Source organism: Parambassis ranga, chromosome 2, assembly GCF_900634625.1.
Source record: "Parambassis ranga chromosome 2, fParRan2.1, whole genome shotgun sequence".
NCBI lineage: Eukaryota > Metazoa > Chordata > Actinopteri > Ambassidae > Parambassis > Parambassis ranga.
The window spans coordinates 28,797,875-28,928,015 of record NC_041023.1 but is presented as its reverse complement, the minus strand read 5'-3'; the positions used below and the strand labels follow the sequence as shown (position 1 = coordinate 28,928,015).

The following is a 130,141-nucleotide window of genomic DNA, read 5'->3' as shown; positions in this document are numbered from 1 at the left end:
AAGAAATAGAATTACTGATGTCATCGGAGCTACAATAGTGGATCATGTGATCAACCATGGAATGACCCTGAGGGAAGCTGGACAACGGGTTCAGCCTGAGCCGCTACACTGTAGCAAGCATCATAAGGACATATTGATGAGAATGGGTTAGTACAGTTCCCTCACACTAAGTTTTGTAGTAGTACCATACTCTAATGAGAAAAACAACAATACTGTACATGTAAAACTGAAACTGTTACTCCACAGAATTACTAGACATCCAGCATCTGGAAGGAGGCATGCGAGGATATGGACCAGGCATCATGTCAGGCCTGGATACGGCACTCCAGGAGACATGTTCCCTGGTGCCTTGGACTAGAAGACATTGCATGTGATGTTGATGAAATTCTGTGGCCAGACCCAGAGAGACAATGAGACTGATTTTCTCTCTCTTTCAGTGAAATTGTATGTTTTCTTGTGTTTGTTTTGATGTGTGTGAATAAACATTCATACTTGAAATTTGAATCCCTGTGTGTTTATAGAACTATTTATGACAAAAGTTTGACCTCACATGGACATACCTTGTGCACAGAGAAAGCAAAAGCCAGATGTGTTTTCAGTTACAGTTTTTTCTGATTGCTTAAGCACATTTCTGTAACTACAGGGGGTCTCGCCCGGGGAGTAATTCAATGTAGAACCGCCACTGTGCACATTGACTCATCACAAGGGCAAACACCCATCACACAGTTTTACAGCAATCAGAACTTTAGCATAACAGGGCAACAGGTGAGCTCTTCTGTTTTGGAGCAATGGATTGGTGTGTGTACTCTCACTAGAAAATGGCAGTACTGCATATCAATACAGTACTCAATGAGTACAGCAGTACAGTAGCTACCCTTGGCCCCTACAACACCGCCCATCTGATCACACTCATTCCACCAGATCAGGTAGATGGCCCACATTTCCACAGGGCTGCTCTAGTTCGTAACTGGTTCACTGCCCACGCAGGCTTTTTAGTTTTTTATCTCCCTCCATATTTTCCATTCCTCAATCCTATTGAGGAATTTTTTTCTGCCTGGAGATGGAAAGTGTATGACCGAAATCCACAAACACGTGTTCCCCTTCTCCAAGCTATGTGGAGATATGGCAGCTGATGCTTTTCATGGCTGGATTCACCATGCTATGCGATATTTCCCCCGCTGCTTGGCCAGGCAAAACATTGCTTGTGATGTGGATGAGGTGCTGTGGCCAGACCGCAACAGAAGGGAGGATGCAGCATTGTTTTTTTTGGTTTTGTTTGGTTTTTGTTTTGTACTCTAACTGTATATAGTAAATTCTTCTGTTGTTTTGTATGTAGTGTATGTACAACTTTGTGTTAGTTGGGGATGGGAATGGGATGTACACTGTGTACATTGTTTTTGTGGGAAAAATAAACTAAAATGTTACCGTGTATTTGTGTGTTCTGAGTATAAAAATGATGTTCTCGAATATTTTACAACACACTTACAGTTTTTTCTGATTGCTTAAACACTAACAATGATTCTTATAGCACAATTTCTAAAACTATTAATAGTTTTAGCAAAATCACTCACTGAGTTTGCAAAACTAAAAGCAAAAAAACTGCTTTACACTCAATTTGCACTTTTGTAACACACAATTTGCAATTGTATAAATATAATCAACTTCAAAGCACTCTTGTTGCTGAACTGTAAACACAACTCACTGCTTTACACACAACTTCCAAATGATCAACACACTCCTAGTAAAACTACACACATTTATGGCTGGTATTTACACTATTTTGCCAACTGTCTGGCTACACTGTCACATGTGAGAACTGTTTTACATCATTAGTTCACTTTGCAATCAGCATGAGCTCTGTAAATAAGACACAGGTAAGCTTCAGTGTGGAGAACAATGGAGGGAGAAGGAAACTGAGAAGAGTGAGAATTAGAGGAGGATGAGGACATGAGGAAGCAGGAGGAAGAGGAAGAGGATGAGGAGGTGAAGAGGAAGGAGGAAGGGTAAGAAGAAATAGAATTACTGATGTCATCGGAGCTACAATAGTGGATCATGTGATCAACCATGGAATGACCCTGAGGGAAGCTGGACAACGGGTTCAGCCTGAGCCGCTACACTGTAGCAAGCATCATGAGGACATATTGATGAGAATGGGTTAGTACAGTTCCTTCACTCTAAGTTTTTCTCTAATGAGAAAAACATCAATACTGTACATGTAAAACTGAAACTGTTACTCCATAGAATTGCTAGACATCCAGCATCTGGAAGGAGGCATGCGAGGATATGGACCAGGCATCATGTCAGGCCTGGATACGGCACTCCAGGAGACATGTTCCCCGGTGCCTTGGACTAGAAGACATTGCATGCGACGTTGATGAAATTCTGTGGCCGGACCCAGAGAGACGACAAGACTGATCTTCTCTCTCTCTCTCTCTCTTTCAGTGAAATTGTTTGTTGTGATTGTTTTGATGTGTGTGAATAAAAGTTCATACTTGAAATTTGAATCCTTGTGTTTATAGAACTATTTATGACAAAAGTTTGACCTCACATGGACATACCTTGTGCGAAGAGAAAGCAAAAGCCAGATGTGTTTTCAGTTAATACCATCAGTGTGTAGTTGGCACATTGTGTGCTTAGTAATATGATGGTTTGTGTTAACTGTGTGGTACAAAAATACCATTTTTACAAAGGTTTGAAGAGTTAAGCAAGACGTATTAGCTTTTGCAAGAGATCTACAATGTTTTGCTGATTTGGTGTAAGGTTTTTTTATTTGTGTGTAGAGTTTTGCACAAATAGCCAATATCAGCAGACACACTGAAACACTGTAAGCTATATAAACAAGATTACAGTGAATAATCTCGAACACTCACATCATAAACTACAACAAATCCTTGTTTCTGTCTCCCTATGTAAAGGTTACTAACACAGTCATTCAAAATTGAGATAATCAGTTCACCTGAAGTAATTGCACTTCGCCAAGATGACTCTGTGGATGGGAAAGTCAACCTCCTCCACTCTGATGACAGCATCGCAGAGCAGCCCCTGCTCACGGAGATCTGTGTAAACGTTCATGTTGACTTTGCAGACTTTATAGTTTCTCTGTGTTTGTTGCCTGTCTCCTCTCAGTATATAATAGAAGTGCAAAGACACTGTGAATGGAACTCTTGTCAAAGCACTTCACATCACCATGGAGACATGTATACATGTTTACATTTAAAAACTACTCATTAGTTTGATTGCTGCTAGGCAATCAGGCAACCAAACTCTTATTCTTCCGTATGTTTTTTTGGTGCAGCGTATCTTCAGCATACATTGACCGATTTCAGCCATTCAACTATCAAAATGTTCATCTCACAGAGGACATTCCGGGTCTACTTCAAGATTTTTTCAAAAAATTATCGTTTTTCAAATATTAAGAAATTTCCGCATCATCTGCTAAATGTATCTCCTCCTACAAATTTCAAGCTACAGACTCCATTTTAGTCTTAAAATGCTCATTAGATGCTGCTCTATCAAACTTGTATTCAGAATTTTCTAATACTGAATCGTTTCCGCGCGCCAGGCTCTCAAAGTTGTAGTAGTTTTTGAGATCTCCTCTGAGTTCAACATGGCAGGCAGGGCTGTTACCATGGTGAAAGGCTGAAAGTCTGAAAACATTTTGGATGGAGCTCAGTCATCAGATGTTAAAGACATTCTGCAATTATAATCTCTCAACTAACACTTTATTGGAAGCACAGTTGGCTCTCATTTAAGGTTAGCAACAAGTTTTTTGTGTTTTTTGCTTGCAGTCTGGATGTGGGACAGTCAGCTGGATCCCTGGACTGTCCATTTTTTTGTGTGCGGAAAAAAAACAACTGACATGCATTCTTGGATCCTGATAATTTGGCTACTTTCTGCTCAGAAAGCCTCATGCAAATGTTGAATGTTACGGAAACATTTCATTTTAAACTCACATACTGCATATTGGGGTTGGAAGTGGGCAGTTTGGATGGAAATGATTTTTATCTGCTCCCAGATGTTCTCACACGGTGCAAACATTTCCACAAGATCAAGGAACCAAGGTGCTGGATGTGGATGAAGACAGTCAGAGAGGGTTTTGTAGAATCTTCTTCAAGATGGAGCTGAAACAGACATGGACCGATGGTATATCTGTTCTGAAATACATTAACGAGGATAAGCATCTCCACGTCTATTGCCATCAGAGACCTCGCAAGCTCTTCGCAGTGGCAACACATTGGCTGCATTTGGAGTCATTTCATTCCCCAGCTGTGCTAAGAAGAACCACAGTTAACAGCAGCTTGGATCTTTCTGCTGGAAAAAGTTCAAACTGTCAGGAAATGTTTTTATGGCCATTCGGATGTTACAAGAGTCCATGAGCCCTTCGTGAAAGAGGTGCCTTTGCATTAGAAAAATGTAACATAGAAATGTAATACTCATGCTGTGGTGGGTTTCCAGAAGATCAACAAGCCACGGTGCTGGATCTGGAAGGCCTGCTCTGTGTGGATTCTGATTTATTCAAGTTCAAGATGGATGTTATAGCCCATGGCAGTTGGGAGATCCGAGATTCTTAAAGTTGATGCCAGCGGAGCTTTCCTCGTCATGCTGTGGCTGATGGCTCGTTCTTATGTCTGTGATCGTTTGCAGTTTCCCCTCTGAGGGACTAATAATGGATTATCTTATCTTAAGGTTGTCTTAGTTCTGCTGAACTGTCTTTGTCTTTTCTTCTGCCTGCTCTGTCCATGTGGGCAGTCAGAGTCCTGTTGAGGGCTTCATTAAGTGTGCTCTGTGTTTTCCTAATATTCAATCTTTATCTCTTTATTTTATCAGGTCTGCCGAATTAACTTGTGTCTCGGACTAGGAGGTGAAAGGTTTGAAACAAAAATTTGAATGTGTGTATCACCTTCAGAGTCAAGGAATGAGAGTGTAACACTGAAAACCAAGCTGGTGAAATTCTACTCAAGCAGTGTTAATTTTGTTGACGAATCATTTTCGTCATAGTTTTCGTTAACGACCTTTTTTTGCTGATAAAAATGAGACGATAACGAACGGTGCCAAAAACGAAGACGAAATGTATTGACACTTTCGTCAACGAATAAAAACGATACGAAATTATTGATGGAGACGAGATCCAATCAGAGCAAATTTTGTTTGTGGAAGGGAGGGACGAATCAGGGGACGGCGGCAGAGAGCCAATCAGAAGTGATCTCTCTGCGTGAGGACGTTACCCCGCGATGCTGGAAGAAGTCGTACTCATGCATAGTAACACAACACAGGAGAAGAACAGACACACGACACGTTTGATGTCAAGACAAACAAGACGGTTTGCAAACCGTGTGGAGCGACTATCAGCGGTAAAAACAATAAACCTGAAGCGACGTTTGCAGACGAGTCGTCTTAATTTCCGTTCAAAGATACACGTGACAAAATCTATAAATGAAGACTCCGCTGCTGATGGTTTTACAGCATGTGACCTGTTTCTAAGTTGTCACTGAAGTGTTTTGCTGTAGTTATGGAGGATTCATGAAGAAGGTCATGACTGAACAGTGTATTCAGGGAGAGCAGCTCACTGTTCCACTGGTTCTTTTGTGAAAAGGTCATAGCAATTAAATAAAGAGGTGTTTGTTTAAATAACACAAGTTAAAGCTGTGCCTGTTTTTATTGCACTTCAAACCTTAATTATTTCATGAAAAAATATATATCAGAATTTTAGTCGACTAAATCCACGGCAGATTTAGTCGACTAAAATTCTTTGATATTTAGTCGACTAAAACTAGACTAAAAGTTAAAAAATGTTGATGACTAAAACGTAGAGAAGGTTGAAGCAAGGCGTCTGGACTTGTAGAGTTTTCTAGAAGACGTTTCGCTGCTCATCCAAGCAGCTTCATCAGTTCTAACTGTTTGGTGGGGAAACATGGTTTATATGTGGTTACAGACCTCAGTGGGTGGGTCTGGGTAAAACTTTAAAAAACTTACAAACAATAGCACTAAATGTTTCCATACTTACCTGTGATGTTCTGGCTGACTGGGCCAGGTGTGTCTAACGACTGGCTAACGACTATGAAACTGCCGGAGGGGGACTGATTGACAGCCCTTTGTTCTTGCTGTGAGTATGTGCAAACTTCCTGGGAATGGATGGAATCACTGCATTGTATGTGGTAGAAAGATGATGTCTGAGGCCACCACCTCTGTTAAGGGAAGGTTTTTCCAGCTTAACATAGATGGCTTCCTTGACTCCTCTTTCATACCACCTTTCCTCCCTGTCTAAAATGTGAACATTGTTGTCCTCAAAGGAGTGTCCTTTGTCTTTGAGGTGGAGGTGAACAGCTGAGTCTTGTCCTGAAGAGGTGGCTCTCCTGTGCTGAGCCATTCTTCTGTGGAGTGGTTGTTTAGTTTCTCCAATGTACAGATCAGAGCATTCCTCACTGCACTGGACTGCATATATCACATTGCTGTGTTTCTCCCTGGGAATCTTATCCTTCGGGTGAACCAGTCTCTGTCTCAGTGTTGTCATAGGTTTGAAATGGACCGGGATGTCATGGTTGTTGAAGATCCTGCGGAGTTTCTCTGATACTCCTGACACATATGGAATGGAGATGTTCTTTCTCCGCCTGGTGTTGTCCTTCTTCTTGTTGTTGGGGGGTCTTGTTTTTGTGGCTTTGATGAGTGCCCACTTCGGGTAGCCACATGTTTGCAGGGCCTTCCTGATGTGGTGTTGCTCCTTCTTCTTCCCCTCTGAGCTGGTGGGTACAGTTTGTGCTCTGTGCTGCAGGGTCCTGATGACTCCCAGTTTGTGTTCCAGTGGGTGGTGTGAATCAAACAACAGGTACTGGTCCGTGTGTGTGGGTTTCCTGTACACTTCCACATTGAGGCTCCTGTCCTCCTCAATATGTACTGTGCAGTCCAAGAAGGCCAGATTGTTGTCCTTGGTGTCCTCGCGAGTGAACTTGATGTTATTATCCACTGCGTTGATGTGTTCTGTGAACCGTTCCACTTCGTTGGTCTTGATTTTGACCCAGGTGTCATCCACATATCTAAACCAGTGGGTGGGGGTGGTTCCAGGATAGGAACTCAGGGCTCTTCTCTCCACTTCTTCCATGTAGAGGTTGGCCACAATAGGAGACACAGGTGATCCCATCGCACAGCCGTGCTTCTGTCTGTAAAAGTTCCCATTGTACTGGAAATAAGTGGTGGTCAGGCAGAGGTCCAGCAGGTCACAGATGTGGTCTGGCGTTAGGTTGGTTCTCTCCTTGAGTGTGCTGTCTTGTGTGAGGCAAGTCCTTACCATCTCTGTGGCTTCTGATGTAGGGATGCAGGTGAACAAGGAGGTGACATCAAATGAGACCATGGTGTCATCTGGGTCCATTTGGATCTTCTCCACCTTGTTCACAAAGTCCTGCGAGTTTTGGATGTGATGTGGTGTGTCACCTACCAGTGGTGTCAGGAGTTCAGCCAAGTGCTTAGCCACGTTGTATGTGACTGAGTTTGTGCTGCTGACGATGGGTCTGAGGGGGACTCCTTCCTTGTGTATCTTGGGGAGTCCATACAGGCGTGGAGTGGCTTCCCCCGGATACAGTCGAAAATAGAGCTTGCGGTTGATGATTTGGTCCTTCTCCAGTTTTTGTAGGTAGCTGACTAGTTTCTTCTTGTAGTTTCCGGTGGGGACCCTCTTCAGTGTCTCATATGTGGCTGTGTCACTGAGGAGTTCTGTCACTTTGGCGTGGTAGTCCTGTGTGTTGAGCACCACTGTGCATCTTCCTTTGTCTGCTGATAAGATGGTGATGTCCCGGTCCTTTTGTAGTGCAATCAGGGCCTTCCTTTCATCACTGGAGAGGTTGGATGGCGGTGCTTTAGCAGTGGAGAGTGTGGCTGTGACCTTCAAGCGGAGTTGCTCAGCTTCTGTGTCTGTCAGGTTGTTGTTCTTGATGGCTGACTCTGTGGCTGTGATGAGGTCCACCACTGGAATCTGCTCTGGCGAGATGGCAAAGTTGAGTCCTTTGGCCAACACGTCTTTTTCCGGCTGGCTCAGATGACACCATGGTCTCATTTGATGTCACCTCCTTGTTCACCTGCATCCCTACATCAGAAGCCACAGAGATGGTAAGGACTTGCCTCACACAAGACAGCACACTCAAGGAGAGAACCAACCTAACGCCAGACCACATCTGTGACCTGCTGGACCTCTGCCTGACCACCACTTATTTCCAGTACAATGGGAACTTTTACAGACAGAAGCACGGCTGTGCGATGGGATCACCTGTGTCTCCTATTGTGGCCAACCTCTACATGGAAGAAGTGGAGAGAAGAGCCCTGAGTTCCTATCCTGGAACCACCCCCACCCACTGGTTTAGATATGTGGATGACACCTGGGTCAAAATCAAGACCAACGAAGTGGAACGGTTCACAGAACACATCAACGCAGTGGATAATAACATCAAGTTCACTCGCGAGGACACCAAGGACAACAATCTGGCCTTCTTGGACTGCACAGTACATATTGAGGAGGACAGGAGCCTCAATGTGGAAGTGTACAGGAAACCCACACACACGGACCAGTACCTGTTGTTTGATTCACACCACCCACTGGAACACAAACTGGGAGTCATCAGGACCCTGCAGCACAGAGCACAAACTGTACCCACCAGCTCAGAGGGGAAGAAGAAGGAGCAACACCACATCAGGAAGGCCCTGCAAACATGTGGCTACCCGAAGTGGGCACTCATCAAAGCCACAAAAACAAGACCCCCCAACAACAAGAAGAAGGACAACACCAGGCGGAGAAAGAACATCTCCATTCCATATGTGTCAGGAGTATCAGAGAAACTCCGCAGGATCTTCAACAACCATGACATCCCGGTCCATTTCAAACCTATGACAACACTGAGACAGAGACTGGTTCACCCGAAGGATAAGATTCCCAGGGAGAAACACAGCAATGTGATATATGCAGTCCAGTGCAGTGAGGAATGCTCTGATCTGTACATTGGAGAAACTAAACAACCACTCCACAGAAGAATGGCTCAGCACAGGAGAGCCACCTCTTCAGGACAAGACTCAGCTGTTCACCTCCACCTCAAAGACAAAGGACACTCCTTTGAGGACAACAACGTTCACATTTTAGACAGGGAGGAAAGGTGGTATGAAAGAGGAGTCAAGGAAGCCATCTATGTTAAGCTGGAAAAACCTTCCCTTAACAGAGGTGGTGGCCTCAGACATCATCTTTCTACCACATACAATGCAGTGATTCCATCCATTCCCAGGAAGTTTACACATACTCACAGTAAGAACAAAGGGCTGTCAATCAGTCCCCCTCCGGCAGTTTCATAGTCGTTAGCCAGTCGTTAGACACACCTGGCCCAGTCAGCCAGAACATCACAGGTAAGTATGGAAACATTTAGTGCTATTGTTTTTAAGTTTTTTAAAGTTTTACCCAGACCCACCCACTGAGGTCTGTAACCACATATAAACCATGTTTCCCCACCAAACAGTTAGAACTGATGAAGCTGCTTGGATGAGCAGCGAAACGTCTTCTAGAAAACTCTACAAGTCCAGACGCCTTGCTTCAACCTTCTCTACGTATGATGACCTGGATGACTGAGAATCTTCATCAACATGATGACTAAAACGTGACAAAAATCAAATGACATTTTAGTCACAAGACTAAAATAAAAACTAAATCAGAAATTGCTGCCAAAATTAACACTGTACTCAAGTACTGGAATGAGTTGGGTGGCTGTTGACCTTTGACCTCAATGTCTTCTACCATTCGAAGAGTTTTATTTTATTATGCATTATTCAAATGCACAATAAAGAGGGAATCCTAAACAAAAGCAGCCTGAAGTGCTTATGAGCTGCCTGCAGCTGGTTCTCACGCCGATTCAAAAGGGCCTGACCTGTTGACTGAAGAGTTAACAGCTGTGTATCATCCATAAGAGTCTCCGGGACCGAAAGGAGGCTACTCCAGAAATTCTGGACAAAGTGATCTGATGTGTGTGTTGAACACAAGTCATATTGTTTTTCCCCACAGTTGTTGCCTGTGAGGAAGCAGATATCAATCCTAGGGGGAAATTGCTTGCATTCCAGGTACTCCTCCAGGTGTGTTGCTAACACAGGTCCTTACAGGTCCTTAAAGGAGGAGTCATTGTAGCTGTTTATGTGATTATTCTGGGATCTTTGCTGGTCGTTTGTTTTCTGTCCTTAGGTCCATCATGACCTCCTGGATGGCTCCTCAGAGGGCTGTGCCTGACAACCTCCGTTCTCATTAAGATTGCATGCTGTGATTGCATTTGAGGATTAGGGATCTGACCCGGAGGTCGACACTTACTGCTGGCAGACCAGAATAAGAGGAATCGCCTGGGGTGTACGCCGAATGCTGTGCCTGTTTATAACAGAAGAGGAAGAGGAGGGTCTGACTTTTTGAAAGAGCATCAGGGATCCAGTGACGTGCAAGCTGAAGCACCGCCAGATCATCGTTGGAGCGATGCCTAGGTGTAGATTAGATGTAGTGGTTTTCCCCACATTTTACTTCTCTTTAACTTCATGCTGATGAAGTGTTTTTGTTTAGTTTTTCCTTTTATTGCTTTTTTTTGTTCACTGCAAGCGAAACACCGTGATCGCCCATCTAAGGGGGCCGTGAGGGAATTTTCCCAGAACAAGCTGACATCAGGTTATTTGCTCTCACTTGCATCTTTGTGTTTGTGCTGCTGCAGCTGACAGCACAGATTAAATTCATTTAGTCTATTTTACATTCCCTGTTGTTTATTGATCTGCTGTTATCTTTATTTCATATATTCCTACTGTACATATAATTTCATTTATTAGTTATGCTTACACTTTCACACTGTTGACTCTTATCATTTTAATCATATTTTGTGAATGTGTTATACATTCACAAAATATGATTAAAATGATGGTTAATGGTCATGGTTAATAGTGCACGTGATCAGAAGATTATAATTATTGACCTTTGAACTCTACACAAGGACGTGTGTTATGTTAATGATCAATACTGGTCTGATGTTTGGGGAAACCTTTTGTAATAGCACAGCCAGATTTAGAACCACATGGAACATACTGCTGCCACTGGATGAACAGATTGTGCATGTAAAGTGTCTCTGTAAGACTTCATGTGTTCTACTGAACTTTGCAGACATGAACGTTACTCACGCAGGGGCGCCTCGTAGGATTGGCTCATGTTTTTAGCCTTTTATAGCTTCCACAGATGATTAATATTCTTCGTTTTAAAGCGAAACTGCCAAACTAATCGGTTGCTATTAGATTGTAAAGAGAAGTTACACTAATTTAACAAAAAAAGCATCAGAATGAAATCTCCTACCCTACCTTTAATGCTAATAGCCTATAAAGGCAGGGTCCATAGAAGACTTAAAACAGCATGAAATGCTTACAGGTCGGCCAATGCCTGCTCCTAGATATAATGGTAATTCAGATTCATCTTTAATCTGGTGTAACAAGTGTTGGTGTAACGGCCTCGGATATCTCTGGCCCTTTGTTCTCTTGTTTTCATTAGTACTTAAATTTACTTGCAGGTGCTTATGTGAGTGTTTGCATATACATGAAAATATATCTTGGATTGTAAGATTAATGCATAAATTTGTATATGTTGATCATAGCCGTCCCCCCAGGATGTTTCCCACCTGCATTCTGGTCACTGCACGTGTTGGGATGGTCTGAAGACTTCATCTGTCCTGCAGTACCAGGATCTAAGTTAAAAACTACATTATTCTCAGTTGCTGGTAGAAATTGCCCACATGCAGCAAATATTTAGATTGACCCTGTTTTGTGTTTTGCTCTGTAACTTCTTCTTCATTCTCTTCCCTGCTAAGATGGCAACCAGGAAGTAAAGAAATTGTCACCTTAAAATGGGAGTTCACAAACGACTGGGTGACAACACGATGAGTCACATAGAAGAGGTGGGTTTATATGACTTATACTGCAGCCAGCCCTTTGCAGGGCTGTTGTGTCATCCAACACACCTAGTCACCTATTATTGGCTATTATTGTTGTAAACATGATCTTATGGGTAATGGAGTCCTGGTGCAGAATAATCTGGGATATTGTTGTTTTTGGCAATTAGCAAACCAACTTGAAGGTGCTTCACTATCACCTACTGAACTGGAGATGGGTTAAAAAAAACTAGTAGACTCTCAGTGAACCCAGTTTCTTTAAGATAATTAAATAGAAAAAATGTTTCTTTTTTTTTTCTAAAATTCTAACATGACAAATATGTATAAATATTTCCGAAGACAGTCACAAAAAACACAAGTAACTATAAAACTTCCTAATAAAATTAGGTTTCAAAGACCAAACACTAGGTGGCAGTATTTGCAAACTCAAACATAAGAATATTTTAAGATTTAAACATTATAAGAGTATTACCTACCTCCATGCTGTTAAATTCATACTGGATACGGTTGACATTACCTAAGTAAACGAGGAGTGTATAGGGATGTTTATATGTGTGTGAAACACCTCCCAAAAGGTAGGGACAGAGAGTTGTGCTTCAGAGGTCTTCTGAAGTTGCTCACAACTGAATGAGATTACGGACATTAATTAAAAGTTGCTCATATGGAACTAAGGAGGTTTCGGGTGTGTGGACATGAGGTCACAAAGACCACATCAAAACTACAAGATTTTCCATGACATCAGCAAACTGCAACACATCCAGCTTCTAACCAGAATGAAATACAGACAGGACAAAATAACTTCCCAGCCTGTGGGCTCCATCGACCCTAACCGGGGGGCGGTCCTTCCCTCCTTCTATAAAAATGTGGGATATATGAGAGGTTAGCTGGAAGAAACTTTAGCTATGGCCACACAAATATCTCAGCAAGGTTGAAGAGCTTCGAAATGTTCTGACTTATGGATCTACTTGCAGAGATATTGTTGATAATTGTATGTCCTCACAGTCTTCTTGTGAATCATCTGTTCATTACTTTAATTCCTCATGTGCAAGTTACACTTGCTAAATGAAAAAACAAGATTTCTGAATGGAGTTCTTAATATATTCAGTTACCTTCCTAGTATGATATACTGTAGCTGTACTTCTGCCACCTGCTGGGTTTGAGAAGAACATACATGCCACATGAGAGGGTACATGGTGGTTCTAGTATATTAGCGCACCAATATTTAATGATACAATAAATTAAGTGTATTGGAATGAAATGGATGTAAAAATGAATCCTAAAATGTGCATTAAATAAATTGCAAATGAATATAGAATAAAAACAAAACAGAGTAATGTACAGTATATATATAAACAAACACATTGTTGATATATTTAATGTGAAATTCAGTGACATTGTTCATGTGCAAACCACAGTTAGCTCAGTTTAGCTTTATAAACAGCAGTAAATGAGCTCGGCATTGTGCTGTTATGTGTTTTTACATTCTGGACTGACACTGACTGAAGTTACAATGTAAATAATCTTTGTGCTCTGAAACTAAAGCATCAAATATGTGACAATATTTGCAGCTTAAGAAGTTGAACCCAGCTCAACTTTTCTATCAGCATCACAGACAACAAAAACAGATTACATATATTTTTGTCTCTCATAGTTTTGGGTTGGCCGTAGTACATTCAGAAAAAAAACTGCACCGATTAGCACCAATCAACATTCACTTTTTTTCTTTACAGCCTTTAAGAATCCAAGCCCAGCTGTAACAAAGTCTGTCTACTGTCCAGCTCTGTAGCAAAGGTTTGTTACATACACACAAACCTGAACTACATTAATATCTCTGTAAAAGCACTGCTTACCTTTAGAAAACCCACAGAGTTTGTGTTTTTAATTTTCTAAAGGTTTCTTAAGCAATGTGCAGAAAACATTCATCTGGAATTAATGTAGGGTACTACTCAGACACTCAGCTGCCGACAATGTACTAAACACAATCATTGCTTGTTAGGGAGAAGTTTTTTCTGATAAAATTCTACTCTGGTGGAGTCGCAGCTCCTGTCAGTTTGCTGTGGCAGGGCAAACTTGGCATGTAAACAGAATTACTGAACATTTAAAATTTTTTTTTTTTTTTTTTTTTTTTAAATCAGCCCATCTACAGATACGACAAGCAAAATATTCTGCACTTTGTTGCAGATATGGATCTACTGTTACTCAGCCCACCAAATGCTGCAGGGACATCAGGCGAAGACGTCTCCTTGCTGGGCAGCGATGAGACGGGACTCCCCGTGATGCAACGTGAAGAATGACTCTGGTTTCAGTTGTTTTTGCTCCAAGGCCTCTCTGAGACGAACAGGCGGCTCCAGGTAGTACTGGGTGAAGAAAAGAAAGAAGAAAAAGTGAGTGGTTACATTATTTTTCTTTTTCTTGTTTGTGTTCTTTTTCTGTTTTGTGTTCTTTTGTGTTTCTTTTGTGAGCTAAATTCTAACTGTCAACATGTGGTGGTGAGGTAGGGGCAGCACTGAACTGTGAGCAATAGTTTCGCAGCTTAGCAAACAAAGATGCCATTGTTGTAAACATAATACAGCATCAGAGAACTTTATCTCTATAACACCTCTGGCTTTTATGTTGCTCTCTGGAAACAGCTACCAAAAATGACAGCAGTGAAATATTCTCGAAACATGTTTGCGATTTGTCGTAGTGTGAAAGCACCTCTAACACACACTGAGCTAAATAGTCAGACTCTTTCATGGAGGTTGCAGTATTCAGTTTTGCTTGACATATCTTGCATTAGAAATATACATGTTGTTTAACCTCCTGTAAAAATAGAAACACTTCCGAGTCATAGTTAATAGTATCATTAAAAACACCAAAACTGAAGGTCGAATATTCTAACGTTGATGGAGCATCTGTTAGCTTTGTGTTTGATTTGTTTATACAAAGTAATGACATTATGTGAACTCACACTGTAGAGACAGCAGTTTCTTCATGTGAGCTGTAGTGTCAAACAACTGTTTGAACTAAAGCTGAATACTCGCTTAACATAAAAACTGGAAGCAGCTTAGCCAAAATCTACCTGCCAGTAGCATGTTCAGAAGTGCATTTCCAAAAATGTCTACTTTTTCAGCTTTATATTTGTCCACACTTACCTCGTAGGCGAGGGCAAAGGTCCCCCAGTGAATGGCCACAGACTGTTTGGCCTGAAGGTCCTGGTGAATCTGAACAGCCTCCTCTGGGTCTATGTGCTGTCCTTGCATTACATCCCTGCAACACCAAAGATGTGTTACAGCATTAAATTGCTTAAATTGTCGAACATAACTTCTGTGGCTTCCTAGTAATTTTAAAATGTACCATATTTTCGCGACCATAAAGCACACCGCATTATAAGACGCAGGTGCTACGCGAAAACATTCAAGGGAAGCAAAACAGTGAGTTAGAAGTCAAACTTTATTAAACAATGTACAATAAACAGTAAACAACTGCCACCTTCCCTCTCATCACTATCAGAGTCACTGTCACTGTTGTTGCCGGCTGGCTGTTCAGAAATTATTATGATTATTATTGTCCAGAAATTATGCCGGCTTCGCAAAAGCTCGGACAACAGTCAATGCAGATACATTAGTCCACGCATCCACAATCCATTCGGATAAGGTGGCGTAACTTGCCCGGTGCTGCCATCCATCGATCCCACGCCGCTCATAACTTTACTTTGAACGCCCTGTGTTTACGCCGCTGTCCAGTGGTTGGAGTTCTTTTGTTAACCCTCCTGAGATTACGGCAAGATCTGAATTTATTTGCTTCACCTGGTTTTTTACACCGGCGGTGAGACGGGCGTGCACAGACTCGCAGATCAGCAGGGACTGTGATGCGTGAAAAAAAACATCCAGTCTCTTTACACTTCCACACCTCCCTGAGCCACTCTCTCATTTTCTCCTCGTCCATCTAGCTCAGGGGTGGCCAAACTTTTTTCGGGGAGGGCCAGATTCGATAATGCGAAACTCTCCGAGGGCCAACAGTCCATGATGTCATTATTTATATTATATAAATTATATATATTATATATATATATATATATTATAGTGACACTTATACTCTTATACTCTGTACTTAACTGCATTTAATGTGACTTGATACCTCTGGCACAAGAATTTCCTTCGGGATTAATAACGTTTTATCTTATCTTATCTTATTTTAAACAATAAAAACTGTGTATGCTGTTTTGTAATATGTTTTATCTTACACAGCAAACAAAATAACATCTTAGCATTTAGATGAACAGATCAGAAAATGTTATCTGAATTTCTAGCATAAATTTAAAACATTCAGAAACTGTGTGGTTGTGATAACAGAGCAACAGGCAAGTTATTGACTCCACTGTGAAGGTGAGATCTGATCATATGTGGCAGGTCTGGTTTAGGAGCAGCAGACATCAGTAAAATACAGACACTCTGCTCACACGACACAAACTAAGTCGCATGTTCGCATTTCTGGGGAGTTGCTTTTATCCAGCCGCCGGTAAAAAGGCCCGAGCAGGCTGCCGCCCAGGACGCAGCCTCCCCGTGCAGCAGGGAGCAACGAGCGTCCCCCTCCCTGTCCATCATGTCGCTTTAACTTCTCTAACGGCTCCAGCATCGCTCCCTGCTGCCGTGGGCAGGAGCGGGCAGCAGGGAGCGACACGATGGACAGGGAGAGGGACGCTCCGCTCCTCTCCCCTGCGCTCCTGGAGCTCCCCAGTACTCCGGCACATTCCCCAGAGAGGGACGCTCATTGCTGCACGGGGAGGTTGCTCTCTGGCTGGGCAGCCCGCTCCCATGCACCCCGTCTATGAATTCTAATAGGGCTACTATACTACAATTAATAATAACAATATTTCGTGCGCACGTTATACATAATTCGTGGCCACAATTTATTTCTTTTTTACCATGTCACAGAGGGGCTCCGTAGTTTTGAAGAACTTCACTTGTACAGTACAGACGCTCTCTGATAGCAGGCTGTATGCAGAAGCACGTTTAGTCTCGTAGTGAATTGTGTCAAAGTGCTGAACCGGTGTTTTGCACCTTCGGAGCCCTCTGCGTAGCTGGAACCAACAACCAAGCCCTGCAGCACCGCGTGACGCACCACGATGCAGACAGAGAGAGATAATGTTCTGCTCAGAGAATCATGATGCAAACGTTACACAATGAGTTAAAAACAAAAACAAGAATTGCCTGTTGATTTTGTATGATTTACTCCGTTTGGCTGGCGGGCCAAAAATAACACATTTTAAGAGAGAAGCCGCGGGCCATAGAAAATCCGACCGCGGGCCGCAGTTGGCCCGCGGGCCGTAGTTTGGACACCCCTGATCTAGCTCTTTAGATTGGCCTTCACGATGACTCCTGCTGGAAACGTTTCTTTTGGCAGCGACCGGCGGAAGTTTCTGCCTTCTCATCTGACTCATCTATGGTGCACTTCAAACTTCTCAGTTACATTAACTGTATTTTATTTGTGTGCATGTATATAAGATTTTTGCATGTATATATTGTATTTTTATTTGTTCTTTGATATATGCTGCTGCTACTACAATTTCCCTACAGGGATTAATAAATTTAATCCTAATCTTAATTTATGTGGAATACCTGGGCAGGTATGCTCCAATGGGGATTGCTGCAAGGTCAAACGGTCCAAACCGCCGTCCTATTTCCTGGAAGGAAGAGCAGTAGCCGGTATCACCAGCAAAAAAGAATCGATGGTCTGGACCCAAAACAGACCAGCTGCTCCATAAAGTCTGAAACAGACAAAAAGGCATTACTTGTTTTGGACTACGTGATTATTTTGCTGCTCATTTGTTTACTGATTTGATACCTTATTATATTATATTATTATATATTATTATACATTATTAATGGGATTATGAATAAACCAATGAATCAATTCAAAACTGGCTAATTTGTTTATAGTACTCCATCTCACTTACCTTGTTATCATCCCATGCCGTGCGCTTGCTCCAGTGCTGAGAGGGTGTGCAGACAAATGTGACGTCATCGTGACCTGGGACACAGTTCTCTTCCCACCAGTCCAGCTCCATCACATTCTCGCAGCCCATTTTTACCAGCCAGTCCATCAAACCCAGGGGCACGAACCTGTGAGCCACACACAGGAAATATTAAAATGCACCTGTACGCTTAAAGACATTTTTAGACTCACATACCAGCGAAGCTCCCCTCCAAAGCGTGTATTAAGGTTGTCCACAGATCCAGCATCCAGATGATCATAATGAGAATGGCTGATGAGGACTGCATCAATCCGCGGCAGCTATTAGGAGGCAGGAAAGAACAGAGGTGAGATAGACTCAGCCAAAGAAACAAAGTCTGAATTAGTCTGGCAGAATTTTAAACTAAAAATATACCAAACCTGTTCCACGGTGCAGGGAGGCCCCCGGTACCTTTTGGGCCCCATAAATTGGAACGGCGAAGCCCTCTGGCTGAAGATCGGGTCTGTCAGAATATTCAGGCCGTCCATTTCAACCAGAACTGTGGCGTGGCCCAGCCAGGTGACTCTGAGCCCCGGGCCTGATTCAGAGAGGTCGGGGTTCTGGACAAAGTATGGCTCCTTCACAGGAAGCTCACTGTCCAGGGCCTGCAGGAACAGAGAGGGACACACACCTCACTTCAGTGATGCCATCAAAGTCACAATGTCAGGTCTGATCTTTGTATGGAGCTGTTTCATTACAAATCATTTACTGAAGCACCACTGAGCAACAAAGCCAGAAGCATAGTTAACATCAAATGGTGGTTTCTAAGCAATAATTACCCACCTCTTTACTAGTTGGTACATTGCTGTTATTTTTATCCAATAACAGAAACCTGAGCAGCATTGAGTAGGAGGGAAACCGCCATGTTGGCCAGGGGTTTGTCCAGCGCCCATGTTTGTCCTGACAGGATTTTGTCACATCCTCCTGCAATCAAATTTAACAACTACACTTTAGCTTCTTATTCAGCTCAGTCAAGGCAACAAGAGGATGATGGGAAGTCATGTTTACCTCCAGACGGTAGTCCAGACGGAAGCTCTTTCTGGAAGAGCGGGATGAGCTGCTCTTCCTCGTAGCCAGAGGATCCTCTCCTCCCTCAGCCCCTCTCAACACTCCACCATCCTGGAGAGTGGGTACACATACAGATAAGAATGAGTCATTTGATGATGGGAAATAAACCCCATTAACCACAGAACCAACAATCATTAACGTATCCTGTTTATCTAAAAGACTTTGGGTTCATTTTAGGTTCAACAACTCAGTATACTTTTATTGTGAAACTCCTCCTTGTGTAACACATTCTGGTGCCAATATTACAATAAAAACTCTGCTATATTAAGCTAACAATGGCTAATTTAACCTCAGCCTAACGACTACAAAACTTACTTCTTTGTGATTACACAGGCTACACAGCCCCAACTAACACAAACAGTGCTTGATTTTGATAGACTCTATGCAACATTTCTTTCCTATATGCAATAGCTCCCCACAAAAATCTGTAAAAAAAAACTTCAACACAAAGTTGGCAGATTAAATTGCGTCAATAAACTCAAATGTAAATTAGTCTTTTTACAGAGAACAGTTTGACCTGTCAGAGGAGCACAGAAATGATGAAACTGCACATTTGCAGAGCTCAGAAAACAGGACCCACCCATACTACTTTAGAAGACATTTCCTTCCACTCAATACTTCCTCCAACACATCTTAATAGCATCTAATTTAAGCTGACGAGCAGAGGGCATTACCTCCACCAGGCCTTTTCTTTCCTCCAGTGCTGCTTTGTCCGATGTTGATGGCTTCTCCATGACCACACCACACCTAACATGGGCACACAGATGTTTTTTAAAAAACAGCTCCAACAAGTGTAAATATCTAGTTTAAAAGGTGCACCTGAACCCTAATGAAGATGAGCACGGTGTTGCACACTAATATCCACTACAGTAATGGAAACAGGACATGTGTAACTGGTGACAGTTAAACCATGCAGTCATAGTTTGCATGTGAGAGATGATAATCAGACACATACTAACTGCACTGTATTTAAATGTAACTAAGATTAGAGGTGACGTACTGTATCAGTGCTTCCACAGTGCACTGAATTTGTGTTTCAGTGTTATCTTTACTTTTATCTCTTTTACAACACGTTTTCAACAACGTGTTGCTGTGCGCTTTTAAGTGGGTGTGACAGTTTTTATACTTGTGTAATTGTGAAGTAACTAATGTGCTGAAACATACATGACGCAAAATAAGTGAGCCGCTGCACGCCAAAAATAACAACTACCTTAACAACAAATCCAAATTTGTCGTTAGGGATGAATTTGAAAAATGTAAGGATCATATTAAACACACAACACTGCAAAAGCAAAAGAAATGTGAAAATAAAAATAAACATTAACATTAAGTATTATTGCACTCTGCACTTGTATGACATGCTATATACAAATATATGTGACTTATCAGTGAAAATAAAAGAGGGAAATGTATGTCTGCAGTATAGTTACTTACGTAATGTGTGATAAACTGATAGCAGAGGAGGATGAAGCAGAACACATTTTAAATCTCATAATTCATATTCTCTGCAGTTAGGAGAAAACTGTGCATGTATGTGCATTGGTCAACATGGGACAATGTTGGAATATTGGAAATCTGCAGAAATCCACTATATCACGTCCATATCTTTAACTATGATAATCCCTTATTAAGAAGACCTACATTTACAAAACATTTATGTTGGCACACAGACACCCTCAAGCAAGCCTGATCACAGCCCTTCCTTACTCCGACTCTAGGCACAGCAATCATCAGACTAGTATCCACTCACAAAAGTTCCCTTTATGCCTTAGTACTTTATGTAAAAGCTGCCACAGACGTGTATGTACTCTTTATGGCATGATATTGATCACATGCTCGAGTAGCACAACACAAAGTCAGGTACACACACACAAATGCAACAAAAGCCTCACAGTGCACTTGTTCTCTTGTGGGGAACTCCACACATTAGAGCTATGGCCTGCTGATGATGCACTCAGGCTCATCAATGGACTTTAGACAGAGACAGTAAAATAACAATGGAGCTCTGTGGATGACGACCAAAACAAAGATCTATGTGGCCAACCAGCGTGCCTGGTGTGGACACACCAACAACTCTGACTTTCTCTTCCTGTAGCCAAATTCATGACATGTGAACTTCACTTTGAAGAGAGACTAGAATCTATTACACATAGTCACATGTTCCCCGGTGAAAGGAGCGAACATATAATCTCTGCTGTCACGTTAATGTCACACATTGAGCGTGTGAACAGGATTTAGTCGTTTCTATGAAACTAGCTGGCAAACCAAATGACAATCTAAGACATGTCCACATTTACACACGCAGGGAATGAGACAACAATAAATGAAGACAGCCAAAATATGAGCTAAATCACCAACTTATTAATGAAAGGAAAAAATTCAGTGCGACGTTTTAGCATAAAATATTAGCAAAGCAAATGTGTCTCTTGGGAGTAAACAACAACAACATAAAACAGACCTCAAGTACCACAAACTACACGCAACACTAATTACTAACACATACCTGAAAACTTGAACGCAACGAAGTGGTTGTTTTCTTAGCAAGGAGACATGTTTGTAGCATTAGCATGACATAGTTCTACAAAGCGAGCTGTCGGGTCATGTCATTCGGAAGCTTGTAGAACTTGTAGCGCTACACTTTACATTCCTGCAGCGTGTATCCTGAGAGGAAATGACAATGAGAGCTGTCGGTAGGGTGTGTTTAGAGGTGCAGTTGTAGTCCAGCAGCAGCAGCAGGTCGGTGAGGATCATTAAGTCGGTACCAGCTCCGTTTCTCTGACGTCAGTGCAAAACCCTGCGCTCACGTGACCACTCCACCAACCTTCGCTGTTTTGTAGCCACTGGCAGGAGAACTTATCTAATCTATGTCATAATTAATATTCTTTTATGCATTTCATCAGCAACAAACTGCTTGAAGTGTATTGTTTTTAGTCATTTCTGTTCTGCTAAGGCTACTGCGACATATTTATTTAGATCATTCCCCCTCCTAAATTGATCAATATTAATTTTTAGTCATTTAATTGGATGTGTGAAAGGACATAAAACATATTACCAAGCAATATTAGGTTACATATACACAAATCGCATGTAATGTAAATTTAAAAACAATCCACCAATATAACAGAATAAAATAAATATTTATTTAATTAGTTTGATTCAATCTTAATCTTGATTAACCAGGGTGCAGATGACAAGTTTTGAATGTGTATGTTCTGTTCTAGAGAGGAGAAGTAAGCAGACAGCTTCTGTTGCCATGGTGATCACATTTAAATTCAGTTTGTGGAAGCTCCGTCACACCTGTACCTGCTGCTGTGCCATGTGCGTAAATACGCAAAACTCCTAAGTGTACTTTTTGTCAAGATATGAGCTGCATATTGATGCGCTCAGCACATATTCATATTCATCAATATTTATATCCATTAACACGCCATCTCTATGAGATATACTATGTGATCGTCTCTGTCTTGGAAGGATAAAGCTGGGTTAAAGCTGGTAAGTTTGGGTGGTTGATGGGTGTGGGATCTTATCTAAGCTTGAATCAAGGGGAACTTTGAGCCGAAAAAACACATTTCCTAGACATCCAATGGACCTCTTCCCGAACGTACAGACGTCTTATTGGGACGTCTGTTCTGTTCTACAGGTCTGTAGTCGGATCTGGCTGTCCAGTTCAGGACACTGACTGTACCAGGTCACGGATCAATGCACACTACTGCTGCAGTTGATATTCACTCAGTGTCAATGAAGAGGAAGGAAAAGGGGGGTGGCAGAGGGGGAGAAGATAAAATAGTTTGTTTTGTAGTTTTCTTACCTTGAATTCTTCCACCTAATGAAGGTCATTAGAAGGGAATTCAACCGAAGGGCATCAACAACACTTATCCGCGCAGTGCCGTGATTAAAGTTACTTCTACAAACCAGTAACACATGTACAGGCTTGCACAACAGGCTTTCCATTCCAGTTTGTTATATCTGACCATATTTCCTCAGTAAGTTGTTAAAAATCAGCCAGATGACACAATATTACACGTGTAGGAAAAAGTTCTCCGAACTTCCTGCCAGATGCTTTCACGGACTCACGGAAATATGAATGATCACAATTATTCGGACTTTTGTGAAATGTTTTAACTAAATTAAACGTTTTGGTCTATTCATCTTTTCCCATAAAAAATGTCCATAAAAGCATATCAAGTAGCATCTGGCAGTGTGTGCTGCGGTGCTGACCGTTCCTGATTTTCCGACTTACCTGAACATTTTATAACCCTGTAAAGACAGAATGAATGTGCAGGGTGGCAGATAAATCTCTCCATTTTAATTTGTTGCTGCTTAAATTAGAATATTTAGATTTTTCAACCCCTTCTGAAGGTCTGCTACTCTGGAGATAGGAACTAATACTATTCGGCAACTACTGGGGAAGGGAAACGGCGGTGGAACACCACAGAACAGATTTCCGCCAATAACAAACCTGTTAGCCAGCAACGGATTGAAGTGTATTGTTTGTGCTTGCCTTACCAAGTGTGTAAATATATTTGTAAACACACGTTCGGAGGTGGATTACTTAGAAGATATTTCTGCTATTCGTGGACAAATGCCGCAATGGGTAAATGTGTATATCGTTTATCACTAACGTGAATCAGCAAGTAAATGACTCTGGCTAGTGTCAGTGTAGCTAACAGGCTAACCGCGGTGGTCGGTAACATGTTGCGTTAGCAAGCAGGTCGTGTGATGTTAGCTTGATATTAGCTCGGTTTTAGTGGCGAATAACATGTCATAAAGCTGGGCAGGGTCCTTGTTTGGCAATCGGATAATAAGTTTAACTCCCAAAACTTGACCCAACGGAGAGTCTGTCTTCAGACGGAACCGATTTTTTCCTCACCGGAAAGCTTTTCTCGTATTGTTTTTTCGACAGGTGAGTTAACACTACCTGACCTACAGACAATGTGGCTCTTCGTATATATCAAAGATTAGCAAACACGTACAATTCATTTTAGCATATTGCGTAGTAGTAAAACGGAGGTAGATGAGAATCCACTCGCTGTCACATTTTGTGTAGAGCTGTGTAACATATATGACACTGTGACTCACATTGGCAATGAATTCTGGATGTTGTGATATTTTAAACTTGCACTCTGCTTTGTTATGAAGAAGTGAAAGATCAACAACATTAACAATAACATTGCTATTGCTATTTTATACAGATCAGTCAACACTGCGCTATGGAAAAAATGAAGATGTTCTCCGTGGCCCACAAGACCGTCTTTGTGGTCGACCACTGTCCCTACATGGCTGAGTCCAGTCGCCAGCAGGTGGAGTGTGATGTGCTGACAAAGAGTCGAGCACAAGGGGTTATTCCTTTGGCCCCTGTGTCCAAATCCCTGTGGACCTGTGCGGTGGAGTGCTCCATGGAATACTGCAGAATCCTCTATGATATTTATCCAAAGGACAAACTGGTTAGCACTGTTGTTTTTTCCATTTTTAACTAAAAATTGACACTTGGAGTGTACAAGTGACATAATGCTGTGTTCTACCATGTTTGTTACTTACAGATTAATTACATTGTGAGTGATTCAGAGTTCCATATCCTGAATAGCTGGAGGCGGGAAGATCAAAGCACTCATGAGGTAATCCACTGCTATCCTCATTCTTTAACCACTTTTTTTTTTTTTTGCTTATGTATTGCTGTGTTTCTTCCCCCTTTCTCATCACAGCTCATGTCAGCTTTGGCAGCTGTTGGGCCACCAAATCCACGGGAGGACCCAGAGTGTTGCAGCATCTTGCATGGGCTGGTTGCAGCAGTGGAATCTTTATGCAAGATCACAGAGTTGCAGCATGAGAAGCGCACCGCTCTGATGGACACAGCCGAGAGAGTTGCCAATAGAGGCCGTATTATCTGCCTCACTAATGCCAAAAGGTACAGTTTTGGTAGCATGCCAGATGACCAACAGTAAACTGGTGTTGTGAATTTTCTTGTGTCTCCTGTGTAATGCTAGTTTTCTTATGTGTCTGCCCTTTTCCAAAGAATATTAGTACTTATTCCAGCTTTTTTTGTGTTTTGTCATACAGTGATACTCATGTGCGTATGTTGGAAGACTGCATCCAAGAAACCATTTTAGAACAAAACAAGCTGGCAGCAGGCTCAGACAGGTCTGTACTATATGCAGAGTCATGTTAAAGTCATGTTAAAGTCATGTTTTACTCATTGTTTTTGGGTTTTAGGTTGATGGCCATCCAGCAGTGTGACCTGGTTCTAGTTCACATATACCCACAGGGTGAGGACACGCTTGTGTCTGACAGACCCAAGAAAGAGGTGGGTGGGAAAAATTAGAGGTTAGAATTTAATAATAATTAGAAATGAGGATTACAACATTAACACGTCCTTCTCCCTCTCTTGTCATCTCAGATCTCTCCTTTGCTCACCAGTGAGGTGCATAGTGTTCGTGCTGGGAGGCACTTGGCCACCAAGCTCAATATTTTGGTACAGCAACATTTTGACCTGACCTCCACCACCATAACAAACATCCCCATGAAGGTATAAATCTTCTATTTCCTGCCTTTTTTTGGTCTTGCACATCACTCGCCACAGTGTTAACTTACACATTACGTTAACCTACATAAACTTGTTATGTAGGCATGTTCATTTTTCTGTTACTAGTATAAAAGTCTGGTTATGTTCACAATATGATGCACAGCTCACTTTATTTAATTGCTTACTTGTATGTTTTTGTTTTTCCCCTCATGCCTTTATTCTTGCTTGCTTGATCTTTCCTTGCTGTAATAACTCATTGAACTCTATAGTCTCATCTTTTTGTTGATCTCATCTGCATGCTGATATGACTGTGAACCTGCTGCTGGTTTCATGCTGTATTTTCTGTTTTGCTAGCCCACATTAAATGTTTGCGAACAGGTTAGTACTCTGATCACACACACATCCAGTTGAGGAAGGGGCAGAGTTGACACCATGTTGTGTGTATATTTTGAGCTATACTGTTGCAAACAGTCATAAAGTTCCATTCATTTACTTTGGTGTGTCAGTTGCCCTACAGACTTTGCTGGTGAGGCTCAAATAAAGGGGAGGTAACTCTGGTTTCATGTAGACTCAAAGGGAGTCTGGTTAATAAAATCTATCAACATTTTGTTTAAAAATATATTTTAACTGTTTAAAGAGATTATATTCATGTGAAACACTAAAACATCCTCAAATTCAAGTGTTTTATTCAACAATTTTATATCAAAACATCTGATACCAGTGTTGCCTCTTCTGAGTTCTTGATTAGTGTCAGTGTTTGTTAGTATTCATACCTTAGGAACTGTTTAATTTCCCCTGGTCTTTGTCTTCTCCTTTAAATCCTCCTCTTCCCACGATAAACATTTTCCCTTTAGTGTCTAAGTATGGTCCATTGTGCTGTTTGATTACAACTTTTTAGACATGACCATCCCCTGAATTCCCATGAAAATACATTTTTAGTATTTTTATACATCTTGCACAAAACATCACCTCTATGCTAGTTTGTTTTTAAGGTGTTAATTAAATCAATAATAAAAATGTATTGATGATTCAACCTTCACTAAGGGATTTATACTCATTTTATGTCGAATGAAATACCTTTTCGGATTATTATGTCTCTCCCCTTATTAGAATATATAATATTATAAGAAATATGTAAATGCCATTTTAGAGAAGTGTTACATTCAGATCATTGTTTTGTTGGCTCCATTTTCAGGCTTAAGCATTTTTGTGTCAGAGAGCTGTAGACCCAGAAGCTATCTATTGTTTGCTTACATTAAAACTAGTCTCAGTTGTAAAGATGAAAAAAACCTCTTTTCACTCTTTTTTACTTTACCCATTATCCCTTTAAACATGAAATCGGCAGTTAATGTGTGTTTGTGCCTCAGTGTGTGTCTGGTTGCATTTATGACTTCATGCTCACCTGTATTTGTTATTGTCTCTGTGGATGGGCAGGAAGAGCAGCATGCAAACACATCTGCCAACTATGACGTTGAACTCCTCCACCACAGAGACGCTCACTTGGAGTTCTTTAAAAGTGGTAAGTCCTCATGATGACGGTACACATCAGAATGAGCCAGGCAGGCGGGACAGGTTGTATTTTATTGGATGGCCATTGTAAGAAGCACTGCTAAGATACTCCATACATACTATACTTTTTTTTCTTCAATTAATTCATGAGGATTTATGTATTTTTTATTGATTTAATGTAAAACAGACAAAATTTACATTTGGTCTTTTTGTTGTGCAGGAGACTTGCATATGGCTGGCACCAGCACTAGAGAAAATGGACTCAAAGAGACAGTTACCCTGAAATGGTGCACGCCACGAACCAACAGCATAGGTGAGCAAACTCAAGTTTCAACTTTTAACAACATGAAACATTCAGCTGTTGCATTACATCTAAAAATATTTTGTAAGTATTCTTCAGGTGACAGGCCACAAGTAAAATACTCTATTTCTATTTTTTTTGTACTGTTTATGTAATTTGCATGAATTGATTGACACCACAGTGATTTAAAAATGCCTGATATTGTTGTGTGTATTTTGTATTTGTGTTTGTCCTCACCTCAGAGCTGCATTACTGCACAGGAGCTTATCGCATCTCCCCCACAGACGTTAACAGTCGTCCTTCATCATGTCTGACAAACTTTCTTCTTAACGGTGAGCTGAATTAAACAAGTATCCAGTTTATCTCAGGTTGCTTGTTGTGGCAGTGTTTTTTTGAGATTTACTGGTAAATGATAAACCGTATTGTTTGTCCACAGGTCGATCAGTGCTTCTCGAGCAGCCGAGAAAATCGGGTTCAAAGGTCATTAGCCACATGCTCAGCAGCCATGGAGGAGAGATCTTCCTGCATGTACTCAACAGCAACCGCTCCACCTTGGAGGACCCGCCCTCCATCAGTGAGGGCTGTGGAGGCAGAGTGACAGACTACAGAATCACAGTATGTTCCTCTCACAGCAGCCAAGTCAAAACATGCAGCTAAATTATTCTGGTCATAACAGATTGTTTTTTTTTTCTTTCAGGATTTTGGTGAATTTATGAGAGAGAACCGCCTCACTCCTGTTTCAGAGTCTGCTCATGATCCCTCGGGGAAGCTACCAGTTGAGCGGGCCAAAGCTCAGCTGGAACGTCACACCCGATACTGGCCGATGATCATCTCTCAGACCACCATCTTCAACATGCAGGCAGTAAGCACAATACAGAGACAGTTCTGATTAGGGATGTCCCGATCCGATCACGTGATCGGAAATCGGGCCCGATTACGTGATTTCAGACTCGATCGGAATCGGATGTTACCTCCCGATCAGGACTCGGATATATATTTATTAGGGCTCTCAAAGTTAACGCCTTCTGTGCAGGGTGGCTCTGTGTCCTGTAGTGTAGGGGTATGACTAGGCCTGTCGCAATAAATCAATTAATTGCACGATAAATTAATAAATTACGTTTTTCGGCCGCGATAAATTACATTTGCATGCTGGTTTGTTTTCCTCTCTTTCTCTCTCTCTCCCTCTCGCTGCCAAAGAGACTGGATGACAAAAGGCGTCACTCCGGTGCATCGTAGCGTATAAAGGCCGTCGGACTTTATATGGCCCGCGGCTTCTGTCTTAAAATGTGTCAAATCAACAGGTGGTTCTTATTTTTTTAACTCATTGTGTAACGTTTACGGGATGTTCTGAGCAGACCACGGTCAGCTCGCTGTCTGCGTCGCCACGGTGCGTCACAGCGCTGCAGGGCTTGAACACTGGTTACAACAACACAGAGAGCTGTGAAGCTGCTCAACACCGTTTCAACACTTTGCCACAATTCACCACGACACTAAACATGCTCATGTATAGAACCTGCTCTCAGAGAGAGTCCGCGTTGTACGAGTGAAGTTCTCTGCCTTCTCACTGGCGGCACTCACTGCAGCGCCACCCATTCTAGTTCTCTTGCCCAGTCCTCTGGTGCCATCTCTTCTATCAGTTTCTATGTGTTTCTGTCTACATGGTGGCATTTGTTTCACTGCAGCTGTCTGCAGCGGCCTGATACGCATACACACATGCAAACGCAAACGCGTGCGCACACAAACACATGTGCATACAGGTGAGCCCACTCCCAGAGAGTGCGTGTTGTTTGGCTCTGTTGCTCATGACGTGCTAGTTGGTTTGACTTAACTCCATTGACTATGCTCAGATAAGCCATGGTAATAGGCCTACCACTACTCATAATATCAACATTAATATTAATATCATTAATAATAACAATAATAATAATAATAATGTTAATGATTGGGCGCCTTTCCAGTGTTAAATGTTCTTTAGAAATTAAAGTTTATTGATCTTTGAAAGGATGTACTTGCATTGTATGTCGTTATCATTATATTAGTTGAACATAGTCTCAAAACGACAATATTATCGATTATCAAAGTAATTTCTCTTGGCAATTACTCACCCAGCAAAATCTGTTATCATGACAGGCCTAGGTATGACAGTTGCTTTTGGTGCGAGGTCTCGATGAGCTGCTGCGTGTCTGAAATCCTATTTACCGCCTTTATAGAGAATATTGAAAGTATCGGATCGGGACTCGGTATCGGCAGATACTCAAAATCAAATGACTCGGACTCGGACTCAAAGGCAAAAAAAACTGATCGGGACATCCCTAGTTCTGATGGAGTCGACTTGCATCATACAAGTTCCAAAATATTTGCCTCTTCATCATACCTTAGCACATTTCTATATCTTCCTTCACCAGGTGGTCCCCCTGGCTAACCTGATAGTGAAAGAGGCTCTGACTGAGGAGGATGTCCTGACCTGCCAGAAGACTGTGTACAACCTGGTAGACATGGAGAGGAAGAACGACCCACTGCCCATTTCTACGGTGGGATCCAGAGGCAAAGGCCCCAAGAGGTGACATTCAACATTCACATCATGCACTCAGTTTCATAGTTAGCAGTGTTGCTTATGTTTCTGCATTGCTCTTATCTCCAGGGATGAACAGTACCGTATAATGTGGAATGAGCTGGAAACCTTAGTAAAAACTCATGCCGGAGCCACTGACAGACACCAACGGGTTCTGGACTGCATCATCGCCTGCCGAAGCAAACCTCCAGAAGAAGAGGAGAGGAAGAAAAGAGGGAGAAAAAGAGAGGACAGGGAGGACAGGACGGAGAAAAATGGCAACAAGGAGACAGATGACAAAAGCTGGCAGGACTCTGAAAGGTCAGGAAGAGACTGTGTCTAGTTTGAATATCTGTATAGAATATTCTGAACAAGGGTTCACAACATTTAAAGCACACAAGAAGGTCATACCTGAATGTTTTCTCTCTCTGTTCTGAAGACTAAAGGGTTTGCTGGATAAAGAGGATCAGGAGTCAGAGGTGATCAAGGATTCCCCGGACTCCCCTGAACCACTCAACAAGAAACCCCGTCTTACGACAGAGGAGGTTCAGCCTCTCGAGAAAGCAAAAGGTACCAGCTGTCATCATCTTATCCCTATTCAAGATGGGCAGATAGAGAAAGCACTGATAAACCTCAAGATGAGAACAGACTTTGAGATTGTAAACAGTATTCACTGATTGCAATGTGTTTTCTTGTCTCTCCAGGTCCTGTCTCACTTCTCTCAATGTGGACTAATCGAATCACAACAGCCAATTCCAGAAAGCACCAGGAGTTTGTCGGCAGAGCAAGCTCTGTGAACAACAAGTTTGAGCTGTACCAGCACCTCAAAGAAGAGAATGGGTTTGTGCACACAGACAACACTCATATATAGACACTCCAGCATCATCATAAAAAGACAAAATTTGACATTGTGTCTCATTACAGGATGGATGTCCATGAAAACGGGAAGACCACCAGATGATGTTTTCACAGATTTCTCACTGTTTCAACAGGATGAGATTTTGGACCATGTTCAGACTTTGGGTGTCACCTTATGCTCTCTGATTGAGGACAAGAACTTTAACAATTTTTTTACCCATGAATTTTGTAGATATGCTGTTCACATATTGTGTAACACAATAAAAGCTGTCAGTAGAGAACATATCTTTTGGCTTTTGCACTTACAAATGGTGGATTTAAAACTAATACAGTGGATGTCGGGGTTGTAGAGTCTTGTCAGGAAATTTCTGCTCATATCCTGACATGTGTTGCCACTTTTCATTGTGCGAAACACCAATCCACAGTCTTAAGGGTGGTGGAGGTAGCTCGGGGTGGAGGCGTGGTGGCCACCTTGGTCTTACAGCTGTCAGATCTCTGCTTTGAACAGAGACTAGCTGGCCTGCGGGCCAAATGGCGACAGTTCCTGATCTTCTTTGAATCCTGCAGAAATAAAGTACTACAGCAACAACAAGGACGATTAAGATGAGAAGACAGACGACAAGGAGAGCCATGGCTATCCACTGATATGAGTCCATCTTCTGTGAAGTGAGAGTGACAGGTGGAGATGCAGAGACACAGGTAGGACTGAGGGATGTATTGGTGCTTAAATGTGGAGCCAATGTAGTCAGATGTAAAGGGGTAGAGGTGGATAAACAGTCGTGTGCGAATCTTACTGATCCAACTTTGCTGATTGTGAACTCTGGCAGCATTGCCTCTCTAAATGCAGGGTTGAGTGATCCATCTGCAGAGCTCATTGCCAGCCACATACTCTGTATTTGGTCAATGTGGCAGTGTGCTGTCCTAATTTGGCTGATTTCACATAGGCTGTAGTTGTACCATGACACCACAGTGGACCCTGCTGTCATGGAAACAACAGACAGATGGTGGTCGCTAGAGGAGCTGTTGAAGAAGCTGGACAGTTTCCTCAGCAGGAGCTCCACACTATGGCGGTGACGGAGCATAAAGTTGAGGCTGCACTGTGCTGTAAGGGTGAAAACATGGCAGGGGTCAACAGGGCTACGATGCAGATCCAGGTTCAGAGGCAGTGAGGTGCTCAGGTTCTGACTGTCCCGGGCCACCAGGAGGAGATCCTGAGGAGCAAACTGCAGGTCGACCTCCAGAGGAACGCCATGAAGCTCCAAACCATCCAGAGATAACCAGTTACCAACACTGACGGGGAGCCCGTCAATAAGATGAAGTGTCAGAGACAGAGCATCCGCCTCACCGTCCTCTGGGTCCACAAAGGTTCGAGGTGGAATAGAGAAGAGAAAGGGGAAACCAACAGTGGCCATCAGTGCTGGGACAGACTGTGACACTCCAGGTGGCAGATTCAGGGAACCTGGAATATCAAAAATGTATTTTATTTTTGTTGCAACCATTCATAGTAGCAGAGAGAGATGTCTGGTACTTACTTGAGATAGAAGCTGAAGACTGGACTGAGCTTTTGTATGAGGTGAAGCCCACAGCTTGTAATGATGTTAATAATGACGTCGACTTGCTTGAAATCTGCAAAGTAGGGAGTCCCTTTGTGATTATAAGCTTGCTGTCTACAGCAGATGATTGACATATTAACAAGGACTTCTCCAAACTGACACAGTGTTCTTTCCAGGCAAAGGAGCTTGTGGTTATTGAAGTGTATATTGCTATAGAGGAGCGGTCTACTGTTTGGTTGAATGTTTTTACAGTGCTTGATGTAGTGTGCGTCTCTAAATCATCTCCTGGGAGGATGCTGGAGGGCCACAATGAGAGACATTCTACTGTGGAGAAGAATCTCCTGCTTGAATCAAACATTAAAAATGTGTAGAAATCTGTCTCATCATGTGAATAGCTGCTCAAAAAGGCCAGAGTTTCCTGCACTATGTTCCAAGAAGAGGTACTTCCAATTGGTGGAGTACAGCTGCTTACATCCTGTGCCACAGACTTCCCACATATTGGGAATGAGGATTCCAGGGTGAAGGGTGCAGTGTGTGGTTCCTGAACAGTAGAGGGAGCTGCTGGATTAAAATGTCCATCAGATGCTGGCGTGAAAGTTAAAGTTGTTAGGAAGGGTGGATGTGTACTCAGGAGTGTCGGTTTAACAAAAAAAGACACATGTGAAAATCCATCAGTTTGCAGGGATTTACCAGGCAGCAGTGTCTGAATAGGTTCTACTGACCACATACTGTCGACTGATGGGACTGAGATGCTTTCAGTTGGGGTTGGCAAATGGTGGCTCAGCGTCAGATACGTTAGTAAAAATGAGTCAATTTCCATCATGAAACTTGTTCTCTCTGTCTGAACATGTTCAGGCTTTAGATCAAAGTAAGATGATGCTCGAACATCTCCAAGAGAAGACATGTAAAATGTCTGCAGCAGTGGTATCAGAGATGAAGACAGAGACTCCACAGTATATACTGGATTTGTGAGCTGTGGTGCCTCCAGCTCAGAGGGTAAAGCTGGTGTAAATATTGTCCCTGAGGGCTTCAGACTGTACAAAAAGGATGCTGACAGGGAAGACTCCAGTTCAGACATGGTCATGTGACCCATTAATGTGGTTAATGATGAGTCTTCATGAATCATCAGAGAAGGAAAGAAGGGCAAATTTTGGATTGTATCAGAGCTCTGAGTTACTGGCTCAGTCATTAAGTATGGTGACACATCTGGAGGAGCAGGCAGTAATTTAATTGATGATGGCAGTGACTGTAATGTCTTTAATTGGGGGTCAGACTCTGCTGAGAGTGGATGAGAAACAGATGGAAGGTTATGGAGTGAGGAATGGGCATTGTTGTGGTCTTGAATGTGACCTAGGAGAGAAAGAAAAAGTTACTAATGTTCAAACAAATCCCCACAAAGCGAACGTTTATTATCTTATCATTTCTAGATGGTGATTCTATTCATCCTGATATTATATCATTGTGCCAACTATAATATATTATTGTAACATCAACAGAACACTATAATAATACTCCAACAGCGTCCGCTGTCTCCTGTCTCTCTGTTATTATACTTTGTTGGAGTGCACCTCCAAAAAGTTGTAACAGGTTGAGGCGACACCAGAGTAACGAGACACAGGTGAACACACTCGGGCGGGAAACAAGAGGAAGCAAAACACACAGGAGTACACAAGGAAACAGGTCTTTCAAAATAAAACAGGAAATAACCAAAACAAACTATGAAAATACAAATACAATAAAATTACCAGGAAAACTAAGGTTTAATAGAACACCAACAGAACACAGGACCATGGCAGATTAGCTCTCTCCTGCCCTTGTTTACTAAAACAGGAAGCGGCAGAAGCTAAACAATCAATGAGAGACTTTAAAGTGCCAAACCCGCTTCTGCCGCAGGGGCATCTACGGAGGTCGATTTAAAGCACAAGTATAAACCAGAAGACCTTAATGTGATAATTTTTTCCACTGCTATAACTAACCTTGCAGGATACTCTGTTGTAACAGGCCGATTAGAATTGTAGGGTCCCCATCCTGTAAGCATTCCTGTGGTATAAATGACTAAGTATCCCATATGGTCACAAAGAAGTCAACAGCAGCAGAAACCTTACCCTGTGAGCTCACTGTGGACTGGCCCTCTGAGTCACTGTGGTCAGCTCTGTTAGACTCAGTCCAGAGGGGGGTTTCCTCCTGGTGGGGTCGAAGGGTGTGATGAGTGGTGAAAACCTCTCTGTCCACAGCCTCGCGTGTTAGCATGGAGGTGACGCTGTGAGGGGCCAGGGTCAGCGACAGTGAGGGGATGCTGTCTGGCTGTCTGACTGTACAGAATGTATCTACTGATTGTTGTTTAGTGCAACCAGGAGATTTATTCAGAGCTAGGGTTTGCTTCATATGGCAATGAGAATTGTAAAGTAATAAATATTGTGCCACATTCACACCATTGTGCACACCTGCTCTGTGTGGGTATATGTTTGAGAAAATGCACATATGTTGCATGTAATTTGTTTTTAAAAGGGTGTCCGGCATCTCAGGATGCATGTGACATGATATTCCAGGATTTCCACGTATATCTTGTGTGTGTGTTGGCTCCTGTTTTCCCCACACGCGGCTCATATTTTCATCCAGTTCCAGTTTTAAAGGGAGTAGATTCTTGTGCAAAAGTTGGGCTTGTGTTGGAGGCTGAGCCGTATTAGGAGTTGGTGTCAATTTCTCCCTTTTGATTTTATGTTGCCTCTCACTGGCCGGACACAGCACCCTCCATCCCACAATGGGAGCTCCCACTAAAGTCTCTAAACTTCCTGCCTTCATGCTGTGTTCCAGCACTTTAGCTAAATCAGTCTGCCGCCCCTCCTCCTGACATCCGAGCCGCCATAGAAGCTCAGCGCTGTTTCCAATGGCATCTTGTTTCACACCATGAAGACAAACTCTGAGCTTCTCTTGTTTTAGAATGAAAGGTTTTCTTAATGAAAGTAGGGAGACGGAGCTGTGATGCAGGCGAAGGTATTCGGCCATGGTGGTGACCAAACGGAGACGCTGGGTGGCATTAAGAGTCACAAGGTTCAGCTGAAGGAGAAGGTTAGCCCAGATGGTCATCTCTCCTTTGGGGCAAATATTCCTATTAGACATGGAGGCAAACCAATTATTTTCACTCATCTTTAAAAGATATAGAGACAAAGAGTCATGTTCCTCTCTTACAGTGCTTACTTCTCATCAGTCACCATCCTGTTTAGAATGTGTAGATAAAAATGGCCGACACAGTCCTCTTCTGTGTTAGACACTTTAAGCTGGTATGTGCCACAATCCACAGGCAAAGCCAAACCAGCCAGACTGTGGGTCTGTTGCTGAAACACCATCCAGTGGGGCAAAGGGCCATCCACCTCAGCCAAGCTGAGCTGGGAATATAAAGCAAAAGCTGATGTTAGTATTCCTAAAAAGATGTCTTGTGTTGTTGAGAAAGTTACTTAATGCTAGCCTTGAGTAATACCACTTTGTACCACAAGATCGGATAGGGAGTCAGTAAGTCAGTGAATCAAAGTGAAAATGCAACAGTGGCTGAAGCTCTCTGTGAGAGAGCCACCCACAAATCAAGCATTAACAGACTCACCATCTTCAGTTCAGCTCACCTGGTAGTGCTGCACATGTCCCTGGTTTGCAGGGACTGGGAGCCTAAAGATGAAAGCAGATCCTGCCTTAGAAGTGAAGTTGGGGAACCTGCCCACAGCTGTTCTCAGGTCACAATGTTGCATCAAACTTTGGTTGTGTATCACATTCTGAAGCAGCAGTAGCAGTTTCAGGTAAAGGTCCAAAGTGTTTGGTGACAGGATGCTCTTTGGATGCATGACAAGCAGGTCATCCATGTCCTGTTTTTGAATCTGATGTACCTTAAAAACATGGAGCTGTAATCATTGGCACCATCCAAGAAGCAGCATCCGTGCTGGGGTCCTGAAGCAATTTCCAGCTGTCCGGCCTCCTTCACTGGGTATGTTGCTGTCCTTTCTTTTCATTGTTAAATAAGAAGCACACCTGGTAGTCCAAAAGAGGCCAGAAATACCCACAGACTGTCTGCAGACACAAACAAGCATTCAGCAAAAAGTTTGTGTGGACACAAAACCCGATCCTCAAACAGTCATTAACAGAGCTCGTACCTTGCTGGTATGTTCCTAGCGGTCGAGTTACAAGTGGTTACTAAGATACCTGAAAGCCTACCAGACGCTCTTTCAATGACTTTTGTAACCAGAGGTCACAGATGGCTGATCTCTCTTCAGTCGCAGTGCATCAGCTCAGAAGGACCAGGCAGTTATCTTCAAAGAGTTTTAATAGAAAACGTTATTTTAGAAGAGAAATTGCTATTATGTTTATGTGTAAACAGTAGCATATGAGTCATATTCTCTTGAACATTATACAAGAGTGCAGTTTTACATCCTGATCTGTCCAGTCTTTGAAGGATTTAATAGAATGGTTACAGATGCAGAGATACAGAGAACACCAAAACAGAAACTTTTATTTTTATTTTTAATAAAGCTTCTGATTCCCACAAACCCTTAAGATTACCTGTTTTTGGAATGACAGATTTACATAGTTTCAATAATAATAACAATAACAATAATAATAATAATAATAATAATAATAATAATAATAATAATAATAATAATAATAATAATAATAAAAACTGCCCTTATAACTGAGCACACCGAGTGTCATTTGTTACCTCTCTTGGGTCTGGTGGTGACAGAGTTAAACTTTTAACTTTTAAAGGATTTGTAAAATACTATTAAGAATATCTATGAATTGAGTTGTTATTTTTTGGCTACATACTGAAATATACTGACAGATAAATAAAATACTTGCATACTGAATTTGACGTCATGGCCTCTTGAACCTCATGCAGAGCAAAGGTTTTTAACCCTACTGCCTTGCTAAGCTATTTTCTGATTCAAATCCGCAGTTTGACACTTGTTTGGATTTGTGTGTCTCAACATGCATTTTAAAAGTGTCCTCTTGCCTGAATATTTTACCACATATCAAACACTGGAAGGACTTTTTGTTCGAGTGGATCATCATGTGTCTCTTTTGTGCTCTTAAAATGTGAAAGGATTTAGGACACAATGAACACTTGTAAGGCCTCTCCCCCGTGTGCTGCCGTGTGTGCACTGTCAGCAAGCACTTTGCGATGAAACCTCTCCCGCAGTATTTGCATGTGTAAGGCCGCTCGCCTGTGTGAAACCTCATGTGTAGTTTTAACTCCCCAGAGGACAGAAAAGCCTTCCCACATACAGTACACAGATAGTTCTTTTCTCCTCTGTGCATGCGCATGTGTCTCGCCAGATGTTGGATTGAAGTCTTTCCACAAATGTGACATTTGTAGCGTCGCTCTCCTGTGTGTATCCGAACGTGCAGCGCAAGAGTATACGAAGACCTGAAGCCTTGGCCACAGTGCGAACACAAGTATGGAGTCTCGCCTGTGTGAATCCGACGATGTACGTTCAGGGAGTCCTTGGAGGTGTACTTCTTGTCGCACTTGTCGCAGTGGAATGATAAAGTGTGTCTTTTAACATGTCTGTTCAGGGATGATACATTCTTGAAGACCTTCCCACAATACTCACAAATCTTTGCCGTGATGCCCTTCTCGGGAGTGTGAGTGGAATATGTCTGGAAGACGCCTTCTTTTCCTGGTTCTTTAGAAGGAAGGTGGCTGAATTCCTGTGTCAGATGCTCCGCTCGGATGTGCTGAAGAAGTCCGGACACTTGGCTGTCCGAGTAGGGACACATAGAGCAGGTCTGCAGCTGTAAATCTGAAAGCGATAAGAAGATTAGGAGATTCAGTTTGGAAATAGAGTGCAGTGATTTTTAATGTATGCTTGCATACATTCATCACTTTCTTCTTCTTCCTTTATCTTCAGGACTTCATTATCATCAGCTCGGTGTTCCTCCACTGGCTCCTCATCCTCATAATCCAACTGTGCTTCTTCTTCACCACCTGTAGATGCTTCCTTTGAAAAAGGCTGCTTTGAGTTGGATTTGGGATGAAGTGACAGCAGAGGCAAAAACATATTCTGGGGTTGAAAGAGGCCTGTGTGGGAAAAAACATTAAAACCTTACAAAACTAACTGTTTTTACAAGAAAAAACTGTTCATTTTATTTCAGTGGTTATTGAAATACTGCAATTGATGTTTTATGTTCTATTAACAAAGGAGACATCTTTGGTGTTCACTTTTTTTTTCAAGATATCAGTTTGAACATGTTTTTAACTTGCTAATTTCAGAGCTGACGTCTCTTGTGCAAAAAAAAAACAAACTTACATGTGTTTATGCTTCCTGTCTGTTTCTGATGGAAGTGCAGGACTTCCTTTAGCTGATCTGGATCCAAAACCATTTCTCCACATTCTTCCATGAGAGAGGGGCTGCTGCTGAGCCACTCAGCAGTCTGTTATGCACAGAAGACATAATGAACATGTATGCAAAAAAAAACAAAACAAAAACAAACATCACTGATCACTACCTTATTTAGCATATATTGTTATACATCATTTCACACACAACAAACGACTTAAAAATCTGTTTTTTTTTATCTTGTTCATTCATCACGCTTGGAAGACCAGAACCTATGAAAAATTATGAAAACATCACATCATATTTGCTCAGAAATGACGCTATACATTATGATGGTACCGCACATCTAAAACTCAGACCCCCGATTTAAACCACTGCACTTTAACTTAAACAATAACTGTACTTCACCTGTTTTATATCTGGAATAGGCAACAGGTTATCCAGTCTAGAGAGGAATTTCCAAACCAGTGCCTGCAGTGTGACCTCAAACTGTTGGCCATAATAGATAGGGAAGACCTCCTATGGAAGGATAAAGTGTACACATATCAGTGATGTATCCACTCTTTCTTCTGTCCTTAAGGTAAATTATTTTTTTCATCAAAATATGTGCTCACATAAATCTAAATCAATCACATATTGCTGTTAATACAATTGAGAGTCTGACCTTGAAAAACCTCTTTCTCTCTTCTGGATCCTCGAGCAAAGTATGAACAACCTCCACAAAGTTGGACTTTGAATTTTCCAGCTCCTCCAGCACCTATAAATTGATAAACATTGATAAACATAAACAACAAAACATGTTGATGTTCAAAGAAATAAATTAAATGCAGGGCTAGAAAAATACACTTATGTCATCTAGTTTCATGTGTGAGAGACACTTCTGGAACACCATAGTGAACATTCATTAATTAAATTCACACATACTGTCTCCTCACTGAAAAACCAGATGCGAGAAAACATTAAGGAGAAAATGCTGGGGACTGAAATCCTTTGGGAATAACGGGGGCAGAAAACAAAAAAACAAAGAACTATTATAAAGTCCAGTCATAGAGACTAAACAACAAGGGGCCCATGCTGAGTGTTAGAGCGAGGAGGGGATCACTGCCTCGGGCAGTGAAGTGGGGTACTGAGTTAAAGGAGAAATGCTGCTTAACTTTGAAGCGACTACCACTGAAGACAGAACTTCTGTCTCTAAAACATGGAGCTATTTTCTTTGGTAAAGATACTGTACATTCAAAACTATACATACCAGATGGCACTAGTGCACATCAGCCTCATAATACACACAGCACTACAGTTCAGGGCAGCTTTTAGTTGCTTTTATCTCAGTGTTTAATTGACCTACCTCCCGATCACAGCTGGAGCTTATCGTGAGGCCCTGAATGACCTTTAGGTGGGGCTGGATATTCAGCAGGTTGGCTGTGCTCTCACTGACACAGAACTCCAGCACCAGCTGAAAGAGACAAGTAAATATTTCAGTTGTAATTATTATGATCAAACACAATTTGTTACTTCAGATGCTTAAAAACAACCGTCACCTCTCACCCTCGCTCTTAGTCTGAGCAGAAGCTGCACCTTCTCTCTCGGAGTCAGCAGCTCTGGAATCATCTCTGTCACCACCTTCAGCAGCTCCTCCACCTTTCTGTAATGTGCCACATTACAACACTGGATCACCTGCCAGGCAAAGGCAGACATCAGACGCAGGGTGGGAACCAGAAGGCACAGGGAGGAGAAGGACAAATGACAGCCTGCAAACAGAAAATGGAAGTATAATGCATTAGTTAGGAAGACTTCAGTTTGCCACTAAAATAAATACACAGCTGCTATTTTACCTCTCGCTGGTTCATTTAGGTCTTGCTGTGATGAAACCTGCAGAGTGTCAGGGTCTGAATCTGTGACTTTAGCTGCTAGCTCAGCATCAGCTTCTGGACTGCAGCGTCTGAGGACTCCATCCATAATCGTAAACCATCTGCTTTTTTGTTTTTGCAAGTCTTTCTGCTCCTTAACCTTTTTGTACTTCTGCTTCAGCACACGTATTTTTGACCTGCACTGGCTGGTGGTTTTATTAAACCCCTGCATGGCGAGTTCAGAGCTCAGATGAGCAAACACTCTCTCATTTCTCGGTGTAGTTCTCAGCTCCTCTTGGACACTCTCCTCCGCCCAGCAGGTGAGCAGCACTTTGACTTCCTCTGATGACCACATACTGTGTGATGTATCTGCATTAAGCAAAGAGACACAGTTAATACAGTAAAAGCTCTTTTCAGATTCAGTTTTTTTGATTAAGATTGAAACAACATACCATTTGAACGTTCATCTCCTGATTTGGGTTCTGTCAGTGGAGCAGATAATTCAGGGCCAGGGCCAATGACACTATCCAAAATAGCAAACCAGTCACTTTTAATCTCCCTGTGAGGTTCTACTTGCTTGATTCTTTTGTACTCCGCTTTAAGATTATCCACTTTAAGTCTGCACTGATGTGGTGTCTTGTTAAACCCAATTAGCGCAAGCTCATTACTGAGGTACGTGAACACTTGATTGATGGTTTCTGAGGTGAGGAGCTGTTTTTGAATGTTGTGTTGAGCCCAGAGGGTCATCAGGACTTGGACTTCATCAGATGACCACTGGGCTTCATCTGTGAAAAAAAAACAAAGTTATGATGTTGATGCAGTGCTGCAATGTTCTTTCTGTGCTCACTAAATAAAAGGAATTTTGTTCAACCAGTTTATTCCAAATTTAAAAAAATGGCAAGAAAGCAACAAAACTACTGTTGTGGTCAAAATACCATAAACTTTAGGCTGAAGGTGGTCAGAAGGTTAATGTTGAAATAGTAGCTCCTGCGCTGCTATGTCTACACAAGGTATCTCTTTCTGTTATGTCCACCTGCTGTAGTTGGTTGAAATTGCATAAATGTAAAATAAAAAGGGAACAGTAAAATTTACATTTACTATTTTCCTACTGACCGCTTGTGTTCACATCCCAGACATCCAACTGAGCATGCACAGACGGCTCAGCAAAGGACAGCTCTGCTGTCTCTGAACAATCTGCTGCTTCTCCATGAGAACTGAGCACTTCATCCATGATGGCAAACCACACGCTGCTGCTCCCGCCCATGTGATGACCGTTCTTTATTCTCTTGTATTCCTGCTTCAGTTTTTTGATTTTCTCCCTGCACTTCTTTGGTGTTTTATTGAATCCAAGAGATTCCATCTGGGCACTGAGGCAGTTGTAAACTTTATTGTTTCTAACTTTGAGCAGGAGCTCCTGTTGGATGGCAGGGTTGGCCCAAAGTGTCAACAGTGCTTGGACCTCTTTATGTGACCAGCAGCACAATGTATCTGTGAAAGACATCATTTATAAAGTCATAACAGCATATAAAATATCTTCAGAAGTGCAGTGCAGTGCATTTACATTTCCTGCCTGCCTTACCTTCTAATCGAACTGGCCTGAAATGAAGTAGATAATTGTCCTGTGCTCAAAATACATTATTTTGATTTATCTGAATCTTACAATCTAGCAAAACAATGCTAAACCACATTCTGCCCTTATTACAATTACTGCATGGTTCTCTATTAGGACCTTGAGTGCTAAACTGTCCCCTCAGCAGTTTAAAATATTTGGAACATTAAACAAAAAATACAGGAGAGGACATTCTGGACATTTACTGCAGCTATGATGACAAAAAATGAGTCTGGGTTCTGGTCCCCCAGCCCAGAAAACAGCACATTCCTTCCAAATTCTGATCCCATGAAAATCAAAAAAGGGAATGTATTTAAAAAACAAAACAAAAACAATGTCTGATATGATTTTTGTACAATATTTTCCATTAAAGATGAGGTGCCTTCTTGCCTTTGACTGTTGTTTGCACTGCAGTGGAGGTCACTGCTGTGCTTGTGGAGGGGCCGTCACAGTCAGTCTCTACTTTAATGGAGTAGAAACCAGATTCTTGTGGGTCGTCACTCTGACCGGGCATGGCACAGCCTCCAGGAATGTCTGTAATAGTGGATGAATCTGCAAAAGACAAACAAAAATGACATAGCTAGTAATTACAGGCACATTAACATTTTCACAGTAATGAATGTAACTTCAGTTGTTTGTATTTTTAGGTTTAACTACGTTTAAAGGAGCAGGAATGTGTTTAATGTATTCATAACTTACCTGTCTCCACATCTGAAATCATAAATTCAAGTATCATAGTGTCTGACTGGTCTGTGGTGCCAGGTCTGTTGCTCATGACAGCATCCATGGCATTGTACCACCTGGAGGTCTTTCTGACAGCTCCACTTCTTTCACTTTCCTTCTTAATTTTCCTGTATTCCTCCTTTAGCTTCTTTATCTTGTCTCTGCACTGTTTGGCAGAGCGACTCATCCCTATGGCAGCCAGTCTTTCTGACACTTCCCTGTATACCTTCTCATTTCTGAAGGATTCCTCCAGGTCTTGCTGAATTTTGTCCTCTGACCACACACCGATGAGCGCCTGAGTCTCTTCATAAGACCAGTGTCCCAGTGACTCCATGTTCTTTTCTGTCCTTTGCTGGTAAAAATAAGAGCAACTAAACAAAAGACTTTGGAGTGTTTTCACTTTTTTTTTCAAAATGGCGCTCCTTCCTCTTGTCGCAGGATTGACGTCACGGTGTGTGTGAGCCAGTCAGAGGAGCGTTGCCTAGATACGGCTCGGCTTAGGGCGGAGACTGACGGTGGTTCTTCCCGAAGCCTTTAAGAAGATTCTGATAAGGGTTTGGCTCATATTACCAGGGCCGAGGCGTGCCGTTCCAGGCCAGTGGAAATGCGCTATTATGTACCGCACCGCTCTTGCACGACAGAGAGACAGGAAACAACAAGACGGGATGTGACGGCGTTTAACGGCTTTATTTTTATGAATTGTTAGCATGTAGCACTTTTGCTTGCTTTCTCTTGTAAGTATAGTAGTAGTAGTACAGTAATTTGTAGGAATTACTGTTATTTTTTGTTACTTAAAACGTATTTCCCTTTACAAGTACGTCATCTGTTACACATAAAAGAACTTATTAAATCATTTAATAATTTCAGGGCTCGTGATGAGAAGTTTGCGCATTAATTTCATGAACTGCATCAACATCAACAACATCTTTTCCAAGTGTATTTTTTTTATTTATTTTTTCTTGAAAAATAACAACAGATGTATCCCGGCTGATATACATGGCTGCGCACAATAAAACAATTAAAAGACAGACATCCTGGTTAAACATAATGTTTTAAATGGCTGTGCTAAATGAAAGCTGTACACGTTTCCTTCTGTAAACACGACAAAGCAGAGTATTTTAAATGATGAGTCCAGGGTTGCATATGGTGATGGTAGTTTTAAATCACTACGATTTTCACAATGACAAAGGTTTATATGTGACATTACAGTTGGCAAATTATTTACAGTCACATGCTTTAAAATACAAGAGATCAAAAAAGAACCCTAACCAAGCACATCACAATTGTAACATACAAAAATGGTTGAAGACTACACTGGTGTCTATTCTTTATCAAAATATAACATTTATATCTTAAACAAAAGAACTGGCCTGAAAGCTAATATTTTTATAGCATCATGGGTCCTAATCAAAGATTATTATACAACACTTAATCTGTTATTTCAGTTTTAAGCTTTCAGATTCTGCTGCTATGCTTCAGGTTCTCTGCCTTTTTTTGAAAGCAGTTATTTAAAAAACATATTTTCACTTTGACAACTGCAGATTTAACATTTAAGCATTAAGCAGCATTCCAGCCAGCATCATAGCATTGCTTGATAGCAGCTGAAGTAAAAGGGTCACACTTTGTACAGTTTAACTGATTAGTAACAGAGTTTTTGAATCATTTTCTGGACCCACATGGTAAGCTGTCATAAACCCTTCAAGGTTTAGGGGACTTTAGGGGAAGGCCATTCGTTTAAATGATGGTCAGGTCTTAAATGTTTACCATATAAAAACATAATGCATGAAAAATATTCTTAATGTTTTTAAAAAGCATAACTTTCCTTGTAAATTACAACACTGCACTACAAAAATGGATCAGAAAATAATCAGAAATCTCCAGCCTGCTACCATTTTTTTCTCCAATATATGACATCTCTGGGTAACATAATTACACAAGCTGTTCACTGACGCTCTGCCTGAGTCAAATTGTAACTCTAGTCTTATGACTCAGACACTAACATGACTAAGATGTGTTAGCACTGACCAAACCACATGGCTACTTTGTATTCTCTATGAAGACAAGCATGATTGCAAGTTAAAAGGGTCTCTTGTGCAGTGGCTTTCTAGATTTTAATTCTGTCAGTGATCAGAGAATAAAATACCCTTCATCACAGTATTTCATGTATTAATAGTCATCACTGCCCTCCTCTTCTTCATTATACTTCCTCTTGAGGGAGTGCTTCTTGTGCTTTCCCCTGTGCCTCCGTTTACCAGTGAAGTCGGGGTTGGCTTCCCTTGTGTGTAACTGCTCGTGTTTCTTCAGGAGGCCTGGGACGGAGAATCCCTTCCCGCATGTATCACACGTCCAAGGTTTCTTGCACGTGTGTGTTCTTTTGTGGACATTGAGATGGGATGCCAACTTGTAAGTCTTGCCGCACACATCACAGCTGAAGGGACGCTCGTTGGTGTGTAGCCTGATGTGGACCTTAAGATTCCCGACTTGAGTGAAAGTCTTGTCGCAGATGGTGCACCGGTAGGGCCTCTCTCGGGTGTGGATTCTCAGATGAACCCTCAGGCAGTACTTACTTGAGAACTTCTTCTGGCAGACAGGGCAGGGGATCTTGGCTTTGGGCACATGGTCTTGCTGGTGCCTCTTCAGGTCAGACAAATAAACAAAGGTCTTCCCACATTGGGAGCACAGATACTGGCGGTCGCCGATGTGGTAGCCCATGTGTCTCTTCAGCAAGCTGGGCACAAGGAACCTCTTCCCACAGCGCTCGCACATGTGAGGGCGATCTCTAATGTGCCAGCGCTCGTGATTGGACAGCTTGAATGCTGTTGGAAAGCTCTTGTTGCAGTGCTTACAGGGAAACGTCATCTGACTAGTGTGACACTCCATGTGTCGTTTGAAGTAGGTGGACTGCGTGAAGCCCTTGTTGCAGATGTTACAGTAGAAGGGCTTTTGGCCACTGTGGGCGAGCATGTGCTTTGTCAAGCTCTGCAGCTTTGTAAAACACTTGCCACATTGGCCACAGGCATAAGGACGTGCAGTGCTGTGCGTTTTCAGGTGGTTGTTGAGGAATGCCTGCGTTCGGAAGCTTTTGTTGCATGCGGTGCAGATGAAGGGTTTCTCTCCTGTGTGAATGCGCTCGTGGTCCATCAACTTGGACTGATAGGCGAAGCTCTTATTGCACACACTGCAAGTGAATCGGTGAGACAGAGGCCTGATTTGCTTTTTTCTTCTTATGCTTGGCTTCAAATCATCATCAAAGGTCAGCCTGGCTGGAGGAAGAGGAGGCAAGGCTGGAAGTGACAGCGAGTTAGTGGCAATCTGTGACACCCACTGATGTAGTGTGACTCGCTGAGTGTGGGGCTTCTGGCCATCTTTGCCACCGACATTCTGTGGGGTGGAGGGAGTTTTGATTGGCATTTGAACCACCCTGAAAGGGATTGCTTTCAAGGTCGTGCGTTGTTGTTCTGGTTTCTCTGGTGGCATTTCTCCACCCTCTTCTGTGCTTTGCGCAGTTGGTGTTAACGGCTCCTGCACTGAACTCTTTTCCTGTTCCAGATTCTCTCCCTGAACTGTTGCGATGCTCCTTTCTTTTGCTGCACGACGATCAGGTATTTTATGCATGCTTCGCTTCCACAGCTGAGGTCTAGGGGTTATTGGGGTGTCAGAGTCGTCTGATATCATGCCCAGGTCTTCAGTATCACTGAGTGATGCCTGGCTCATTTCATTGGCCTCAGGTTGCTTTGATGCTTCTGTAGCAGGTGGTGGATCTACAGGTTTAGGACGGTAGGCGAGAGAAGAGAGCACACAGTCGCCCACTGAAGACGAGACGGTTGCTGCATGAAAAAGAGAGGCTGTGAGAAATTATACCCATCTTTTCTTGTCTCCATTTGATCAAATATCAGTCTAAAGCATACCTTTAACACCAAGAAGTCCTTTAGCCTGCTGATGTAGAAGGAGAGTCTTAAGGTCCCCTGGGTCAGGGATAAGGACTCCACATGCCTCCAACACAGCAGGTGAAGATGAGATCATAGCACCAAGCTGAAGAGGCAAAAAATTCAATTTCTTTTTAGTCAAACGTGTAACTAAGATTCTGCTTTAGTTTTGGTCTGTCAAAAACCAACAACTACAGCATATCCAGGGGGTCTGAAGAAACTTGTGTGCTTTGCACAAACACGTTTTGCCTCTCATTCAAATCAACAAGAGGAAAGATGCTCTGTGTATGCAGCCCACCCGTTTGTGAATGCCTCATAGTAGAGGTCATAATGACATCAGATATGCATACCTGGGACAAATTAGGAACTGGAAGAAGCTGCTCCAGTTTGCATACCAGACCTGCAATAAGAGCCTGCAGTGCTGTGTCAAACTTTTGGCCGTACTGACCAGGAAACACTTCCTGCAAAGAGAGAGAAATATGTGTAATTAAAAAAAATATGTCTTATATCTCAACATGCTGTGTTTATATGCCATCAGATTCACAGGTATAGGTTAAAGGTAGCACATGTGACACGACTGGTTATGTCCACAACAATAGATTTTATTTTAAGGCAGGCCATGATTTTTGGTGTTTTCAGTAGGGCTAGTATTGACAAAAATAATTTCTGAAATGTATATTTGAATGATCATAAAATATATCAGCTATGAACTTTAAAATGAAAGCTTTGTGTGACGTGTGCCAGTGTGAAAAAACAGATGTGGGTACCTGGAAGAAATGCTTCCTCTCAGCTGGGTTTTTAAGAAGATTCTGGACAAGCACCATGAAATTTGTTTGAGATTTCTCCACTTCTGCGTCCTTCTGTAACACAGGAAATAGTCAAAAAGTCAGATTAAAATCCTTTGTAAACACACCGCTGGTCTAACTGTACTTGGTTTTCAAAAATAAAAAGTTTGATCCTTACCCCTGAAGATGTGGAGACTTTCAATTTATTTATAAGAGTTTGAATAGCCTTGGCATCTGGTGGACCATCTTTGTGAAGCAAATCCAAAATGATCTACAGTACAAAAGCTCAGATTAGTCACTGGAAATCAATATCAATAAATTATTTAATTAAAGTATACATTTTGAGACTTGCCTCGGTACACAAACACACACAAAAAAACTCTCACCCTTGCTCTTATCCCCAAGATTAGTTGGGCAGTCTGCTTGAAGCTCAGGAGCTCAGGGACAGTCTGTGTCACCATGGTCACAAACTCATCCACCTTTCCATATTGCTTCACGTTTTTCTGCCGTATGACCTGCCATATGTATGAATATGTCAGCTGTAAAGGTGAAGCCATTAAACAAAGTGAGGCCAAGGGGAGGCCGCCTTTGACACCTAGAAATGAGAGAGAGGAAACACTATATTACAATCTTACAAATTACTCTACAAGTCCAGTTGCCTTGCTTCACTGTTTTGAATGAAAATGATCTGGATGAATGAGAATCTTAATCAATAAATGACTCAATACATTGACACAAAAGTGAGTGTATGTGTACTAATTTGATTCAATATGACACGATCCCCATCCATTATTTAATTTAATCTAAGGCCACTGGTAAAATCCTTTCGTCTGTTGGCGATATGCAAACTATGAACAAACTGGATTTGCTGCTGGAGCCACAGGCTGTGTGTGGCGCTGCAGAGCTAACGACACGTTTTTAAGATAGAGATGGGCTGCAGAGGGTATGAAAAAAGTGCACGTCTGCGTGTGCATGAGCCACGGGACAGAAAAGGAGCGCCAACTGCAGTCGAGTTAACTTTTGGCAGACGATGTGGACGCCACATGACTGTCTTATAGGAGTTATCATAGTCGGTAACTTAAGAGTGCAGCGGACGATCAGTGCATCCGGTGTACAGACGTTATAGCATTTAATCAAACAGCCCGCGTTGACGTTTGTTTGCAAGCTTGCTAAGGCGCATCGCCCACAAATGTTAGAAAAGTATATTGGTATTCATATAGGCTGGTGATTCAGAGCACGACGTGCTTACAGCAACAATGGATGGGTTTATTTTCTGACCACCATCCTTGGCGGTAGCTACTGTTAGCTTACTAGCGTTAGCTTAGCAACTTACCTATAGTATCAAAGCGTCTGTCCATAGTGTGCTCAGAGTACGCCGCTACCTCAAGAGCTGATTAATCGAGTGCACTAAACACACTGATAATGTGTCGGTTTAGCACGAAATATTATATTTCGAAGTACTGAACCGTCTTTATGTCGAACGTCAAGCCAGGAAGAATAATGGCGGCCGATGGGCAGCGGCTTTCCAAAACAAAAGTCTGAGTACTTCCGCCGGATGTTGCCCTACAATTTAAAAGCACGGTCTTCTGAATTATTTACAAAGGAGGGGAAAAACTGCACAGAAGTCTGCTAGTCCTTTACTAAACTAAATGTATTAACGTTACAAGTAAAAAAAATCTGACATGAAAAATCCTATTTAAGTAAAAGTTCATTTAATATTAAAATGTGGTTAAAGTATGAAAGTACAATTTGGTCCCTAGAGGAGGGACCCCATGTTACAATGTGTGTAATTTCATTCTTTTAATTGACATGATGTTAAAGAAGCACTCTTGATGCTAATGTGAAAATATACACATGGCCTGTGAAAGTTAAATTCTGATTTGAAGTACGTCAAGGAAAATTTTCTTTAGAGACTGGGGCTGAGCAATCATGTCAACAGTTCATAAACATGGGGTGTAGGATTCACAGACTGCTAATTGACTAGCCATTAATGTGGAAATTAAACAACTATACAGAAAATTGTTGAGGCAGAGAAACCAACACTTGTTTTGCAACAATCTTACATTCATTTCACACAGTGCGCTAACTATCTGTTAACTGGGGTTGTAACTCATTACAAATCATGCTACAGTGGTTGGTCACATTAATACAGGTGACGATAGCTGTATTCATTTTTAATATAGCGCCATGTGAATTATAATGTGGTTTTCTCGTGTTCACAGTATTTTGTCCAGCTGCTGTACTGTACATTCATGACTCACTGGGACTGTTTTTCATTTGCATTACATTACAACTGCAGGAAAAGTTCATTACATTTTGTGAGTGTTTTCTTATAACAAAATAACTTAAATATCTCACATACAATACAAAACACATTATCACAAAACATACAAATTATTCAATATTTTTTTTAGACTTTGTTCACAAAAAAATACATTTTAATAAAGGTATATCCACAATCCATTGGTGCGTTTTGGAAATAAATCACTCCAATACAGAAAATTGTTATTGAAATACTAACCAGCCTCAGTAGATCAGGCCACATAGCCTGCAGTTTGGAGAGATTCTTAGCCTGTTGATTCATAGGGATCTGTCGACATTGGTCGTGTTTGTAACTGGCATTTCCTCCAGCCTACGGCCAGTTCTTTTGTGACGAGAACAAGCCCTCCTTATGCTTCTCGCTGAGCTCATCCGTCCGTCCATCTATCCATCCCTATCTCCCTCACTTTCCCTCGTCCTGTCTTTCCTGTCTCTTGCTCTCCTTCTCTGACACATGCAGCACACTCAGGGAGTCATGCTCCCATGACTGAACGCGATTGACTCAGTGAATAAGGCATTAAAAACTCTAACACACTCACTGCGGCTGAGCAGCAGCTATAGATCACTGGACAACAGCTTTGAAATACAATGAATGGATTCAAAGTGCCTCTGGCGATCTGCCATCTGCCATCTGGTCAGATCTTTGATACACAAAGCAGGACGCTTGTTGAACTGCCCAGTGTGTTGTTTGTGACTAGCAGGTTTGTGACAGATCATAATAGTGTTAACAACAAGTACAAGAAAGCTGCATTAGATCAAATGCTGCAGCTCTATATTGGTAGGAATGTGTTTCTTTGCTTCAGTGTGTTGACTGTTGTGTGACAGTGAAAGGACCAGCCAACAAATCGATGGCTGCAGGCCCATCTTGTAAAAAAAAGTCCTCCACACAGTGTGATATCATTTTGTTTTGAGGCTCCAATGATATTTTTGATTGCATCTCCAAACTGAAGCACAACAACACCCTGAATGACAGAGTGCCAGGAAAGCATTGAACTTGGCCTTCTTAGATTTTAACACCAGCCAAGGCGAGATAATGTATGTACTTCGCCAGCCATTTTGGCAGATATCCAGCCACTGAGTTAGAGAGTTCTTGCTTCCAAAGAAGTGCCTGGGGAGTTTTCTCTCGTACAGTAGGTGAAATCCGTCATGAAAGCAGAGGAGTGTTAGACCTCACTCATGTTTCCAGCAGGCTCCTGCCAGTAAGAGAACAACCTGGAGAGCAAGTTGTACTGCTGTCCAATGTTTCCCTCGCTATTAATCATCCACTTTCATGTTCGCCAATCGCCTCCCCCGCTGGAGTGTCAGCGGCGTGGGTGAGTGTTTGAAGTGGGATGGAGACAGACACAGTTGGGATCAGGTCAGAAGGAGCCATTTGGTTATTTTCTGTGTTGCACACTGGTAATCGCCTTCCAGATTTGACCTAAAAAAAAACACGCACACACGCAGCATGTGACAGTGTTCCTCTTCCCTTTTTGTCATACGAATACAACAAGAAAATCTTCAAAGCAGCAGGCTTCCTTACATTAACAGAGCCTCAAAGTACTGCTGAATAAGTGATGAGCTGTCATTAACTTTGGAACAATTGCCTTCTTGGAAGTGCTCAATTAGATGAGGGCACATCATCAGGCAGATTTTATTTGGCTACATACTGGTGTTAAGAATTTAGTAGCATGATTTGTATTCTTTGAATGAACTAACAACGTCAAAAAAACTGAAATCAACACACACTGGTGGTAGACACAATAACATTTGTTGAATTAGCATAATTCAAAATTGTTTGACTGCCCTATAACGCCCTGAATAAATACAACACAGGGTCAATACAAGCCCACGCTAGCATCACTATGGACTTCATAAGCAGGTTTATTATATTTTAGTTAGCCCAAGTTCACCTGAAACAGCAGTGATTATATTTCAAACAATGTTTACATTGTCTTACGGCCTCTGGTGGTCATGTGAAAAAGTGCATCTAAAATCTGCTATTCGAGGTGGGTCTTTAGTCTGCTCATCATTTTCTTCCTAACCTTAACAGCATAGTTTTGGTACAAGTGGTCTGTTCATAATAGGATTGAACCACCTGAATATATTTTAAGTGATGTGCCAAAACAACAATATGTATAATTTTGGGAGTCATCCTTTTACAAGTAAGACTGTGTTGCTATTAGTCTTTTAGCAAAGCTAGTAATATAAGCACTGGGCACAAAAATAAGGTTTGGATATTTGGGCTTTAACACAAATACCTGCTGAAAATAAGTTCAAATTCCTATTTTTATCTGACTATTTGATCTTTTCATCCCTTTAAGGGAACAGTCCTTAGATCATTTACTTACCAGCCAAAGTATGAGAACAACACAAGCCGTGAAGGGGATAAGAACCAAAAGTAAGGGAGTCCTCTTTGACCAGCTGTATCTGCGATTAGCTTCCTGACCCCCTGCAAGAAGGAAATTATTGGAAATGTTACCGACTACAGTTACACTTTAGAAACATGATAGTAGGCAGATCTTGACTTACTGAGTTTGTAAATAAGGGACTCTGCTGGCAGAAATCAGTTATTATTATTCCTGTTTGTGATATCAAGCATATATATATATATATATATATATGCTTGATATCACAACTGTTCGACAGGAAATAAATAAATATATATATATATTATATATATATATATATATATATACTAAATGTACTAAATGTTTTTTAAATTATGTAGTTACATGTATTATCTGTGCGGTCAAGGTTACACATCTGTTTCCTGTCGAACAGTTGTGAGCCCATGATGCAAAATCAATATCTGGCCCTTAATAGGCTCCTTTAGCTTTTGTAGTGTCCATAAAGATTAAAAATTTAACTGCAAAATGAGCCATGAACCTGGTGTGTGTTGAGAATTAAGGCATGGTGGAGGCTTGCAGGAGAAGCCGGATGTCCCTTGAGCCGCAGCCTGTAAGATGTCTTTAATGTAGTCAAAGTAAAGACCGGACAGTAAGCTTCCTTCCTGATAGTGACACTGGAAGACTTGCATCGCTGTTTCCTGGGGAATCAGAGAACATTCGTCCTGTAGTAACTTAATTGTGCAATCAAATGTTCATCTCAGATTCCCTAATGTCTCTGTCTCTCACTTCATTGATTGATTTTATTTTTGCTATTTTTTTAAATACTCACCAGCTCCTCATGGTCAAAGGTGAAGCGTAAACTCTTCAGCATTGCGATGAAGACGATTATGTTCTCTTTGTTGGAGGAGATGGCACCAAACATGTTGGCAAGCTTCCGAAGACTTTGCTCCAAAGGATAGATATTTAACACCACCCAGCACGTGCCAGCCTGGACATGCAGGTACAGAAAACAAACACAAAACCTTTAGTTCAAGATTAAACCTTTGTATTTGATTGTTTGCTTCATACATACCACTTCTTTAGGAATGTAACTAACAGGAATCTCATAATCAGAGGGGATATTCTGCTTCTGCAGTGGACACAGTGAAGATCGGGTGATCATGTGTTAAGAACATGCTGTGAATGTTATATGTATCAAACCATCAAAAAATCTTACCAGTATCGACAGCTTGTTCACATCATCAGTTATTGGTGCTCCAAATTTTCCAGAGCAAAGATTCAGACTTGTTAAGAGACTCAAGAGGAGACAAGGTGCTTTCAAGATCTGCAGGAAGAAAAGTATTATGTTACATTTTTTACGTGCGGAATGTAGTAGCTGCTTTAATGAGAAGGGTTTCTTTTACCATAAATCTGATTTACATTCATCAAGTTGGACATGCACTTATGGAGGATGATCAATAAAACCGCACTGAGGGTTGTATTTTATTAGGACAACACAATCAGTTTCCTCCCTTGGGATAAGGGTGAGCATGACAGCTGTTAAATAATAAATATTATTAGATTAAATAATATGGTTAAATAATGGCTAGATGTCATGTTTTGTAACTCTAAATGCCAGATTCTATCCAAAATAGAGCAGTCTATTAATCCATTATTGGGGAGACAGGTTTTCATGTATAATTTTGATATATTTGAATCTGTTTGTGGTGTGTTCTCATGTGTATATTTGCTGTTTGCTTTTGTCAAATAAGTTAAGACATTTTCCTGAGCTCTGAGAAATTATGAATGGCATTTTTCACTATTTCTTATTAACACATTTTACAGTATGCCCCTTAGAAAATAACATAGCTGGCATGTACTGTGTATTCATTCACATTTTTATCATGAATGCACATTTCATGAATACTGTTTGAAATTTAGTCTAATAAAAATACCAGCCATCTCTTTAGATATTTATCACAATGGCTTATTTCAAATGTCCATTTAGCCTTCTTTTATCATAATGTGTCCACTTACAACCCATTCAAACCAGTGCAACAGCAGTAGTAAAAAAAGCAGTTACTGTAGACCACTGAACACATTAAAATGTCTCTTAATGCAACTCAAAATGGAAATGCTGGATTTCTTAATCTGTTTACTATAACTGTAATAAGCAACATTTCATTCATGGCTCTGAAGTATAAAGGGAGCTTTAGTAATGTTTCTAAAAATACACATTCACATTTCAATGCAAGTAAAAAGCTGACAAAGGACAAAGAATATATATTAAACAATCATAAATGACCATTATTATGCTATTTAACAAGCACAGCTCATGTATAATTATATCCATAGAAACAATCAGTACAACAGTCTGTGTAATTTTCCATAAAAAATTGAAAAGATATAACTTACTTTCTTCCTCATATGGAGCAAGAATCCAAGGTTTCTCAAGCCCAGTGCATGAAATTGAACGTTTCCCTTTCAAAGACAGAGCTCATCTCTGTGTGTGTGATGTGTGTGTAATGTCCGAGCCTGTGGTGAAACTTGAGGATGGGCCAGCAGTCTGCTTTCACTTCAGACAAACTGGTGAAGTCTTTTGACGTGGTGGAGAGGCCGCCTACAGGCTGAGTCATTATGTCACACACACTGACGCTGTCTGAGACTTTTCCACAAACTCCCACGTATCAGTTTGTTCGTCAGGAGAAAGTGGGTGCTTGTTCTCCAGTGGGAATATTTCGCTTAAAATATGTCAAGGTTATTCCCCAAGCTGTTGTTTGGAATGTGAAAATGAGATGATGAGAGGTTGTTCAGCTCATTTTTTCATTTTTTTAACGTTGTTAATGCTATAGCCCTTTACTAATGGATGGCTTCAATGTAGTTGCATAATCTACTCATGATGCATGCTGATGAAGTGAAGCCATGTAAAAGCCATTATCTATAATTGATCTCCATTACCAAATCAATACTATTCACACAGGATACACTGAGCAAATGAAGCCGAGCAGATGAGTAACAAAAAAATCACTGAGATGACTGGCTGTGTGCACACAACAGGAACAACAGTATGCTAGGTAGGGGAGTCACAAACATGTAATGTGTGTGTTTACATGTGACTGATCCTCAGTGTAGTAATCAGGGAAGGAGTACTTTGTTCACCGGAGCTGGAAGTGAAAACGTGACACTCTGAGCTGACTCAGGTCATCAAAAGCAGGACACATCTAAATATAACTCAGACAGCTCCGGACTGCTCAAAACAAAAACACACAGGCCGCAAGCCGGAGAGCACAAGGGCAGTCATTCAGAAACACAGGTGAGACAGACAGTGTAAACATAAAATGCATCTTTGTTTTTGTGTTATCTCAGACAAGATGATTTTACACTCACAATACTCTGACCTTGTCTGATAAAAAAGCTGCATGCCTACAGCCGTGGACATGGCAACGACAGTTAAGGCTTTCATGACTGTTACTGATTCATGTTAGGATTTATTTGCAAAATGTATGTATAATTTTCATATGTGGTGGTAAAGAGAGACACAGACCCACCACATTTGATTGCATATGAATGTTTAGATCTTGCATGAATTCTGCAATAAATGATACATAATAATAATAAAGTCATCATCTGTTTGCACGGCAGTGCACCTAAAGGGTCCACTAGGGTCATTATAATCCACCTGCATTTTTTTGGGAGTGCCAGACATTTCATTTAAATACATAATGAAAGCAGCTTAAATTCGGTCAGTGTTTACGATGCCGATTACCTTCAAGCCCATTCTTCTCATTTTGTCAATTTATGCAGAGATGGATGACCATGAACAGGAGGGTATAACTGAAGAACTGATTGAGTTTGCCATTCAAGAGAGCATTCAAGATGCCTACAAGCTGCCATGTTCAGTACAGCTGCATCTGTATGAAATGTTTCACCTCTGTCATTTATTGTTTGCACAAATGTATCAATGGGGAAGTAAAAATTGCTTTTGTTTATTAGAAAAGAACCAAACAGTGAAGCCTTTATGAAGATAATGAAAGCTATTCACAAAGGTGTGTTAAAAAACAACAATGCGCAGCATCAGTTAGTTCACTTGTAGCACCTTAAAGTGCTGCCATCAAACATCAATATTGTCAATAAATGTCCTCCTCCTCTTTGTTGTACCCCCAGGTGATGTCAATGCACTGCAGAAACTGTCAGGTTGTGTGTCTGCCTTCACAGAGAGCGACAGCAGGGGCTGGCTGCCTCTGCATGCAGCAGCTGTACAGCCCCAACAAGAGATCTTGCACATGGTGCTGCAGGGTGAGTAAACCAAATAGCTTGATAAAACCATTTAGAGGAGAGAATCCATGGAGGCCAAGTATATATCAAACTGTGATACTGGGAATGTTGTTCACACACAGTTGTGAGTCATTTTGTGCACTCCATCAGTCATGTAAATGAATTTACGGTGTTTGTGTTGCAGTGTCGACAGCCACTGACCTGACCCTGGAGGAGCAGACGGAGGATGGAGACACACCTCTGATTCTGGCAGTGGAGGCGGGCCAGGTGGGAAACATTAAGATGCTGCTGCAGCATGGAGCTTCACCACACAACACCAACAGCAGGAATGAATCTCCTTTGCTCCTTGGTACCACAACACAGTTATTGCTCTCCATCTCTTCACAACACACTTAAAATACTCACTTATCTCTCATTAACAACATTTTCCTAAACACCTTATGTGCATACGGCTGTCTTACCTGGTATTTTATGTCTTGTAGCGGTAAAACAGAGCTCGTACGACATGGTTTCAACCCTCATCATGGGCGGCGCCTTTGTGGAGCAGGTGTGTCTCACTAAATGGACAGCCACCCACGAAGCTGCAAAGGTGAACAGTGCAGGATTAACACTGGCCAATACATGAAGCATTACTTTTTGTTTCCCTCTGTGCTTACGTGCTTCCTTTTTTTTCACCAGGTGGGCTGTCCTGCTATTCTGACGCTGCTTCTTCGACATGGAGCCAAAGTAACAGCCAGGGATGGTCATGGCGTGACCCCACTGGGGATTGCAGCTGAACATGGCAACACTGAAGCTTTGGACATACTTATACAACATGGTAAGATGCAAAGAAAACCTATCAAGGTCTTTAGGGAAATGTATTTATGTGTTTCTACACAGTGTATAGCCCCCTTCTCAGAACACGTTATCCTTCCTCTGTCCTCCACTAGGTGGGGATGTGCATGCCCAGGCCAGCAATGGGGACACAGTCCTGTATGATGCATCTGGTTCTGGAAACCTGGACTGCATCAATCTGCTTTTGGAGCACGGGGCCGATCCAAATGTAGCAAGCTATGCCTACCAGCTGCCCATCCACAGAGCTGCATACGAGGGACACATACTGTGAGTAACCATTTATTTACTGCATGATTGCAGCCAGACATTCTCACACACAAGATACAACACAACATTTTAAAGAGAATCTAATAGAATCTGAAATTTAACAGATAATTTGTTCCTGAAATACAGAAATTGCTTGAGACAAATTAAAATTCTTTTCCCCCCGTATTTTGCTGCCAAATTGATCAAACTGTAGAGTCTCTCTCTCTCTCTCTACCTCACAGCTCTGCAACGTCCTCTCTGTAGTCATCTCCACAAAGAGCCTTCTGTTTATCGCTGTTTTTCAGTTCAGCCACCACACAACACTGCAGCTTAAACCGCAATCTAATGAACATTTTTCTCTCTGTCCTGTTTAGTGTTTTTCACTGTTTCTGTCGCTCTGACTCTTCCTGTTTGTCTCCCTCGTCCCGCTTAGAGCACTGAGGACACTCATCCCTATTACCACAAAGAGAGCTATCCGTCTCTCAGGACAGAGCCCCGTTCACTCTGCAGCTGATGGAGGACAGGCTGAATGTCTGGAGCTACTTCTCAAGAGAGAATATGATGTTAATGAACTGCTAGGGACACACATATCTGGTTAGGCATTTCCCTTGAGGCAATTTAAGCATCACTTTGCATGCATATGAAGGACTATAACTATGCGATTGATTGGCCTTGTGATTATAAAGGTTTGAAGTAATGTGAATAATTGTAGGTTGATGCTGTCTTTGTGGAATCATCACAATCTTTTGTAAATCTTGTTTCAGAAAACTATGGAGACCTCAGGAGGTCTGCTTTGTTCTTTGCCGTTTCCAACGGTGATATTACCTGTTCTGAGATGTTGCTAAAAGCCGGAGCGAGAACCGACCTGGACCCACTACGATGCATCTTGGTTTCTGTGCGGGCTGAGAGGTGAACAACTGCTCATAATTCATGTTGCACCTGCTGGGTCAAACAGCAGTAACTTTTGCAACCATGTCTAGGTATGAGCTGGTACAGCTGTTGCTGTCCTATGGAGCAGAGGTGAACTGTTATTTCAGAGTGATCAGCAACACAGTGTTTCCCACAGCCCTGCAGTACTGCCTCAGAGACCCCGTCATGCTGCGGCTGCTGCTCAACAGCGGGTATCAAGCTAACAAGTATGTCTAGATCTGTAAAAGAAAGAGTGGTAATTCCATCTAAAGCAATTTGAATCAAACACCCTCATATATTTATTTGTTGTAGGTGCTTTCAGTGCTGCCATGGTTACAGTGAAGATAGCAACTGGGCTGACCTTCATAACCAAGCCTACCAGATTTACAGCCAACCTAATGCCATTTCAGTAAAAGACACTCTCATAAATGACCGATAACCAGGCTGAAACAATAAATCTCATACCTGCTCTTTTCTCTCTCAGTTCTGTGAGTTTGTGTCAGTTTCATGGCTGGCACATCTGGTTGGCAGTGTCGTGAGGTTGCTTCTGGACTACGTCAACCAGGTCAACATCTGTCCAAACCTTAAACGCATCCTGCAGAGGAGGCTAGAGTGGGATGAGATCTCTGACATACTGAGTATGCATACACATTAGGTACTAAACATACTGTATATAATAAGGCAGGTTGTTCAATATTGTAGATGATCGGGGTGTTTTTTTGTGTCTCTAGGTAAGCCACGGTCTCTCCAGCACTTGTGTCGACTTATGATCAGAGGTAGAATGAGTCTCAGGCTGCTGAATGATCCTAAAGCTGCTGTTCCTTTCCCTCCCAGACTGTTGAACTACCTGACCTACAGAGAGTATGACCCGTTCAGCCAGTTCTCATTTACATGACTCACAAAGCAAACAAAAATTAGCCATAAGTACTTATTTTGAACTGACACAGTACATTTTATTTCCTTTTCCTCAAACAGATGGTGTATATTATGCAATCTGGACTAAAACACATCTATTTATATTCTCTTTGCAAACTTATCAAAATAAAATGGAAAAGATGTCATACTTTTCGCCTACACAGGTGTTTTCACTTCTTAGTTATTTGACCTTCTGCATAAAGCAGGGACTTTATTGAGGTCACACCAATCAGAATGGTGTGTGTAAGGACTAGAAGGTAGGAAACACCCCTTACAGATTCCAGTCCTTCGAAGAGGTCTATTCAGGTGGATTGAAGTGAAAACATCTGTGTTGATGGACACATTGTGTGAATGTAGGGTTTGAAAGTGAATAGTATCGTGGTTTGGATATAATCTGTTAAAATGGCTTGTTATTTTCCAATAAATTGTGATTTTAATGGTTAATTTCTGACACTGGATGACCCAAGGATGCTCTTTTATTGGTTGTTCGACACCCACTAACTCAGACTTAGTCTACACGAACCCCTCAGCACTATATCTACAGCGGATTGCAGTGATTGCACATTAAGCCCTGTTAGCACTGCATGCATCAACACTGTTTGGCCAAGTCCACCATTGCATCAAGAGCGCACCCTTATGTGAGTTTCCAGTAACCTTAAACTGTGTTTGTGTGTAGTCGGAAGACCTAAATAAATACAAACTGCTAGCTACATTAAAAAAAATCCCCATTTGTAGACATGGCCTCAGTGTCACTGACTCCCACTCCATGTAGCAGCTAGCTAGCAGCACCATCTGTCTGAGGTGATGAATGCATTAAAATGGAGCATACTGTAAGCTGATATGTTCACAATGACGCTAATGTCTCAATGTTCAAACCATTTCCCAACTTTCTTGGTATAAAATGCCAGCAATGGCTAAAAGTAAACAGACTATACTAAACATTTATAACTTTTGTCCCTGCTTTAACACAGATAACATGTTTAGCATGTTTATTATTCTGATCAACCGACAAAGGAGGGCCACTCCTATTAGTTGATAGATTTTTTTGGGTGACACATAATCTCTGTTTGTTGTTCATGTCCTGCATATCCGTTTGGTCCATTTGGTCTTTTTTGGCCATGAACAAAGCCACGTAAATCATGGTGACAGACTGCTACGATGACAGCCACACGGTCTCTGAGCTCACAGGCTTTTTGTAGCTCTGCCTCTCAGAGCACTGCCTCCCAAAAAAGACGCTGCATCATGGGGCCTACACTTTGGTACGCTCCCCTCTGATCCCTCTCTTAAGGCCTAAACAGCAGCTGGGGAGATTAGAAAGGACAGGGACACACACACACACACACACACACACACACACACACACACACTGTCCCCCACATAAACTCAGCCAGCCGGGACAGATCCAGTTCAGACTGGAGTGGGCTATCATCAAGGATACTGGACTCAGAATGTGCACAGAACACCTTAACTGGATTTTGAATTCTTAGTGACGCCTTAGATATCCTGCTGCCTCATGGTGGACTGTAACTTTTGTTGGAATCTCTTTCCTCAAACTTCTTCATTGTGGGGTCTAGACTAGGTCTATCTTCATCAGAACAGGTCTTTCTCGTTCATCTGACTGGTTTGTGCTTCTCATACTTGGGCCATGAGTTGTTTTGGGTATCGACGAGAGCTGAGTAAGTACGAAGATGTGGATGAGGACGAGCTTCTGGCCTCCCTTAGCCCAGAGGAGCTGGCTGAGTTGGAAAAGGAGTTGGCAGACATTGATCCTGATGCCAATGTGCCTATAGGACTCAGACAGAGAGACCAAACAGACAAAACCCCAACAGGCACTTTCAGCAGGGATGCCCTGATGAAGTACTGGGAAAACGAGACACGCAGACTGCTGGAAGACGAAATAGGTGGAGGAAGCCCCAAACTGGTCAGTGATAATAGTTAATTAGATTTGTTTGCCATTTGTGAAATGTGCTAGAGACAGTGCAAGTGTCTTTGAAGTAATATCAGAACAGATTACTCAAAATAGCTCAAATTCTTTTTGCAATACAACGATACATTAGAAAGATTATTTTAACCATCTGCATCATTTAGCCTCAAAACACATCATATAAGAAAAAGAAATTAAAAGAAATTAAAAGAAAACAATTATTCAGAGCATTTTAAGCCTTGAGTAACTTTATCAAAAACACAGGATGAAGAACAAGAGGACTGTGTGACAGAAGGTGAGGATGAAAAGGACGATAAAAATGAAAAAGAGCAAAAAAGTGGAAAACTAAAAGAGGAAGAGGATGAATACAATATCAAAGACAGTGAGGACGAGAGTGAGGAAGAGGAAGAAGAAGAAGAAGAAGAACCTGTGACAGAAGAGGAGGATGACGACGATGATGATGAAGAGGAGGGAGAGGTGGAGGAGGAACAAGATAATAAATCAAAACCTGAAACCTCAAAAGATTCAGGGTCACTGACATCGCAGGCTGAAAACCCAACGCTACTAAAGCCTCAGAGGGTGGAGCCCATCAGAAGAACACCTCCCCCTCCACCTGCTGACCCAAACACGTCTGGAAACCCAACTGTGGTTGACGACGCTCTGCAAAGAGCCCTCAGTAATGACCCCGAACTCACAGAGGTTAATCTAAACAACATTGAGGACATTTCACAGGTATTAAAATAAAGAAAGATTCCATACTGTATGTAAGAATGTGAGTGCATTAATCAATAATTATTGCTAATCTGTAAGTAGATTATAACTTGCTTTTACATTCCCTAAATTGGACCAGAGAAAATGACATTTATGTTGATTACTATGGTGACTAATATCTTTTACCAGGTTTAGTAATATCAGTAAATGTCAGTCCTCCTTTGTGTGTCACAATAACAGATCACTAATTTCTTAGTCAATGCCAAATGTTGGTAACATTGTCTTGTGATGAACATTGCTACATTCTGCTCAGAGTTTCAGAGATTCCTGAAACTCTGAAATATGAAATATAAATACTTTCATATATTTCTCAGGAAACTCTGATCCGCTTTACCGAAGCCCTGACGTCCAACACACATGTGCGGATTTTCAGCCTTGCAAACACCAGAGCTGATGACCCCGTGGCTCTGGCCATTGCTAAGATGCTAAAGGAGAACTCGTCCATCACCAGTCTGAATATAGAGTCCAACTATGTGACTGGAAAGGGCATAATGGCGCTGGTTCAAGCACTCCCAGGGAACAACACCTTGACTGAGCTTCGGTTCCACAACCAGAGGCACATGTGTGGAGGACAGGTTGGTTTCATTCTCCTTGCTTTCCATTTCTGTGGTGCGTGTGTTAGTAAATGTGGTGTGTCTGCGTCTGCAGGTAGAAATGGAGATGGTGAAGATTCTGAGGGAAAATCACACATTGATTAAACTGGGTTACCAGTTCAACCTCCCTGGCCCCAGAATGAGCATGACAGGGATCCTTACCAGGAACCAAGACCGCCAGAGGCAGAAACGCCTGCAGGAGCAGAGGCAGCAGCAGCAAGGCCAGCAGGGGGTGCAAAATGGAGCTGTTAACCCTCGAACGACAGCACTGGTTAGCAGCTTTAATTTATCAGACTGTTTCACACTGGTTGAGATTAGCATTCCTGTTTTCATCAGGCCTCTAAATTATGTGCCAATGACATGCATTGTTAACATATTGGACTGTTCATCACAGAATACTATTATTCAAGTGACTCCATCTACTTCAACGTAACACTTTAACTACTGGCACTGCTTATACAGACAGCTTTTTATTGGCAGTTCATCGAGTTTAACTGTTTCAGTTTCAGCTATTTTAACTGTTTACTGATTTGAAGTGCGACTACTTACATTACACATATGGAAGCTATTTCCCTTAAGGTTTCAGCTGTTTTTACTATTTACAGTGAGACAGCTTTCATTGCTACAATTAAACTGATAATTCAGCTACAGTACACATCCTTTTAGTGCATTAGCGGACACTTCGACTTCTGATGCCATTTAACATTGTTTATACCTCCAATGTTCTCTTACTGCAGAGAGGAACACCGAGTTCACCTTACAGCTCGCCATGGTCTTCACCAAAACTCCCCCGAAGTGACTTGGCCAAAAAACAGACTCCCCCTGCACCACCACCTCCTCCCCCTCCACCCCCGCCTCCTCCCCCTCCTCCACCACCGCCTCCTCCGCGGCAGCAGGAGAAGGTGAAGCCCACAAGAATGATTGCGGAGGTGATCAAGGCGCACGAGGCGGGCTGCAAAGGGGTCAAGGTGGTGAAAACAAAAGGGAAGAAGGTCAAGAAGGTGAAGGAGAAGCAAGAGACAGGCAGCATCCTGAAGGAGCTCAAGAACGCCCTGAGGCCCATCTCAGCAGAGAGGAGAGGGGATGAGGGCAGCAGGCCGTCCACACCCATGAGGTCAGCCCACGACCAGCTGATGGAGTCAATACGCAACAGCAGCGTCCGCAACCTGAGACAGGTAAATGACAATGCCTCAAACGTGTCATCGCTTCAGACTGAACAAACTGAGTTAAAAGCAGCAGTGTTTATATATAACTGAGCAGGAAGTTGACAACTATAGTGGACAGAAAACACAAACAGATGATCAAAGCAGTCATCTGTTTCTACATGTAGGAAGTTTAATTTGGATGACACAGAGTCAGTGGTGTCTGAGTCATCTCTGTGGCTGACATGGTATGTTCTGTCTCTACACTGGGGTGGGCAGGCAAAAGGCTGCTGGCCAACAACACTGTGGTATGATCATGACGGTTTTACAGCCAAAAAAGAGAGATACAGAAAAGCCAAAACACAGCCAAATATTTTCACCCTAAAAAGAAAGATAATAGTAAAAACAGACAGCAGCAAATTAACAAGACAGATGTGTCAGTGTGAGAGAAAGGAAGCACATCTGTGCTTTGCTGCTTTTTCCATCTTTGAGGAGAGAGAGATTACTTCGCCTGCAGCTTTAGCACTCGTTATCTTGTTTGAGTGGAAAATTGTCTCTGACCTCAGATAGCGGGGTCTCCTGCTGAAGCTGTGAAATTCCAGCCACTTAGTGCAGGTATTTATAGACACTGTTCACTGGGGGCTCTGACAAAGACAGATATGACACGTTACCACAACAATAACAACAACAACAGCCTACACACAGGACATTATGCACATTTGGTGCAAGGTTTAGTTTTGTGTAATTATGTTTCTGACACATCCTCGTCATTTTCCAGGTGGAAGTGCCACATCATCTACGATAATACGAGCAGAAATAAAAGAGGTCAACTCGTGGAGCAATCTGAGTAATGATGACGACGGAGTGACCAACAGTGATGGAGGCACTGAAGCATGAAAGGTGAAAACATGGGTTTTCTTACTCATAAAAAACAAAAACATACAGGAAATTTGCACTGCAATGATTCAGATGTAATATAGAACTCTATAGAATATAGGAAATGGTATTTGTATTTTAATTTCAAACTGAGTTTTGTTTACTGATGCGTTTTCTAAACTGTTGTTCTCTTGTAAAATTGTAAATATGAAGTGTTTTTGAGCTATGTGGTCATTTCTAAATATAACCATTTGCTGTTTACAACACTACTTGTCAAAGTATGTAGACTGTTTTCCTATTCTTTGGATGGGCTCATCTTAAAAGGGTCAGGTACAGTGAAATATAGACACACATAACCACTGTGTTTTGTTTTTTAAATCAGTGAGTCAGTTTACTGGGTCAAACACCTCTGATGCATTTTCCCACTCATTCACAATACACCCACTCCACTTAACACATGATAGAGCATTTGCGCACTTTGGACAATTCACAGATGTATTAAAAGTGACGGGACAGACACGTAAAAGCAGTGGGAGACTCAACTGCACTCAAAAGTGACTATGAACAAGCCAAGCCAAGTTTTCCTGCAAAACAGAAGAGTACAGTAAGGAGAACGCACATCAGCTCTGTTGGTGGAAGGGACGTAAAACTCAAGACAGTATTTCATTGGGAGCAAAATCAGTGGAGGATGAGACTACCAAACTAAATACAGACAAAGAGATGGAGGTTTTAGCCTCGTTGGAGACATTCAGAAGTGATGAAGCTGCTTAAAGGAACTTCAAGCTCTTGCACGTATACTAGGTGGGGGGAAGTAGCTCACTGTCTATATGGTGTATAGTACGCTTGAAGCAGTCATGCCCTTAATGCCTAAAATAATCATTAGTTTATTAAAAGGGGTGAGTTATGGGAAAATTCACTCCTCATAGAGTCATAAAAAGTGACTAAAACTGGCTGAAAACGTGTTTATTTGTGCTGTAAATCCTGATTGACATGAGAATCTATTGAGATTAGCTCTGCTTGGGAGGCCACCCAGAGACTGCTGGAGGAGCTGCAGTTTTTAACGCTTTAAACCATTAGGCCCTGTTCACACTGGAGAAAGCCAATCCAGCTAGAGTAGGATTAAATCCGGATAGCCTTTATTCTGGATACATTCAGAGCTATTTTCAAGTCTGGCTATCACACATGTGTGTCTGCGCTCAATCCAGTTTAACTCGGCTTGTTTGTTGTCCTCCAAACCGCTAGGTGGCGCCTCCTAATATACAATGTCTGTTTAGGCCACGGTAGGACCGTGTGCACGCATACGCCATGTGTTTTTCTGTCCTGTGTCACTCGTTCTTTCATTTTTTTCAGTTCAAAACGCAGTTTATTCCTTTGTAGCCCTGTAAAACTCAGGGCAAAGCTGTCTAATGGTATAAAATAGTATTGCACAGATTAGCATCCCACTTCAGCATATATCACTACAATACAATACACTGTATTTTAGCAAAGTTTAAGTCAAATTGGAGAGATTACACTAAGTGAAAACAACAAGATCTCAGAGTGCAATGTAGTCAATTAAGAGATAAGGGATGTACTGTTAAGAGAGAAAAAAGAGAGGCAGGCTTAATTAAACAGAGAGACATTACAGACTGTCATTAGGATCGGACTAAGAGAATATGAGGAGAGGGATGACAGACAAGTCAGAGAGCAGGAGAGGCTGTGAGATGGGAGCTATTCATGTTAGCCATCCTAATCCTGGACATGTATTTGTTTATATGTCTATAGAGAGTCCCTCTGACTCCTAAATACAGTACAAGTGCAGCTGTTCAAAGACAACACAGTCAAGCAGTCAGGGGTGGAAACAAGACAACAACAAATTTCATCATGGTCAACAAGACTCAAGGACTCTTTCAAATTATTTCTGACATGAAAAGCTAAAGTATTTATTTCAACTTGACTAAATAAATACAAAATATTTTCTCAAAGGTAAGTAGTCACATAAATTGTAATCAGTTTAAAGGTTTTAGATAAATAGGAGTATAAAGGATAAGATATATAAATACTTCTAAAAACCAGTATGCTCTGTGGCCTTCCCAAGTACCACAGCTAAGTATCCACAGTGCTTTAGCTAAGCCTGCTAAGTGTAAAACTTCCTCTACTCAAGTACAGTACGTTATCATCCATGTCAAACTGGGGGATCATTCCATAGACCGTCTTTAATAACAAGCAGAGACTTCCTGCTTGTAAATGCACTCAGTGCAGTCACTGTCACCCTCGAGTAGGATTCATTTACAGAATGGACTGAGGATTCCGTATTTACCTGCTCATGTAGTATAGTAAGCGAATCTCTCATTGACCACATATCAGCTTGACAGCATTGTCAGCAAAGTTGCTACCCTGCTAAGCAGATCAAGAGCTAGCTAAAAGAAACAAACAAACAAATCACTGAATGGAAACATGTAAAATAGCGATGTGTAACATTTTAGGTAGAGCAGAGTTATATTTAGATATGCCATGTGTGCAACAGAATAAAGGCTAACCTTGATAAGATCTCTACAGAGAACAGATGCTCGTGGACACAAGCCTGAAAAGCCGACTGACCTGAGAGCAGAGAGTAACTGACGACATGCCAGTTCAAAGAGTATATGGGTTGCCAGGTTTCAGTGTCAGATAGAGTGAAATTACATAGACTACTGTTGTACTCTTTTACAGACACCTGGTAACATCAGAAAACTTAACTTATAGATCCTTATATGATAATTACTTATGTTATATTTACATCATAAATGAAAATTCCTGGGACAAACAAAGAGGAGAGGATCTTTTGCTGCTTCTATAATTCTGTTGGACTGTTTGAAAAGTCACACCTGCTTTTAATCCCTCTGCAGCAGAGAAAACTGATAACAGTTGATGTGGACAATACCTAAAAATAACAGGTCAGAAATAGGCTGATTCTTACTTCCTTACTTTTTGTTTGTCTGTCTCGCCCACACTGATTTGATCTCTCATAGCCGTAGATGCCATTAATAGACGTTCCTCATTTCTCAAAAGCTGGAATTTAAAGACAGGCTGGCGTGTTGCTACAGAGAGTTACTTGTGTTGCTTGTGCATGTGTTTCCAGTCACCCAGCTTTCATTTCTACCTGGCTCCCTGAATGGAATGGTAGCAGTGAGGTCTGCGATAATCCTCTGTTCAGCTGTTACCAGATCTGTCAGGTCCCTGTACACTGCAGGTGATGAGGCTCGCATTCATCGCTCCCTAAACACACAAATGGAAATGCTCAAATTACACTCTGCCCTGACATATGATCTATACCACACAACTGGTGTGCCTATTCTTACTCATTAAGTGGATGAACTTAAAATAAAATATCTAAATGCAAAAACAAACAAGTGGATTAATAGGAAATTAAGTTTTATTTCTGACATTATGCATCCTAGAAATGTTTTGAAGCAACATCCTCTGTTGTTGGAGTGTACAATGTATAAGTTCATTTGACCAGCCTGTTTTGATCAGACATGGTGTCCATAACATATTACCTGCAGAAGCTAAACAGCAAAAACATGGCCAGGTTATCAGTATCTTAGTTATATATTTGACATTATATATATTATATTATAATATAATTAGAATATTATAAGTGGCAATATGTCTCCCAAAGACACTAACGTGTTTGTTACCTTGCAAACAGCAGCAGTGAAAAGAAGAGTTATTTGAAGATATGAAGATATTTCAGCAGTCGTCCTTTCTGGGTATTTGTCACACTATGCTAGCATAGCAGCACTAACATGCTTGTTGTTAGCTTCTTGATATGCTAAAATTTTCAGGTTTAGCTGCTGATGTGCTACAAAGCTCATTATCTTAAGTACTGCTATGAAATATTCTCAGATCTAAAAGGAAACAATAAAAAAAATCCTAATCCCTAATTACAGTATTTCAGCTTTCAAAATTTACCCTAGTTACAGCCTCCTGTTGAGTTTACACGGCTGGCACGGAGAAACCTTAAAAGACCGAGGTTTAAAGAAAATGTCCAGCAATTGTCTAACTCCAGTTTCTTTGGTGCAAAGATTTAAAGCAAAACTATGCAACTTTTCATAACAGAAACAACATATTCTCCTTACCGTAACTCTAATCCGTCATGTCTATGAGGCTAACTTGATTCAATTTTAGCCTAACTAATTTTTACTGCCTTCTACTCTTGCTAACTGGAAGCTAATACTATCTTTATGGCAAAAGAGGTTTAAATTAACAAAATTGATCATCATCATCCCTCTCTTAATTTAACATTTAGCGCTTTCACCAAGTCAGTTACATAGTGTTGCTTTAAAAAACCAAATCTCTATATTATGAGACAATTATAAAAACTATAAATTACTTATCTTTTACTTTCAAAATAAGAGGTCACACTGGGAAAAGACATGGCCTTTCCAATTACCCTTCATTAATAAGGATTTAATAATGAATGATGAATTGATCGTTGTCACTATCAATAAATACATTCATTTGATGTTTTTGGTATTTGTATGGAACAACCACCATCTGAGTACACTGTATTTTTTTAATATTTTGACAAGAAAATATTGATATTTTTTTAAAGAATGCCATTAATATTTTTCTCTATAGTGTGTCAACATGTCTACAATAGAAAGAACACAACATTACGGTCTGTTGTTTCTGTTCAGTCAATTAGCATACGGACCCATTGTAAGCATCAGGTGTGTAAAACTAAAATGTCTTTATTCCTCAAGCTTTACATGATGAATGACCTGATTCCAACAAACAGGCATTTATTAATACTCTGCATCTGAATCTGTAGTGCGATTGGAAAAATAAAACGAAAGTTCACAACAGATAGCCAGCCTTAACACTGTGGGCTACATCCATTCCGGTACTGTTTGTAGTGTGCCGAGTTAAAAATGCGTAATCTGTCTTAAAGCGATAATGACCTGAAAATATCCAGTAATCATGCAGCGAGTCTCCTCTTTCAAACTGTGCAAAAATATATAACAAGACTCAAACTCTGGAGCAAATTTACAGTCCACAGCAAAATGAAGCTAAATATTCCAAAACAAGAGCATTTTCTTTATTTAAGAAAATATGAGTGCTAACTAGGACTCTAGTACTACAGAGCAGTTGGGTATGAAAATAGTTTGTTTTTCTTCCCCCCTCCAAAAAAGAATAACACAATTAATCAAAAAAAGATTTGTGGCAACTTGTTTTTTTAAGCCCTCCTTTCCCACTGTTCAAAAAAAGGGAAAATAAACATTCAACTCTAAGGTTCAAGAGACAAGTGGATTTAAAAGTGCACGTTAATCATGATGTGATGGGAGGCAGCAAAGGATGAAAGATGGCTGAGTGACAGATGGAGGTGATAAGCAGAGTTGGGGACGTGGGAGTAGGAGAGAGAGATGCAGATTGATGTAAGGAGAAAAAAAAGAACAGTTGTGAAAATGACATATTTCTATCAAGAGACAGATGAAGCTGACGGTCCGTACGGAGATAAAGAAACCTAAGATGAGAATGACAAACATTTACAGATTAAATGAGGTATTGCACAGATTAATAAAAAAAAAAGCATAAAGGCAACAAAAATATACAGCGAATCGATAGAACATTTACATTTAGAATTTTTGAAATTAGAGATTTCTTCTTTTTGTTTTTTTTTCTATTTTTTTTTCTTTTTTAGAAAGACAATTTTTAGTGTCATGATCCTCCAGGGGGGGCTGGGGGAGGGGAGAAAAATCACTAGTCTTCCCATTCGTCGTCATCCTCAAAGTCCTCGTCATCTTCATCGTCATCATCCTCATCTGTGAAGAAGACACGTGACATTAGCTGAAAATGTTTCCGGGAATTATTTTAAGGATGACGTCAAAGTTTCTTGAACTGAGAGACTTGAACTAAAAAGGGGGAAACACGAGGATGTTCCAGAGGAAATGGTGAAAGTTTATAGAGGTCTAAAAAAAGTGTTACAGTAAATGACATCATTCATGAAGTTATCTAGCAACTGTTTTTTTCAAAGCACTCATCATTCCCTTATATTTAATCAAATGAATTGTGAAATAAACCCACAATCCCTCTTTGTGAAATTAGATAAACTGATTCTAAATGATCCCTGCATCTTTACCTGCTTTGTGTTTTGTTAGAAATGTACATACACACACTTCTCTGTGCGCTGGCTCAGCCTCTTATATATAAACAGCAGTAGTTATGTAGATGTGTACCTGAAGAGTGAATAGCCTTGCTCCTCTTCTGCATCACCTCCATTAGGGCTCCGACGATTCCTGCTGAGGGGGGCGGAGCCGCTGGTGCTGGTTCAGTATTATCATCCCTCTGCAAAGATGATGCAGTTAAAGAGCAGGAAACATACATGGTGTGGAGACATGGTGTGTGATGAGTGAATTCTTACAGATTTAAGTTGGATTCCTTGTCGGATTTGGTCCAAAAGTGCGTCTCTGCCGGTGCTGGAGACCGGCCTCTCTTTCTGCTCCACCTTCTTCAGTTGGGTTCCCTCTCTAATCTGACTCAGCAGAGCCGACTTCCCACCAGGTGAGGGCAGACTGCTGTCCCCTCCGTCACCCTCGCTGGGCAGCGGAGGAGGAGCGGGAGGTGGAGGGCCGGGGGGTGGTGGTGGAGGAGGGGGAGGAGGGGGTGCGCCAGTACTGGATGGAATTGAGGACGCGGGAGGAGGTGGAGGTGGAGGAGGTGCGATGGGAAGTGAGGCGTGGGCTGGCGGAGGCGGAGGCGGGAGTGAGCCTCGGCTGGGCGGGGGAGGCGGCGGGGCAGAAATGCCAGGTCGGGATGGAGGTGGAGGTGGGGGCGCAGAAACGGGAGCTCTGGAGGGGGGAGGAGGCGGCGGTGCACCTCTTCCTCGAGCAGGTGGAGGGGGAGGAGGAGCTGAGCTGTGATGTGGGGGCGGGGGAGGAGGGCCACCTCTGGATGGAGGTGGTGGAGGAGCTGCAGGAAAAGAGCAAAAACAAAGCAATTAAAATAAAAACATTTGAACAAAAACCTGTTGTCATGGTGATGTAGATAGCTCACACGTCCAATTTACATTTCATTATTTTTTTATGAAGGAACAGCCGGATCTCCAAAATGCTCATCAGTTCCCTCAAATCTTGCTTGTGCTAAGCCATGCAATTACAAAGTTAAGCCACAGGGGCAGCCTTGTCCTGTGTAACTGTTGTCAAAGGCAGAGTTCACCTCAAAAGAAAATATTCATATTTTTCCTGTGGCTTGCACCAAAACTTATCAATCTAGATCAGGGGTCTCAAAGTAGCGGGCCGATATTTTGTGGCCCCCCCCTTGACATCAAAGTTAAGTGTTAGTGCGGCCCGCACATTTTTCTCACGCACACTTATTTGCTGAGGCTTGTCCTGTGCATTTTATTTGTATTATTAATAGCCCCGTCAGTATTTCTCTGATATTTAGTTTGAATATTTTTTTGAGGAGTGGCAGCCTCTCTCAGCGTGTCGTTTCTGTCTCTGCATGCTCGCGCATTTCTCCGCTGCAGAGGAGTTACGGATATGGATGGAAATGGATATGAACTGCCTGCAGACCCCTTCCATTAGAGTGAAGGCAGAAATCTCTGCGACTCATGCCAAAACAATTTAGAAGGATAACCAGCAATGCAGGCCAAAGAAAAAAATATGAACATTTAATTTAAGGGTGAACTGTGGAAGCCTCATGAAAACTTTGTCAGCAACTTTTTAGAATAACATGTTGACTGAACCTTAAAACCCTCCCTAAAAAATTTACAAACCAGGGGGGTCCAATTAAAAACATGCTTTTTAATGCCAGTTTTCACATTTTAAAAGCTAGATCCAGTCTGCTTCTCTTACATTCTGGTTACAAAAGTGTCAATTCTCATGCAAAGTGTCCGAAATGTGAGCTTGACAAGTGTGGCTGAGCTTGGCCAAAAGAGTTAGACAGAAGTTACACGGCAAAAAGTATTCAAAGAAGTATCATCCAACGACAGTAGCTCCATGAAATCTGACTGGAAACGGCCTGGTATGTATCCAGACTTAGGTAATCATAGCACATCCAACTCCAGTGCAAAACAGTGCTGGAGTCACTGCAGAGACCTCACACAGCTTGAATTCATAGTACAACTCTACATGCACAGTCATAGGCTGTCACAGCAGGTCATGCATAGAAACCTACCACTCCACCTGGGCGGACCTGGGGATAAAACCACCACACCAGTTAGATTGTCTTTAAATGACAATCAACCCATTAAAAAAAAGACATTTTCACATGGGAGAGTGTCCTGCAAAAACATATCTAAGTCTCCTTTTCCCCTTTTAGTTAAACTCCACATAAAACACTGTGTTAAATCCAAACCTTGTCTCCGTAGCTCATTCTTAACAGCCTCAACACCTCCTTTCTTCTCAATGAAGTCGTAGATGACCTTAGATGTCTCCTTGTCCTTCAGCTGCGCCTCGGAGATGCCGCACATATCAAACAAGTTCTTCAGCTCAGGATCCAAGTTATTTAACTGAGGAAAAAAAAAAACAAAGGATGACGTGACATTTGACAAGTGTGGCCTTACACTTTTAGTAATCAAACCCCCTTTGAGACTCAGGGTATATAATATTGATGGCTTCACCAGTCGCAGTATCGTGACCCACAGTCCCAAGCCCAAATATTTCAAATTAGCTTGTATTTCAATTATTATAATACAGTAAAACAACAAAAAATAAATCATCTTATAAATAGTAAACATTTTTTTGTACTTCTTTAAAGACACATTCAAATGACTGAGCAGTATTCAACATCACCACCATCCCCATAGACTCATCAGATCACATGATACACAGTAAATGTAATGTCCTGGCTTTAACGGACTGATCTCATAAATCCTCATGTGTGTGCACATTTACTCACTTACACACACACACACAAACACTTGCTTTACATATTACATGATTCTCCTTTTTTAATCTGCATTTATAAGCCCTGCAGCTTAGTAACACATTGTGTGACTGACATGTTAAGGGTTGAGTTTGCTTCAGTCAGGATTAGAGCCGCATTTTGAAAATACAGGATTAGCCAGTTTCACATTCGCTCTGATAAGACCACAGTAGAAGCCATTATGCTGCCACCTGGTGGCGTCAGGTTTGAACACAAGATATAAACTGTTTTTAAGACATCTTAAATAATATATATTATTTAAGACCTTTTTATATTATGCAAATCCTCACTTTTAAAGTAAATTCTAGCTTACCAAATAAAAGTGAGGGAAGCAGAGACTGTGCTGTTAGACTTTAGCTTCTTTACTTTTGTTATAAAAAGACGTATCTATGTGGTAGATAGGAAGGAGATTAAGATTTAATACGTCCCTTACTCTTATGTGTATCCTCTTATTTGCACCTCTGCTTTAATTTTGAGGATTTGAGAGGTGAGTGAGCTTTGTTTGACTGACGTCACCTTTAAAACTGATCTAAGTCCCTCAAAGCATTAACTTATGAAATCCAATAAAAAGAAAATCATCTGAATTTAATTTTTTCATTTACTGACAGTAAGTCCTGTGACCTGCATGATTTCATAACCATCATCCAGAATTCGGCATAATTACTGATGATGCTTTTTGGGAATGAGTCCACGGATTATGCAGATGCAGGTTGATTCTCTTCCCTCAGAAAATCTCCTTGTGTAATGTTCTTGATGACTTGGCCACGCGAGCTCGGCTTAATATTTTGAAGCTGATATTAAAATTATAAAACAAAAAAATCTGTCTGACAGATAATCTAAGTTTTAAGAACGTCTAGAGGTCACATGTGCAGACACACACTCACACTAACATGCACTATAACATTAGGTAGTATGAAGGCTGCTTACATCAAACCCTGTGTTTGGATCCCATCCTACATGTCCGATATGCCTGTGAGAAAAACACAAGGGAAAACATGAGATACGGATGTGACTGACAACATATACAGTTCATACATCTACATGTATTTACATGACAACATATGGAAAGAGTTCAATGCTGCCAGAAGAATAGCAGTGTTTCTGACACAGATGGCCCATTAAAAACCTGTAATATCTGTCCCAACACTGACATTTATCTACAATGTTAATCTCTCATATATTCCATAGGATTGCATTGAAGGATTAATGTCACCCCAAGCAGGTTAACAGCACATGAAGCCAGACTCTGGGTCTTTTTTCTACAATTATCTGTCAATTATGTTGAGGCTACTGATTTTTAGTCAGGGTGGCGTCTTCAAATTGATTAGATATATTAACTTTATAAAGCAAAATAATGCATATACTATATGCAATAGTTTTTGAATAAACATTAAAACACTAGCTCATATTGCCTTAGAATATAGGAGCATCAGGGCTTTGTGAAAGGATAAAATCTCTCTGTAAGAGTCGTGACCTCAGTGTCGTGACTTTGCAAGCTCATCACGCTGCTGCACCGCCAGCACGATGAGGCCACTGAACTGACATGTACATCAGAACCTATTTTGAATTCTGCAGCTGCACAAAATGTCTGTTATGTCATTAGTCATTAAAGACAGCATCCCAAAACAAAAGCCTAAATATATTTCCTGTTAATCACAAAAACAAATGTGCAAGTGCCTGTGCAGACTCACTGGAAATTACTTGGCGTGCCGATGTCTGCCTTGGTCAACCTCTTCTTCTTCCCTTTGCTCTTTTTCTCCCTCTTGGGGAAGGAGGAGTGCACAATGTTGTTCACCTGAGAGTTGTTGTGGTAACGCTGAACACTGTTAATCTCTGGGTTTTTGATGTCCACAGTGGCCATGGGCAACGTAGGTCCTGGAAAAAAATTGGAGAAAAGGGTACAGTTAGGGGACATACAGAAGAGAGCAGTTTTATTGAAAAATAGAGACAAATGTCATAAAAAGTCACAAAACAAAACAAATGAGCCTTGTACCATATGGGAAACCAAGCAAGGAGGAGTTTTAGAGCTAGAAATATCTTTATATTTATGTAATCCATTATTTAATGACTATAACAGACAGTGTGGCGCACAGAGGACTGAACATGTTATTGGAATATATTGGTGAGAAAGGACCTAAAACTGATGTTAAACCACATCAGCATCTCTGATATACTCAAGTTTGTAAATGTGTTGAGTAACTCGTCCTGTCAGTTTGGTAACTGATATCTTTTACAAATGACAATCAAGCATTATGTTCCCATTCATTCTTAAGTTAACCCTTTGAAAAATTAGAATGATAGAAAAACAGGAAACAAAACTTTTAACTGAGCTACTAAACTAACAACATGTATTCTGGGGGACAAACATCACTTTCTTCATAGGATACATGATACATATGACTAGGACTAAATGGACGTAATGCACAAACACCCACAATTCTTGTAAAATCACAAGCCAGCATAATGAAAGGATATCTATATGACCAAAAACAACAGCCCAGATTACTGCACAAGCTAATTATCACAGCTTGCTCACCACAGTCTTATAGATACCACGCATACCTCTAAAACTCTCGCTACAGGGACTTTTGGGAGTTTTGCTAGGAGACGGCGAGGCTGACCGACTGCGTCGCCTCCTCACTCTGTCCCAGATGCACATGCCATCCTTTGCTCTATAGGTGGTCATGCTGACATCTAAAAGCATTTTGCCCACCAAGTTGCACCCACGATCTTCAGTGCAAATAGAGCGTCGAGCAGTGGGGTCGGAGAGAGGTGGGTAAAGTTCATCCTGAGGGAGAACCAGGCAGTGCAAAGTAGACAGGCAGCTGCCTGCACCTACGCCTCTGCCTCCGATGGCTGTCACACCTCCACCGCCACCGTCACAATTAAGTTCCTCAGAGGGAGCAGACAGAAAGGTAGTGCAGAACATCATTGTAACTGGTGGCTAAGCATAGAAGATGAAGTGGGAATGAGTGCAGATCCGTGTGCAAAGAAGTGATGTGGCACCAAATCAACGTGCAGAAATGAAGAAGAATCCTTGATGCCAAGATGGTCTCTCAAATTTTCCAAAGCAAAAGAACAAATAGGCCAACTTGTGATAGTCTTCATTAGCTGAATTCATTTCCTCCTCTGACATCTGGTGAAGCTGACATGTGTAGGATGGTGGCCATCCGGCAACAGCATCAGAAGAGAAAAACAGCCGGCCAGCATTTCACCAGCCAGCTGAAGTTTACTCATCCTCTCCTATTCCCTGCTGTGACCATTATGATGCTCCGATTGGCTCGCTGGTATCACTTCTCCACTTACTTCCACTGGTACCTCCTCCCTTCTCTGCATAACATACAACTGGATCTAATCCCAGCAAATTATTCTGGATTTAATGTTGGGATTTTACGTAACCATTAAAACCCATGCATGGCATAATCCCATGTTAATCTCTGGGGTTTCTAAAACATGATGAATTGGGTGGGAGGAAGAAAAAGTGAGAAGGGCAGCAAAGCTATAAATAAGGCAGGGGAAAAGAGGGGAACAGGCAGATTAAATAAAGGGAAAAGGGGAGTTGGGGACAATTGACGAGAATGGTTAGAAAATCAAGAAAAAAAGGAAAATAATCTGACTAAAGAGGACAGAGACATGACACAGAAGTATAAGGGAGATACTCCTGTGGGAGATGATGGATGACTTCCTTGGAATATGAACTTTTTTTATACAAACACATTTTCAGAAACAGAAACCATGCATAAAAGATAAAAGCTGGTATAAGAATGTACATACAAGAGTATTACTGGCACAGGTACCAGGAACAAACTGTGTTCAAACCACATAAACTACTGAAACTACACCCCTGTCTAGTTCTGCCTCAAACGGCACTTTGAGTTCATCCCATAATGCCCTTAAGTTGCTCTGAACTAAGTGCTAAAATGTGTCAATTGCAGAATTAAGACATCTACTTGCCTAGACACACACACACAGATATATTAATAAGCCAGCTGGGTCAAATCATGTTGACTGTCAGTACAAAACTGGTTCATCTCCCAACACTCTTATCACAAAAGATTCCATCTGTGTAGTCATCTTATTGACAGAATGACAGCATGAAGGGCAACACATCACTGCAAGACACTGTAACAGCACTTCATATTGCATGTAATCACAGAGTAATTGTTTTTACAGTGATGTTTTCTGTCACTCCAGAGACAAAAAGTATATAAAAAATAGAATAAAATATGTTTTTTAATATAATTTCTGCATCTATAGAAATTACAGTATAACGCCTGTCTGAAACATATTGCAGTAAAGACAAAGATGGAGAATAAGAAGCAGAACAGTGTGTCCTGATTCCTTTCTATGCAAGTTCCTTTCTAGTGACTAGTTAACCTTTAGTAATGTTTTTACTTGTATTTTAAGTCGTTGAGACATTCTTTTTAGCAATCCATTTTCTCTTCATGGCTACCTGATTGTATACAAAGTGCTACGTAAGCGTCTTTTACCAATGTAAGGAAATTGTGTTTCAATTATCTCCACCCATAGAATGCCTGTAACCATCAGACCCAGGTCTGACTCTGGCTTCTCACTTTTATGCTGATTATTTCTGAAGGAAACAGTGGAAAACATACCATTTGGAGGGTCGCGTCTCTTCTCTGTGAACACACAGACAAATTAAATCATTAAAATCCTGTGCTAAGTAGTGGGTTGTGTTAATCAGAACCAAGAGAGAGTGCAGTGCCATAGAAAAAGCGGAGAGAGTTTTAGTATATTAAAAGGACCAGATTCTGTGGGTTTGTGCGTAGAAAGTCATTCAGGAAATGAAAATAGCCCAGCTAAGTGTTCTGCTAATGTGTTTAGGAGACATGACTCACACATACACACCACTGGTATTGTACCCCGACATACAAACCCCTAAGAGGACAATGTTTCTTTTCATCTCATATCACCATAAAAAATACAAAGACGTTAACGACCATTAAAAGAACAACTGGTAGCAAGACAGAGGCTGTTAATTGAGGAGGGTTACATTGAAGAGCAGTTATCACACATTCACATCTACACCTCAAAATACTAATGGCTTGGGTTTTTCAGTGGTTGAAGGTCAAACAGAGGAAGCATTGTAGATAAGATTAGGCACTGAACACACAAGGCTGAGAGGGAAGAGATGAAAGAGAGCGATCCAATTGAAAGGTCAGGAAGTGACCCGCAGAAAAGAAGGAAGGCAGACGGACGGTCTCAATCAAGCACATGATGAGAAAAGTTAAGGACTGAGAGCCAATAATAGATTAAGGAAGGGATGTGTGTGGCCTTGGATAAACAATGTGCTTTCAATTTAATGCAAAGACAATAAGAAAATAAGGGAAACATTTTTACAAAGGACCCCCTCATTTAAATTATCACGTTCACCCATTAAAGGTACTGTGTTTATGAGAAATAAAGCAGCAAATCAAATTATGTGACAAAGCTTCTTAAACAGCACCACAACCTGATTGTAGCAGATCAGAAGAAGGACAAGAGATGAGGTAGTAAACAGGTCAAGGCGAAAACAGTCAATACATGAGGTTTTGGTAAAGGAATCTTTATATACACTCAAATACACACAAATGCCAGGCCCAAGGTATATCTTGCCAATGAATTTTGCTCATGTATTGAATTGTATCTGTTTTGCCCAGCTCTGTGTAGTTAAATGGTGTCAAAGATGACAAGTTTAGCACAAGATAAAAATGTGCTAGTCATGTCTTTTGAAAGCAACTTAGATCAGGGGTTACATTTTGAGAAAGGTGAGCAGCAGCATGAAGTCAGTACCAGTTTTCCTCTGTCTTTTCCCCATTAGCTCTGTCACTTGGCTTCGGAAGCGTTTGGTCTCCTCTTCACTGGCAAAGTTCAGGCCCACTTGGCACGTCTGCCAACAAACACACACAACACAACAAAAATGGATTTACTTTTTCGAACAGTGACAGTATGCAACCCTCCTACATTTTATGCATAATTTCAATGTGCACACAGTGAACTTATCAGCACCATCAGCAGCACTAGATGCTTCATGGTCTGCTTGAGTCTGAGCCACTGTATCTACCTGTAAGATGTTTCATCTACAAATAAAATTATGCTCACAGCTTCAGATGTGACAGAGAGCTAAACATTTTTAAAGAGATCAGACAATGTCAAAAAACCAGGAAGTTGGCTCACATGTTTTTCTTATGAGCTGGAAGCTTGATGAAGATGATGTTTGTGGTAAACCATAACTGACGCAGATATGTTTTTGCAAGATAAATGAAACCGGAATAAAAACTCCAAAATACGTTTTTCAATTCCCCTTCTTTTCCCAGTCTGTCAATAGAGGAGTGTACTGTTTACACTATGGTAGAAATGAGCTCAAGAGTCGCACACCCTGTGAAACAGGTTAAAATTTTACTTTGCAGTGCAACAGTAAGCCACTGTTTAGTTTAGCAGAAGCTCGAAGCTGTCGAAATTTCTAGGCTTGATTTGAATATTAGGTTTATTTTTTCAAGTTTCTGATGTAACCAAGCATTGAAAGCAGGAATTGAAAGATTAGGCTTTCTAACCTTTTCTCTCTCACGCTTTTTGCTGAACAAATGTAACAACAAAGGACAACTCACATCTCCAGCGAATGTGATGAAGTATGGTTTGGATAGATTCATGCTGAAGTTGTTGTAAAACTCCTGTTCAAACATCATCTTACCATCCTGTGGAAAAAAAACATGCCACATTAGATTTTTTTCCCTCCAGTTTAGGCATTGTGGCTACAGAAATATACATGTTTATGAATCCTCATAGTAGGGTAAACCCCTACAGTTATCTGGTATAAGTGCCATTAACTATAGAGCTGCAATCATCTCTGTGCAGACTTGCTTCTTGGCTTCTGTGCACCTACCCTGATGTCTAAGACTCTGATGAAATAGGATCGTTGGGGGTTGTCTTTGACCAGGCAGGCCACTCCGCAGCATCTCTTGTTCCAGCTGGAGTTCCTATCTGCAGTGAACACCTGGACCACAGCTGAAGACAATGTCTAGAAACAGGGGGAGAGAAAGTCAGAACATAAGTAGAGTCTTTGCAGGCTCGGAAAAATATCTTACAGGGATTGAACAGCTCCATATCATAATATGAGTTTTATAAAAACTATAAAATATACACTGCTCAGCACTGGATATCCATAAAGGATGTTTGTATAACTCAAGATCAGAGCTGCTGTGTTTGAGATTCAGCAGCAGTCACTGTTTTGAGGTGACAAAACATTCAGCTGAGACTGAAAATTACCTCTACAAAACCTCTTTTGGTGTTTACAATTCAGAATTTATTGCATATGTGCGATTTGTTCACTCAACCCATGGTTGGCAATTTAATCCTAAATGAACTCCAACTAGCCCGGGATTGTACCAAGCATGGCAGCTTTCTCCCATTCGTGTATCTGAGTGACAAATTGCAGAATGGTTTGCAGACTATTTTCAAACAATTTTATTGGAACAGAAAATAGCTTTTGTGATTACCTGAAATAAAGCCCCAGTGTTTTGCAAAAACTGGGCTCATTCTTCACTTAACAACATTCCTACCATGACATGTAGCTGCAGCAACATGTCATGTGCTTTCCAGTGGATATCCATGAGAGATATGCATGGATCAGGACAAAGCTGAGATCATTTTGTGCTACACTGTGATCAATTTTAAAATGTGTTCACATTGGTAGCTCGGTTATTTGAGTCCAAACCAAAGCAGAAAATTATACTTGTGAATTCCCCCTGTTGGGGACTAATAAAGGATTATCTTATCTATTTTATCTTATCTTACTTTACTTCTTTAAAACTTGGCACCACAAAATATGAAATGAAAGGTGTATTAATATGGACACAGCTTGACCAGAGAGCTTTTATGATGTATATTGTGTATTCACAATTTTCTTGGTCTGTGCTGCATTTATGTTTCAGTCAAATTGCATCATAATTTGTTTGGTTCACACATAAAGTAAAGTGTGAACACACCCTTAGCTATCTGAAATTGGTCACAGGTCCATACCTGTGCTAAAGGCAAAGCACCCACAAACATAGTATGGAAGCAAAGAGAGAGTGGATTTACTCTTTACACTTTATCTGTTAGGAAAACTGCAAACAGCTGAGAATCCTAAAAGGATTCAAGCAATGTTAAGCTTTCTTTATCTCATCCCAGCACTCCTCTCAAATAGTATTTAACAGCAAAGAGCATTGTTTAATAATTAAAGACAAACAGAACATTAAGACATAAAGCCACTCATCTAAATACACTAACATACATGTGCTCTTCCTAATGAAGCAGTGGGGTTGAAGCTTAACAACACACCTGGAGCATACACACAGATGTGATCATAAGACCAGATTAGCCTCCCACAGGTTTTACAGGTAGCTGCAGGGGTTTTGTCACTCTGAGGGGTCCAGATTCACAGCTAATAACATGCACGCATTAAAGAAAGAGCATCATGAGGAGGAATGCCTGGTGGTGCTTTGAGGCCTTTTCAAGTTGGCTCAATTCAAGGACTCACATAATACCTCAAAGAAATACACAGAACAGATCTATTACAAACTTTGAAACTGTGGTGAAAATGTTAGTAAAGTTTGTTCCATCATTTGCAAATAGTTTTAAAGCTGGCACCAGATTTTTCTCATTTGGGCTAAATGCTGTCAGCCATCCTATTTTCAAGCTGGAACCTCTGCTGCAAAATAAAGAGTCTGTTGTACAATTTAACAGGCAGAGACAGACTACTACTTATTCTCACCTGCCAGGCATGGCGTAGATATGACAATCCTTGGCCTTACAAGAGCATAACTATCTGAGGTTATCTGAATGTGTTGCACAACTCTTGGTGCTTTGGGGGAAACTGCTGAAAGGCTAGCAGTAATAGCTATCATAACCACACTGCATGACACAGCCTTAAATGAGTTAAGGGAAAACACATGCATGACAGTATTAGCAGGCATTAAAATGTGTCCTCAGAGAGACCATTTGTCTTCCAGCCATGCATGTCAAAATATTTTATTCATATATTTGTATAAACACTGAGTTTCTTGGCAATGTTTCAACTCAATTGTTTGGACTGGAGATCAGAAAATAAGATCAAAACATGAATTCAGCTTTATGATGCTATTTCACCATGTAACAGGGGCCTGTAATGGTGCCCGGGGGCTGAGACCCTCTGGTTTCATCTGCAGCATGGAGCTCTGATTGTTCCTGACAGGGCCAAAGGCTGCAGGAAGTGGAGCTCAGTCTATGGCGTCATCAAAGCCCGACACAAACACTAACCCGTTTTCTCTCACACATGAATTCTCCTCTTATGCACTTGTTCTCAAACCTGCTCAGTTTCTACAGCTGTAATGAAATAATGGTGCGATCCTGCACAGCACAAAGTCTGCACCCAGGTAGGTGTAAGCTATATGACACTGTTCTTACTAAAGGCTTGCATGATTAAAAGGAGTCAACTTAACTATGGTTTGTTTGCAGCTGAGGAAACCAGGATGCACCAGAAAGGATGTCTTGCAGTCTTCAATAGACAATGGAGACCTCTTGTAGACAACCTCCCAAAAAGGACGAGTTTCTTCTTCGCCTGAGATTCTGCTCCTTTTGCTTTTTTTACAGAAATAAACTAGCACTGACGTTTTTAATTTGAATGTCGTCCATGGCACATTTGGTCAAGCTGTTCTGTCTTGGCACAAAAGAGGCACCATTACAGCTCTTTGTAAGATTACCCCTAGAGGAGTTGAGTGAAAATTAGTGACGGAGAAGTGGGAAGAAACGTAAGATGAAATGCGAAACTGAGGCAGGAGGAAAAAAAGGATGGAGAAAAGAACAGTGTAATACAGTAAGAAAGGGGAGCTAGAGAAGAACATGAATGAGAGGTGAAAGGGAGCAAAAAAATTAAAAAAAAAAGAGAGGGGAGGAAAAGAGGAGTCGTGTTCCACTTTTCCAGCACAAATCACCAGAGGAGGCCGACCACGGGACTTCCTGTAGGACAGGACTGCTGATCAGGCAGTCTATGCACACACACACACATACAGTGTGAATTGGACCCCTTCCACCGTTTGCCAAGTCAGACAGTGTTGTTGATGGTGAAAACAGCACAAGGAATACCAATGAGTGAAAACCAAAGATTAAGTGCATGCACTGTGCATGTACCTGTAAGTCTCTGTTCTTTCTATAGCCATGTGGACAACAGCCTTTCAACAAAGCTACTGGCTACACATCCAATACTTTTAAATATTTTAAATGTTTTTGCAGAAAAACAATTTCCATAGACAATTTATTAGGCAAATAATTCCAGCGAGACTCAGGGAGCAATGCTGTGCAAAAGAGATGCCAAAATCTCCCTTGAAAGTATAAGCAGACAAGAATAGCTCGACTGCTTTCAAAGAACGAGCTGCTGGTACACAAACAAGCTTTTTACAGCTTAAGTAAACTTACCGGGTTGTTCTGCTTAGAAAGACAGGAGAGCAAAAAACATTAAATAAAAGGTGACTGTTATTCTTACATTTTCTGCATAATAAGTATGTTACATAACCTGCAATCAGTCAGCCAGCCACTACATCACTGATGGGCATTTTAATTAGATTGGTCAGGGAGACACACAGTGTCTGTCTCTTCTAGCCTTCCTCCCCCAAACTCTCTCACACATACACACACACACTGCATGAAAAGACGTGTGCAAACACACAAGAGCGTAGGACTGTGAGGAATGTTCCTGATTCCACGTCCCTGTCACATGCCCTGCGATATGACTGCCAGAGCAGCGATGTCATAGGATTTTAAACAGGTTGCATACTTGTAGGACACACCTTAGAAACCTGTGCGGTCACGTAAAGCCGGGAAGGTGGGACATGCTGCCATGTGACCTCATACAGGCTATGGGCATTGGCAAAGCAAACCTTACATACCGAGAGTAGTAGTAAGTCCAGCTTTGCTAGCATAAAGAGGAAGAAGAATTTCTCAGTACACCACCTTTACTATACACAATAACAGGAAGCTATGATTAGTATGGGGAAGTAACCTGAGAACAGGTTACATGTAAGGCACTGAGACAGAACAATGCAGAATTCTATGTTTTTGTCTCACCTGTTTATTAAATCCACCACCTCTCAGACCAACTAACACCTAAAGAGAGAACTTGATGTTACAATAAAATGTCAACACTTAATATGGACACAGCTTGACCAGAGAGCTTTTATGATGTATATTGTGTATTCACGCATGCTGTTTGTGGTAAATTTAGATGTCCTTGGTCTGTGCTGCATTTATGTTTCAGTCAAATTTTTCTGTATTTCATCCCAGCGCTCCTCTGAAATAGTATTTAACAGACAATTTATTGTCCTTAAACCTCAGTAATAGCTGAAGGTGTCTCTCAGCTAATATTACATCTAATATTACATCCAGGGCAAAACCGACATCACAAAACTTTGCAGTCAAAGGTTTGCAAGTTTGCAAGAGCCTTAAAGGTAGGCAACATTTATGGATAGTGTTGCATTTGTTAAGTGAGACAAAGGTCACAATCGCTCCATGTCTGCTGACTGTGAGACACTCCTGAAAACACTTGTCGTGATATACCAGACACAGCTTGTCGTACCCTAGGCCTTCTTAAAATCATTACCATCTCTGTACGTTCTCACGTTGTGATAACAGTAGATGCCACCGGCCTCAAAACAAAAACAATAAAGAGAGATAATGGAGGACATTAATGGCTTCCTACAAGACTACCCACACAAGGTGCAAAATTTCGCTGGGGGAGGTGACAGACGAGAAGAGTAGACATTCCAATCTGCAGGGAATGCTGACCAACGATACCTGCAAAATTGGGTAATCACACCAACCAGTTCACCCACTGTCATCCCCATCGTCCTGCAGATTTCGCACAGCAGAGAGAGAGAGTAATTTGCAGCTACTTGACTAACCCTGAAGTGTCACATGAAGGTCGTAGCTGTGATTTTAAAGCCAAGTTATCCTGGCATTACACGCATTTTCACTCTCATTTGTAAAGCAGCGTTAAATGAAAAAAGGGGCAAGGATTCAGGTCAGCTAATGATGTTTGAGTCAAACACATAGTACCAAATACTTCTACAGATAACAATAATATGATTGCTTTTATCAATGATCATGTAATGAGTCTCTAGAGACTAGATGTCAATTACTGTTTAACCTAATTGTCATAGTTAGTTTCTTCTTTCTACCTGTGAGTAACACGCTGAATGCTGTCTGTGGCGAGCCTACACACACATTTAAGGCTCTCTGCAAGCCTAACATCTATTGATCGGATGCACCAGTCATCTGTATTTTGATTATGTAGCCTGTATGATGAGTCCAAAAGATCTAATATCCAACCCTGGGAAAAAAAGGAATTAAAGGGACATGCTGTGGGAAAGTGAAGATGTGAGGGTCTTACTATAAACAGCTGGGTGTGTGGCTAGCTTAGACATGGTGCACAATGAGGACATAAAAATGAGTCAGCTGAATGCTAAACGTGTTACGTAATACGAGAATATCTCACAATATTGAATCGTGACATTGCACTAGTGATCTTGACTGCAGTCACTCTGGATCAGCAGGCTACTCCCACCGCTACTCTCTCTGCACATTTTGTGACTTGCAAGTCTCGCATTAGGAGGACTTCTAGCCAGTCAGCTCTGTCCTCAGCCTGCCAAGTCTGCTCGGCACATTCTTCTCTGTGGACACACTTCCCGAAAACAACCAAGGTTCAGCTACGTTATGTAATACCAGTGTATAAAATCATTGCTTTGCTCCGCTTCCCACTGATGGATTTAACAGCTTCAACACCCTGACTATTAACTCCGCTGTGCCAACGCAAGGCTCGGTGCGGTTAGGCTAATGACAGCGGAATTTCAGGATTTCCTGGATGATTTCAGGTGTGTCAAGCTTTCAAGTTAAAGTCACAGGAGCGGAGGCCCATAGACTGGGATAAGAACTTGCTGTCTTCCCAAATGTCACCGTCTCAAACGGGACGTTTACCACCGCCGCTCGCCCCTTGCCCTCTCCCTGGTCGCCTCGGCTGTCAAAACAAACCAGCCTCTTAAGTTAGGAGCCTCAAATGTTTCCCTGTAAACTCACATCCAAAATCACAACATAAAACTGTAGGCCACAAACGCACCGTTACACCTAACAGCTAGCTTTGTCTCCAGTCTCGGGACAGGAAACACGGTGCAAGTTAGCTGTATTAGCATTTTTTTTCTTAGCCAGCTATCATACAACATTTTAATGGAAAAAACTTACGATGCATTTCCTGCCAAGGTGGTTGAAAAGGGCTTCATTTTCCTGCGGTGTCAGTAGTATCGAACCGACATTTGTTGGCCGCCGCTGCGGCGGATGTCCACTCATTATTAGTGATCAATTTATAAAGTATGCAGCGACTCTAACTCGTTATATGTGATCCAAAAAGATACATAAACAATCCCTCGGTCATCCGTGGCCTGCCTCCGACCCCGCACACCGGTTCCTTTTATCCCGGGGTTCCGCAAGACTGGGGTGCCACAAAATGTATGCCGTTTAGAAATGTAGTGAGACGTCCCCCTCCTCAAAATAAGGTCAAAATTGATGCAACTGAGCGAAGACGGAAAACGGTAAAAACTTTCCTGGGAAGTCCGGCCGCCAGAGAGCCCGGAGCCAGTTCCATCCAACATGGCAGTGTTAGGACGAGTCCACTATCTGGGAATAGGGGAGCATCCGTTTTAAAACTGTGTCCCACATAATCAGCAAGAAGAAACTAGCGTTACAAATAATTAAGTGTGTATAAACAAGTTGTTTAATTATCATGGTGTATGCAGGTAAATGCCAGGTGAGCCAACTGGGCTTAATTAAATAACAAGTCTCAGCCGATTCTCCATGGAGATGGTTTGATCCTGTCCGCCCGTGGCTTTTCTGACAGGAATGTGAGCTAGCGCAGAATGGGAGGAGATAAGAAATAAGGTACGACTAGAAAGATAATACTCCTTATGAGAGGAATTATTGAGCTGAAAATTAATGCAAAGCTAAGCCCATGGCTGAATGATATGGGAGTTGACAGAAATTATTATTTCCCTGTAATATACTTATAAAGGTCAGAAAGGTCTGTTCACTTTTACAAAGTTGTTGTCTGGTCTCTATGGATTCATGGATGATAAACATTCCCTGGAAAATGCTGACCTCTTGAACTGACATGTAATAATAGCAGGGCAAACTTTCATTGCAATAAACTATGAATAGTCTATAAATAAAGCAAAGTAAAATTAAGACTGCTCCAGTTACTATACATAGCCTCAGGGAGGAGTCTGACATATGCTTCAAAGTGTACATATTTTTCCCTTCTTGTAAACTAGATTAGCACACAAACTAAAACCCACTGATGATCCCTGATCTGTGGCACAGTGATTAATTATTACAGACCATTTCACATTACATTTTACTTTCACAACAGACAGCACTTAGCATTTAAACAGGCATTCAGAGGCTACAATCAAACAACTGCGGCACGTGTGGCATGCACATATTTTAACAATGCACCTAAGGGTATTTGTAACACTGTGACATGCACGGACAGATTCAGTGATTTGCCTCCAGAAGCAGCTTTGTGAAATCACATTTCTTATCATATTTTGTATGTAGCTGGTGAAAACGGGAATCCTAGTGACCCAGATTAACGTCCTGTTTTTAGAATGTAAACAAACTAATCTCATCTTCATACTTGATGTTTTAATGTCAACTTGTGTCCATTCCTAACATTCATTTAAATCCCTCTGTTTACCTATCAGACTGTCAGTAAGTTTTTTAATCAAGTGCCTTCTTTTCTTTAATTTTCTGCATGCTTGCTTCCTTGCATGCATGTATTTGCCCTGGTGAGATTTCTGGGGAGGAGTAAATGTGCATTTGCTTCTTTGCGTGTATAAGAAGTCATTCATCCTCTCACAATGGGTCAACTTGGAGGTTGATAAAGTTCCTGTGGAGCTTGCCAGGCTCAAATGTCACCAGTAACACCTGTAGTGAAGGACACTTCATGTTACCAAACACAGCTCATATACACTGTTATCTCCCTTGTAAGTCAGTTAGTTATGTCTGGACTGGATGGATGGATATTGTCAAAATCATAAGGTGTACTGAATACATTTTTCATTAGCTAGAAGGAGCCAGTTTTAGAAATCAACACCAGTCTTGTACTTTTGCACACTTAATCCAGTGGATTGTAAGGCTACAGAGTCCACCTTTATAGAAATTGGTGTCATAGACCATCATGGAGTGGTCCAGTGATGGTTACACTTTCAAAGTGGCAACCACTTAGCTTATTCTTCATCTTCATTGGATGGCAGCTGGTGGATGAGTTCTTAGATGGCAGCCATCACCACTGTGGACTTTGGTGCTTGAGTGGTGTCCTGGTGAAGGAACACTCCCTGTGTTAGCTTACTGAATCCTCATTATCAATCAACCGTTTGCCTCATGGGTGTAAAAAATAAGCTTATTTCAGAGTTACAAAAATATCTTTGGGACATTACATCACTAGGTAAACAGAAGTGATAGTGTTCCAGTAAAGGATTGGTACTGCACTTAATACAGTGTGCCATAGATTAGGCAGTTATACATGAAAACACTTATGGCCACATACAGACTTTGTTCTTGTTCTAATCCCTATTTGTGCTTTCAGTTAAAATGCCTGTTCTTCTTCACATGCTGTTTACTTCCATGCTCTTCCACTTGGTTACGGCCTGACTCCCTGCTCTTCCACCAGAGTCTTGCCTAACCTGTCAAACCTGACTGACAGGTAGAGGAACACCTGAGGAAACTCAGCTCTACTCCACCTAGGCCCAGTTTAGTAAGCGTTACAAATGACTAGTTCTGATCCCTATGCAGTGACTGGTGTTTTTGAGTCAGAAAGAGGAGTGGAAAAGAAAGTAAAGTATTTACTGGAGATCGTTTGGGGTTTCATGATGATGGTTGATGGTGACTACAAAACCCCCAATGCAAAGATAACCCTCTACTTTCTTACTTAACTGTAAATTAAAGAGAACTTCGATGGCTTCGGTTCCTTTTGATGCCTGAAACTTCTTTTTTTAATTCAATGTAAAATGCCCAAATTTTCCCATCATGTGAGTGTGTCATTATGTGAGTAAGGGATAAACTCTGCATCCATTTACATGCTGAGAGAGACACAGATACACTATTCACAAAATTTTAGTGACAGCTAATAGTTGGTATGTGCAATGACAGGAGTGAACTGAGAACAGACACTGCTGCTTGTGTAAGACACCTAACTGACATTTCTGAGTAATGCTAGCAAGAATGTGTGAGGTGTGAGCATGAGGTGTCTTCTCAGCATATCCATATGGGTTTGCAGTGGTGGTTTTTGTGTGGATAGTAACTGTTAATACTCTGTGTGTTTTGGGGGTTATTTGTACCTGGTGACAGCACAGCACGTCTGGGGCTTCCCTCACAACATTCATTTGACCCACTTTTCACAGCATAAAGAGGTTATGAGAGAACAAGGGGAAGACAACATGAATATTGTATTTTGGATTCTAGAGAAAGACATTCCCTGCAGCCCTCTTCATGAATATTTAATGCATTTGGCCTTTCCACATGTCAATGTACATTTTTGGGAATATCACGTCAGAGTCAGTGAAACAAACACTTTACAAAAAAGACAGGTATTGTGGTGTGCCACATTTTGCTTTGTTAATAAAAGAACAACACATACACACGTACTGAGTTACAGAAAAAAGTTACTAAGAAAATGCCAATTGACTAAATAGCCACAGAAATCTTGGCTGCTTTAAATATACTGTTACACATTATGATGTTTATATGCCTTTTATCTGGGGAAAAAACTCTCTGTCAATGCCATACTGATAAAATAGCATGAATCTGAACTTTTTATGGCATCATTAATATGCAAATCCACAAGATGGCAGCAATGAACCACAAGGTATATCACTGATGTGGCACATACAAAATAAGATTACACCTGCCATTACAAGGCATTCAAAGCTATTTTATTAGGCTACATACAGAGATGAATCACAAAGAATCATGTGAGACATGAGGTCCCATGTCCCAATGTGTGCTGCACAGCAGTGTCATTGTTTAGGACGAAAAAAAAGCAGCTAATGCAGCATTAGCAGAACTGTATGTACTATAGGGCTCATTGGCTGGGACTTCCTTTGAAACAGTGTGCTGTTCTTTGGCAATAACCAGCCTTGGATGCCTTGGATTGAGGACATCTTCCACATTAGCTTGCTTCATTTCATGACAAGGGGTAGTTGTATTTCTTCTGTTTTCCAGTGTGTAACCCACACCTCACACCTGAAATCTGTCACAGTCAAGGATGACAGTAAGAGATGAAGACAGGGAAACCTGCATGTGATATTAGTTCATGAATACAACAAACACACATTCTGGACAGTGTTGAATGGACTGCATTTAAGTTGTTAATTAATCCTAGTTAAAGTGCTAATCTAATCTAATCTAATCTAATCTAATCTAATCTAATCTAATCTAATCTAATCTAATCTAATCTAATCTGACCTGATCTAATCTAGCCTTTAATTCTTTGACTTGTTTTACTTACACCTAGTTTTATTTCTAGAATAATCTTGTTGCATCATTGCACACTGTGGTCATGACAAATGACACACAACTACGGTACACACCTTTTTTAAAGCAACAAGTAAGGTCAGTGTCCCAGTGTTTGCACTGTGTCACTGACATGTGAAACCACCACCAAATGGCTGCTTTACTTGTGCCTGACCAGACTCATAAACACATACAGTATATAATAAACAGTTTCTTTATATAATATGAGAGAAAAACTTGGAACACGGAGGAGAAAAGTGCAGTTAATAGTGATGTTTGTGTGTGAGACTGTTTTTTCCATGTTTTGACATTTAAGCTCTCATAGAAAAAAGATGAGCTCTCATTAATATCATCACTACACAACATGCTCCTTTGCCACATGGGTGCCAGACCTTCCTGTCTCCTAAGGATTTTGGTGGCAGACAGATAGCATTAGCATGTTATGCAATGTTTTTGTACAATCAGCTTGTTCAAATCCTTTATGGAGCAGAAAAAGTGGAGCGAAAGTTGATGCGTACACACATTTCCTGTTGATCTGTTGCTTCTCGGTATTGGTGGATGAATTTCAAATCTTTATCCCTTTTTCTGCATTATAGTTATTATTTGTCATCCCATTAAAACCAGCACAGTCCGAGCTACTGACGCCCTGCGGTGCACGCTATATAACCTCACACCCTGGTGTGTCTTCCGCCCTCAGCCCGAGTCAAACTTGGCAGAATGTGATCAAAACAAGATGTTTTTTTAGTGACAAATAACAGACAGCAACATGCTACATACAGCTATGCTTCTCCTCCTCTTCCTTAAGCTCTCCGTCCACGTGCTCTGCCTCCATCATATCCTCCTCATAGGGTCAAGTCAACACATCGTATGCTGGGACAGGACAGCTGAAGGCATGTCAAGGTATTGTGTCTCTTTCTTATGGAAGTCTGTGTGTCAGGTTTGAGCATCTTTATCTTGATTTGAGTCTGAAATGAGGTATGAAATTCCAGGAGATTTGTATGCTGTTACCTGAAAAATATTTGATTTATGCAAGAGTTGACATTTGTTATGGGACTGAATTTCTAGTTGGACTTGACAATTGTCCAAAAACCTGAGGATATTAAGGCAGAAAACTGGAAGACTGTCCATTAAATTAGCCTATATTGGAGTATAGAAATTGCATAAATTCAGACAGGTAGAACAAACGTTTGGATCAATCAGGTAATGACAGTAGTGGTCAAATTTTTATCTTAATAATCTGTTATTAGGGCAGCACACCTCACAGCAAGAAGGCTATGGGTACTTCAGCTTCCTCCCACATACCAAAGATGTGCATGTTAGGTTAACTGGGGACTCTAAGTTAGCCGTAGGTGTTAGTGTGACAGAGAGCAACCTGTGCTCTCTATGAGACTATATTGTGTCATCATGGTAGCCAAAAAATAGTGAAGAAGCTTATTGCAGATAAGAGAAATTTGGGCCAGATTACAATATAACAATTTTGAAGAAGTTTGTAAACGAATCCTGTTTTTCTGTCTCTTCTGATTAGAAGCCAGGTTAGAGGATGGTTTCAGTCACACAGAAGAGCACAAGCTGTGTGCTGCTGCTTCTCATATTCACCCAGTCTTTACTTCCCCCTCTGTCTCTATCTTTGGTCACGTTTGTAACTGTTTCTCTCTGGCCTGCTCTTGCATTAGCTGCCCACAAGACACCAAAAACTCTGATCCTTCCTCTTGGTGACACCAACGAATCAATTTTAGCTATCATTTCCAATGCTACAAAATTGTTACCCTTCAACCAAACAGTTCCCATAACCTATACAAAAATTCAACACTTTGGCAAAAAATCCTCTATGAGTCATTGTAATCTGCTTCATCTTCATCCTGTAAAACATTCAGTTCTTCGCCCCTGCAAACATTTGACTCACTCCCATAAAACTATGACTCCTTCGTTAAACAAAATCCCTCCTCCTTCCAAACTGTCTCTATATCCTGCAAACGTTTATTTTCAACTTGCAAAATCTCAACCTCCTCATTCATCGGCTTCACTACATCCTCTCTTCAGCTCAACCTCTTCATCTGAAAACACTTTACATAAACCTCTGTCTCCAGTCAAACCATCTTCCCTTTCCAAAACATCACCCACACCTCTCGATAATAGCTTGCCTGCACAACCACCAACCTCTTACCAGACTGGACTACCTCTGCCCGACACCACAACCCCGCTGTTTGAGCATCAGCCTTTCTTTGTGACTTGGAACATCCCTGATCTAGTGTGTAACAGGTACAACATCTCACTGGACACATCTGCATTTAAAGGAGTGGCCAACCCAGCTAAGGTAAGCGAGTATTTCAAAGCAACACTGCAGTTCCTTGAATGGCCACTTGAGGCTGGCTCCAAATGTGAGTCAATCCTCCTAGACCTGCATGTTAATATGCCCGCATTTAATAGACAAATAATCATGTTTACAGCCTGGCACAAAAATTGCTTGTGTCCCTTTTGTGAAACACATTTCTTTGAGGTAAATTTCAAAATGTAGGGGTTGGAATAACTTTGTATCATTTCCGCTGCAGGTTCCGGGCCAGTTTTTGTCTTTGTTCTACACAGACCGACTGGGTCTTTACCCACATGTAGACCTCATGAGCGGAGAAGAGTTTTATGGTGGTGTCCCTCAGAGAGGAAACTTGAAAGCCAGTATGAACAAGGCCAGAGCAGATATTGACTACTACATACCATCCAAGTAAGAAGGGTTAGAAAAATCAAATTATTTATTTTAGCTTTGCAGCATTTGCCTTCTTCACCTCCCTCCGTCTTTCCAGGACTACGAGAGGGTTGGCTGTGATCGACTGGGAGGAATGGCGTCCCCTGTGGGAAAGAAACTGGGGGCCTAAGAGAATCTATCAGACTTTGTCAGTGACCTATGCCATGCAGACAAATGGCTCCCTCAGAGTAGAGGAGGCCACAGAAAGGGCCAAGAAACAGTTCCAGGTAACTGTGTGAGGATTCGTTAAAAAAAGTCTGTAAGTCTGTTACGTCCTTCTTTCTTTCCTCCTTTCCAGAATGCAGCCAGGAATTTCATGTCAGGGGTGCTGACCTTAGGCAGAGCCATGAGACCCAACTATCTCTGGGGCTTTTATCTGTTTCCAAACTGTTACAACTATGGCTGGGAGGACCCTGACTACACAGGTCAATGCTCCAAGGAGGTGAGGAGACAGAACGATGAGCTGCTCTGGCTGTGGGAGTCCAGCACTGCTCTTTACCCCTCTGTGTACCTGCAGGTTAGTGACGTCTCTCTTAACAGATGAGCCATCTGTGCTGTTTTTTTTTCCCAAGTAATTTTGTTGCCCCGTTTTTTTCAGGCCTCACTGGCAGACAGTCCCAAAGCTGCCCTGATGGTGAGAAACCGTGTCCAAGAAGCTTTGAGAGTGTCCTCCCTGGCCAGATGGAGCGGCACCGCACCCGTGTTTGTTTACACCCGACCCGTCTTTGTTGATCAGAACAGGCGCTTGCTCAGCCTGGTAGGGAAGAGTCATTTTTATTTAAAAATAGAATAGAATATTTTAGAGCAAGGAGACATCAACTAATCTTTCAAAATTCACTGTTTAAACAGATTATATCTTTTGAAGGAACTCATTATAGGAAGTGACTGCACACTTGAGTAGATTGGATTCAGCTTAGGTTACTTCTTAGATCCCAGTAGTGAAGTGTTTCCAGGCCAGAGGTCCAGTTTTCAGGGGAGTTTGGTTTCTTTGGTGTAACAACAACCTCCTCAGGTGGTAACTCCCGCCTGATGGTGTAATCCTTATCCTCTCCTCTCACCTTGTGTGATGTGTATTTATATCTTACTGTGTATTAAATTGAGCAGTAGCCATTGTCTTTTTATGTGTGCTGAACAAAAAGTGCACATGCTTAACCATTTGTGTCCAGGGGGATTTAGTGAGCACCATCGGGGAGAGTGCGGCAGTGGGAGCATCTGGAGCTGTTCTGTGGGGTGCCAGCGCTGACTATGATGACCAGGTAACATAACACCGCAGACCTCCACTGGACAGCAGAAAGACATGTCAGTGACAGACAAAGACAAACTGTTCAGTTAGATGATACTGGAAGCTGCTCATCTCTGTGACTGACTGACAACACCTGCTGGTTGGTACTGCAACCACATTATTTAACCCACGGCAGGGAAACTAGAATCAGCTTGATGATAGCTGGGTGGTTAATGTCTGCTGTCACCATGTAAATTCAAGTTAATGGATGTTCTTACAATGAAATTTGATTTTGACTTAATACATTCTTATGGAAATACAAAATAGTTTAAAGCTAAAGATTGATACCACTATTGCTTCTGTGATATCATAGTAGAAATGGCAACAGCTTGGCACAAGAAGTTAGCATCAGAAGAAAGGCTCGGTCTTAGCTGAACAGTTATCTACCTTTTTGTGTGGGCTTTTCCTCAGATTTCTTGTAAAGCCCTCTCGTCCTACCTCACCTCCACCCTCAACCCTTATATCACCAACGTCACAGCAGCCGCCCAGCTCTGCAGCGACTTCCTGTGCCGCCGGAATGGCCGCTGTGTCCGAAAAAACTACAAGTCCAATCACTACCTCCACCTGAACCCTGTCAACTTCAGGGTCATTCGTATTCAGAAACGCTATCTTGTTCTAGGAAGGCCAACCTTGGCAGAGCTGAAGACTTTAAGCCGGAGGTTCACCTGTCAGTGCTACAAAGGACTGAACTGCACTCCCAGGACGTACAGAGAACTTGCCAAGGCCCTGATGTTTAGCAAGAAACAAGGGCTGTACTAGAAGCCCTACACTCTGAGCAAAGGTGCATTAGATGATACACAACAGGCCAGTATTACAAAACTAAATGTAACTAACTAACTAAGTGTAATAACTTACAAGTTTAACTAAAAAAACAAAATAGTCAGTTAGTAGGATTAGTAGGATTTAAGCTAACTTTAATGTCAATAGCCAACTGTACAACTGCAACCATGTAACTTTTTACACTGAAAATAGTGCGTGTGTGCAGAAGTGTTTATATGTAGTTACAGTAACTGTTTTAAATATTCTTTAATTTTTCTCAAAAATCATTTTTTTAAAACCAGGTTATTATGGTCACATGAATCAAAAACCTTATGTACTGATTGATCAGGTGGACTCAAGTAATGATTATTCATAAACAACTTTGATTAATATATTCTTATGGATAAATGGTGAGAAATGTAGCTCAATGACCATTCATTTCCATTCAAGGCTGGATTCTGATCAATCAAATTCACTGCCAACAATCACAGGTGCGCAGCTCAGTAAGCATTACATCATATATTTTAAAATCAGTAAACAAATGATCCGTGGTAAAATACAAACACCATGCCATATCAGAGTTGTATTATCCGCCTGGGATGTCCGGTGTTATTCGCAGCAAGCATTTGTATATAATTTGACTGCATATGTAAATACATTTTGCAAAAAAAGAGAGACTGCAACAGTGTTTGGTTCTTGCTTAGTGCCACACAATCCTAAATAGACGAAGCTTAAGTAAAACCAAAATTTTCACTCTAGAAAATGTTAAGCACTGTACATTTTCAGTGAATATTATTACTGCGAATGGGTATCTCACTTCCTTTTTCAATAGGGATTAAACCATGCCAGTACTGATTTAGAGTGCTAATGAGGCTTTATACAGACAAGTTAGTTTACTGTATTGCCATTAAGGTGTGCAGTAGAATTCATTTGGGTATTCAGTCAGAGTCCTCTGGGAAGAAAATGTGTTGGTGTCTGAATGTATCTGTTTGCGTATGCCATAGTGATCACCAAGGTGTCATGGAGGCATTGAAAAGCTAGATATAATGTAGGTTTCACTGGTAACACTTATTCACATAAACTTCAGGTATCATGTTATTAGTACATACAAACACACACTGCAACAACTCCCTGTGTTTAATTCACCATGATAACATGTCAACAAGGAAGAAAATATAGTGGGTACGAGGAAGTGGTATGTGTGGAAATGAGTCTACAGACATCCAAATTACACAACACATGATGCTGAAACATTGTTGTAATATTATGGTAAGATCTATATGTATATATAGACACCTTGGTTTGTGGGCAGAATTCGTTCTGCTAACATGCTTGTAATTTGTATACCAATGTACACATAATGCTGTATTATACAGTTTACGCATGATATGAATAAGGCACGTTGACTGAGACCATGGGAGACAGCGAGAGAGAGAGAGAAGAACCACACACTCAGCTGTAACACTCGACAGACAAACCGTACACACACAACTTGTACTGAGACATCGCTCATTTATCAAGTTGAAATGTACTACAAATCTTAAAAAACACTCACAGACCAAGTTACTCATAATCCAAATGTTTTACTATATTAGACAACAGGTCAGGGTCTTGAGCTATGTAAGCAGACCAGCTCTGTGTGGTAGCTGTGTTACTTCTAGCTAGTGGTGTAGTGGATGGACTCGGTGTGTTTCCATCATTTGTGCTTGTTTTATGGACACTTTTTTATATATATAAGTGAATGAATACCAGTTGTACCATGGTAAAATTGTAGATTTAATTAAAATCGTACAGCACATGCCATTTCATCTTTGTTTAATTTTATTTCAACCTTTCACACTCTCTCTAAGAAGGGTTTGGTCTTTTCTTTAAAAACAAAAGTAGTTCACAACACAAACATAAAGTATGATTTAAAAAAAAAGTACAGTTATCCGGCCATGGAAAATCTTAGGTTTGTACAAATTTACTCCCAGTAAACATCAGTATAGCTGCCAAGTTGGCCACAGTGTAAGGTGGTAAGTATATGTTTACACATTTTTTGTTGTTGACAATTTGAATCAATCACTTCTAAATATTCTAACAATTGATTCTAATAAAATGTATGCCACAAGCATAAGGTAGTGTAATCATCATATCTGACCTCTCATCTACAGACTGAGCAGAGGAGCCCTGCGGACACGTGGTCTTGTTTCTTTGAGCCTGGCTGACTCACAGGAAGGCACTCCAGCAATGTTTGGTTCATGAAAAATTCACAGTAAAATCTCACTTGGCTCCTCCACATCCATTGAGCTACAGGTTCTTATTTTTTTCCATTTGCTACATGTATTACTGGGTTTATCTCAGACATGTGTTATGCAGTATTCAGGGGTCATTTTCACTAAAGTTGAAAATACTGACATTGGAATATTACCGGTAGTTGGAATTTCATGTTTTAACCATGAACCTTTAAGATCTTTGATTTGTTATTTGATCATGCAGGTATGAGCTACAGTTAAAGCATGCGGATGACTGTGATCAGTAAAAAAAGTGGTTATTATTACTGTATTTTACATTACAAAAAAAACAACAAAAAACAAAAACATAACTTGAGCCACAAATATACTTCCTATCAAATCAATTTTAAATAAATATGTGCAGATTTTCCTCATTTGATCACCCAAATCCTTAAAAAAATTATAGTAGTTTTTTCTTCGCTTCCTCCCCACCCCACTCATTTCCGTCTTTGGTGCACTTGATTCTCAGCAGGACGTTGGACAACACGTCCTGGTAGAGACTCAGGCAGACCCATCCAGGCAGGTACAGGAGGGTGATGAGACCCATAAAATTATGTGGATAGTGGGAGTAGTCCCAGGAGCAGGCGTCAAACTGCCTTAGGACCAGACCCCAGGAGAACTCCCAGGTGTAGACGAAGCAGATGTAGAGGGGGAGCCGCCGCCACGTCCCCCACCCCCGGCTGAAGTGCAGATGGATGTAGAGCCTCTCCACTACGAAGCTGCAGCTGCCATACATCAGGAAGGACCACAGGGACGTGTGGCCGCTCAGGGTCCGGTCAGACTTCTCCACCAGGTTGAAGATAGACGTGAAAAGCACCTCGTCCAGGAAGCCGTGCATCCCGAAGAATAAGAAACGCGCAAAACCCGGGAGACCGTGAGGAGGTCTCTGACCGTTAAAGCTGTCCTCCTGTCTGATGTCTCTCTGATATTGCAGCCGCGCCAGTCCTCTGTGGAACACCTGAGAGAAATACAGAGCCAGGATGTAGTGCACTGCCAGCTGCGTCCCAGAGACCACCCTCACCTGCTCCGTCAGAGTGTTGATGTTCCCGATCAGGATCTGCAGCCCGATGTAGATTGAGGGGTAAAAAACAAGATGAAACACCACAGGCCGACCTCTGAAGCAACTCTTCTGTGAGTACATCTTCTCCAGCGCAAAGTGGGCCAGTGAATGCATGACGCACAGATACGGAGAGGAGAAGCCCACCAGTTTAGGGTCCCTGTAATTTAAAACCCCCTGCAAGGATGAGAGCAGGACATCCAGGGTCACGCCGTGCATCCCGTAGAAGTACAGCCGCATCCATCGCGGCAGCTCCCCCAGCGACTCCGCCGCATCCCCGGGCTTCCTGCACGGTTCTTCTTGATGGTGGGCTTTTAGGCCACTGGAGTCCTCGCGAGGACCGTCTCGCCATCGACTGGCCATGATGAGTCAGTCACTCTGTCTGGAGAGAATCAGCTGTCCTCTTCCTACACATCGTTTTCTTCAGTGTTCCGGTGCGGCCGCGCAGTGAAGAGAGCTGCGGCTGCATCTCATGCAACCGTATTGTGGCTGCTGCATTCAAGGACTCTTTCCAGTGAAAGACGCTGACCGATAATCTGTGGGAGTTTCCTGTAAACAAACTAATGTTCTGTTTAGGTTTAGCTGCTCGCATCAAAGCATACTTATCTTTAGTGTTCCTTATTGAAACAACCAATAATGCTGCTCATATAAATAATGTATAGTCTAAATAAGGCAGGAGTTCAGATGTTTTAGGTAAAAGAGAATGAATTGTATAAATTCCCAGCAGCCCTGAATGCAGCATGGCTGTGTAGCTGCTGTGGAGACTGGTAGTTTGGCTCTGACGCGGTTTAGTAATTGAGCTCACGTCCCCCTGCGACGTCCTGACGCTGTTTAATTACGAGTCATTAATGATAATTACAGTAGATTACACTGATGTTATGCTCGACCAGCTAAACTCATTTGTAAAAGAAATAGAGTAAACTAATCCACCATCTCTCATCACATTTAATAAATCCCCCATCACCTGCACATAGAATGAAGGGAATGATGGATAGACATGCCTCTGTTAGAAATCATATATTCACATTTTATTCTGTTTATGCAGTAGGTGAGGAGGAGCAATAACTCACACTCACACTGATGGTATCTCTGACTGCTTCCTCTTTCGATTGCCTATTTGTGCATCCTTGTTGTGCATCTGATAACACCACATGTTTTTTTAAACTAGGGTAAAGAAAACCATTCAAATTTTAAAAAAACATAGTGAGAAGAAAGGGCACACCAAACAAACACACATTATACAGCATATAGCATAAAGCTTCATATACAGGATGTTAAATGTGAGATGTCTTATACAGATACAGCTGAAAAACGCCTGCAGTACACCTGGATGACCACAGTGGGGCACTGCTCTGCTAAAACACAGAGAGGAGAGTAACACCTTTTCACTTACAAGAGCTGAGCACTTTTTTTTCCATCACAGCTGTGAGGACAGAAAGTATGTGTATGTGTATGTGTGATATGGGGTAGTTGTTGATGCAACCACAAAAAGTCTCTTGAATGAAATATAGGCCATCTCACTTATCTCTTCTGGAGTCTTTTTGGTGCAGCTCTGGCGGGGGTGCTTGGCTAAGAGGATCTGTGTGCAGTGTTGTGTGTGTGTGTTTGTATCCAAGCAGTGTGCCTTTAACACAGTGTGTTTGCACTTTATGATTGCTGTAAGTGTCAGCATGTCTCTGTAGGTTGTAGTTGTATGTGTGTGTGTGTGTTTATGTGTGCAAAACAGAGATATCAGTGGTCTTTCTGGGGCACAGAGATAACAGCCTGCTTCTCTCTGCATGGTTTAAAACCGTCTGAATCACTATGCTGAATCACTGAATAGTGACAGCAGACTCAGAAGAGAAGAAGCAGGACACATTTTCAGATAGGTTGGGTCAAATGTATCATTACAATTGACAGATATGACAAATATTCTACTATGATACATCCTTTCATCCCACACTAAATACACTGTTGGCAGCCATGATTAAAACAAATCAAACATTATTTATTTATTTTCTTTGATTTATTATTTATTAGTCAATAATTCACGCATCAAACTGGCAGCTCTATAACAAAATATAGTAAGCAACCAGTGTGAAAATGTGATGGAAATGTTAATTGTGTAGACTACTACGCATGTAATTCCACTTACATTATTGTTATAGCCCAATGCTATATCTCCACACAGAATAAACCAAATCCTTAAACTATATGAGCACAAATCTGGATGAAATAGGTTAGAAAAAAGTGTGTACCTGCCATCAGAGTCAGTCACAATGTATGACGTTCATAAAGTAGTTTTGAGTAAGAAAATGTAATAATATCTTACATTCTGATAATAATATTTAAAAAGAAAAAAGATAATTCAATGAGTGCCTGTCTATTTTTTCAAGCGGAACTAATGTTCTCCAGCCACTGTGGGGGGTAGGATCATTATTACCTGCGCTCCAAACGTTACCTTTTAATGGAAGATGATGCTGTTAAAGTAAAGGCTGTTTGTTACGGGACCAAAATGTGCAACAATAAAGACTCGTCTGGCTTCCACCTCTTTTCTGAATTACACGGGCAGTGAGGTAAGCAAATTTGTTTGTTTGTTTACTTTACGCTTGTAACTTGCTAATATGTTAGCTTAGTTTGCGTGTTTGTATTTCCTGATGACGTTTTAGGAAACTCATAACAGCCTATAACAGTTTTTTTAAATATTGTTTTTTATATTTTTCATTACATAATTAGGACTTAAAATGAGATTTAAATACACTGAAGTATTGCTTTACTTTAAGTCCTAAATGCTTCTGTCTACAATGAGGTGATTATACATATATGCATATTGAGATTTGTAATGTAATTTGTTTGAGTGTGTGTTTTAATCAGGACAGACTTGAATTGAATAAATGCACAGATTTTTTTAAATGAATATGTGCAGTGACATTGTTTCTTATATGAGATAACATGTCAGTGCTGCATCATAGATTTAATTTAATACATTCAAAATTATACATTTTCAGTTCCATCTCATTAGCAGAGAGCACAGTGAACTAGACAGTTGTTATGTCGTGCAAAGAAACAAGAAAAATGTGGATTTGTGCAGCCCGACGAGTGTGTTGACTAATCCTGTCCTCCTTGTGTCTTGTCGTTGTGAATATGATGATGCACAGTGGCTTAGTTATTATGTGGCACACAACTAGACACTATTTAATATTCACTGAATGTTTCAGTCTGAGCTTTGTTGCTTAACAGAAAAATCATTGGTTCAGTGCCACCAAAATAAGACTTGTTGACTTGGTTTGATCTGGATGTTTCTTACAAGTTAGGCTTGTCCTTCAGTGAAACATCAGTGAGTCTGATGTCCCAGAGTCCCCATGTTCATTATTTAATAGTCTGCAGACCTTGAGAGTCAGTCACAGTCAGGCTGGCTGTTCTTTGTGGGTTTGTTTGAGGCATTTTAATGCACTTTTTGGGGATCCTAGTAAGAATTATTAAAGAACAGTGTGTAGATGTGGTTAGTTGGACTACAAACATAGTCCAAACTCTCCATTTTGTATACATCACATTTTAAAACATAGGCTCTAGAGTGCGACCATTTTGGGCGCACATGCGACCTAATTTCTCAAAGGTGCAACCAAAAAATATCAGAGGTCGCACCAGTACGACCAGCTGTAAGAGGGAGATACATTCTCCGCGACTCTCAAAAGTCTCCAACAACAGACACACATTGGGCTCATATCGTGGTCTGAACCAATCAAAGACGGTGAAGGGAGGGACCTCCGTGTGTGTATTGAAAACGTGTCTGCTGCGGTCAGCAGAGACCGAAAATTCAGAAGAAGAACGCGGACATATGCTGCGCAGAGCGGATGCTGTGTGATAAAGCTTGTTCCATGCAGCACGAGAACAGAGAGATCTGTTCGTGTTCCCAAGGTGACGAGAACAAAGTCCGTTTCGGCCCGGACTTTTTAAAACGTGTGTGCAGAACTCATACGGCCCTCTGACTGCAGCGCGCAGCGCGCACACAGACAGACAGGTATTAAAGACGTTTCGCTGCAGAAACCGCAGTTTAAGTGAACATGCAGCGGAGGAGCAGGATTTGTTGCTACTATGCGGGTTTTGCTAATTTGCTGTTGACCTGAATGAGTGATGATAACGAGCCGGTAATGTTCAGGGAGGGGGCGTGACGTGCTCGTAGCATCATAACAGACTGAACAGCAGGTCTGAGGACAGTGTTATCTGACCTGTGAGGTTCATCCATGAAGGCTGAGTCACTCTGAATGACAGCAGTCAGCTGGTTTTAAGGAGTTATAGAACATGGTTACATGACGAACGCCCATTTAAAAAGTATTGTTATTATCCTGCTATAGTGGAGCATTGTCTGCCAGTATGATATCTGCATACAGCTAAACTGTAACAGACAGAATGAAGAGTCTGTCAGCTGGAGCTCAGCTTTAGAAAGAGAGGAGACAGAGGCAGAGAGGAAGAGAGGAAGAGGTGAGGAAGATGAGAGAAGAAGTACTGTAGCTGCATTAGAAACGTGAATCTCAATCACAGCTATTAAATAAATAAAGGTGTATATAATTTAAATAATTTTTAATTCCCATTGCCAGATAGATAAGTGAGGAGCGACAGCCAGAAAATACAGAGAGAAAGCAAACAGGGAAATGAAGAGTGCTGTAACTTTGAATCTTCATCATGGATTTCTGACAGGCAGACTTGTTGGATAGTTTGTCCATAATTTGAATGAGTACTATCGGTACATGTATTTGTTTATTTTTATTTACCTGTGTTCATTAAACAAGGTCCAAAGTCAGTTTAGGATGATATGTGATTATTAAGCCCGTTCATATTTCCTAGAGATCAATTTTTGGACCTCAGTATTTCTAAAACTTTGGCTACAGCCCTGCGAGGCCGTCAGGTAAACAGTGGATGTAGCTGCAGATGATGAGAGAAGATGAAAAGAACTTCTGCGTTAGGATAGGTGTCAAGTTAAGGCCTGATCCATAACATATATGGACAGCATTTAAAAAACAAACTGCTGTGTGATGTGTGATGCGGTGCACCTAACTTTTGTGCCGGTGCACCCAAGAAAAAAAGGTTAGGCGCACCGGTGCAACCAGTGCAAAAAGTTAGTCTAGAGCCCTGCTTCAGGTGACCAACAAGCAGGCTCCTGCTGGGGCAGCTGATCTGGGGATGTCCTCCACAGATCACACTTCACATGGAGATTCACACAAAGATGATGTCAGCACACAGGTAATGCAGATTCTTTCTTTTATGGCTGTGGCTGTGTACTGTCTGGTATCTTTGTTTAGATGGGAAGGTGTTTGTATTGCTTTTCCTGGTAAACGTCTCAGACTCACACACTCTGTGTTTCTATTTTGGCCCTTATGGGGCCCCTGGGTGCGAAGTGATTTTCACATCAGCATCACAACATCACACACTCCTTGTTTTCCATGTTTCTCCCGTATGGATGTAATTAGAAGTTATTTTACATCAGTACTGAAAAACCTGACAGTGTCAAACTGTAAATTATAATAAGCATAATTCACCACTTCCCAGTCTGTTGTATGTCTAATGCTGTGTTTATACTGTAGTCCATTGCAATGTCTTATATTTGCTCCGAGACATCGCAGGCTCACACACTGTGTTTCTATTTTGGCCCATGTGGGGTCCTCCTGACCTCTTCATGATTTGGGATGTTCTCAACTTGTGGGGCCTCTCTCACGTCACACACAATTTTGATCTTTCTAGCTTTGTAGGGCCACTTTACACCAAGAACTTGTACTTTTGATTTTCCTTATGGAGCTCTTTTTTACGATAGTCCAAGTATTTTTACTCCTAAATGCATGGTAGTGTCAAATCTCAGATTATGTTAAGCTCAACTCCCAACTATCACATCTAATATCTACAGGGTATTTAGTATGTGATCCATTGCATCTCTGATACTGTTAAGGGACTTGCTCATAACTCTTGTAAAAGGCATGTTACCAGATTAATTGTAAGGCAAACGTGATATGAAAAGTTGCTTCCACACGAGCCATAGACCATGCATTAATTAGCTGTTTGGAGAACAGTTGTCTTATCACTTACCTTTTTCTACGTTCATTTTTAAGGTATATTCTTTTTTATTCATATTTAGGTTATGGTTTCCAAGTTTTCACTTGTGGAGTACTCTGATAGTGAGGATACAGATGAAGGCTGTGGCACAGACCACCCTTTGACTTCACACTGTAATGAAGTTGTTCAAAACAAAAGAATGACAGACATTTTGGTAAGCCTCAGATACATTAAATACATAATATTGACTAGAGAAGAATTTCAAAAAACCTATGGATTTCCTTGATGTAAGGAAAGTCATGAACCACATCTGCATGTGTCTCTGTTTTGCAGAAAGATGCAGTGTCAGATGTTGCTAAATCTGTGTCTGACTCAGATAAGAGTGTTGTGCTTGAAACTGATGATGATTCAATAAAGATAGATTCAGTCTGCACTCATACAATGAAGCTGTTCCAAAGCTTAGGAGGACAAAAAGTATTCTGGTATGTGTTAATGGCCATTTCTCACTTTTCCCAATGTAATATTTTTTATTACATTAAGAATGAAATGATTAAAAATATCTTGACAACTGTTTTGCAGATGGATGAAATGCCATGCTCCGATGCTCTCTATGATTCAAGTGATGATGACGATGCTCACCCTTCCACATCAAACTCTGAAATTGCTTCACAAAGGCCAGAGAGAAGTTGTTGGCACCCGGTAGGCCTTTTCTTTCCCCCTTCATTTTATAATTAAAGCGGACCAACAGAACACACATGCTTTTACAATCTTTATATTTGTTCTGTAGTTTGTAAAAAGCATAGGCATGGTATTTTGTGAATGATACATGTTAGGATCTATATTGACTTTATTGTACTGTTCTGATTGATTCCTTTTAGGGTTTTAAGAAATTCTGATATTGCAGCATATAACTGAAATGTAGATAGGTTGTCATACATGACAAACTAAGTGGAGGCTCAGTTATTAACTTGAGTTTTCTTTTTTCAAAAGTCTCTTGTAGAATCAGACAATACAAGCGGAGGTAGTGAAGAGGAGTATATTCCACATTTCAGGGAGGAAAGCACAGACAGTGACAGCAGCATGGAGTTGTCCATGGAAAATAAGAAAAAGGACAAAGTTGATTCTACAAGTCGGATGAGAACAAAGTCCTCCAGTCAGCCCCAGTGTGAGTCTAGGCAGTACGGAAGATTTGAAACAGAACCTGATTCCACACAAAGATTTCCTATTGTCACAGCACATGCTAATGAAGATGAAATGGTAGAAGAGCCATCCGTGTACGTTAATCCAGCTTTGAAAAAAGAAGATGGTTCCAGAAGTTATAACAAGAAACATCACTGCTTCTACTGTGGACAACAGGTTCAAAAAATGTCAAGACATTTAATTCGTAAACACCATGAAAAGGTGGAAGTTGTCAAAGCTTTAAGTTTGCCAAAAAACTCAAAAGAAAGGCGACTCCAATTAGATTATATCCGAAATAAAGGCAACTTTGAGCATAACATTGAAGTTTTGGAATCCCACAGAGGAAAAATGATCCCATGGAAACAACCAAAGAAAAGATGAAAGGACAAGAATTTACACATTGTGTGTACTGCTATGGATTGTTCACAAAAAGAGTGATGTGGCGACATTTTCAGGTCTGCAAATTCAAGCCTAAGGGTAAATCATCACAAGGTAAAACTAGAGTCCAGGCATTGTGTGCTTTTACTGAACCTGCTCCACTTGGACTTGGTGAAGCATAGTGGAAGTTCTTAAGTGACATGAATCAAGACAATATTGCAGTTGCAATAAAGGAAGACCCATGCATTCTGGAGTATGGGTGCAGACTCTTTACCAAGAATGAGAGGGTAACTAGCCAACACCAGCATATTCGACAAAAGTTGAGAGAACTTGGCAGACTGCTACTGGAAGCAAAAAAGGTTGCACCTGTGAAGACTGTCAAAGACCTCATAAAACCTGAACAGTACAGTCATGTTGTCTCTGCTGCACGATCCCTGGCTGGGTTCAATGATAAAACTGGCAAATTTCACCGTCCATCTCTTGCTCGCAAAGTTGGACACAGCTTGCGTTCTTTGGCCATGTTTATAAAGTCGGAAGGATTGAAGACAAAAGATAAACAAGCTGTCCAAGATGCTGATGAATTTGCACAGCTATACCAAGAAAGTTGGAAATTTGACATTGCAAGTCAAGCACTAACTCAACTTGACCAAACCAAGTGGAATTCTCCTCAACTCCTCCCATTCACTCAGGATGTCCAGAATCTCCATTGCTTTTTATCAGAGAAACAGCAGCAACACTTGAATACCCTCACCGAAGAGCCTTCACCCTCAAACTGGAAAGACCTTGCTAAAGTGACCCTAGCACAAGTTATCCTCTTCAATCGCCGGAGAGCGGGTGAGCTATCCAGAACGCCTCTGTCTGTGTACTTGTCAAAGGACATGTCAGAAACGCATGATGATGTGAACTTGGCCCTTACAGCTCTTGAGCAGAAGCTTTGCAAACATTTTGTTCGGATAACCATTGTGGGAAAAAGAGGAAGGAAAGTTCCTGTTCTCCTCACTCCTCTCATGAGAGAATCACTAGATGCTCTGACTGAGAAGCGAGAAGAATGTGGAGTGCTGGATGAAAACAGATTATTTGCTTTGCCACAGTCTGTCCATTATCTCAGGGGTTCTGACTGCATAAGACAGTTGGTGAATGAATGTAATGGCATAAAGAATCCAAAAGCACTAACCTCAACAAAGCTCAGGAAACACATTGCCACCCTATCCACTGTTCTGAATCTCAAGACAACAGAACTTGACCAGTTAGCTGACTTTCTTGGGCATAACATCGAAGTCCACAGAACACACTACTGGCTTCCAGAGGGCACCCTCCAACTAGCAAAAATAAGCAAAGTTCTTCTTGCAATGGAACAGGGACGCCTGGGAGAATACAAAGGAAAGAGTCTGGATGAAATTCACCTTGATGTAAACAGTATACCTACTGTACTATATTTTGATACGTGAATGTTTTGATGTTGTCCATTTAACTGCTATCTAGGGTCAATATTTCAGAGTTGGATGTTTGTGTACTCTTGATTGATCTCTATCAATTACCATTTTAGAGACTGCTGACATGGAGAGGTGTTCACAAGAGGACGCAGAAGATATGGGTGAGGTTTTTTAACTGGCTGTGAATTATTCATTTGATCTAAATACTGGACTGCCTGTGGATTTTGCTTGGCCTACTGATTGCAAGAAGTACTACTTATTACACGTTGCCAAGCATCTTTTTTGAATAGAAAGGTCTGAGTAGTATTTGCATGGTTTTATAATGTAATCCTACCAGTTCATGCAGCCCTTATAGCCTATGTTCACATAGAAATTTTATTTAGCATGCTACAGGAAGCCATAATGGCAAAATGGAGAAAGTTACCATGGACTGCACATTGTGCTACAAAAACTGTGTCGACTGTTCTAGACACATTTAAGTATAGTATAATATTTGGTTATGTGCTTTAATAGAATATTTTATTCCTTTCTACATAGCAAGTCTGAATACTCATTCCTGTGGCACTCCAAATGTATTTGTAATGACTGTTTTATGCACCCAGATGCCAGTGAGGATCATGAGTTGGAAGCTGAGGACAACATGACATCGCTGCAAGAAGGTACTTCCACATTGTTGTTTTTCAATCATCTTTAAAAGACACACATGCCATATATTAAAACAAATCTTTGATTATTGTGATTGCTTGCTATCACATATGCTGCTTCAGTAAACCTTTGCTGCATGCAGGCGCCAGTGTTCCACATGCACAGGGGTCAGAAGATGAGAGCACGGTGCCATCCCTGCTAGAATGTGCCTCCGCACCAAAGAGCCACAGTCGGAGGAAGGGGGGCACAAAGAGAGGTGAGCTTAGAGCAGTGATAAAACTACCCACTCCAGCTTTGTGTATTTATTATAATTAGTTATATTAACGAGTTCCTTAAATGGAGAGAAACCTTCTCCAAACTATGAATGACAGTGACCTATTAAAACGCTGCGGAGACTTTCTGTAGTTATTCATTTTTATTTTACCCCTCCTGGACCCCCTGCAGTTCGCCTACAGAGCTAACAGATCTGTGGACGATGCTGTCAACCTGACCCTTCACTACATCCTGCAGCATCTGGACTCCCCGGGAACCAATGCTAGGATCCTGTTTGTGGACTTCAGCTCTGCTTTCAACACAATCCGCCCAGCTCTCCTCGAAGACAAGCTGTCCCTGCTGCATGTTCCAGACTCCATCTGCCGGTGGATCACTGACTTCCTGACAGACAGGAGACAGCATGTGAGGCTGGGGATGAATGTCTCGGACACAAGGACCATCAGCACCGGTACCCCCCAAGGCTGTGTACTTTCCCCTCTGCTCTTCTCCCTGTACACCACCTGCTGCACCTCCAGCCACCAGTCTGGTCAAGCTGATTAAGTTTGCTGACGACACCACCCTCATTGGACTCATCTCAGACGGGGATGAGTCTGGACAGGAGGGAGGTGGACCGTCTGGTGTCCTGGTTTGCTGACAACAACCTGGAGCTGAATGCCCAGAAGACAGTGGAGATGACAGTAGACTTTCGGAAAGTGCCAGCTCCATCACCCCCCCTCACCCTGACAGACACCCCCATCTCCACAGTGGACTCTTTCCGCTTCCTGGGTACCACCATCACCCAGGACCTCAAGTGGGAGCTCACCATCAGCTCCCTCATCAAAAAGGCCCAGCAGAGGATGTACTTCCTGCGGCAGCTGAGGAAACTCAAGGTGCCAGCCAGGATGATGGTTCAGTTCTACACGGCCATCATTGAGTCCATCCTCACCTCCTCCATCACAGTGTGGTACGCTGGGGCCACTGCCAGGGACAGGCACAGACTGCAGCGTGTGGTGCGCTCTGCTGAGAAGGTGATCGGCTGCAGCCTGCCATCTATCGAGGACCTGTACGTCTCCAGGACTCTGAGGCGTGCAGGTCGGATCACAGCTGACCCTTCTCACCCTGGACACGGACTCTTTGAGCCACTCCCCTCAGGCAGGAGGTTACGGTCCATTCGGACCAGAACCTCACGCCACAAGAACAGCTTCTTCCCCTCTGCTGTTGGACTGTTGAACAGTAATTAATGCACTGCTCTGCACTGTCACTTCAGAAGGTCACTTTAGTATAGTCACTGCACAATGACGACTATTTGCACTGTTTACTCCATCTTGCACCACTTGCACACGAGTACCACCTCACCGATCCATGTGGTACCTGTTACATTATTACATTATTACACTGTTCCACTCGTTCATATAAGGGTCTATGTTTGCCATTACATCCACCATTCATTTTATGTTCTGTTCATTGCATGTCTGTTATTCCATGTCAATTTAGCCTTACTTTAGTTTATTTACTTAACCCTCGGGCGTCATTGGGGACTCAAAAATGTCCACTTACAAAAAACCGCTATAAAAACTTAACAGATTAATGTTTTTTTCTGCTTTCTTCTGCATAAATATGTTAAACAACTTCAGCCCTGCTCAAAACTACCAAACATTAAATCATTTTGAGGAATTTAACCCTTTAAATGCCAGTTTGATTACTTGATGCAACAGTAATTTTTTATGAAGAAAACACAAAAAGTGAGTTGTTTTCCACAAAACAAAAGTTAGGTGGCTGAGGCATTATTTTTTGAGAACACATGAGAATCCTGCTCACAAACCGAGGAGGTCAAAGCTTCTGGAACACACGGACCTCCTGCTCCTGTTTCCTCCTGGCAGCCTCCTCCTTGTTCCTCCTCTTCTCCTCCTCCATCTGTGAAGAAACAGCTCAGCTCATGTGTCTGATCACAGCTGCAGGCTGGAGACTGGGAGAAGTGGGATGAGCAGCATCTCACCACCCTAAACCTCATGTTCTCATTATTAAGTGTCACCTAACTGGGAGGAATTACCTCCGATCTAAAGTACGGACCCATGCTGTCTCTTACCTTTTTCTTCTCCTCTCTCTCCTTCAGTAATGTCTGCTTGTCCACCAGCTTCACCACCGTGGGCAGGCCTGCAACGTAGTCAGCCTGTCAGTTCACCTGTCTCCCTCTGCCTGCTTTCTGCTGCCCTCCTCAGCAGCCAGCAGGGTTCTGTGTCTGAGCTGAAGGCCGTTACCTTCATGATCTTCCAGTCGGACTCCCAGCTCCGGTAACGTGTCGTCACGGATGACATCACAGAGCTGCAGCAACTCCATCACTGAAGGGTTTCATTAAAAATAGCTTAACTAAACCCTGAGGAAATACATCCACATATTCAGAGGATTCTTAAATGCACGTCCTCACCTTATATCTTCCTGTTTGAACAGCATATTTATAATCAGAAAGGTTTCTTACAGAGGAAGTGGACTCCTGGACTACAGCATGGTGCACTACCGGCCCTACACTACACTGGTGTGAGTGTGTAGCATTCTAGATGGTGTAGATGGTGCACCACTACAGCATGGTGATATGACAAAGAATATATGTAAACTCAGCTATAGAAATGATAACAAAACAGTGAGATAACATCGATTGTAGTGTCAGAACAAGTAAAGTACGTTTTGTGCATACGTGTATAGTTTATACATATAAACTATAATAACAAGGAAGAAAAAATCAAAAAAACAAAAACCAGTCAAAACAGATGAGTGCTGCTCACAGCAGCCGCCATGACCCTGATGATGGATGAGCTGAGCTGAGGGAGGAGACTGATCTTCCTGCTTTTCCTGGGCATATTGTAAACGCCTCTTCACTTTTTGTCGTTATTACTTAAAAATTCTTTGAAAAAATACGGCGTTGTTCTCGTAGACCGAGGAGCCCTGCGTTTGTGCTGCCTACATCATGGTTACTCAACCGGAAGTCAAAAATAATTACCTTTTATTACATTATTCTACATTTTATTTTAAGTGACAGTGCAGAGCTTCCAGACAGTTTGTCTCCTTCAGTGGGACTAATCAGCTGTTATATGATCAGAGCGTGTGTAGATGAAGCAGGATCACATATCAACATGCTGCTAGATCTTGAAACTCTGTCCATTCCATCTGATGGAGGCTTTTCTCCACTTCTTGTTCCTCCAGTTCATGCCTCCTTTGCAGAGCAGCGGCTTTCTCCATTAAAGCTGCTTTTTCTGATTTCAACCTCAAGCACGCCGATGACGTCCTAGACACAGATGATCTGCTAGAATGACTTTGCTTGCTCGATTTTTTGCTTGATACATTTGACACACTGTCACCAGGATTCATTTCAACTTGACTCTCATTACTTGCACTTTTGCCATCATCATCATTTTCATCAATCAATACATTCCCATCACCCATTGCATCTTCATCTTGATCAATATTTGCACTTTTATTCACAGTTTCTTCATCATCATCGCATGAAGCTCCATTGTCCTTTAACCACATTGTGATCTTTTCCATAAATGCATCATTGTCATCCTTTTTTGACTTAAACCATGCCTTCTGCTTTTTCTCCTCCTCTGGAGATGAGGGAAACTCAGAGAGCAATGTGTTATGAAGTTCAGAGGCACGCTGACACATTTGTCCAAAACTTTTGAAGTTTTTCCAAACAATGGGGACATTTTCCTGAGAATCCAAAAGAGAGGTGATTTGTACTTTTAACTTGTTTGCTTGTTTAAAATAGGCACTTCTTTCCCTTTGAAGCCTTTCAACTACTATGGTGATTCCTTTAAAAGTAGGCTTTCTTGATCTTTTCTCCACAACATCACATTGCACCTCGGCACGTTCAGGTTCCACAACATGTTGCTGATCCTCCATTGTCAATGAATCACGAGTGCCAATTCAAACAGAAACATTTCATATCAGCTTGTTTTTGTCCATACAACCATCACAGCGAACGATCATCCACTCCATTCAATTTCCATGAACTCGTTGAAAAGTCCGAGCCTCATCATTGGACTTGAATGCAGCACACCGTAGTCATTGTAGTTTCTCACTGCGGCAGCGCACAAGATCCAAACACACAATCCCTTTATCTGCTCCTAGTGTATGCACCAACCGGGCCTCCTTTATCTTCTTTCAATGTCCATAATCATTTTTCTTTTCAATTAAAGAGCATGATTTACCGTTCTCCATAAGACAAGCTGCCACTCGATCAACCGCTCCAGTCGGCATTTCTGCGCGTCCTTTTTCCAACCTCCCGATGAGATCAGGTTTTTACTTGTGTAGTGCCGATTTTACCAGCCTTCAGCCACTCGGTTGGGTGCAGGGGATGTTGTTTTCCTACGTGCTGTTATTTCCAAAATGAATCATTTGATGCATCGTACTCTTTGGTTGAGGTTCCCGTTTATTGTTAACAAAGTATTTGATCATGATTACAAAACAGAAAAAACGTGTCGGCGGTAAAAACTGTACGACCTGTCTGATCTGCTCACCTGAATCACCTGTGTTCATTTAAGCCTTACCCACCAACCCTAACCTGCCATCTAGCGACAAACAAAGGCAATTGCATGTTAACTTCATGGCTCCTACAGGTCCCATTAACTCCTATTATAATGCTACATTTTTAATATCATAGCTATAACAACATATAACCATGCATTTCTTGATGTAAGGGTTTCATTTTGGAGAAAAATAGTTACATTTGACATTTTCTACTGTTCACCACTAAAATCTTTCCATCATAATGTCCCTGTAATGTCTTCAGCTTGTTCAGCTGATGTCATGGACAGCCAGAAAATCCAAGCAAGACACTACAAGACCCTCCAAGAAATGTACAAGTCCAAAAAGCCAAACAAAGCTGCGGTAACTCAATTGCTGAACCTTGAATTCGAGTCTCGAAGACCCTTCATCACCTCTGACGTCTTACAGGAGCAAGACAGAGCAACAAAGATTCTAGAGGCTTACCCTTGTTTCAGGGAACTGGATCACGTAAGTAATGTTGGTCCCACTTAGATGCAGAACAGATGGAAAAGCTTCTACTCAAAGGTCCAGTTTTATGGTGTGATGAAGAAGGCCATGAAGCCTCCAAAAACTTTGAATGGAGGTGAAGTCATGACACATTTAGTTCTTTTTACATAATAATGTCTCAATTATTTATGTTAGAGTTACTTATAGTACCACGTTGTATTGTGCCTTTTCCATTCAACCAGTGGAGCATATCACAGCTGTCTTCAGAGCCCTGCCACTGCTCTGTCCGTCCAGCACTATGCCACCAAAGAAACTGGGCTCAAGCAGCGAGGCTCTTTTCCATGTCCTTTCGGTAAGATTGTTCATAATATATTCCTGTTTTTCATACATTTTATATTTAGTTTAGTTACTTTGAGATAAACTTTGATCATTTCCATGGTTCCAGGGGAAGGGGAAGTGTTTCCTACAGTGTGCTTAATGTAGTACTGACTTCATTGGCTCTAGCTGTGCTGCATTCAGCATTTGCAGGGGATTTATTGTGACCATAGAATTTCACTAATGTCCTCATCCAGGTCAAAGTTTATGTTACTTTTCTAATCTTCTTCATTTATTTGTGTCATCCAGACTTCTGAGGATCCTGATGGGTTCGTGCGGCAGCAGGGCCTGTCTTCTCCTGTTCCGCTCGTTTCTGAGGACAACTGCATGATCGCCGTTGGAAACACTCCACTGAGCACCTTCACCATGGACAGACTTCTCATGGCATATTACTATGCCCTGCACATGACCTACCATTTCTACACTCCTGTCAGTACTGCAAACAGAGGTACTTCACCATTCAATCCACGAGCAGGATTTGACCCCCACTACAAAGAAGCGATTGGTGAGTGGAAGTCATTCCCTGAGCGAGTGAGCCCCTTTGTTTGTAGAAGCTTGTATTTGATTTTTTAAAGAAAAGTTCATCACATTCCTCACATTTGTTGTTGATGTTTTTTGGAATGTGAAAGTGGTCCTGTTTTGAATTAAATACACAATATTGAATGAAAAACTTTTGGTGGCTTGATTTAAGACAACTTCACTTATATTTGTTATACTGTTTTAAGAAATGATGTCTTATTTTAACTACCTTCATGCTTATTATCCATCTCAGATTAAGGTGTCATTTCCTAAAGTTAATTTAGTAGATAGACTTAAATTCTAATTTTAAGTTACTTAATCTTAAATTAGTGGTTTTTCATTTCTTGTTTTAGAACAAAATGGATTAATTGAACATTTTCTGTCTTGTTTTAAGTCTCATTTTAGTCTTACAGAGCCAAGAATATTGGGCCTATTTTAAGAATTCTTGTCAAGAAAAAAAAGCTTACCCCATTGGCAGATTCATTTGCTTGATACAAGATAATTTGATTGACTATAAGAATATTTTCCTTTTTTCTAGTAGAGCTGTTTTTGCAGTGTGCTGAGCACCCTTAGGCGACTCAGATGCACTTTTGTAGTTTTTTATCTTTCAGCAATCAGCTGCTGCAGACAAACAGGGCAGCAGCTGCGTTCCTCTAATCTCCACACAACACCATCCCAGCTAACACAACCTAAGCCTCCATGCAGAGGCGTAGCAGCGTTAGCGTTTCTGCACTGCATGCACACAGAGGTTGCTATTAGCTTAGCTTGGCCTGGATTCAGGGATAGTGTGCACACAGACTGGGAGCAGGGAGAAACTGTTAGCCTAACCTAGCCTGCACCCAACTCACACTGAGGCGTCATGTCCAGCAGCACCGAAGGCATGGAGCCTGTAAAGATAAGAGTCTTTATGAATCTGCTGCACCGCCGTGCTGTGATATTTATTTGTTGTTTGTTGTTAATGAATCTGCAGTTTGACTTTAAGTCCCACACAGATCACAGCACTAAAACAGAACGACTTTGCTGTCAGCCATGTGATGTGTTCCACTTTGTTCTTGATTTCGGGCTCATTTCAGCAGTGTGCCGCAGAGGTCTGAGAGTTCTGATTAGAAGTCCTTTTTAAATCTTTTTGGGGTCTCATCCCCCACAGATCAGCCTTGAAGCTTTTCATCCAGCTCTTCTTCTTTGCTCACACCTGCTGAATGAGACACATGCTCATTTACTTTGGACTGTTTTTTTGTAATAGAATAATTTAGAGTTTATCCAACACAACAAACGCTGTAAGGAGAGATACTGTCTGCTCAGCCGGCTGGAAGCACAAACACAGGAAGTAGCACAATGACTGCGAGCAGGGAGAAACTGATGAGGCCCCGTTCACACTGGAGGAAGTTCATCCAGCAGATCAGCATGCAGGCTGCTGATGGAGGCTTCTATACACACAGCAGCCCTGCTGACTCTCAATCCTCCGCTCTGATTGGACTGAGGGCGGAGTAGAGCCTGTGCTGACTCACTGCACCGCCTGCTGGTTCGGTGTGGTATTACATGGTTACCATGGTGCTCCTGTTCACCTTTAAATCAGCTGTGGGGGTGTTTTTCTGTTGACAGGAAAGTCCGGACTCTCACTTTCAGTTAGAGGGAAAACACCGCAGTGGTTTCAGTGCACAGGACGGAGGCCTCTGAGACTGAACCACCAGGCGGAGGGGGGGTTTACAGCAGGAGGAAGAGCGACACCAAAAACAGGATTTGAAAGGACCGCCTGCAGGTCACACGAGCAGCCCCCTGGTGGCCGAGGCCCAGTATGACAGGACATTTGGCATGATTTTAAACAAAGTCAATAGACGCCATGTGCAGTCTGTGTTCAGATGTAAACCTTAATGCTGCAGTTTTCTAGAGCTGATGATTGTTTCATTATTGATTGATTGCCCATGATTAATCAATCAGTGCATTCTGACATTTGATGGACAAACAGTGGACAACGTCCTGAAAAGGTTCAAACTTCCGTTCTTTGATCGTTGTTGCAGCTTTAGAGCAGATGATGAGGATGTAGATGATCGCTCTGTGTGTCTGTGATGACCTCATCTGAACAAGAAACTGGACTGGACCGACAACACAGCTGCACTTTACAAGAAGGGCCAGAGCAGACTCCACCTCCTTGATCCTGTGGAGGAGGTGGGAAATCAGAGGATGCTGGCAAAGCTGTCACCACCCACCCCATGCACAGCACTGAGCAGCTCCTTTAGTGACAGGCTGCTCCATCCACGCTGTGTGAAGGAGCGCTTCCACAGGTCCTTTCTCCCTGCTGCTGTCAGACTTTACAACCAGGCTTGCCGCCACAGTAGATTACACACACACACACATATAGCTCTCATAAGATAAAATAAGGTCAAGTAAACAAGATCAAGTCAAGTCAAGTATATTTATAAAGCACAAAATAATCAAATTACAGGAAACAGGATAAAACATAAAAAAGATTAACATAAAAATGGTAAAAGCTCCTTTCCACAACTATCCCTACTCTTCGGGTTGCCCAGGCTGGATCGGTCCTGGTAGTCTACGCACTTTGTCGCTCAGCCTGGCAGACCTGGTAGTACCAGCTTTTCCGGTAGTCCTCACGGTCATGGTAGTACCAGATGTCTGCATTGATCCTTGCAAAGAGGCTGTCCATCTCACTGTCCTCCGAATGTGTGACCTTGGCCCTGCTCTGTGCTGGTGTCTCTGCGACACGTTCTTTCTTCTGTGGTTCCTTTGATTTAAACCACGATGGCAGAAAGATGTCCACCAGCTGTTTGGGGTCCAACGGTCTGTACGTGGGCCTGCTCTGTGCTGGTGTCTCTGCGACACATTCTTTCTTCTGTGGTTCCTGTGATTTAAACCATGTTGGAAGAAAGATGTCCACCAGCTGTTTGGGGTCCAACGGTCTGTACGTGGGCCTGCTCTGTGCTGGTGTCTCTGCGAAACATTCTTTCTTCTGTGGTTCCTGTGATTTTAACCATGTTGGCAGAAAGATGTCCACCAGCTGTTTGGGGTCCAACGGTCTGTACGTGGGCCTGCTCTGTGCTGGTGTCTCTGCGACACGTTCTTTCTTCTGTGGTTCCTGTGATTTAAACCACGTTGGCAAAAAGATGTCCACCAGCTGTTTGGGGTCCAACGGTCTGTACGTGGGCCTGCTCTGTGCTGGTGTCTCTGCGACACATTCTTTCTTCTGTGGTTCCTGTGATTTAAACCACGTTGGCAGAAAGATGTCCACCAGCTGTTTGGGGTCCAACGGTCTGTACGTGGCCCTGCTCTGTGCTGGTGTCTCTGAGACAAGTCCATCGGTGGTCTGCACACTTTTTCGCTCGGCCTGGCAGACCTGGTAGTACCAGCTATTCCGGTAGTCCTCACGGTCATGGTAGTACCACATGTCTGCATTGATCCTTGCAAAGAGGCTGTCCATCTCACTGTCCTCCGAATGTGTGACCTTGGCCCTGCTCTGTGCTGGTGTCTCTGCGACACGTTCTTTCTTCTGTGGTTCCTTTGATTTAAACCACGATGGCAGAAAGATGTCCACCAGCTGTTTGGGGTCCAACGGTCTGTACGTGGGCCTGCTCTGTGCTGGTGTCTCTGCGACACATTCTTTCTTCTGTGGTTCCTGTGATTTAAACCACGTTGGAAGAAAGATGTCTACCAGCTGTTTGGGGTCCAACGGTCTGTACGTGGGCCTGCTCTGTGCTGGCGTCTCTGCGACACGTACTTTCTTCTGTGGTTCCTTTGATTTAAACCACGTTGGCAGAAAGATGTCCACCAGCTGTTTGGGGTCCAATGGTCTGTACGTGGGCCTGCTCTGTGCTGGTGTTTCTGCGACACGTACTTTCTTCTGTGGTTCCTGTGATTTTAACCACGTTGGCAGAAAGATGTCCACCAGCTGTTTGGGGTCCAACGGTCTGTACGTGGGCCTGCTCTGTGCTGGTGTCTCTGTGACATGTTCTTTCTTCTGTGGTTCCGGTGATTCTAACCACGTTGGCAGAAAGATGTCTACCAGCTGTTCGGGGTCCAACGGACTGTACTTGGCCCTACTCTGTGCTGGTGTCTCTGAGACAAGTCCATCGGTGGTCTGCACACTTGTTCGCTCAGCCTGGCAGACCTGGTAGTACCAGCTATTCCGGTAGTCCTCACGGTCATGGTAGTACCAGATGTCTGCATTGATCCTTGCAAAGAGGCTGTCCATCTCACTTTCCTCCGAATGTGTGACCTTGGCCCTGCTCTGTGTTGGTGTCTCTGCGACACGTTCTTTCTTCTGTGGTTCCTGTGATTTTAACCACATTGGCAGAAAGATGTCCACCAGCTGTTCGGGGTCCAACGGACTGTACTTGGCCATGCTCTTGGACAGCTGATTTTCTAAGGAGGACATGTCCTCTGACAGTCGGTTTACCATAGTCTTTTTCCTGGACAGTAAAGAAAGAAAGAAAGAAAGAAAGAAAGAGGGTGAAAAACAAGAACAAAAGAACAATTATTATTTTGATTGCTTGCCAAAAACCATAAGATTATAAGAAGCTCAGGCTGTGTGATGTGAATGTGGAAAAGTAGTATACAGCTGAAGGACGATCAATATGACAGATACAATGCTTAAAGTCTGATAAAGACTACAAACATGGCTGCTTTGTATGCTTCTTGTGTGTCAGCCTGTCACCGTGGGATCAGCCCTGCCTGCCTGCCTGTATCCATGACAACCTGAATGTTTAACTGTATCAGCTCTCTCTGTCCCCTCCTAATGCATTTCCAATGTAAAAACACCCTCTAAAAAATCAGCCATTCAAATATCAACATGTTCATCTCACAGAGCACATTCCGGGTCAACAAGTTTTTCACATATTAAGCAGTTTTTTTAAGCAGTGTCATTTTTAACATGGGAGTCTATGAGAGAGCCCTTCAACGAGGGTCATCTGCCAAATGCATCTGCTCCTACAAATGTCAATGTATAATATATTTTACTTTTGGAGACCTTTGATAAAGTTTATGAACATGAGGTGAGAGAGAGAGAGAGACAGAGAGAGACAGAGAGACAGAGAGAGGGGGAGAGAGAGAGGGAGACAGAGAGAGACAGAGCTATAGTCGCACCTGTGACCGGGTCCCTTAGAAGAACTCAGCTGAGATGGTGTTTAGTTTCTGAAAAGTTTGGTTCTGTCTGAGCCCACATTTAGAATTTGAATTGTTTCCATTAGAAAAACTTGGCAGCGGAAAACGTGACCGGCAGGTTTTCAGTTTACCGGACAAGTGTTTTTTTTACCATAAATACTGCACAAGGCTCTTAACATGGTAAAATTACAAACACAAACAGAAACACATCGGGACGGGCTCATACCAGTTTAATACCGCGGTGTGCTGCCAGCATGGAATTTAAAAAAGTCTGTTCGCTATATGCGTTTTTAAACGGCCTCAATAAAACTATATTAACTGAAAAAGATGGCTTGTCAAGTTTCAGGCAGTTTATAATGCACTTCACCTGCCGTGCACGGCACAGTATTCACGTACAGTGGGGTAAAATGTGGAGGCCGTTTGACGGTGTCAGAATTTGGATACCGCCCAACCCTAGTGCAGACACACACACACTCTTTCTCTCTCTTTGAATAAACGCCATGAAGTTGCACTTATCACTCACTACTGTTGGTACTCACCACGAATCTGACTGTATGAAGAAATGTGTAAAAGATGTTATCCTCCTCTGCAGCTGTTTCGTTCTTCCTCTCTGATCCGTCTCTTCTCGAGTTTAGTCCAGTAATCAGTTTGAGATTATTTTCCTTCGTTTACACGAACTCTCCAAAATCTCCTGCTGTCTCTCCTTGAAACTCTCCACCAACAGCTTTATTGCACAAAGGTGGACCTTTATATATCTTTGTATGCCTTTGATCTCTGAGTCATCAAAGGTACAGCCCTGCCTGCCTGTATCCATGGCAACCTGAATGTTTCTCAACTGCCCCTAACTGCAGCTCTCTCTGTCCCCCTCCTAATGCGTTTCCAATGTAAAAACACCCTCTAAACAACTGCTGCTTTTGTCCAAACCGAAGCACTCAGACAAAAAATAAAAAATTTGTGCAAAACTCTACACACAAATAAAACAACCTTACACCAAATCAGCAAAACATTGCAGATCTCTTGCAAAAGCTAATACATCTTGCTTAACTCTTCAAACCTTTGTAAAAATGGTATTTTTGTACCACACAGTTAACACAAACCATCATATTACTAAGCACACAATGTGCCAACTACACACTGATGGTATTACAGTTTTTTCTGAATGCTTAAACACTAACAATGATTCTTATAGCACAATTTCTAAAACTATTAATAGTTATAGCAAAATCACTCACTGAGTTTACAAAACTAAAAGCAAAAAAACTGCTTTACACTCAGTTTGCACTTTTGTAACACACAATTTGCAAATGTATAAATATAATCCACTTCACAGCATCTTTTTGCTGAACTGTAAACACAACTCACTGCTTTACACACAACTTCCAAATGATCAACACACTCCTAGTAAAACTACACAGAGTTGTGTTTACAGTTCAGCAAAAAGATGCTGTGAAGTGGATTATAGTTATACAATTGCAAATTGTGTGTTACAAAAGTGCAAACTGAGTGTAAAGCAGTTTTTTTGTTTTTAGTTTTGTAAACTCAGTGAGTGATTTTGCTATAACTATTAATAGTTTTAGAAATTGTGCTATAAGAATCATTGTTAGTGTTTAAGCATTCAGAAAAAACTGTATATGCAGCTAAGTACAGAGTATAAGTGTCACTATAATCCAATCAGAGTACAGTACACAGTATGAGCACAATATATGATGCATGGATACAAATCTGGAGCTATAAGGTGCTAAGTTGTCATGGTGATAAGGCAGGTGATGGCGGTCTATGTAAGCTCCATCCTGGTCATTGTAGGCGTAGTTCGGCTCCCCCAGGTCATCAGTGGGGGCGTGGTCTCTGCCAGCCAGCAGATTGGTCCGTTTCAGAGCGCGGCCTTCTCCAAATGCACGGTACAGATACACCGCCATGACGAACAGCGCCACCTGCAGAGAGGCGGAAACACTCAGTGTGATGGAGCTAGAGTAACATAAGGCTACCATCCAGACTCACTGTACGAGACAGCCTCTAGTGTGTGTGTGTGTGTGTGTGTGTGTGTGTCTGTGTGTGTCAGTGTGTGTGTGTGTGTCTGTGTGTGTCAGTGTGTCTGTGTGTGTCTGTGTGTGTCAGTGTGTCTGTGTGTGTGTGTCTGTGTGTGTCTGTGTGTCAGTGTGTGTGTCTGTGTGTGTCAGTGTGTCTGTGTGTGTCAGTGTGTGTGTGTGTGTCTGTGTGTGTCAGTGTGTCTGTGTGTGTCTGTGTGTGTCAGTGTGTCTGTGTGTGTGTGTCTGTGTGTCAGTGTGTGTGTCTGTGTGTGTCTGTGTGTGTGTGTGTCTGTTGTTGTGACCTAATCTGGTCACCCCGGATTCCCAGACTCCGTCCCCGAAGCACAGAACATTGAATGAAAACCAGTACTGATCAGTTTCAGTTTCGCCTTTATATAAAGGGAGAATGCACAGCTCAATACAGACCCCTCGATCTGCTCCTGCAGCTGACCATTTGCATTCTGTCCGTCCCATGCGTTAGGCTTGTTTTATTAATCTTACAACAAGGTGTGGTTACATTTACATAGAAAGGCATAAAAGGTAATGTTTTTCAGTGAAACATGCATATTCAATAATCACAAGGTGGAGGGCGTATACGAAACTAAAAGACATTGAAGTTCTCCCACTCATATTACTGATGTGAGGGTGTGTGTGTATTTCACAGATCCTCCTGTTACAGCCTTGAGTATATCTTGTCTTTCTGGCAAGCTTGTGTTTCCATCTCTGGGTCAACTTAGGGGTTTGCAGTTCGAATATCTAAACACATCATTAAACATCAGAATGCTTTATGACCTCAGCCAGAGGTCTGGATCTATGCACAACCATACACTTTTACCATATATGCAGACAAACATATATTTTGACCAAGTTTGACCATATATTTCCACAATTCCCCCTTTTGGACTCTACTAAGAGTCCAACACAAAATAAGCAAAAGAAACAACAAACGGTCACATCAGCAAATAGAAAACACTGTGTGTAATCAAACAAAACTATGGGTAAACGTGACATCAATATGTAACAACACTGTGAGTAAAATCCAAACACCCGGTGTGTGCGTATGTGTGTCAAAACCATTAATGAAGGTGCAAAAAAGAAAACTCTGTGAGAATGTAGTGTATTAAAAACATATCATGTGAGTGTATAAAACGAAACGTGATGGCAAAGTTTAAATCCCTGCATCGAAAATCAGATCGTCCTCCAAGTCCTCTGCCAACAATGGGATAATATAAGAATAATATAAGTAACAAGTAGAACAGTATAAAGATTAATATAAAAATGAATATGTAGTATTACACCTCTGTCCAGGGAACTCGCAGTGTAACCAATAGATCAAAAAAGTTATGAACAACCCTAATATGGTTATCCTAACAAGAAAACAAATACATGTTATACATCATAGTATGTGGGGGTATTTTAATCGGTCGGTCTTTCACCGTTCCCGCCCCCAGATACTCCTAACAGCTCAAATATAATGACAATTGTCAGTTAGAATGTACAAAATTGTGTTTTTATCAGTTCATGTATGTGTTCCTGTCCGTCTGCCTCGTCCATCCAGCCCCCGTCAGGTCCTCTGGTCCTCAGGATGCGTCTTCTTTCTTCGGATCCCTGGGGTTAGACTACCCAGGATCCTTGATCTCTGTCAGGGGATTATTCTGCCCCTTTTGTGACAGGATCTGTGTCTGAATCAGCCGATTCAGGCTTCTGTGCCCTCAGATCAGTTTGGACGTCCTGTAGAGAGCGTTGAGGCTCCTCTGCGCCCGCGCACTGGCTCCAGTGATACCAGGTGTCCCCCTTTCCTCTCAGCCGAACCGCGTGAGAGGTGCGTTCCGTCACTTGGTAGGGACCGGTCCACCTTGGTTCCGACCACTTCCGTTTGATGACCCTCAGAAGCACCCAGTCAGCCTCAGGCGGAGCCCCGCTGGCAGCTGCTGGATGTCGGTCCTGTACCTGCTTGGAAAAGTTGGTCACCAAACCCTGCAGTTCGTGGAAATAAGCTTTAGAAGTTAACATCTGATCATCATGTTGCATCAAAGGAAGTTTAGAATGTGGTCCTGGAAAAGCTCTTCCTGTCTGCAATTCATGTGGTGTCAGTCCTGTAGAGTGATTTACTGAACTTCTGATAGACATTAGGGCTAAAGGTAATGCATCCAGCCAATTCATGCTTGTCTGCGCACAGATTTTGGCCAATTTTTGTTTGATAGATTGATTCATTCTCTCAACTTTGCCTTGAGACTGTGGGTGGTAAACTGTACCAAAAGCATGTTTAAGTCCCAGCATTGCCTCCACCTGCTGGAGGTCTTTATTTTTGAAGTGTGTGCCATTGTCAGATCTGATCTTCTCAGGGAAACCATGTCTGGGAATGTAGGTGTTAATCAGGAACTTAATGACTGTTTTACTGTCCTCTCTTTTTGCAGGACAGGCTTCTGGCCATCCTGAGTATGCATCAACACACATCAAAATGTATCTGTATCCTCTCACAGAGTCAACCATGTCAGTGTAGTCAATGATTATTTCTCTACCTGTCTTGGTCTCTAGAGGATATTTTCCAATTTCTGGTTTGATAGTCGGTCTGGGGTTGTATTTACAACATTGGTCACATGTTCTGATCAAATACTGAGCCATGTCTTTCATGTAGGGGTGCCACCAGTGCTCAAGATTTTTCATCATCTGTGCCACTCCCACATGGCCTACCCCATGCGCTTCCTCCATGGCAGTCTGTCTCAGTCCAGGTGGCAGTATGGGGCGTCCGTCAGGCCCTCTCCATACTCCTCCTGTGTCAGTCGCCCCTCTAGCTTTCCACAGTGTTTTTTCCTGTGGAGAGGCTTTGTTTTGCAATTCCATCAAATCAGTCCAATCAACAGGGGGAGGCAAGTCTGTCTCTGAACACATAAAAATCATTCGCTCAACATAGCCTGCTGCCTGTTTTGCTGCCTGATCTGCTGCATTGTTTCCTCTTGTGACCCTGTCAGTTCCTGCTCCATGACCTTTGCACTTAATCACAGCCACTTTGCTAGGCAACAACAGAGCTTCAGCAAGCTCTCTCATTTCAGCCTCATGCCGTATAGGTTTGTTAGTTGCAGTGAGAAAACCTGCTCTCAGCCATTGTCCTAATTCCACATGCACTGCTCCTGCCGCATATGCTGAGTCAGTAAAAACATTGATGTCCTGTCCTCGACCTATCTTTAGTGCCTCAATCACTGCCCTCACCTCGGCTCTCTGCGCTGACTGCTGTCCCTCTAATCTTTCTGCTTTCAGTGTTCTCATTTCTTCCCCTGTGTCTTCAACAACCGCGTATGCTGCTCTGAGTCCCTCTGTGTCATGTCTAAAACAGCACCCATCTGTGAACAGATTTCTGGCCTCTGTTAGTGGTGTGGCCTGTAAATCCATTCTGACTTTTTCTTCTCTGGTTACCCTCTCTGTGCATGTGTGTGGCTCTCCAGCTCCTATCTGCTCTGCCATGTTTATACCATCATGTGTGAAGGTGATGTTTGGTGCTTCTAAAATCTTGCTCAACCTCCTCTGTCTCAATGAGGTGAGTGTGAATGTCTCTGAGTTCACGTATGCCACTACACTATGTGTTGTCAGTACATACAGCTGGTGTCCCATGACCATGTGTGCGGTTTTTTGAATTAGCTTAGCTATTCCTGCTGCGTGTTGTGTGCATTGAGGGTGTCTTTTCTCCATGTTGTCCAGGGGGACACTGATGTACATCAGTATTAGTCTTTCTCCCCCTTTTCTCTGGAACAGGATGCCATTGATGCAGGCATCCGTTCCAGAGACATCCAAATAGAAAGGTAAAGTGTAGTCAGGTGAGGCTAGTTCTGCTGCAGTGGCCAAAGATTGTTTGAGAGCAATGAATGCTTGTTCCGCGGCCTGCGTCCAATTTAGGCGAGCTGACACATTACGCATGCCATGTTCTTTGACAAGGTCTCTGAGAGGTTGTGTGAGGCCAGTGTAGTTAGCAACAAAATTTCTACTGTAACCAGTCAGACCGAGAAATGAGAGCATGTCCTTCACTTTGTCAGGACACGGATGATGCAAAATGGTAGATTTGTGTGAAGGCGATATGCTGACCCCCTTTTGTGAAATGATGCGTCCTAAGAAAGCAACTTGTTTCCTGACTAATTGGAGTTTAGATTTGCTGACCTTAAAACCAGCTTTGGCCAGATGTTGCAAAACAGCCTGCGTGGCATCCAGGCAGATTGCTGCCGTTGGAGCTGCGATAAGAAGGTCATCAACGTACTGAATGAGTGTAGTGTTTTCTGGGAGGGTGCAGTGACTGAGTATCTGTTTCAAAACCTGATTAAAAATACCGGGGGAGAGCGCAAAACCTTGAGGTAGCCTGGTGTAGCGATACTGTGTTCCCTGATATGTGAATGAGAAAATGTCTCTGCATTCAGGTGCCAGAGGGAGACAAAAGAAAGCATTAGCTAAATCTATGCAGGTGAACCAGCTCTGTGAAGGATCCAGTTGGGCCAATGCCACGTATGGATTCGGAACTGGTACCGTGGGGGTTGACAGTACAGCGTTAATGTCCCTCAGATCATGTGCCATGCGATATTTACCTGTCCCTTTCTTTTCTACAGGTAGGATGGGAGTATTCCAGTCTGAGTGAGAGAGTTCCAGCACGCCATTTTCAAAAAGTCCATGAATAGTATCTGCAATGCCAGCTCCGGCTGCTGGCTTGTGTGGATACTGTGGTATCCACAAAGGGCCTGGTGTGTTAATCTGAAACGTCACAGGTTCACAGTCCACCAGACCCACATCAGTGGGGCCGTCTGCCCATAAATGTGGTGGCAAGCTGTCAATCACAGCCTGTGCCAGAGGATGATCAGTTTTCTCTCTACCATGATGTCTAGCAAGCAGTTCATGTGCCAGAGTGACAGTGTTCATAGTTGAAACAGTTATTTTGTATGCTTTAGCAGATGGAGAATACATGATTTGAGGTAAAGGTGTGGGTTGCCAGTCTGATTGCCCCATGGCACGTTTAACCATGCCACCTAGTTCTTTGGCCTGGTGGTTTGGATGTACAGCTAATGAGACGTGGGGATGCCCTTCGTCACTCATCATGTACCAAGACATTTGTTCTGGAGTGAGGTCCACACCAGCTGCCACGCCCTCAGGTGCCACAAAAATGTCTCGGACTGTAATAGACCAGTCCTGTCCCTCTAGGGAGTGCGCAAACTTCTCATGGTACCAATCAGATTGCTGCCTGTCATAAAATAGAGTCACATGAGGGGGGTCAGGGGGAGAAACATATGGTTCGACCTGCGCTATCCAGGGCTTCCACCGCAGGTAGGCAGAAAGGATTCCTGGGTTCTGGGGAGTTTCAGGATATAACATGCCCCAGTAGATGTCAGCACATGGGTCAGTCACAGGTCTCATCAGATATTGTCCGCCTGTGTCTGCAACATTACAGTGGAACTTGGTGCCGTCCGGCAGTGTCACTGTCAGCCCGTCTGGGCCGCACAAAATAGATGCTCCAAACTTAATCAGCAAGTCTCTCCCCAGTATATTCAGAGGCAGAAGAGGTGAGTGTACAAAACAGTGTGAAACAGTCTGATGTCCCAACTGAGCAGTCATGGGAGTGGTTATAGGCAGAGTCTGTTTATCCCCAGAGAAGCCCATCACAGTGATAGAGTTGTTGGACAATTCCATAGAAGATGATTGAAACAGTGCAGAACAGGTGGCGCCAGTATCCACCAGAAAAGGCAGTGTCTCATCCTCTACTTGCATAGATAACATCGGGTCTGCCGTGCCGATGTAATCTGAGCTGCTCTGTGGGGTGTGTCAGTGTTGTGAGAAGTCACAATCCCACTGTTCCCAGCCGGAAACAGGAAACTGTCCAGTGAATGGAGGTCCTGGGGGGCGGGAGGAAGCCCTCCGTGGACCAGACGCTGCACGTCCTCGGGCATACTGTCCCTGTCTGTGTGGACAGTCCTTGGCCCAGTGTCCCAACTCCTCACAGTAATAGCAGCGGTCACGACTTGGGTCTCCCCTCGGCTGTCCCCTAAGTGTTCCACCCCTTCCGCGCCTGTCTCTCCATCTGCCCCTCCCTGATCCGTACCCCCTGTAGGACCCCGTAGGCTGCTGATAATCAGGAGAATAAGGTGGTGGAGGCACCCAAGGTGTGACAGGAGGTGCGTCAGAGCTTTCAGTGACAACCATGACTTTATTATTTTTATCTTTCTTTTTGTCATTGGCCTTCTGTCTGGCCTCAGTCAATTGTAGTTTCAATAATTGTGCTTGCAAATCCTGGACATCTTTACTGTCAGCTTGTGCTGCCTCTTGGGCACGTGCCAAGTGATGTACTAGATGTCTCTCCCACACACTGGAATCACACCCTGCCATGTCTGGGTTATTATCCATGGCAGTTTTTACAGTCTCAGGAACCCCGTTTAGGACGGCGGTCCTGTACCACACCCTCTGAATGCCTGGGTTGCCAGGGTGGCACCCGGTGTGTTTGATCCATGTGTCTTTGCTTTGATTAAGATATTCTCTTGGACTCTGTTTGGGGTCCCATCTCAAAGTGGGAACGGCGGCTCCAGCAGGCAGAGGATATTTATGTCTTAGTGCTCTGCCTATTTCAGTGCTGACCTGAGTGAAAGGTGTGTCATCTCTCTGTCTAGTAGTGGCGGCGTCCTCCTCTATGTCCCTCACTTCTGAAGCTGTAAGACACCTAGAAATAACGGCCCGAAAATCACCTAGAGCGAGTCTGTGACCTGCTGTCAGACTGTCAAGTTGACTCAGCCACATTGCTCCACCTTCGGCCACTGGAGGTAATTTATCCACTAGTGCCTGTACATCACCTAGTGGGAATGGACGATATTTGATCTGGTGTTCAGTTTGAATCAATGGTAACTGATAGTTGAGTGTCTGTGTATTATCATATCCTTGAGATCTAGTTGTCATGTGGTGTGTTTTGCGTCTGTGTGCTAAGTGTTCAGCTTCATGTGTTTTCAACCACTCCTCAGTAGCCTTGGCCTGTCTCTGTAATAGATCAAACATCTCTCCCTGCTCCGCGGACCAAACACCCTCGACCTGCATCTGAATTCCAGCTGTCCTCCCTTCCTGTGATCCATCTTTCCACACGCCTCCCACGTGAAGTGTAGCGTCTCCAAATTGGGGGTTAGCGTGTGCATCTGTGTGTGGTGTTAAGTCCTGAGCTATAGCAGCCCGCAACTCCTTTAATTCCTCCTGCAACTGTTGCACCTTGTCTATTTCTCCCTGCTTTGTGTTCACAATGTCTGGTGTCTGTGTTCTGTGTGACAGCGGGGCTTCAGCTGCAACACATAGTGCTCCGTCGCAGCTCAGTTCTCTGTCCTTTCGCAGCTGGAAAGGTGAAAGGGCAGGGGCCTCTGGAGGCCCTTCACGGGTGCTAACTCCCGAGGGTAAAGCAGACACACTACTCACTTGGGACGTGTGAGAGCTGTCATCAGACCACGCCTCAGGGGAATCAGGCATGTCTGTTATGGCCAGTGTGCCTTGAGTTATTTGTAAGACTGGATATAATCCAGCAGATGAATGAGAGGATGGTGGTGCAGTAGGAGGGGGTGGTGTATACGGTGGGGGATCCTTAGGTTTTTCTGCTTTGCCATCCTGTGTTTTGGGCTTCTCAGTCATGAGGTGAGTTACACCCTGACCTATCAAAGCCCATCGCGCCCACTGAGCTCTCTTCTCCTCTGCTTTTTCCTGCTCCCTCTTAAATCTCCCTTTCTTAGACCAGCCACACTGCTCTGCACTCTTCCTGGCCTTCTCCCTCTCTGCCTTCGCTTCACCCTCCTTTCTCCAAAACTCCTTCTGTAAACAACCTCTATCTTTCATGCCACGGCCTATTTCTCCCAGCAAATTAATGACTGCCTCCCTCATCTGAGTCATCTCTTCAGATGCGGTTTTAGAGTCAAAAGCCTGATGCAGCGCTTTCTCTAAAATAATCAGTTGAGCTTCTACTGTTTTTAGTGGGCTGTTCGGACCCCACCCATCATCAACAGTGTCTCTGTTAAAATCTCCGTCCATGTCGTCAGTCATCAAAGTCTCA

General features: G+C 42.0%; 10 protein-coding genes across 28 annotated transcripts; 4 read left to right on the top strand and 6 right to left on the bottom strand.

The window, feature by feature from the left end:
- Positions 1-13,268: 13,268 nt before the first annotated feature.
- napepld (N-acyl phosphatidylethanolamine phospholipase D) lies at positions 13,269-23,059 on the bottom strand. 3 transcript variants are annotated; one of them, XM_028400570.1, is made up of 11 exons: positions 21,488-21,759; positions 20,419-20,433; positions 19,659-19,731; positions 18,925-19,035; positions 18,700-18,840; positions 18,297-18,521; positions 18,094-18,197; positions 17,860-18,025; positions 17,522-17,670; positions 15,056-15,170; positions 13,269-14,278 (listed from the first exon to the last, which is right to left on the bottom strand). In XM_028400570.1, exons 3-11 carry the CDS (start codon positions 19,716-19,718, stop codon positions 14,147-14,149), a joined length of 1,203 nt encoding a protein of 400 aa, XP_028256371.1. In that variant the 5' UTR covers positions 19,719-19,731; positions 20,419-20,433; positions 21,488-21,759; the 3' UTR covers positions 13,269-14,146. The 3 variants fall into 3 exon arrangements, with proteins under 3 accessions (XP_028256371.1, XP_028256369.1, XP_028256370.1); XM_028400568.1 differs by lacking the exons at positions 20,419-20,433; positions 21,488-21,759 and adding an exon at positions 22,793-23,059; XM_028400569.1 differs by lacking the exon at positions 20,419-20,433.
- A 317-nt stretch (positions 23,060-23,376) lies between these two features.
- On the top strand, positions 23,377-31,008 carry ints13 (integrator complex subunit 13). 2 transcript variants are annotated; one of them, XM_028431341.1, is made up of 17 exons: positions 23,377-23,887; positions 24,177-24,428; positions 24,525-24,599; positions 24,687-24,889; positions 25,042-25,122; positions 25,195-25,285; positions 25,379-25,507; positions 26,939-27,023; positions 27,234-27,326; positions 27,557-27,646; positions 27,751-27,929; positions 28,012-28,176; positions 29,720-29,874; positions 29,956-30,186; positions 30,305-30,435; positions 30,570-30,705; positions 30,790-31,008. In XM_028431341.1, exons 2-17 carry the CDS (start codon positions 24,195-24,197, stop codon positions 30,824-30,826), a joined length of 2,115 nt encoding a protein of 704 aa, XP_028287142.1. In that variant the 5' UTR covers positions 23,377-23,887; positions 24,177-24,194; the 3' UTR covers positions 30,827-31,008. The 2 variants fall into 2 exon arrangements, with proteins under 2 accessions (XP_028287142.1, XP_028287133.1); XM_028431332.1 differs by having other exon boundaries at positions 23,378-23,578.
- Positions 30,994-43,218, bottom strand: LOC114452117 (zinc finger Y-chromosomal protein 1-like). 11 transcript variants are annotated; one of them, XR_003672243.1, is made up of 19 exons: positions 42,755-43,218; positions 42,446-42,607; positions 41,560-41,934; positions 40,899-41,231; positions 40,432-40,815; positions 40,145-40,347; positions 39,945-40,052; positions 39,264-39,356; positions 39,008-39,118; positions 38,570-38,693; positions 38,137-38,340; positions 37,874-38,062; positions 36,152-36,571; positions 35,894-35,936; positions 35,475-35,662; positions 34,382-35,385; positions 34,253-34,304; positions 32,256-33,626; positions 30,994-32,182 (listed from the first exon to the last, which is right to left on the bottom strand). XR_003672243.1 is itself a non-coding variant. In XM_028431303.1 (13 exons), the coding sequence occupies exons 1-13, from the start codon at positions 43,110-43,112 to the stop codon at positions 37,366-37,368; spliced, it is 3,066 nt and encodes a 1,021-aa protein (XP_028287104.1). In that variant the 5' UTR covers positions 43,113-43,218; the 3' UTR covers positions 37,223-37,365. The 11 variants fall into 11 exon arrangements, 9 of the variants coding, with proteins under 9 accessions (XP_028287056.1, XP_028287065.1, XP_028287083.1 ...); XR_003672242.1 differs by lacking the exon at positions 34,253-34,304; XM_028431303.1 differs by lacking the exons at positions 30,994-32,182; positions 32,256-33,626; positions 34,253-34,304; ... (2 more) ...; positions 35,894-35,936; positions 36,152-36,571 and adding an exon at positions 37,223-37,787.
- A 486-nt stretch (positions 43,219-43,704) lies between these two features.
- Positions 43,705-49,008, bottom strand: LOC114432706 (zinc finger protein 135). Of its 2 annotated transcripts, none has more exons than XM_028400890.1 (7): positions 48,823-49,008; positions 47,876-48,084; positions 47,668-47,760; positions 47,472-47,564; positions 47,055-47,165; positions 46,687-46,810; positions 43,705-46,605 (listed from the first exon to the last, which is right to left on the bottom strand). In XM_028400890.1, exons 1-7 carry the CDS (start codon positions 48,845-48,847, stop codon positions 44,945-44,947), a joined length of 2,316 nt encoding a protein of 771 aa, XP_028256691.1. In that variant the 5' UTR covers positions 48,848-49,008; the 3' UTR covers positions 43,705-44,944. The 2 variants fall into 2 exon arrangements, with proteins under 2 accessions (XP_028256691.1, XP_028256692.1); XM_028400891.1 differs by having other exon boundaries at positions 47,472-47,561.
- A 1,697-nt stretch (positions 49,009-50,705) lies between these two features.
- LOC114431672 (uncharacterized) lies at positions 50,706-54,712 on the bottom strand. Its single transcript, XM_028399248.1, has 7 exons — positions 54,533-54,712; positions 53,355-53,462; positions 53,211-53,267; positions 52,968-53,126; positions 52,677-52,836; positions 52,139-52,239; positions 50,706-51,228 (listed from the first exon to the last, which is right to left on the bottom strand). The coding sequence occupies exons 1-7, from the start codon at positions 54,542-54,544 to the stop codon at positions 51,067-51,069; spliced, it is 759 nt and encodes a 252-aa protein (XP_028255049.1). The 5' UTR covers positions 54,545-54,712; the 3' UTR covers positions 50,706-51,066.
- Positions 54,713-55,368: 656 nt separating this feature from the next.
- On the top strand, positions 55,369-59,375 carry asb15b (ankyrin repeat and SOCS box containing 15b). Of its 2 annotated transcripts, none has more exons than XM_028399487.1 (14): positions 55,369-55,430; positions 55,922-56,030; positions 56,111-56,163; positions 56,282-56,413; positions 56,577-56,741; positions 56,875-56,981; positions 57,071-57,209; positions 57,322-57,493; positions 57,906-58,066; positions 58,237-58,381; positions 58,453-58,608; positions 58,694-58,790; positions 58,866-59,019; positions 59,113-59,375. In XM_028399487.1, the coding sequence occupies exons 2-14, from the start codon at positions 55,924-55,926 to the stop codon at positions 59,274-59,276; spliced, it is 1,752 nt and encodes a 583-aa protein (XP_028255288.1). In that variant the 5' UTR covers positions 55,369-55,430; positions 55,922-55,923; the 3' UTR covers positions 59,277-59,375. The 2 variants fall into 2 exon arrangements, with proteins under 2 accessions (XP_028255288.1, XP_028255289.1); XM_028399488.1 differs by having other exon boundaries at positions 58,866-59,036; positions 59,113-59,231.
- Positions 59,376-60,613: 1,238 nt separating this feature from the next.
- lmod2b (leiomodin 2 (cardiac) b) lies at positions 60,614-64,962 on the top strand. The gene is made up of 6 exons (XM_028421602.1): positions 60,614-61,217; positions 61,485-61,952; positions 62,306-62,566; positions 62,640-62,855; positions 63,322-63,759; positions 64,505-64,962. The coding sequence occupies exons 1-6, from the start codon at positions 60,942-60,944 to the stop codon at positions 64,529-64,531; spliced, it is 1,686 nt and encodes a 561-aa protein (XP_028277403.1). The 5' UTR covers positions 60,614-60,941; the 3' UTR covers positions 64,532-64,962.
- A 4,680-nt stretch (positions 64,963-69,642) lies between these two features.
- On the bottom strand, positions 69,643-87,151 carry LOC114446145 (neural Wiskott-Aldrich syndrome protein-like). Of its 4 annotated transcripts, XM_028421606.1 has the most exons (12): positions 86,737-87,151; positions 80,375-80,509; positions 80,100-80,186; positions 79,285-79,381; positions 78,108-78,131; positions 75,183-75,366; positions 74,419-74,461; positions 72,922-73,075; positions 72,742-72,759; positions 70,988-71,535; positions 70,803-70,911; positions 69,643-70,388 (listed from the first exon to the last, which is right to left on the bottom strand). In XM_028421606.1, exons 1-12 carry the CDS (start codon positions 86,839-86,841, stop codon positions 70,327-70,329), a joined length of 1,566 nt encoding a protein of 521 aa, XP_028277407.1. In that variant the 5' UTR covers positions 86,842-87,151; the 3' UTR covers positions 69,643-70,326. The 4 variants fall into 4 exon arrangements, with proteins under 4 accessions (XP_028277407.1, XP_028277409.1, XP_028277416.1 ...); XM_028421608.1 differs by lacking the exon at positions 72,742-72,759; XM_028421615.1 differs by lacking the exon at positions 78,108-78,131.
- A 3,240-nt stretch (positions 87,152-90,391) lies between these two features.
- On the top strand, positions 90,392-95,837 carry LOC114444475 (hyaluronidase-5-like). The gene is made up of 8 exons (XM_028419069.1): positions 90,392-90,412; positions 93,227-93,373; positions 93,609-93,775; positions 93,855-94,023; positions 94,095-94,313; positions 94,395-94,553; positions 94,963-95,052; positions 95,490-95,837. The coding sequence occupies exons 1-8, from the start codon at positions 90,392-90,394 to the stop codon at positions 95,835-95,837; spliced, it is 1,320 nt and encodes a 439-aa protein (XP_028274870.1).
- A 2,673-nt stretch (positions 95,838-98,510) lies between these two features.
- Positions 98,511-99,530, bottom strand: tmem229a (transmembrane protein 229A). The gene has a single exon (XM_028419057.1). It carries the CDS (start codon positions 99,528-99,530, stop codon positions 98,511-98,513), a length of 1,020 nt encoding a protein of 339 aa, XP_028274858.1.
- Between the last annotated feature and the right edge of the window lie 30,611 nt (positions 99,531-130,141).

Bases quoted from the DNA above. Each gene is read 5' to 3' on its own strand.
- napepld (XM_028400568.1), bottom strand. From the start codon at position 22,935: ATGGAAAGCCTGTTGTGCAAGCCTGTACATGTGTTACTGGTTTGTAGA. The intron at 18,841-18,924 runs GTAAACATGACT...ATTTGATTGCAG, and splicing joins GTCTGGACTACCGTCTGGAG to GAGGATGTGACAAAATCCTG. The intron at 18,522-18,699 runs GTGGGTAATTAT...CTGTTCCTGCAG, and splicing joins ATGTACCAACTAGTAAAGAG to GCCCTGGACAGTGAGCTTCC.
- ints13 (XM_028431332.1), top strand. The intron at 25,508-26,938 runs GTATAAATCTTC...GTGGATGGGCAG, and splicing joins TAACAAACATCCCCATGAAG to GAAGAGCAGCATGCAAACAC. The intron at 27,647-27,750 runs GTGAGCTGAATT...GTTTGTCCACAG, and splicing joins GACAAACTTTCTTCTTAACG to GTCGATCAGTGCTTCTCGAG.
- LOC114452117 (XM_028431255.1), bottom strand. From the start codon at position 36,127: ATGGATGACCTGCTTGTCATGCATCCAAAGAGCATCCTGTCACCAAAC. The intron at 35,663-35,893 runs GTGAGCTGAACT...TTATATTCCCAG, and splicing joins GACATGTGCAGCACTACCAG to CTCAGCTTGGCTGAGGTGGA. The intron at 35,386-35,474 runs GTAAGCACTGTA...CATGTCTAATAG, and splicing joins AGGATGGTGACTGATGAGAA to GAATATTTGCCCCAAAGGAG.
- LOC114432706 (XM_028400890.1), bottom strand. From the start codon at position 48,847: ATGGACAGACGCTTTGATACTATAG. The intron at 47,761-47,875 runs GTGAGAGTTTTT...TTTGTACTGTAG, and splicing joins TCTTGGGGATAAGAGCAAGG to ATCATTTTGGATTTGCTTCA. The intron at 46,811-47,054 runs GTATGCATATCT...TTGCCTCTTCAG, and splicing joins CAGTTCCTAATTTGTCCCAG to CTTGGTGCTATGATCTCATC.
- LOC114431672 (XM_028399248.1), bottom strand. The intron at 53,268-53,354 runs GTAAGATTTTTT...TGTCCACTGCAG, and splicing joins TGAACAAGCTGTCGATACTG to AAGCAGAATATCCCCTCTGA. The intron at 52,837-52,967 runs GTGAGTATTTAA...CTGATTCCCCAG, and splicing joins CCTTTGACCATGAGGAGCTG to GAAACAGCGATGCAAGTCTT.
- asb15b (XM_028399487.1), top strand. From the start codon at position 55,924: ATGGATGACCATGAACAGGAGGGTATAACTGAAGAACTGATTGAGTTT. The intron at 56,742-56,874 runs GTACCACAACAC...TATGTCTTGTAG, and splicing joins TGAATCTCCTTTGCTCCTTG to CGGTAAAACAGAGCTCGTAC. The intron at 56,982-57,070 runs GTGAACAGTGCA...TTTTTTCACCAG, and splicing joins CCACCCACGAAGCTGCAAAG to GTGGGCTGTCCTGCTATTCT.
- lmod2b (XM_028421602.1), top strand. From the start codon at position 60,942: ATGAGTTGTTTTGGGTATCGACGAGAGCTGAGTAAGTACGAAGATGTG. The intron at 61,218-61,484 runs GTCAGTGATAAT...TCAAAAACACAG, and splicing joins GTGGAGGAAGCCCCAAACTG to GATGAAGAACAAGAGGACTG. The intron at 62,856-63,321 runs GTTAGCAGCTTT...CTCTTACTGCAG, and splicing joins ACCCTCGAACGACAGCACTG to AGAGGAACACCGAGTTCACC.
- LOC114446145 (XM_028421606.1), bottom strand. From the start codon at position 86,841: ATGAGTGGACATCCGCCGCAGCGGCGGCCAACAAATGTCGGTTCGATA. The intron at 78,132-79,284 runs GTACTGACTTCA...GTGTGTTCACAG, and splicing joins GAAAAGACAGAGGAAAACTG to AGAAGAGACGCGACCCTCCA. The intron at 70,912-70,987 runs GTAAGAATTCAC...TCATCTTTGCAG, and splicing joins AAGGAATCCAACTTAAATCT to AGGGATGATAATACTGAACC.
- LOC114444475 (XM_028419069.1), top strand. From the start codon at position 90,392: ATGGCAGCAATGAACCACAAG. The intron at 93,374-93,608 runs GTAAGCGAGTAT...TTTCCGCTGCAG, and splicing joins GAGTGGCCAACCCAGCTAAG to GTTCCGGGCCAGTTTTTGTC. The intron at 94,314-94,394 runs GTTAGTGACGTC...CGTTTTTTTCAG, and splicing joins ACCCCTCTGTGTACCTGCAG to GCCTCACTGGCAGACAGTCC.
- tmem229a (XM_028419057.1), bottom strand. From the start codon at position 99,530: ATGGCCAGTCGATGGCGAGACGGTCCTCGCGAGGACTCCAGTGGCCTA.